Raw genomic sequence first — 131,059 nt, forward strand, 5'->3', positions numbered from 1 at the left:
GCTTTTAACACATTTTTAATTTTGTAGAGACAGGGTCTCCCTATGTTGCTCAGAGTGATCTCAAATTCCTAGACTCAAGTGATCCTCCTGCCTCAGCCTCCCAGAGTGCTGGGGCTATGAACATGAGTCTTCATGCCCAGCTATCTCTAACTTTGCTTTTGAGTTGGCCTCTGCCCACATTCCAATAAGAGAAACTGTATTGGGTCAACTTGGAATTTTTGAGGTTTGATTATTTTAAGCTATAGATTTTCTTAACCTTGAAGAGCTTTTTTTTGTTTGTCTTTTCAATGTAAAGAGCAATTAATTGGAGTGAGGCCTAAGTACCTGTAATTTTGTAGAAACTCCACAGGTGATTTTAATGGGCAAACAGGGTTGAGAACTCCGTAGGACCAATTAGGGACTGACAGAGCAGGAGCTCACCATCTTGGCTAAGCACTTGCGTTTTAAAATTCACCTTGATCAGAAACTGACTAAACCCAAAGCAGATCAGCCTAATGGCTAAGGTCAGCAACATCCCATCAACATCTCTTACCAGAAACATTCCAAACCCCTCCTGAGTGAGAGACATGCTAGCCCTGAGATAACCTCCTCTCTAGTCAGAAATATGTCAGCCCCAAGATAACCTTCCATCCAGCCCAAAGACATTCCAACCCTGCCATAAACTTCTCCCCCACACAGAAACACTCCTAGCTTGTGATAAGCCCCCTCACCCTAATACCAATATACACTCTTAGTCTATAAGAGAGAATGCTCCTGACTGAAATTGGCCAAAAGCTCCTCTCAGGCTTATTTCTCTAAAATAAATCTGTCTTTGACTGTTGAGCCACATTTCGTGTTTCTTTCCTCTTTAACTCTTACATTTGGTGCCAAAACCCAGGACGAGTGCTGAGGGCAGAGCTCTCTTGAAACCCAGGAAACAGTGGGCAATGGCAGCTCATCCTGAGCTAACTCCTGGATTCTGAGGGTCTCTGGCCACCTGCCCTGTCTTTTCTCCTATTTCACTTTTTTGAGCAATTTGCATGAGGAGGACAAGTAACCTGAAGGGAACCGTGAGGCTCTGGCCAGGGCTACTCCCTAGAGTATTCAAAACCTTCAGTCTTGGGAATCCACCTCCAACCACTGGCAATGTGTATTTCACTCTCTCCCCTCCTCCTCCCTCAACCTCCCTCTCTCTCTCCTCTCTCTCTCTTTCTCTCTTTCTTTCTCCCTTGTGCAGCTCCAGTCTAAGAGGCCCTTTGCCAATTCCAGCTGGAACATCCAGCATCAGACAGTAATCCAGCTGACTGGTAAAATTTGCCCTCCCCTGGTTTTCTCATGGTACCCAGGAAAGTCAGGTCGGCCATCCCGGTCCTTGGAGGACCAGTGGGACTAAGCTAGAGGAAATCTTGGGAACACCTAGAAAAAAACAGACACCCTTGGCTTTTTCTCACCAGTCCACATGGGTGCCAAACAATCCCACATTCATATGCCCTCTCCACTGTGCTGTCTCCTTCATAACCTCTCTAAAGTTGGCTTACGTATTTAGTTTTTTATTGCAACATGGCCTGGCCCCAATACAAATTGCATAATGACAGCAGATGGCCTGAAAATGGCACCTTTAACTTCCAAATTCTCAGGAACCTTGGCAACTTTATAACCAGTAATGTCAAATGGCAAGAGGTTCTCTATATTCAGGCTTTCTTCTGCTTCTAGTTAGATCCCAACCCTCCCTGTGTCAAGCTTGCACCCCTCATGAAATCTTTCTTCTTAATAAAACCCCTCCCCTGGTCTCTTCTTCCTCTGAAATCCCTTTTTACCCTGCAGATGAACCTGTCTGTATTCTCCTCCACCTACATCTGCTACTTGCCTGTTCGAACCCTCTGCCCTGGTGGCCCCTCCTGTCCCCAAGCCTTCAGCTCCAAACCCTGCTCTTCCTCCTTCTCCACCTGTTACATGTTCAAAAACCACCTCTGCTATTCTCCCTCTCTGGGAAGTGGCTGGGGCTGAAGGCATTGCTTGCGTTCATGTCCCCTTTTTCATGTGTGATCTGTCGCACATCAAGCAGTGCCTACGATCTTTCCCTAAAAATCCCTCTCATTAGCGCAGGGAGTTCCTGCACATAACCCAGTAAAAAAGAGTGCTGAGCTTAATTAAAATGGATATTCAAGCTATGAGTATATTCAAAAGGCCTTTATGTTTTTTTCTTCTTATATCTTGTTTTCCTGGAAAAGATTTTTTCTCAGTTAACTGAATTACTTTTCTCCACTCCCTCTTGCCACTCCTGGTGCATGTATGAAAAACCCTAAAATGACTTCTGATGGCCTGGGACTCCTTGGGAAAACACAAAAGGTTCCACAAATCCCATTTTGGGAAAAATTTGTGTTTTCCTTATGGAACCCCTGGAATTAAAGGTGAATAAGTACCTCTCAAAATCAGTCTTTGTCTTCCAGCTCTGCTTGTTTATTAGGCCCTGGAAGCTGTTTTCCTAGCCCTGTTCTTAAAGAGCCTCACCCAAAGGCCAATAATCCAATTGGGAAATTAGCAAAAAAAAAAAAAAAATACCTTATAACTACTGAATCTACTTCTGATTGTCTGTTTGGATATATATGTGTTATGCATGCAATGTCTATTAAAAGAGCTCTAATTAATTGACCTAAGAAAAATAAGCACTTAAATATTTTTAAGGGAAAAGTAAAAGCTGTGGGACCTTTCAGTTCACGTGACTTTAATCTTTAAAACTTGCTGGTACAGTAAGATTAGAAATGTCTTAAGAGTTGCCAGCATACATTTTTGTTTGCATTTATTGATCAAGCAATTTCATACTTATTTCTGCCAAGTATTACAAGGTGTCAAAATTTGACATAGAATTTACAAAACTATAACTCAGCCCAAACAGAATAATCTTTGCTTGTGTAATTTTTTAATAAGCGAAACATTAATATTGGTTTAATGAAGATAGCCACATCTTGAACTATTTAGTAAAATGCCCTAACCTCTAATTTTATGGCCTTAGGTAGTCTTGTCCACAGCCATGAAGGAAGTTTGTTTGGGAAAAGGACTGTTATCATCTTTAATATTAAAGAGAAGAGAATTTATATAAAAATGAATCTTATATGGTAAATTCTTTTCCTAAAGTAAATTAATTGGTTGTTTAAAGAAAGAAATGTTTACAACAATTCAGAAAGTCGAGGCATGTCTGAGATTGTCTGTGAAGGTCATGAAAAATTTTATAAAGGGAATTTGTATAAGAAATGTTGAACAATTTAAAAGTGAGTAGGCCTCCTGAATACTTTATGAAATGTCACTATAACTGTTAGCCATACAAATTGCCTGATTTGTAGCTAGGTAAAACCTAAGAAACATGGAGTTAAATGCTGGAATAAGCCAGACCTTAACTGCATTTCTGTCTAGGTCCTAGAATCTACATCTAGTACATAATTAAAATCCCAAACTTACAAACAAAAGTAAAGGTTGCTAAAAGTTAACAGTGTAACATGCATGTAATACTATTGAAAAAACAGTTTGCAAATACTTTTGACAAAAAGATTATAAGGAGGCATGAGAGTGTGGATTTTTACCTAGATTAAAAGGTTAAAAATTTTTTTGAAGGTTTAAGAAAATTTTGGAAGGTTAATTGTACAGGAAATTCTGTGTGTAAACATATTGGCTAAAGTTGAAGAGGTATCATCTAGTTTTTCTGTAAATTGAGCATTAAAATAAAAGCACAATGGGTTTCTCTTAAAGCACTAACCTGCTATTTAACAAAAATTATAAAGGGTTAAAAAGTGTCTAAAAATCTTATATTAAAATTGGGTAAATGCGTCTACAAGGTTTTATTAACAATTGAGTTTAACATTAATAGCACACTAATATAAAGGTAAAATTTAGCTTATTTGGTATAAAATCATACAGGAAGCATTGTAAAATATAAAATGGTGTTTGGCTTTCTTTGGGCTATATTTGTATAAATACATTATTGGTATGTGCTCCAAAGTTATGGGAGACTCCTATATTTCTGATATATCTCAGTGTATGTTATCAGTAATAATTATAATTGTTATGTTAAAATTATTGTGTGCCACAGAGGTAACAGATATCCTTATCAATTATGCCTTTAACTATGGCTACCCTAAAACTTTGTGTCATCCATAAACAATTGTTGTCTTGTTTAGGTCCTCTTTAGAAGGTGGTTTTATAGTCAGCTATAAAGCACTAACAAAATTTGGAGTATACTTATTTCTCTCTACCTGATTTTCTCCAGAATTTGGAAACTGTGAGTATTCTTAAGTTATGGCAATATAGTTATTTGCATAAGTGCAATAAGAATCTGTTTTCTTTTGTAGCAGGACACAATTGGAGAAATTGGTTATTTCAGCAAGGCTTTGACTGGAATGGTGTGCTTTCCTTCAAGGAATCAAACTTGTCTTATGAAGCCAATAAAGCCCTTGGGAAACTGGCCTCATATTTTGTGTACACAGTCCCTGTACAGGGTTTCTGATCTGTGGTAAGTAATGAATGTCACTTTCTGACAGGCTGGGAGGCCCAACTTATTTGGAACCTCAAGAGGAGAGGAATTCACCAAACTCGTAGTTATTTAATGGTACAAATCCATGGCTGCACTTGGCTTTAAAAAGGTTTTATCTCATATTCCTTCTATGGAACAAAGTTCCATCAAAGCCAGTTTAAAAGGCCTATGTAACAAATAATTATTCTTGCTGCACTGTATGCAAATAATTAAGCCAAGTATAATAAAGCAAATCAGTCCTACCGTGATTTGTCTTTTGATAAAAATGGGAAACTGAAGAGAGAAAATTATGTTTCAAAAACTGTAGCATACCTGTTGTTAAATTCTAGTGTTGCCTAATGTTTTTCAATTCTTATTATTTTCTACTGTTTAAATTAAATTCTAATTTTTCAGGCTACAAGTTTCCAAAATAATCTGTGCTTTCTTAAACCCTATAAACTGAAAACCAGATGTTTCAGCAGGCACTGCCTCTAGGTCCCCGACCCTCACACAAGGAAACAAAGAAATAGGAAATCTTAAGCCAAAAATCATAAAAAAGTAAGTAACCAAGTGAGAATTACTCATCTTACTCAGTCTCACCCCTACCTCATCAAATACTTTTTGTCATTCCTACCTCTCCTTTTAAGCCAAATATTAAAACTTTCAAATGGTAATTATTACTATGCCACCCTTGTGGGAATTGCTTTACTCACTCTACTATTTGCAGTAGGACTATCTACTGCAGCATCCTTCAGGTAAATATCAGAGAAACTCAATTACCATAGCATTTTGCTTAATTATTATCTTCATAGCAGGAATAATGGTTACTAACAGAAAATAACACATGGGCTTTTCCAAACATGTGCCTCTGCCTCTTATTAGGTGAGGAATATTTCTATCTCAACCAATTGGGCCTGGTAAGAGATGCTGCTAAAAAACAAAACAAAACAAGAAAAGAAAGAAAAGAAAAGAAAAGAAAAGAAAAGAAAAGAAAAGAAAAAGCTGGAATACCAAAACAACCAAATAGATCCTTTGTTTGGGAACAAAATCATAGCATGGACCATCCCATTCCTGGGCCCTCTCCTAATAATATGCCTAGGACTAATGTTTTTACCCTGCCTAATTAACCTTTTTCAAAGATTTTTAACTGACAGGATCATGGCCATTTCACAAACAACTACCCAAAAACATCCACAGAAGGCATTGCTCCTACAGTCAATCTGAGACCAGAAAACTCTCTGTCTCCTCATCAGCAGGAGGTAGCCAGAAAGAACACATCGCCCCTCACCCTTTTTATAACTGTAGGGTTGGGATTGACAGAGCAGGGGCATCGCCATCTTGGACAAGCACTGTCATTTTAAAATTCACCTTGATCAGAAACTGCCTAAATCCAAAGGGCATCAGCCTAATGGCTAAGGTCAGCAACATCCCGTCAACATCTCTTACCAGAAACACTCCAAACCCCTCCCCAACAAGAGACTTGCCAGCCCTGAGATAACCTCCCCTCCAGCCAGAAAGACGTCAGCCCCAAGATAACCTCCCCTCCACCCAAAGACATTCCAACCCTGACATAAACTTCTCCCCCACACAGAAACATTCCAACCTTGTGATAAGCTCCTTCACCCTAAAACCAATATATATATGCTTAGTCTGTAAGAGAGAATGCTCCTGACTGAAATCGGCCAGAAGACCCTCTCTGGTTTATTTCTCTAAAATACATCTGTCTTTGACTGTTGAGCCACATTTCATATTACTTTCCTCTTTCTTTAACTCTTACAAGGATCCCGTTTCTTTTTTGGGGATTACAGTAAGTATAACACAGAAGGATCAAATGCTTTCCTCTGCCACGGGATATGGAGGCAAAGGGCAGTGCAAGATGCAACGGGCTTTGTCTGCTCCTGGTAGGCCTGCCTTTCACACAACTGCTCCAAATAGTGAAGACAATATAATAAGTAAAAGCCAGGAAAAGTCCTGTCTTGGCTGTCCATCAGATAACAATGGAATAGGTGTGGAAGGCTGCTGCTGGCCTTCACCATTGTCTTCGCCACTCATAGTCTGCCTTCTTCCCATTCTCTCAGATCTTCATTCCCCCAACTCAGCTCACTTAACACTTAACAAAGCAAACCCCAGGCATGACTCCTTTTCTCAGCTGCCCTTAGCAATCACATAATTTCCATCCTCTCTGCCCCTGGTGGGAGGGGAGGAGCACACCTGGCCAGCCTCCAGCATGAATTGCCTAGTGCTTGCTCCTCTGTCTCCCTATCACAGCCACAAGTGCCATGCAGATTGCAGTTTTCTGGTTTTCAAGGTCATCTCCGCTAACCCAAAGCACATTCCAATGGGTTTCAATTTCCATCTGCTCCCCTGAGATCCAGGCCACTGTTCACAATGCTCTCTGAATCTAGCCAGTGCCCTGCCTCATTCCAGCAGTCGGGAATGCTCAGCTTTGGAAGCCAGTGAGGTGGGCAGTAGGGTGTTTTATATACCAAGTTGCCCTGTGTTTAAGAAGATTGAAAAAGGTGTCAGTGTACGTGTGGTGTTCATGTTGGCATTCTCACACATATATCTGAAAAATGTTTGATCTAAGTAAAAGGAATGACAGACTCCAGTTCCTGGAAACCAGGGATTCTTTGGAAGCAGTTCCATGCATTCTTTTTACTCACTGAAGACACTCCACTGAGATGCCTTTCTGGACCTACTAGAGCTGAAGTAGGGAGTGGTTCTGCCTGGGTGTTCTGATACCATCTGTGTATGACTGGTCTACTCCAGGCCCCAAGGCTGTGTCTCATTAAGAGCAGAGCCCCTAAGAAGTTCACCTGTCAGTTGAGTGGGCATGTGCTGGGCATAGTGCTGAATGCTAGGGAGACAGACATGAGAGAGATAGATATGCTTACACATTTCAGCATCATTTACGGGTGAAGGTGGAGGCTGATATTGTTCCCTACCTGCCCAACATGCTTGTAGTGAATTATTCTGCCAACTTTAAGTATTACTTTAGGGATTGGCACTAGAAGCTCCAGGGGGTGGGAGGTGGACAGGGGGAACTGCATGTCAAAGCTTCACATGTTATATTAGGGCAAGATGGTACATTCAGCAAAGGCAGAGCATTAAGTAGATTCTCTGCCAAGGACTTTACAACTATAAGTCAGTGTCCCCACCACTGCTGCAAATCAGGTAATATTCACTTTAGCTGGCTCTGTTGGGCAAGGAAAGGGACAGTGTGTGACCTTGTAAAAGCTAGTTTACTTTGGCAAGAGGCTGAAAAAGGGTCTGGCAAGACATTTCTCTTGTCAAGGGTAGCATTAGCAAATGTCTGAAATGAGTATCATCTCAAGAATTCAGCTGAAGTAGCTATATTGCTTTCTCTGTTGAAGTTAATAGATTTGGTAGAAATCAGAGACATGACTTCACAGCCTGAGATTCACCAGACTGACACAGCCACTGTTCAATGTTGCTGCAGCCCAGACGAAGCCCTGTAGGTATTCTTGATCTTGGCCTCATTTGTGCAGTGGAAAGATGCAGGTATAAGGTGTGAGGAAATCAAACAAAATGAAAAACATGAAGGCTCTTTTAAGATTCAGGGGCTTGTGTGAATGTTAGGAAGCAAGGTGGTTACCGGGTGGTTGTGCCCAGTGCTGCAGAGAAGGGGCTGCTGAGGGGCATCCTAAAGTCCTGTGTCATAGCTCCTGGGAGCCTAGAAGGAGGAGAGAGGCAGTTGCTGTGTGTGTGACCTGTGTCCTCTGGGATTTCCAGCTCCTGGGGCAGGGTGGTGAGGGAGTGAGAAGGCATGGCCTCCCTTTCCTGAGAACAGGAAGAAAGAAGGAACTAGTTCTGCTTTCCCTTTGAGGGTGTGCTGTGCATGGACTGTGCAGGGTAGAGCTTTGGCATTAACTGGCAGTGGACTTGAGCAGGGCATGACTTTTCTGGGTTTCTGATTCCTTTTCAGTAGGCACTGTCTCTATTGGCTCTGCCCACTTTTATGTCTAGTGATTGTCTAAGAATTTTAAAACCTACTTGGGAAACGTCCATAGCTAAATGCAAAAACAAGAGACCATATTTAAGTCAGCATTAAGTTCTGCAGTTCAGTGGTCATCAGATATCAGGGAGGGAGGGAATTGGTTCCTACTTGGCTCAACTTCTTGATCCTTTACATCCCTATGAGAAGTATGATGCACCATGCCCAGTGAGGTGCCAGGTGCCACTAGACCCAGGGAAGGGCTGGGAAACCACTTTCTTGAATAGCTTTGGCTTCACACAAACAAACAAGCACATAGAGGCCTGTGTTATTATGAAGTTTAGCTGCAGAAGTGTGCAGGTGCCAGAGTATGCAAATCATCTTACACTTTTACAGCCCAATGTCACTGGCAACAGACCTTAGAAATGAGCCATAGCCTTCATTTTGCAGGAAAGGAAACAGACGCAAGAACGTGAAGAGATTTGCTTAACTTTGATGGCAAAATTGAAATGAGAACCCCGGATTTGCACCCTTTACTCTCATTTGCAGAAATATTCTGTTTCTAAAATGAAAGAATACTGGCTTCTTTTTGCCATCCTCTCCCCCTTTCCTTAGTCTCAGTCACCCCAGCTACTTTTATTTCTATACCATGAAGTACCTGCCTATCTCCATTCATGCAGAACTCTCATCCTGCAGGCTGATGTTGAGGTGGGAGATGGGCTGTTTGAGCCAGGCAGATGACTTAGGCAGCTGGCTGGTTGGTAGGCTTGCCTTCTGCCCTCTTTTCAAATGTCTCATTCCAGTTTTTTTTTTTTTTTCTTAATACATATGTTGGTAGGACAACCTCCTGGCTCTGTGGCTTCACCTGCCTTCTCAGCTTAGGGTTAGCAAATACTGGGTCACCACTGCAGGTTAGAATAGAGTCCAAGTTTGTCTTCCTTAGGAAACACTCATACTTCAACAGCCTTTAGATCATTTCCTAAGATCTCATTTATTCTGGTCTAGGGTTCCTTTCTTTGAGAAATAACTTCCTTCCTTCCTTCCTTCCTTCCTTCCTTCCTTCCTTCCTTCCTTCCTTCCTTCCTTTCCTTCTTTCCTTCTTCCCTCCTTCCCTCCCTTCCTTTCTTCCTCCTTCTTTCCTTCCTTCCTTCCTTCCTTCCTTTTTTCCTTCCCTCCCTTCCTCCCTCCCTCTGTCAACTCAAGTTAGTGGGCACCCACATTGTACTGGAAGTGGTCTCTAGCAGACGGACCCTTTACTGGTCCTTGGAAGGCCGGAGACCTCCTGGGAAAGGTGCAGCCTGACCATGAGGAGGAGTCAGCTGAGGAAAGGGTGCCAAGGGGATGGGACATGTTGCAGACAGAAGCAGCCATGGCGGAATCTTGGTGTGGCTGGTTGTGTGCAGGTGGTGTTGGGAGCTGTGGCAGAAGTCTATAATTCCCCCATGCTGTGCTGTGCTTCTGCTCTGAAATCTGTGTGTCTTCTGGACCCAGGATGCTTGCCACAAACTCTTCTCCTTTCTTTACCATGTGGATTCCAGCATGTTTTAAAGTAGCAGAGTGGAGAGACCGGGGTTCTAGTTCAGCTCCGGAACTGATGGTTTCAGTGACTATTGGAAAGTCACTTCACTTCACAGGTCTCAGTTTTCTCACTGGTAAATGGAAGAACGAAATGAGTCCACAGCTAAAAGCTGAAGTAAATGTCTCTAGAGCCTTCTTTAAGTTTTAACTTTTTAAAAAAATTTAGAGATGAGGTCATGGCTGGCCTTGAAATCCTGGGCTCAAGTGATCCTCACTCCTCAGCTTCCTGAGTAGCTGGGACTACAGGCATGCTCCACCATCCCTAATGAAGTCTTTTTAGTTAAAAGATCTGAATTTCACAAAAATACTGATCTGCCCTTGAGGAGCCAGGGAACCTTTTCCATTTACCCACGATTGATCTCAGGCCATAGCTGTTCAGCCTGCTGCTGAAAGAAGTTCTCATAATGAGGACTGGCTGCATATTTTACAAAAATAGAATCAGTGCAAAATAAAATGTGGGGTCCCATGGCAGCCCTTTAGGCCAAGCACAGGCCCTGGATGACCGCACCAGCTGTGTGCCCACAGAACTGCCCTGCTCAGAGCTACACCAGGGATTTCACAGACTCCAGAAGGTGTGTGAGAGAGTTAGGGCTGTGCTCATGAGAAGAGTATTCCTACTTCAGTGGCCAGAGTTCATGCTAGGATGACAATAGTCCCACAGCCCATCTCATGCCCACCTCTCTATCGCCGGTATCTGTTTTGGAAGAAGGGCTGACTTCACTAGTGCTGGTTCTTCCATTTCTTGAGGAAAGATTGTGCTGTTCAATAGGGAGCTTCAGGTTTCCAGAACAGATTACTGACTGTTTTGGAGTCTGCAACTGACCCTCGTGCCCCCTACCTTTGGGGAAAGAGTGGCCAAGCCATTTTGTTCTGTTCATCTGGCCTCCCCCCTCCACTTCCTCATAACAATCTCCTTTCATGCTTCAAAACACAGACTCCATTCTCTGCTCATTACCCTTGGGTGGCATTTTGGGCCATGATAAAGAAAAACAACTCCCTCCAAATATCCACCAGAGTCCCTTGATGTCTTAAGAAGCACATGCAACCAGAGATGTTGAGTGATCCTCACCTGTATCACCTAAGAGTGGGAGATTCTCTTCTGAATTCAATTTTCAAAAGCAGATTTTCCCTTTTTTTGTTGTATAAAAATGCTCTGGGCATTGCACGATTTCAGGTTTTGGATCTAATTCCCAGTCGCTTTATAATCTTGGCAGCTGGGCTTCACCTTCATTAGCCTTTCCCTTTCCCTGCTCATGGGCCTCTCACAACCCCACTCACTCTTCATATCACACAAATCAATTCATTCTCAGCCCCATACCCCCCATGTGTCTTCTCTTTTTTTCCAGTTTTCAACATGATAATCCAGCTTCTTCAGCTTCACTGACACATTAAAAAGTCATCTTTGAATTCGTTCTTACTTTACCATTCAAAGCATTCTGTTCCTTGATTCCCCAGCACCTCTTCGCTCCATTCTAACAGTTGAGTTTGCTTGTGTTTTATCCATCCATCCATCCATCCATCCGTCCGTCTGTCTGTCCGTCTGTCCATCCATCCATCTGCCCACCCATGTGCCTATTTTGCATCAGGCACTGGGGACAGAGAGATGACATGATGAATTACTGTCCTCATGACATGGCAGCGTAGGGGTGGGGAACAGGATATATAAATGAAAAATCAGTAGTAGTGCAATTAGATATGCACAAGGCACAGAGGCTGTAAAAAGAGACACTTTGGATGGTGAATAAGGAGCTGGGAAGGATGTGCTGGCAAGAGATCTGGGGACCCTCTAAGCAGAAGGAATGCTGTGCACCGGCCTGGGTGGATGTAAAAGCATGCTGCATGCAGGAAGCGTTGAGTTTGGAAAATTGTTGAGGCACAAAGTAGGAGAACTCGGGGATAGGGCAGGGATTGGTGAGAATTAGTCTTCAGTACTGGGCAGGGCCCAGGGCTTCAGAGGCCCTCTATGTTATGCTAAGGCTCTCAGGCTCATCCTGACAGTCCTGGGGCTCCACCCAGTGGTTGGTTTTAGGGAAGGGCATGACATGGTGAGACTAGTTTGGAGAGACAACTCTGGCAGCACTGCTGAGGATACGTTTCACGGGTGACTCTCCAAGACAGGGAGGCCTATGGGGTGTAAAAGTAGGAATGATATTACCAGGGAGGAAGAGGACACATTCAAGAGGTGTTGTGGAGGTAAAATTGGTAGCGCTGAATGATAGGTGGTAGGAGTGGGGGGCTGCCATCTAGGTTTCTGGCTTGAGAAAGTGGTTGCATGAGAGTTTTGTGCCCACACCCAGTGCTGTCTAAACTAGTGGCCATTCTGCCTCAGGCCTGCCTCAGTTGCTCCTGCCTTCCATTTTGTTACCAACATATAAAACAGGCCTTCATTTCTTACCTATATCCTTGAAGTATCCTCATCATCTCTTTCAGTCCATCCTACAAAATACTGCCATCATAATTTTCCAGGGACAGCTGAACAATTCCCATTGCATAGTGAATGATGTCCCAACTTTTAGTATCACCATCAATATTCATAGCTAGAGGAGACATTCTTTTTCCTCAGAGTCCAATTTTTGAGAGAAGATGAGGCATGTTATATGTGAAGTAATTGAATATCAAGTGGTCTTTAAGGGGGGGCCACAGAATTCCTACTCTGAAGGCCACTGAAGGAAGGAGGCAGGGTGTCTCCAGGGGTGATCATGAGGGATCATGGTCTGTGCCTATCATTTTTTTTCCAAGTGCATCTTCCACTTCTCCCCTGGCTTTGTGCTCTCTGGACTGGTCTCATTGTTGCCTAAAAGTGACCCCTTTTCCCACCTGGGTCTTTGCACACTGCATTGCCTCTGCCTGGAATAGCTTCACTCACATTCCTGTCTGTTGAAATCCTACCCATCTTTTGATATCCAGTCCAAATGCAAGGACCCCATGAATCCCCAGGGGAATGGATCCTCCAGAAGCACTATCCTCTCTTATGACACTCTACACATTTACTGTGCACAGCACCTAACATGTCTCATATTTTATCTCCCCCACTGGACCACTAGACCAGGAGCAGAAGTGGAAAATCGGAGGCCTTAAGCCTGGGACCAACCTTTGTATGTGTTTTGTTAATTTGCATATTTTTCCCTCATAGAATTTAATTTTTTAAAAAAATCATGACCTGTGTTAAACATACAGGAAAGCTGAGAATATTATATAATAATGTATATTTGGGACTTATCACTAAGAATGGACAGATTTGCTGCTGACACCTCGCTGCCTGCTTTTTAAGATACAAGATACTACACATACAGTTTGAACACTAGCCCACATATCCCTCTCCTGGAGCTGGTCTTCACACTGCTTTTTCAAATTTAGGGTCAGTCACTAATATTTAGAAATGAAAAGATTTCACATAAGAGTTGGCCTTTGGCCACTTTTCTGCAAGATCTCTCTAGGCCATTGTGGGCTCCCCCCTCCATCCCTGGCCTGGGAGCCTGCCTGTCGGGTCCGTGGCTGAGTCTTGCACCTGAGCTCCTCATCTGCCCTCTGTAGACGTTTTCCAGAAGGCGGGTGGGCTTCCTCATGTCCCTCGTCCTCCTCTTCACCACTGCCCAAGCTGTGCCCCCTGCCTGAAACCAGGAATCCAAGGCCTCCTTCAAGCCCCACTGGCTCCTGTGGCTTTTCCCAGTGACTTCAGCTCAGCTCCATTCTCTGTACTCACGTATACCTAAGCCCTTCAGCTGGTGGCTGAGCACTTGCCTGTGTTTTCATTCATTCCTTTGCCAGGTACCCTGCAGAGCCACCCAGGTGGAGAAAAGACACCTAAAAGTCTCTGCTGGGTCAGGTTTCCTTCCTTGTTCTTCCCTCCGAGACTTTGCTGCCCCTATGTGGTGAGTCTTGTGAGGTGCAGCAGAGCTTGGTGCAGGAGCTCTGCCGGCCTCACACCCTCAGGTATAAGAAATGATGGCACATTTTGTTGGCCACAACAAAACAAGGTCTTTTTGCTTGTTCAGTTGAGAATCCTGGCCCATCCAATTCCCTCGTCTCTTTCTGTAAGCAACCCTCACTGCCCGTTGAAAATACGTCCTTTTCTTTACCTTCCCTGTGAAAATTGCCCTGGTGGTTTTATAGGTGTGGGGTTTCACAAGGTGAAAAACCAGGGGGAAGGGCTCTTTCCTCAGGTTCCACCACTCTCCTTTTCTTCCCATTCTATTTGACACTAACATATGGATGGCGTGCATGCCTTTCAAGAGCTGGACAGATGCTGGCTCTTGCATTTTGTGCAGTGGCCGGGGAAGGATGAGTGTTCCATTTTCCATGTTACCCCACTGCCTGGGGCCACTCCCCCGATGCTAGTGCTGATCATCTGTCCCTTGTGGTTTTGATGGTGGTGGAAACCTGTTCATCTGGGCCAGAATATGGTTTCCTTTACTCTACAGGATGAACACTGAAACTAATTCCTTTGTGGTAATCAAATTCAACTGATTAATATCCTGTAAATTTCCTGTGTAAGAAAAAAGTCATCTTGATGTTAGGTACTACTCTAATCATGCTGTGATACACCCAGGTCCAGAGGAGACAGCTTCCCCTCCCCACACTCTGGACCCACAGCAACCTCCTCACCTGCTTCAGTTCAACTCTGTCCCTGATGCCCCTGACAGTGTTTCTTTTGACTGTGTTTTTGTTGATTGCTTAATAACTATGTCATCATTGAAGTCCCCAAACTTTTCTTGATTGGCCCTATCTCTTTAGGGAAATTGAGACAAATGAGAGGACCAGTGATTAAAGGGGAGATAGAGAGAAGAAAGTGGCTAAGGAGATGGAAGAATGAAGGAAGAACAGATGTAATTTAAAATGAAAAAGAGAAAGGAGAGAGAGACCATTAAATCTGGGGATATGGGATAGTAGACTTCTACTTTGGGGCTGAATAGAAGGTATATTTTGGGGAAAGTTCACACTTGTTTTCTTTACTTGCCCAGGAACCCATGGTGTGGCTTCATTGTGTGATTGGAAGGGTGAAATGCAGGGTTATGAATAACCAGAATGATCAACACACATATAGCCAGGTGTGTTTTACAGACCTTCAAGGAAATTGGCACTGAAGATGGAGGCTGGATGCATTTTTGCTTCTCTCTCCCCTGCTCAGGGCCATTTGCTAAGGCATGCAAACCCTTCCAGATACTCCTCAAGCATTCTCCTGGGTTCTAGAGAGTCCCCTGCAAGGGACTGGGCAAGAAGGAGGTAATCCAAGATAGCCAGGGCTCTCCCATAAGTCGGCACCCCATGCTTCAGTGCTCTGCTGTACCACTGACAAGACCAGTTCAGGCTGTGTAATTGGGTGGAAAGATAAGGACTTTCAATGCCAACTCCCTCATAGCAGGCCTAGTCACTAATCAGTGTGACTGTGCACAAGTTTCCTTGCTGATAAAATGGAAATAGTCACTCTACCTCATAGGTTTCTGATGAGTATTAAATGAGATAATATATGTCATAGGTCATGTTGTACATGTGTGAAACATAGTAGAGCTTATTCATTCAGTCTTCATCCGCCCTCCCTGACCCTCCCACTGCTCTGCCCACCCCCTAACCCCTGTTGCATCCTATTCTTCTAAATGAGAGATGGTGATACCTGGAACTGTAAGAGAAAGGAGAAAAGTGTATATTAACAGTAACCACACTTTTCTCCACTTTAAGCATTGAATCATTTATTACTCTTTTAATTGAACTCTGTGAAGAAATAGGAGATTTAAAAGAAAAGAAATCCCTTCTCACTTAAGAGGGGAAGTGGAGCTATAGTAGTTGAAAGAGATCCTCAAGTTAAAAGAGATCCCAAATTGTTCAGAATCAGCCCATGAGATTTGGTAACAGCAAATCACATTGTGTGTCCTCTGGTATATGATTAGGACAGAAAGCTTTTGGTTGGGCCAGTGACTACACAGGTTTTGATGACACAGGAAGACAATAAGTTGGCTATTGTGTGAAAGAGAGGCAACAGGACCTGGGCTTGTGCCCTTGTCACCTTCTGTATGAATCCAGGAGCTTGATGACATCGCCTAACAATACCCACATGCACATCTCTGTCATCCTTAAATCACTGAGTCTTGGACTTCAGGGTCTCCTTGTGCCAGTCCACAAGGGAACCAACCCACTCCATGGTTTTCTGCTTGGCTTCCTCCCCGCTGTAAATTGGCTTATATGTCAGATCTTGCTGAGCCTTCTTGTAAGAGAAGGTGACCATCTGTTTGACAATGTCACTATGTGGCAGTTGAAGGGCGGTCAATAGGTGTAAATTGGCCTCAGCAGGAAGCTCACTATTTCCAACAGGAAGCCAATTCAGTACCTCAGGGCTAAAGGAAGCCTCCATTTGGAATCAAGGCAGAGGCCGAACTCTTTGCTCAGGGCGTAATTAGGGTTATCATAGCTTTGGTGAGGTGTGTCATCTGAGATGTAATAGAACTGTCCTCAGACACTTAGGACCTTCTTGGGGCCCCACAGGGCCTCAAGGCCAGAATGTGGGCCCATCCCACATAGACTGGGTTGGTTGTGGAGAACTTTCCAACAGTTGACAGGATCACCTTGTTTTTCAAGGCCTTATTTATATTGGCAGTAAGAAATGGGCTTCCTTCCCCATAGATATGCATTGACCTTAAGGCACAAGTGTACAACATGCCAGCATTTTTCAGAGTCCACACATTAGCCACCAGCACAGCCTTCTCAGCAAGCTTTTTACTGTGTGGATATGGAGCCGACCATGTGTTTTCCAGAGGCTCTTGTTCGTGTCGATTCTGGAAAATCTCTTTGTAGGAGTTGGGCCAGGCTACCTGTATGCTGCTGGCATGGATGAAGACTAGCACACTAGTTTGGACACAGGCCTCCAACAGCTGTTGGGTATCTGCCCATGAAGAGCATGCTGTCAATGTCAGGAACTATCCCTAAGGGGGGCCGACCATGTGAACAGATCCATGTGTCTCACTCCCCACTTCCAAGTTCAGTGGTTGTAATAGACTCGAGCTACATTCTTCAGTGGATCTGACTGAGATTGGGTCATGCTACAGCCATAGGAAAAACACAAAAATGAAAATCCCACTGAAAGGCTAAGCGAGGTCTTAGTAAAGCACACCCCTCTCTCTCCTGCTTCAGTTGAGAGACATCTAAATGATAAATTTATTACTCAGGCAGCTCCTATCATCAGGAGGAAGTTGCAGAAACAGGCTCTGGGACCAGATAGTACATTAGAGGAGCTCCTGAATGTGGCCATCTCAGTCTTTCATAATAGAGACAGAAAGGCCCAGGAAAGAGAGAGGAGATACAGAAAAAAACCAAAAGCTTTAATGGCCTTGGTGCAAGCCCACAAACCCCAGAATTCCTGGGGTGCATCTGTTAACTGCTAAAGATGTGCCAAGAACAGTTATGTCTCTTCTAAAATTTAACCAGTCCAGAGTGAAACAGCTCAGGGTACAATGTTGTTAGTATATTTTACTTCTTGTCTCTGTAATCTTTGGCACTAAATTCTTTCCTCGTATAATACACATGTTTAACTCTGTGGCTGTTAAAAAGCCCCAAGATTCTAGCAGACACACACAAGCTGCTGGATGTCAAGAGGAGCAGATCAGGGGAAGAAGAGAGAAGCAGCCAGATGTTGAGGGAAGCACATCAGTGAAGGAACACAGAGCAGCTGGATGTCGAGAGGGATGCACTGACCAGCAGAAGGATGCAGGGTTTGGCCAAGCAGTTAGGGAAGAGTCAGGCCACTGAGCAGCAGACTCCAGGGGAAAACCATTCTTTTCTGGCTTCCTCCATCTCACTGAGAGTGACCTCCACTCAATAAAAGCTTGCACTCATTCTCCAAGCTCAGGTGTGATTCAATTTTTCTGGTACACTATGAGAAGAACCCAGGATATAGAAAGCCCTCTGTCCTTGTGACAAGCTGGATGGTCTAAGATCTAATTGAGCTGGTTAACACAAGCTGCCTACAGACGGCAAAACTAAAAGACCAAAACTAAAGGAGCACCATGTAACACATGTCCACTGGGGCTTCAGGAGCTGGGAACATTCACCCCTAGATGCTGCTTTGGAGTTGGAGCCCCCCAGCCTGCTCGTCTGTATGCTCCCTTAGTGGTCTGAGCAGGGGCACTGAAGGAGGGAGCCACACCCCCATCACATGCACTGTGAGGGGGACAAGGGATTTTTCCCATTTCATTCTCATCAGTGTACACACGAGACTCAAAATGATGACTATAGTGGCACCTGGAAGGTTTCATTCGGGCCCACAGATGCAAGGGGTGGCTGGATATCAAGAGTCTGAAGTCGGAGTTTAGTTGACTTTTGATTGGAGCCACAGTAGAAAGAGCATCCACAGCCTTTGGAGTCACACAGAGGTGCATTTAAAGTCTCATTCTCCTACTTACTTACTTATCTGGGGGGCCTTGGACAAGTTACTTGCCATCTCTCAGCCCTAGTCTTCTTATGTAAAAAACTGAAGGTAGCAGCTTTGAACTCCCCCAGTTGGTAGTGATCAGCAAAGACACTTGGCCCAGAGCATAGCAGGTGCTCAGTGGAGGGACTTCTCTTCCTTCATTGTTTATCCTTCTGATCCTTGTTTGCCCCACCTTGCTCCATCTCCTCCTCAGGCTACTGTACCTTTCGTGTTGAAGTTCACGATAGACTCTCTGTGAGTGACACCGAAGATGTCAATGATAGAGGCGGTGTGGATGACTACTGAGATGTCCTGGCAGGCTCTCTTCAGGCATGACTGATCCAGAATGTCTCCTTCTAGCACTGTCAGCTTGGTCTTGTTCTGGAGCTCTGCAAGAACACAGGTCAGGTCATTGGAAGGGTTTCTGAATCTGGCTTGGAGGTTTCCTGATAAAGATGATGTTACGTAGGTGTTTGAGGGTGGTTAGAGTCGGGTTGTTAGAGTGGAGGGTGTATATTCCATGGAAGGAACAAGTAAACAAAGGCACAGAGGTCAGCATGTTTAGCAATTTTTTGGGAAAGAGCAAACATCTGTTTCTACCCCATCTCATTTCAGAAAAGTAATCTGAGCAATGAGCTGTCAGGTGTGCCTGGAATATAAGCACTGCTAGGGTCACGGGAGACTCACCAAAATTTTTAAGGAGAGTAGGGTGATTGTGGAGAGTTGGGTATAAGACGGAAAAGTTTGAATTTAATTCTGTAGGTAATGCAGAATCGTGATTTTGGGTCTCCAGCACCATGTCACAGAAAACCCCTTATTTATATTTGGAATAAGTAGAGAAACAGGCCAGGGGTGGTGGCTCACACCTGTGATTCTAGCAATTTGGGAGACTGAGGCAGGTGGATCGCTTGCATCCAGGAAGTCGAGACCAGCCTGGACAACCTGGTGAAACCCCGTCTCTACTAAAAATACAAAAATTAGCCAGACATAGTGGTGAATGCTTATATTCTCAGCTAATAAGAAGCCTGAGGTAGGAGGATGGATGGAGCCCAGGAGGTGAAGGTGGCAGTGAGCAGAGATCATGCCTCTGGACACCAGCCTGGGTGGCACAGCAAAATCCTGTTTCAAAAAGAAAAAGAATAATGAAGCAGAATTGTAGTGTAGGAAGTTAACCTTGCCTCAAGGATATAAAATGGACTAGTATAGGGGATATGAGAAAGCCAGGGGATCAAGAGATTAATCAGAATGTCTGTGCCAAAGTTTAGATGAGGACTGGAAGCAGGGTCCAGCAGTGGAAGCAGGGTCCAGCAGTGGAAGCAGAGAAGGAGAGAGATACACCAGGCTGGAATTTGAGACCTCACTTTGAAGGTCCTGGTACCTGTTGGATCTTGGCTGAGAGGAAAAGGAGAAGATAAAATCACCCCTATGGTTTCCTGCTTGAGAGGAAAGGGAGGAGAGTGGAGCCATTACTAGGGAATTGCAGAAGAGTTTAAATAATGAATTTTTTTGAAAATTCTTATTGGATATTATCAAAAGCAGGTACCAACGCTGAAAATGAGTTAGTCACCAATGAACTAACATCCAGCTGTGTAGCCCAGGGCAGCGGTTACAACATCAATATCTTCAGGCTCCTCTGAAATCCAGAGGTAGTGATGCTGCCAGTAAAGTTGTCACCTGGAATTAGCCCACAAAATGAACACCATGCTACATGGAGCTCAGGTAAATACACTCATTTTTGCTTTATAATCTGCATATGGCTCACAGCTTGCTTATTTCCTTTTACAGCTGTCTCATGAGGTAGGTATTCTGAATCCCATTTTATTGGTGAAGAAACTGAGGCTCAGAGAGGTTAAAGGGCAGATTAAAGGTCATGTTTCTAGTGAAGGCTCAAAGTTGCCCACCCCGCCTCTAAGTCTTGTACCCTGTGCACCAGGTGCAGGAATAGCTGTTTGGAATCAACTTTTCTGAGAAAGAGTAAGAATAAGTCAGTTTAACTGAAATTGGCAACAAAGGCCAAAGAACAGTGAGAGTAAAATTCAGAGTGAAAAATTCAAGGCTGGAGAAATTCCTTCCTGGGATACAGGTGGGACCATTTGCTCTCTTGATGCCTCTGCCTTGTTTTGTCTACTCCCAGCCCCTTCCCACTGTCAGGCAACTCCAAGGAGGCCCTGCAATGGGGGAGGCAGGGAAGAGGCTGCTGGGGAAGAGGTGGGTGACAGCCTGAGAGTCGAATTTTCTCTGATTGCATTTCCACCTCTGTACTTCCTGCTCCCTTCGTCTGCTTCCCATTTGCTGCCAACTTCAGACTGGCTCAAAGGAATTACCATTTCAAAGCTGAAGAAGTCTAAAGCCAAGAGAAAGTGACTCTTCCCCTATGAGTTCACAGGGAACTAGAGAGACCAGGAAAGGGGACTTTGTGGATGGAGCCATAGCTCCCTCCTTCCTCAAGCTGCTAGACGAACTACTGCTTAAGAGCACGGATGCTGCACTAGACTACATACATGGGTTCAAATCCAGCTTTGCCATATTCTAACTGTGGAACATTGGACAAGTTCATTAACCTCTCTCTGTTTCCTCAACGCAAGAAAGGAGGCTAATAACATTAATAACCTCATAGGGCTGTTATGAGCAGCGAATGAGTGGGCACATGCAAACCATGTAGCACAGTGCCTGGCACAGAAAAAACACTGAAAGGATTCTCTGTTTTTATCTTCATACAGGCCCTGCCCATCCATTATACCCCCTGCATTTTCACTGCAGGGGAATTGTTCCTCTAGGCTGAGCATTGCTTTTTCTTTGTATTACGTGTTAGAGTACAAATATTGGTGAGACATAATGATTACAATCATTTAAAATTCATCAAGTGTTAATATTTGTTTATCAAAGACACCATTAGAACAGAGGGTGGAGGAAATCAGAAGAGGTCAGAGAAGAGCGAAAGAAGAGTAGAGTGCTGGGTGTGGTCCCTGAGTGCTGTCAAGTGGGGACTTTTCTGTGGGCAGCGCATGACCCTCTGCAGAGTCAGAGCCCACATGTAGACACACAGTCCTCCCAATCCCATGGGATGGGGAGGAGGACAGGGAATTGGACACACAGGGAGGCAAAAGGAGAGACTGAAGACCCATCTTGCCAAGCATCAGCCCCAGGGCCAAGTGAAGCCCCTGGATGAAGCTTTGGTCTGAGCTCTGCTACACATTAATCAGATGGCCTTGGCAAGTCGCTTTGTTTCTGGACCTCGATGCATTCATTGTCCACTTGGATGTCACCCCTTTTCTACCTTCCTCATTGTGTTATTTGCACAAGAGTTGCTACAACAAATTCTGCAATTGCGGGGTGGGGGTGGGGGGTGGGTATTGAGCAACAGAGACAAATGGTTTTAAAAAAAGCCATATATGAGAAATGAAAATGAGGCATGCCTGGCCTTATACTGCCTCTTACTCTGTCTCTGCTCTGTGCTATGCACTTGTGCGTGCTCTCTCCCTCTCACTGATGCTATCTCTCTCACTCTTTCTCATTCATTCTCCATCTTTCTCATTTTCTCTCTCTGATTTTTCTCTCCCCTTCATTTTCTCTCTTTCTCACTCTCTGACACGCACACGCAGGCACACATGCACACATGCACACCTGCACACACACACACTTAAACACTCATCTTTGCCTTCGCTTCCTTTTATTTTACCTCCACTAAAGATGCTGAGGATGCTATGAAACAAAACAAAGCTTGGGACAGTCTAGAGAGGCAGGGACCCACTGGTGAGGTCTCCAGGTAAATGCTGTCCTTTGTGAATGTTGTAAAGCAATTGCCAAGACAAAAAGCTTCAGAGCATAAAAGAGTTGTAGACAAGAACGAGAACTGATGTGGGATTTTCTAGATGAAAGGGGCCTGGAGGCTGAGGTGGCTGCCTCTCAAGTTCTCAGTCAGGGCCAGAATCCAGTCTCTGGACAGCCTTCCCAGTATCTTTCACACTATGCCATTTTATGCTATTTAGTTTTCTGTTTTTGGTGACTTTGGATGTGGGATTGGCTTAGATTTGGCTACAACTTTCCATAACTTGCCAGAAAATCTCCACCTTCCCACACCCATGCAGGGTTTAAAATGTAGCCACACACCCATGACTCAAGTTTACTTACTAGAAAATTTCTCCCTCAATCCTGATCTGAAGGCCTTGTCCAAGGCCCTGATCTCCTTTAGCTCCTTCTCCTTCACCAAGAGGTGGACGATCCTCTGACCCAGAAACCCTCCTGCTCCTGTCACAAGGCAGCTCCAGCCCATCATGGCCAATCCAAGATTGCAGGAAACACTTGCCAGGAAATAGAAGATCCTGGGGAGTAGATCTTATTCTAGGGTGACCATGGAGAGGACTAAAAACAGAGGTAAAATGGTTATAGACTTGCACAGATGTCTTATTTTCCTCCACCCCATTGTTCGCAAAAATTCCATGTCCCCACCGCTGCCAAGAGTAGCTGAAAGAAAATGAAAAAGCTCTAACCATTAATTAAATGGTTAAAAGGCTGGACAGAAGAGTCGAGGTGCTGGTCACTTCATCCTCTAAGGCAGCCCTGGAGCTTTATGCTCTGTGGCTCCTGGCTTGCCCCTTATCACTCTGAATCATGCCACATACTCATTGCTCCCACCTCCTCCAGCATCCCTTTTCTCAGAAGAATAGTGACCTTTAGGTTACATCTCTGATTCTTCCCAGGAACAGGAAGAGAAATCCAATCCTAAGGCCACTCTTCGAAAAAGAGTAAGTGGTAAAGTGTGTGGTAAAGAGTCTGTGGAAAAGAGTGTGGTAAAGAGTCTTAGGTTTAGCCTTAACAGGAAGCTGGTCAGTTCATACCAGCTGTCTGGGATCTGCAATCTGTGAAGTTAAACTAGACTGGGAGAAATCTTCAAGTGCAATGTGAACTTTGTGCAGTAAATATGTTTGGAGGGAAATCCACATTAGCCCTTTATTGCATTTTTCCCCTGAAGAGCTCTGGGTTACTAGATGAAGAACATCATTGAAGGAAAGGTATCTATTGATACCTGCTTAATAATATGGCCCATACCACAAGAGTGGAGATTGTAGTTGTTTGCCCCAATGACTCTTGTCATAGATGTTTGAACTTATCCCATATTTTTGGCTGCAAAACCATTTTCAGCAAATTCTCCTGAACTGAACATGCTGTGAGTGCTTCTGAAGCCTATGCATTAGAACTGCCCATAAGCTCCTGAGACACTTTCTTTACTTAAAAAAATGTAATTTATATTCATTAAACTGCCCAGATCTCAAGTGTTCAGTTCAGCGAAACTTGACAGTTATGTATGCCCATGTAAGTAGCATCCAAAAAAACAGAGACCATTTTCTTCTTGAAAAGAAGTTCTTAGTTAATTCTTTGCACTGTACCCAACCTACTTGGTAGGCAACTACATTCTGATTTTTATTCTCGTAGAATTCTTATTTTATTCCCATATTTTCCTATTTCTTGTAAGATTTCTGTGGTTCTGGATATATACTTAAATATGAAATCATTTTGAAATGAAGTTTTGTTCATGGAGTACAGAAAAATTGACCATTGATTGCCTCTATTGTTTGCTTATTTTTTATTTCATGATTTCTTTATTATTGGCTTACATTTATTAATTTTGGGTTTATTTTACTCTTATTTTTCAGTATTCTTATGATGAAAACATAGATAATTGACTTTACTCCTTTGTTCATTTCCACTATAGGCATTTAAAGTTGTAAATTTCTCTCTAAGCACTATGTCAGTTGTATCCAACATTTTGATGCATTGGGTTATCATCACTCAGTTCCTGATGTTTTAAATTTGTTCTTGTGAGTTCATCTATGACCAAAGTGTAATTCAGAGTATGTTGCTTTTTTTCTAAGATTGGGGGCTTTCTCTTGCAATCTCTGAGTGGAAGCAATAAATATAAGCCCTAAGGAAACTGAGAAATTAAACAAAGGGCAAGACAGATGGGGCCCACACTACTAAACTTGTTTGTTTTTAAACAGCTTTACTGAGGTATAATTGACATATCATAACATTCACCTTTTTTAAGTGTACAGTTCAATTACTTTTAGTAAAATTTTAGACATGTGTGACCATTACCACGATCCTGTTTTGCAACATTTCTATCATTCCTAAAAAATCCCTCATGCTTATCAGTTGCCACCTTTTATTCCCACTCCCCAACTCAAGGCAACTCTTAATTGACTTTCTGACTCTACAGATTTGCCTTTTCTGGGAACCATATAAATAGAATCATGCAATATGTAGTCTTTTGTATCTGTCTTCTTTCACCTAACTTAATATACTTTTGTGTTTTATCTATGTTGTAGCACATATCAATGTTTCATTCCTTTTAGGTGTCAAATCCTATTAAATTGTATTGATAGTTCCATTTGTTCACTCACCTGTTGATAGATATTTGATGTGTTTCTACTTTATGGACTGTTATGGATAAAGCTGCTATGAATATTCACATTCATGTGTTGTGTGGACATAGGTTTTTATTTCTTTTGGGTAAACAGCTAGAAGTGAAAGTGCTAGGTCATATGGTAAATGTATCTTTAAAATTTTTAAGAAACTGCCAAACTGGTTTTCAACATGGCTGCATGTCCCATCAACAGTGCATGAGTAGTTTGATTTTTCCACATCATTGTTTTTTCACTTCCTCCAGTTGCTTCTGTCCTTCTTTTTTATTATAGCATTCTAGTGAGTAAGAAGTGGTGTCTCACTGTAGTTTCAATTTGCATTTCCCTGCTCACTAATGATGCTATCTTTTCATGTACTTTATTGGCCATTCCTACACCTTTTTGGTGAAATGGCTATTTAAATATTTTGCCCATTTATAAAATTAGGTTATTTATCTTTCTGTTGTTCAGTTGTAAGTGTATTTTATATCCTGGATATAAGTCCTTTATCAAACATATAATTTGATTTTTTTTCTCAGTCTGTGGGTCATCTTTTCGTTTTCTTATTGTTGTCTTTAAGTGCAAACATTTTTAGTTTTGATCATGTTTCATTTTTCAACTCTTTTTTTAACCAGGAAAAGTTGAGTTTTTGTCTAATTCAAGATCATGAATACGCTAACCCATGTTTTCTTCTAAGAGATGTATAATTTAGCCTTTAAATTTAAGCCTATAATTTATTATAAGGGAATTTTTGCCTATGTCTGTGTTAATGGCCTGGATTCATACGGCCAATTGATTTTGACAATAGGAAATCCAATGGGGAAAAGCATAGTCTTTTAACCAAGTGATAATGAGACTACTGAATTGTCCACATGCTCAGTGAATGTCAGCCTGCTATATCAAGTGATGCTCATCTGAGTCACCACCTATTGGCATCTGAGCATGTGAAGAATTTCTCAGTATGATAATTATGGGTTAAATAATATGCTTTAGCTTTCTGCTTCTCCCATTTGACAGACAATGTCATCATCTCGTGCAGAGCCAGCCACATTCTTGAGGCACCATGGTGAAAATGAAGGCCTAAGTCAATAGATTTGGCTTTATTGGGTGCTGGGTCACCAGGGCTACTTATAACTCTGATAAAGTGAATATTATTACCATCAATCACCCTTTCATAGAGCTCAGCTACATGGTCTACAAGTTCCAGTATGAGTCCACCTGTGACAAATTCCATGTCACCATCAAGGCTGACAACAAGAAGTTGTCATCAATGGAAATCCCACCACCATCGTCCAAAAGCTAGATCCCACCAAAATCAAATAGGGTGATCTGGAACTGAGTACATCATAGAGTCCACCGGTGTCTTCACTACCATGGAAAAGGCTGGAGATCACTTGCAGGGTTGAGCTAAAAGGGTCATCATCTCTGCCCCCTCTGCTGATACCCCCATGTTTATAATGGGTGTGAACCATGAGAAGTATGAAAACAGCCTCAAGAACATCAGCAATGCCTCCTGTACAACCAGCCGTATAGCACCTCTAGCCAAGATGATTCATGACAACTTTGGAATAGTGGAATGACTCATGACCACAGTCAGTGCTATCACTGCTACCCAGAAGACTGAGAATGCCCCTTCATGAAACTGTGGCATCATGGCTGCAGAGCTCTCCAGAATATCATCCTTGCATCTACTGGTACTGTCAAGGCTGTGGGCAATGAGATCCATGGGCTGAACGGGAAGCTCACTGGCACGGCCTTCCATGTACCCACCACCAATATGTTGGTCATGGACCTAACATGCCATCTGGAAAAACCTGACAAATATAACATCAAGAAGGTGGTGAAGCAGGCATCAGAGGGTCCCCTCAAGGGCATCCTGTGCTACAATGAGCACTAGGTTGTCTACTTCAGCTTAACCATTGACACCCACTCTTCCACCTTTGATCCTGGGACTGGCATTGCCCTCAGTGACCACTTTCTCAAGCTCATTTTCTGGTATGACAATGAATTTGGTTATAGCAACAGAGTGGTGAACCTCATGGCCCACACGGCCTCCAAGGAGTAAGACCTCTGGACCATCAGCCCCAGTAAGAGCATGAAAGGAAAAGAGAGGCCCTCAGGTGCTGGGGAGTCTCTGTCACACTCAGTCCCCCAGCACATTGAGAATCTCCCCTCCTCACAGTTTCCATGCAGAACCCCTAAAGAGGGAGGGGCCTAGGGAACCCCACCTTGTCCTGTACCATCAATAAAGTCCCCTGTCTGTGCTAGGCCAAAAAAAAAATGCTATATTAGGAAAACTCACAAAGATTACTGATCAGAAAAAGAATAGACAGCATGATTTATCTATCCTCTTTTTTATGCTCATGCATAAATTGTCAAGAAATGATGGGCTCACAACAGCAGCCTGCATTCCAATGTAGGAACACTAGTCTCCCTTATTATAATTTTTTTTTGTCATGTAAGCAGAAGGACACAGCTTTAACAATGGAAGAATACACAGGCAGTTTGCGTGAAACAGTCTGGATTTAGGTGCCAACTGTTCACGAGATTGCGAAACTCAACTGCCCAGCACCTAGAGTCCTTGGGCCTCATGCAAAGAGTTTTCCTTTTCTTAGGGGATAAAGCCAACCATTGTACAGGGAGCTATAGTAGGCACAGCCCCTCATGTTGGGAAAAGGAAATCCCTCTTCTAGGCCAGCTTATTAAATTCCTCGGTTACTTTAGGATAATTACACCCCTTGTGCTATAGTCCTAGAGAGGTCAATTTGGACATGAGTAGTGTAGAATAATTTTTAAAGGCACAGGACTAGATGAAATAAACTAAGGTAAGAATATTCATGGATAAAAGGGAAAGTTCCTGGACTGAATCCTGGAACAGATATATCAATATTTAGAAGTTGAACAGAGAAGGAGGGACCAGCTAAATGTACTGAGTAGGAGTTGGTAGCAGGCAAGAGGAAAATTAGGAGATGGACTTGTAAAAGTCAAGCAAAGAAAGTATTTCAAGAAGAGTGTGGACCACTATGTTGGATGCTGCTGATGCATCAAATGCAATAGGAAAATAATTGATTATTGATTTTGACAACATCATAAGTAATTTGGTAAGAGAAATTTCCAGGAACTGTTGGGTTGAAAGTTCAATTGGAAAGTCCAACACACAATTCATCTGTGTGTTGAGGAATAGAAGAAAAATGTGAAGACAGTGACTTAATAAACTCCTGTTCAAGAAGATCTCAGTAAAAAGGTGTTACAGCCAGTGGAGTCAAGAGTTTGTTTTTGTTGTGTTGTCTTAAAATTGGACTGCTGCCTTTATGAATCCTCAGCACCTTGTACAGAGCAAATGTTCAAACATTTTTGAGTGACTCAATAAAGGATCTGTGTCTCATATACCTTTTTAATCACTATAAGAATTTGCACAACATCTGACACGTAATAGAAACTCAATAAATGTTTACTGAATAAATGAAAGGAAGGATGAGTGAACAATCAAGGACTCTAGAATGTCTTAGTGCTTTTGAAACTTAGTGCTTATGAACTAATACATAAAAAGAAATAGAAGAGAACAGTGACCACAAAAATGAAAAAAAGTAGAAAGTTTTCCATACTAATGTGAGGCTGGGACCAATCAACAGGCCAAAGCTGTTTGCCAAGGAGAAGCAATTTTCCTCCCATCTAAAACATGGATATGAGTAGGGTCCCAGGTATTTGAAGAGTACTTGAAGAGCCAGTTTTCAGAAGTAGGGAAAAATGAGTCATCCCCTCCACCATACAGGACAGCTGGGGGCAGAGCTTTTGGTTTATATGAGCTCAACTTGGCTGTCTTTCCCAGCAAGGCCTTTGGAGTGAGGAAGGAGAAGTCTTTAACAAAATCTCTTTTCCATCTCCTACTTAATTCTCTGTTTTTCGGTTATTTTGGGAAGGTCACATAGCTGCCATTCAACCAGGTGCTCCAGAGGCTGACAATGATGGTATGGTAGCCAGCCTCTAAGGTGACTCCAATGGTTTCTACTTCTTCATATTCATTCCCTTGTGTGTGGGCTGAACCTAGTAACTTGCTTTTAATCAATGTGACAAGACAAAAATGATGGGATGTTACTTCCATGATTAGGTTAGAAAAGATCCTTACTTCCATCTTGATTTTACACGTCCTCTTTCTTATTGGGCTGGATGAAGCAAGCTGCCATGCTGGAGAGGACAATATAGCAATGAACTGAGGGCAGCCAACAGTCAAAGGGGAACTGAGGCTCTCGGTCCAATAAGCTTCGAGGAAGTGAATCTTCCAACAATTATGTAAGTGAGCTTGAAAGTAGTTATTTTCCCAGTTGAGTCTTCTGATGAAATTGGAACTTTGTGCCAATCCCAGAGCTCTTGGAACTCCAATATTTAAGAAAAAAAAAAAAAATGCCAGGTGCAGTGGCTCACACCCGTAATTCCAGCACTTTGGGATGCCATGGAGGGTGGATCACCTGAGGTCAGGAGTGTGAGACCAGCATGGCCAACATGGTGAAACCCCATCTCTACTAAAAATACAAAAAAATTAGCTGGGCGTGGTGGCACGTGCCTGTAATCCCAGCTTAATGGGAGACTGAGACAGGAGAATTGCTAGAACCCAGGAGGTGGAAGTTGCGGTGAGCCGAAGGTTGTGGTGAGCCGAGATCGTGCCACTGCACTCCAGCCTAGGTGACAGAGGGAAACTCCATCTCAAAAAAAGAAAAAAGAAAGAAAAAAGAAAAAAAGGTAGACTGTCATACTTTCAACAAGCTACCTTCTTTCCGTGGGGACTTCTCTTGCATTATAAAGAACATTGACTCTTAGTTAAACTCAGTTTGAAAACTACAAGTGGTTTAGCAAATATTAGATACAGTGAAGTTTCTATGTGTTGGTGAAGATGTGGGGAGACAGGCATGTTATTTGTGGAAGTGTAAGTTTATGCAAATTTCTGGTGAGTATTTGACAAAATATTTTAAACTTTCACACACTTGACCCAGCAAGTCCACTCCAGATACTTATTTTATGGAAAAATCAGTTGAGATCAGACCAAGAGGTCATATGGGACATCTCCTTTCATATAGAAAGCTCTACATATGAGCTCTAACATATTGAGTCATTTACTATATATGACAGTTTACATATATTTTCTCATTTAATTTTTAAAACAGACTTTATTTTCTGTAACAGTTTTAGCTTCACAACAAAATTGAGGGAAAATGCAGAGAGTTCTCATATACTCTCATTCCCACACATACACAGACTCCCCCACTATCAACATCCTGCACCAGAATGGTACATTTTGTACAATCAATTGATTTGCATTGGCACATCTTTGTCACTCAAAGTCCACAGTTTACTCTTGGCCTTGCACATTCTCTGAGTTTTGACAAATGTATACTGACATGTAAACACCATTTTAGTATCATCTGCCCTAAAAATCCTCTGTGCCCTGCCTATTCATCCCTCTGTGCATCTTGACTCATACAGCCATTGACTTTTTACTGTCTCCAAGGTTTTGCCTTTTCCAGAATGTCATATATTTGGAATCGCACTGCATGTAGCCTGTTCATTTTGGTTTCTTGCATCTAGTAATATACGTTTGTGTTTTCTCCATGTCTTTTTATGGCTTGATAGCTCTTATTTTTTTTTACCACTGAGTAATATTCCACTATCCATTGAGCTATTGAAGGATGACTTGACTGCTTCCAAGTTTCGATAATCATGAATAAAGCTGCTATAAAGATCTAACTTAAAAGTACGTTTTTGTGTGGACATACTTTCTTATTTGTGTAAATGCAATAGAGCATGATTGCTGGATAATGTGTTAAGAATATGTATAGCTTTATAAGAAACTGCCAAACTGCCTTACAAACTCTACCATTTTGCATCCCCACCAGCAATGGATGAGCATTCCTGATGCTCCACATTCTTGCTAGTATTTTGTGTTGTCAGTGTTATGGATTTTCACCATTCTAATAGGTGTGCAGGGGTATTTTTGTTTTAGTTTGCAATTCTCTAATGACATATGATGTTTAGTATCTTTTCATATGCTTTTTTTGTAATCTATGTATCTTCTTTGGCAGGTGTCTGTTCAGGTCTTTTGCCTGTCTTTCTATCAGATTGCATTCCAAATGTAAGACATTTTCAGAATTGAAGAGATTTCTTCTGAGATTTTTATATGCATCTCTTCAGTTTACTGTGGGCATTCCTTTTCCCATGTTTCTGAGCAATGGAGAACAGCTTTTTGGTATTATTGTGATAATATTCTTGCTCATTTCCCTTGGAATTTTTGATCTAGCCCTCTGAGCCAAGTTGCAACTTAAAAATTACACCCACGTGTGTCCAGGAGCACAGTTATCACCAGGTAGATGTATACAAAGAGAACTTCTACTACATTTTCTTGTAAAGTAAGCTAATGTCATTGTCTGTATGCCACATTGTTTTAATACCATATGCTCATATGATTTGTTTCACTCTTACCACAAACCAATCTCTAATGACTCCCGTAAGTCATCAGCTGGTGAAAAGATGACCTTAAGCAGGACACTACTCCTGCATTGAAGTCCTTGTAATAAAGGAGACTTGGGGAAATTTTGCAACGTGATCACTAACAAGCAGGAAAGCATGAAAAAAAAAATTGATTTGCAAGAATCTGATTGGGTGTTTGGAGGGGTGGACATTATCATACTTATGTTTTCTGTGATTTCAAGTCTTATCTTCAAGGCTTTTTTATTTATTTACTTAACCACAAAGGACAATTTAATACTGAAATGTTCTTATCTGTTTCTAATGTGAGGAGAATCATGAGACCACAGTTATGAACTTAATACAAATGGAAGGAGGCTAAGAAAGATGGTATCTGACAAAGAGTTCTATGATTTAGAAGGGAAATTCCAAAGAGTAAAGTTCTAGAAAGGGCATCAAGTCCCACTGTCCATGAGAGTGATTCCTGATGGATGACAGGAGTATGAGGGCTGGGGAACAGGCCAGAGGAGAGCAAAGTCTGCCTAGGTTTGGTCATTTACTGTGGGACATGGCTGGTGGGACAGCTCTTCATGAGTCGGCCCACAGTCTGAGGCTGTGTTCGTGGGGACTGCTGGGTAAGAGAATATTTCTTAGACTTTAATCTCTGCAATTCATTTAGCTCTGTAGTACTTTATTGAGAAAGCCTTCATCTATCTACTAAAGCTATCCAATATGACCAAAATAAACATATCTCCTTTCTCATTTACTGGTGAAGAACTGGACTAGTCAATATTAATTGCTTCCAGGGTCCCTGAATCTCTTATTTGAAAACTCTGCTACTTTTCTTGGAGGTCAGTGCATTGCACAGAATAGACATTAGCCAATGTGCCATAAAATCCTGTAACATTGTAAGTCGTGACAAAGAATATTTTAGGCTTTTCTTTGCTCCTCTGTTCTTTCTTGTTCTGCTCTTTCTGGCCTTGGCTCTGTGACTCAAAGTAAAAAATATCCCCAAAGTCCCTTGCAGCAGTGCATGAGTTAAGCTAAACCAAGATCACTCTTGTCTCATATTCTTTTTAATCTCGTGAACTTGTATGGTCTGAATGTATCCCCTTCAGATTCACATGTTGAAACTCAATTGCCAATGTGATAGTGTTTAGAGCTGGGGCCTTTAGGAAGTGATTAACATATGAGGACAGGGCTTTCATGAATGGAGTAAGTGACCTTATAAAAGGGCTTCAGAAAACTAGCCGACCCCTTCCATTCTTCTGCCACATGAGGACACAGTGTCCACCTTTTGCAGAAGATGCAGCAACAAGATGCTGTCTTGGAAGGAGACACAGGGCTCTCACCATACATGGAGTCTACCGACACCTTGATCATGGACTTCCCAGACTCTGGAACATTAGAAAGAAGTTTCTATTTTTTGTAAATTATCCAATCTGGTATATTTTGTTATACTAGTACAAAACAGCTTAAACCATGAAGCTTCCATTTTGTTTCAAGTCACATGCTGCCATGCAAATAAGGGTGTTGAAGGTCATCTTCAAGGTGCATGGTCATCTAGGCATCCTGTCCTATAATGCAACTGTGACTGCTGTGTCAGCCTGCCAGTCACCCCTAGATATGTGATTTCTTAGTATGTCCCTAAACTTTCAGCACAAGCACTCCATCCTCGCTGCCAGATTAAAGACCCCTCCCTGGCCTCAAATTATCAGCCACCAATGCAGCAGGCAATTTGACACCTGCATAAAAAGTTAAGGCCTAACACTGGGAGCATAGTGAATTTTGTTTTTCTTTTTATCAACCCATTGACAATGACATCTAATTTAGACTTCTGAGCTTCTTTTCAATGACCATGATTCTCCAAAGTATCCACTACTCTTCCAAGTATTCTAACAATACCTGCTTTATATTTTCCTTTCATCTGGTTTGACTGTGCTGCTCTGTTTAACAGATAGAGAGCATGAGTTCTGTTGGAAAACATTTTATAGGTATAGCTCTTTTGTCCAGAGTTCAAAGTTCCATACTTATTTCCTAGAGATATACGGGATGTGCAAAAAATTATAATCCACTGATGGTTTCAGTCATTACTGATCTGCCCTTTTAAGATCTTTTATTCTGAGAAGAACCAAAGGGACTGCTTTGAGTCACACATTTTATGAACTAATTTTTTAAGGGACTGCTGTTTTGAAAGTTTGGGGGTTCGCTTCTTTTTAATTCTGGGTTCTGAATTGCAGTTATAGGCAAGCAGAGCTGCACGGCCATACTTCATTTTTCCTCTCTAAATATGTGGTGGTAGACACCCTATATAAATATTTGGGTTAAGCAAATAGGCCTTAAAAGTTATTACCAGGTGGTCTGCTCTGGGACTGCTTTCGCTTTTGATGTTTTCCATGCTAATGTTCTTTTGACCCAGCTCTTGATTCTGTGGGTTAATCTGGGCAAAAGTGAACCTGTACTATGGCGTGGGTTCATGCAGGAAAGTGTCCAGTCGAGGAATGATAGAAGACTTTTCAGGTCTGTTGGCTTGGGTAGTGACCCATTCTGCTGGGTTCCATCCTAACTCACTGTTTTCCTCCTTGGACGGCTATAATTTTCCAGATCTGCTAATGTATTTTGATCCAGCTTTGCCTTCCTAGATTAATTTATTTAATAAATATTTATGAGGCCCTCTATGACATTGGGCATAATTCTAAGCTCTTGGGAACGTAGCAGGGAGCAAGACTGCCTAAGGTCCCTATGCGGGTACAGATAAACAATAAAATCTACAACTGAGGTTAGTTGCAGGTTTTGGTAAGAGCTAGGAGGAGAGAGACAACATGATGTGATGAGTGAAGCAGAGTGTATTTTGGAGAGGATAGTCAGGGATGTCTCACTTCTTTAGGGAGGTGACAGTTCAGCTGAGATCTACATGTCAACAGAGAGCCAACCATGAGAAGATGAGGAACACCATTTTATGTAAAGGGAATGACAAATGTGAAGATTCAGAGGCAAGAAAGTTTTGCTTGTTTATGGTATAGAAGGAAGGTCGATCTCTTTGGGGCATCATGAGTAAAAGGGAAGTGATGAGGAGTTGGAAAGTTGAGCAGATCATTCAGTGCCCGGGAGAGCTGGAGATCAGTTTATAGTGCATTGTAAATGGAATGGGAAGCCACAGAAAGGTTTTAAATAGGTGAAACATAGGATTTGATTTTACTTTTAAAAAATTTCAGGCTGTTGTATGGAGAACAGAGTTTGGCAAGCAGCAAGAGAGATCATGGGAAAAGCCACTGCTGCCACTATTCATTTAGGCAGATATATTTTTTTTCTCTAACCTTTCTTTCTCGTTTTTTTTTTTTGTTTGTTTGTTTTTTTTGAGACAGAGTCTTGCTCTGTCACCCAGAATACTGATGTACAGTGTCACGATCCTCAACTTCCCAGGCCAAGAGATTCTCCTACCTCAGTCTAAGGAGTGGCTGGGACCACAGGTGTGTATCACCATGCCTGGCTAGACTTTTAACAAATTTTTAACTTTGTAGAGATGGGGGTCTCCCTATGTTGCCTAGAGTGGTCTCAAAATCCGAGGTTCAAGTGATCCTCCCACCTCGGCCTCCCAGAGTGCTGGGATTACAGGCATGAGTATCCATGCCCAGCTATCTCTAACTTTGCTGTGAGTGGGCCTCTGCCCACCTTCCAATTAGAGAAACTGTACCTGGCCACCTTGGAATTCTTGAGGTTTGATTAGTTTAAGCTACAGATTTTCTTAACCTTGGAGAGCTGTTTTGTTTTTCTTTTAAATGTAGAGATTGATTAGTTAGAGTGAGGCCTAAGTATCTGTAATTTTGTAGAAACTCCCCAGGTGATTTTAATGAGAAAATAGGGTTGAGAACTCTGTAGGACCAATTAGGGACCCCCCCATTCTTTCTTGGGGATTACAGTAAGTATAAAACATAAGGCTCAAATCCTCTCCTCCACCAATATCATGGAGGCAAAGGGCAGTACAAGGTGCAACAGGCTTTGTCTGCTTCTGGTAGACCACCTTTCACACAACTGCTCCAAATAGTGAAGACAGTAAAATAAGAGCCAGGAAAAGTGCCTGTCTTGGCTGTCCATTAGATAACTCCCACTGCTTCCATCAGTCCAGCAGTGGAAGGCTGCTGCTGGCCTTCACCATCCTCGCCATTCATAGACTCTCTTCCTCTCCTTCTCTCATATCTTTATTTTCCCAACTCAGCTCACTTAACAAATCAAAACCACAAGCATGACTCCTTTTCTCAGTTGCCCTTGGCATTCACATAATTTCCGTCCTCTCTGCTGCATGGGAGGGCAGGAGCACACCTGGCCAATCTCCAGCATGAATTGCCTAGTGCTTGCTCCTCTCTCTCATTGTCACAGCCACAAGTGCCATGCAGATTGCAGTTTTCTGCTGCCAGACTGTGGTTTTAAGTTCATCTCTGCTAACTGAAAGCACATTCCAATGGGTTTCAATTTCCAGCTGCTCCCCTGGGATCCAAACCACTGTTCCCAGTGCTCTCTGCATCCAGCTGGTGCCCTGCCTCATTCCGGCAGCTGGGAATGTCAACTTTGGAAGCCAATGTGGTAGGCAGCAATTTGTTCCATATACCACTTTGCCCTGTGTTCAAGAAGGTTGAAAAAGGTATCAGTGTAATGCGGTGTTCAAGCTGATTTTCCCACTCGTGTATTTGAAAGCTGTTTAGCCTAAGTAAAAGTATTGGCAGACTCCATTTCCTGGAGACCAGGGATTCATTGAAAGCAGTTCCATGCATTCTTTTTATTCACTAAAGACACTCCACTGAGATGCTTTTCTGGACCTACTAGGGCTGAAGTAGAGAGTGATTCTGCCTGGGGGTTCTGACACCGTCTGTGTATAGCTGGCCTTACCCGGGCCCCAAGACTGTGACTCATTAAGAGCAGAGCCCCTGAGAAGTTCACCCCTCAGCTGAGTGGGCAAGTGCCGGGCCTAGTGCTCAATGCTAGGGAGACAGATATGAGAGAGGTACAGATGCTTACATATTCCAACACCATTTAAGGGCGAAGGTGAAGGCTGATTTTGTTCCCTTCCTGCCCAACCTGCTTGTGGTGAATTATTTTGCCAACTATAAGTATGATTTTCAGGGGCACAAGGGACTGCAAGGGGTGGGGGGTGGATAGGGGAACTTCTTCCTGTCAAGGCTTCACATGTTATGCTAGGGCAAGATGGTACATTCAGCAAAAGCTCGGAGTTAAGCAGATTCTCTATCAAGGACTTTGCAACTGTAAGTCAGGGTTTCCACCACTGCAGCAAATCAGGCAATGGCCACTGTACCTGGCTTTGTTGGGTGAGGGTAAGGACAGTGTGTGACCTTGGAAAAGCTAATTCACTTTGTCAAGGGGCTGGAAAAGGATCTGACTAGACAGTTATCTTGTCAAGTGTAGCATTAGTGAATGTCTGAAACGAGGGTCACCTCAAGGTTTCTGCTGAAGTAGCTCTGCTGATTTCTGAGTCGAAGTTAATAGATTTGGTAGAAATCACAGACAGGACTTCACAGCCTGAGATTCACTGGACTGACACAGCCAATGTTCAATGTTGCGGAAGCCTGCACCACCATGCCTGATGAAGCCCTCTTTAGTTCTATAATCTGAACTCCACGAAGACATTAAACTGCCCTAGGGGAGCCAGAGAGCCTTTTCCATTTACCCACGATTGATCGATGAATGATAGTTGTTTTACCTGCTGCTAAAAGAAGTTCTCATAATCAGGACTGGCTACATATTTTACAGGGATAGGGTCCGTGCAAAATAAAATGTGGCGTCTCATGTCAGTCCCTTAAGCCAAGCACAGGCCCTGTGTAACCTCACCAGCCATGTGCCCTCACGGCTGCCCTGCTCAGAGCTACACCAGGGATTTGACAGACTCCAGATGGTGAGAGAAGAATTTAGGGCCGGGCTCATGAGAAGGGTATTCCTATCTCAGTGGCCAGGGTTCATGTTAGGATGACCATAGGCCTGCAGCCCATCTCACACCCACCCCTCTGTCCCCAGTACCTGATTAGGAAGAAGGGCTGACTTCACTAGTGCTGGTTCTTCCATTTCTTGAGGAAAGATTACACTATTCAATAGGGAGCTTCAGGTTTCCAGAACAGACTACTGTTTTGGAGTCTGTAACTGACCCCAGTGCCCCCTGCCTTTGGGGAGAGAATGGCCGAGGCACTTTCTGTTCATCCAGACTTCCCTCTCCACTTCCTCATAATGAACCTCTTTCATGCCTCAGATCACCGACTCAATTCCCTGCTCATTAGTCTCGGGTGAGACCTTGGGCTTTGATAAAAGATAAGAACTCCCACCCAAATTCCCACCAGAGTCCTCTGATGTTTTAAGAAGCACATGCACCCAGAGAGGTTGAGTGGTCCTCACCTGAGTCTCCTAAGAGTGGGAAACTCTCTTTTGAATTCAGTTTTTAAAAGCAAATTTTCTTTCTCTTTCTTTCTTTCTTTCTTTCTTTTCTTTCTTTCTTTCTTTCTTTCTTTCTTTCTTTTTTTCTTTCTTTTTCTTTCTTTCTTTCTCTCTCTTTCTTTCTTTTTTCTTTCTTTCTTCCTCTTTTTCTTCTTTCTTTCTTTTTTTCTTTCTCTTTTTTTTTTTGGTAGTATAAAAATACTCCAGGCATTGCATGGTTTCAGTTTTGGATCTAATTCCCAGTCCCTTTATAACCATGACAGCTGGACTTCACCTTCATCAGCATTTCCTTTTCCCTGCTCATGGGCCTCTCACTCCCACTTTCACTCTTCACATCACACAAACAAGTTCATTCTCAACCCCATACCTGCTGTGTAGCTTCCCTTTTTTCACATTCTCATCATGATAATCCAGGTTCTTCAGGTTCATCAACACCTTGAAAAGTCATCTTTGAATTCTTTCTTGCTTTGTCATTCAAAGCATTCTGCTCCCTGACTCCCCATCTCTTCCTCTCTCCATTCTAACAGTTCCATTTGCTTGTGTTTTATCCATCCATCCATCCATCCATCCATCCATCCATCCACCCACCCATTCATCCATCCATGCATCCATCCAATCTTCCATCAGCCCATGTGTCTATTTTGTGTCAGACACTGGGGACAGAGAGATGATATGGTGAGTTACTGTCCTCGAGACATGGCAGTGTAGGGGTGGGGAACAGGATATATAAGTGAAAAATTAATGGCAGTGCAACTAGATATGCACAAAGCATGGAGGCTGTAAAATAAGAAGCTGGGAGGGATGCGCTGGCAGGAGAGCTGGGCACCCTCTAAGCAGAGAGAATGCCTTGCACTGGCCTGGGTAGCCGTAAAAGCATGCTGCATGCAGGAAGCCCTGAGTTTTGGAAAATTGTTGAGGCACAAAGTAGGAGAATCTGAGGATAGGACAGGGATTGGTGGTAAGAATTAGTCTGGAGTGTTAGGCAGGGCCCAGCACTTCAGAGGTCCTTTATGTTATGCTAAGGCACTCAGGCTCATTCTGACAGTCCTGGGGCTCCATCAGTGGTTCGTTTTAAGGAAGGGCGTGACATGGTGAGACTAGTTCGGAGAGACAACTCTGGCAACACTGCTGCGGATAGGTTTCACGGGTGACTCTCCAAGGTGGGGAGGCCTGTGGGGGGTGCGGGGGGTAAAGGTAGGAATGATGTTGCCAGGGAGGAAGAGGACACATTCAAGAGGTGTTGTGGAGGTAAAGTTGGTAGCGCTGAATGATAGGTGGGCGGAGTGGGGGGCTGCCATTCAGGTTTCTGGCTTCAGAAAGTGGGTGCATGAGAGTTCTGTGCCCACACCCAGTCCCGTCTAAACTAGTGGCCATTCTGCCTCGGGCCTGCCTCAGTTGCCCCTGTATTCGGTTTTGTTACCAATGCATAAATCAGGCCTTCATTTCTTACCTAGATTCTTGAAGTATCCTCGTCATCTCTTTCAGTCCATCCTACAAAATACTGCCATCACAATCTTCCAGGGACAGCTGAACAATTCCCATTGCATAATGAATGACGTCCCAGCTTTTAGCATCAACATCAATATTCATCACTGGAGGAGACATTCTTTTCCCATACAGTCCAATTTTTGAGAAAAGATGAGGCATGTTATATGTGAAATAATTGATTGTCAAGTGGTCTTTAAGAGGGGCACAGACTCGTACTCTGAGGGCAAAGAATGAAGAAGGCAGGCTGTCTCTAGAAGTGATGCTGGGTGATCCTGTCTGTGCCCATCATGTCTTTCTAGGTGTGTCTTTCACCTTTCCCCTGGCCTAGTGTTCTCTGGTCTGGTCTTATTGTTGCCTAAAAGTGACCCCTTTTACAACCTAGGTCTTTGCAGATTGCATTGCCTCTGCCTGGAATACTTTCACTCATATTCCTGTCTGTTGAAATCCTAACCATCTTTTGATATCCAGCCCAAATGCAAGGACCCCATGAATCCCCTATGAGAATGGATCCTCCAGAAGCACTTTCTTTTCATATGACACTCTCCACATTTACTATGCATAGCACCTAACATGTCTTGTATTTTGTCTCCCTCACTGGACCACTAGACTGGGAGCAGAAGTGGAAAATTGGAGGCCTTAAACCTGAGTCCAGCCTTTGAATGTGTTTTGTTAGTTTGCATATTATTCCCCAACCAAATTTAATTTATTAAAAAAACCCCTGTGTTAAACATACAGAAAATTTGAAAATATGATATAATAATATATATTTGGGACATCACCGAGAATGAACAGATTTGCTGCTGACATCTTGCCACACACTTTTTAAGATACAAAATATTACACATGCAGTTTGAACACTAGCCCACACATCCCTCTTAAAGCTGGTCTTCACACTGCTTTTTCAAATTTAGAGTTACTAGCTAATATTTAGAAATCAAAAGATTTCACATAAGAATTGGCCTCCCACCACTTTCCTACCAGTTCTCAGCAGACCGCTGTGGGTTCCACACCCCACCCAGGCCCTCAGAGCCTGCCTGTCTGGTCTATGGCTGAGTCTTGCACCTGAGCTCCCTCATCTGCCCTCTTTACATGCTTTCCAGCAGTTGGGGTGGCTCTTCATGCCCCTTGTCCTCCTCCAAACCACTGCCCTGGCTGTGCCTCCACTGGACCTGAGAATCCAAGGCCTCATTCAAGCCCCATGGGCTCCTGTGACTTTTCCCAGTGATTTCAGCTCAGATACATTCTCTGTATGCATATACACCTAGCTCTTAAGCCGGTGGCTGAGCACTTGCCTGCGCTTTCATTTATCCCTTTGCCAGGTACCTTGCAGAGCCACCCAGGTGAAGAAAATGGACCCAAAAGTCCCCACTAGGTCTGCTTTCCTTGTTCTTCCCTCTGAGATTTTGCTGCCCTCATGTGATGCATTGCGTGAGGTGCAGTGCGGCTTGGTGCAGGATCTCTGCCCGCCTGGCACCAGTAGATGTAAGAAGGGATGGCATATATTGTTGGCCACAACACAACAAGGCCTCTATACTTGTTCAGTAGAGAATGCTGGCCATCCGATTCCCTCATCTGTCTTCGATCACTCCTTGCTGCCCAATGGAGATATGTCCTTTCCCTTTCCTTCCCAGTGAAAATTGCCCTGGTGGTTCATAGGTGTGAGGTTTCACTAGGTTGAAAAACAAGGAGGAAGGGCTCTTATCCCAGATTCCACCACCCTCTTTTCCCTCCCATGCAATTTTGCATTAACATATGGATGGTGCGCATGCCTTTCAAGAGCTGGACAGATGATGGCTCTTGCATTTCGTGCAGAGGACGGGGCAGGAGGGGTGTTCCATTTTTCACCTTACCCCACTGCCTGGAGCCACTCCACCCTGATGCTAGTGCTGATCATCTGTTCCTTGGGGTTTTGAAAGTGGTGGAAATCTGTTCATCTGGGCTAGAGTGTTTTTCTCTTTTCCCGTCAGAATGAACACTCAGACTGTATCCTTTTTGATAATCCAATTCCACTGATTAGTGATGTGTAAATTTCCTGTGTAGGAAAGAAGCCATCTTGATTTTGGGTGTGACTCTCATCATTGCTATCACACCTAGGTGCAGAGGGAGACAGCTTCCCCTCCACACACTCTGACCCCACAGCAACCTCCTCACCTGCTTCAGTTCAACTTTGTCCCTGATGCCCCTGAGACTGGACTTTTTTGTTTGTTTGTCTTTGCTGTTGCCTCTTTGGTTGGTTATTAACTATGTCATCATTGAAGTCCCCAAACTTGTCCTGATTTGCCTCCACTTCTCAGGCACATTAAGAATAATAAGAGGGCCAATGATTAAAAGGGAGATGGAAGGAAGGAAAGTGGCTAAGGAGATGGAAGAATAAAGGAAGAAAGGATGTGATTCAAAGGAGAGAAGGATAAAGAAAAAGGAAGAGGCAGTTAAATCTGGGGATGTGGGATAGTACACTTCCACTTTTTGAGCTGAATAGGAGGTGTATTTTGAAGAAGTTCACACTTGTTCCCTTAACTTGCCCAGGAACCCATGGTGTGGCTTCATTATGTGATTTGAAAGGGTGAAATGCAAGGTTATTAATGACCAGAATGGCCAACACACATATAGCCAAGTGTGTCCTAGAGATCTTCAAGGAAATTGGCACTAAAGCTGGTGGAAGCTGGATGCATTTTTGCTTGCTCTCTCCTGCTCAAGACCATTTGGTAAGGCATGCAAGCCCTTCCAGATACCCCTCAGGGAATTTCCTGAGTTCTAGAGAATCCCCTGCATGGGATTGTGCAAGAAGGAGGTAAACCAACTAAGCTAGGGTTCTCCCAAAGATTGGCACCCCATGCTCCAGTGCTCTGCCACACCACTGACAAGACCAGTTCAGGCTGTTTGATTTGGTGGAAAGATAAGGACTTTCAGGGTCAATTTCTTGATAGCAGGCCTAGCCACTAATCCGTTGACTGTGAACAAATTTCCTCACCAATAAAATGGAAATAGTCACCCTGCCTCATAGGTTTCTGATGAGTATTAAATGAGGTAATATATGTCATATGTAGCTCATGCTGTACATGCCTGAAGTAAGGCAGAGCTTATTCAGCCTTCAACCACCCTTCCTGACCCTCCCACTACTCTGCCCACCCCCTAACCCCAGTTTCATGCTGCTCTTCTAAGTTGGAGATGGTGATACCTGGAAATGAAAGGGAAAGGAGGAAAGTATGTATTAACAGAAACCATACCTCCCTCCAGGTTAAGCATTAAAACATTTATTGCTCATTTCCTTGAACTGTGTGAAGAAATAGGAGACTTAAAAGAAAAGAAATCCTTTCTCATTTAGGAGGAGAAATGGAGCTCTAGCAGTTAAAAGAGGCCCTTAAGATAAAAGAGACCACAATTGTTCAGAATCAGCCACTGAGATTTGGAAAAAGCAAATCACATTGTCTGTCCTCTGGTATATGATTAGGACAGAAAGCTTCTAGTTGGGCCAGGGAATGGGCAGGTTTTTTATGAGGAAGACAATAAGCTGGGCATTGTGTGAAAGGGAGGCAGCAGGACCTGGGCTTATGTCCTTGTCACATTCTGTATGAAGCCAGGAGGATGGAGCTTGATGACATCTCCTAACAATACCCACATTCACATCTCTGTCATCCTTAAATCACTGAGTCTTGGACTTTAGGGTCTCCTTGTGCCGATCCACAAGGGAACCAACCCACTCCATGGTTTTCTGCTTGGCTCCCTCCCAGCTGTAAAGTGGCTTATATGCCAGATCTCTCTGAGCGTTCTTGTAAAAGGAGGTAAACATGCTATTTGACAATGTCACTGTGTGGCAGTCGAAGGACGGTAGATAGGTGCAAATTGGCCTGAGCAGGAGGCTCACTATTTCCAGCAGGAAGCCAATCCAGTACATCAGGGATAAAGGAAGGCTCCATCTGGAATCAAGGCAGAGGCCAAACTCTTTGCCCAGGATGTAATTAAGGTTATCTTAGCTTTGGTGAGGCATGTCATCTGACATATAGTAGAACTGTCCTCGGACACTTGGGGCCTTCTTGGGGTCCTGCAGGGCCCTCAAGGCCAGAATGTGGGCCCAGGCCACGTTGCCAACATAGACTGGGTTGACTGTGGAGAACTTGCTGACACTCGACAGGATCCCATTGTTGTTCAGGGCCTCATTTATATTGGCAGTAAGAAATGGGCTTCCTTCCCCATAGATATACATGGGTTTTAAGGCACAACTGTACAAGGTATCACCATTTTTCAGAGTCCACCCATTAGCTGCCAGCACAGCCTTCTCAGCAAGCATTTGCTGTATGGATATGCAGCGGGCCATGCGTTTTCCAGGAAGTCTTCTTCATGGGCATTCTCAATGATTTCCTTGTAGGAGTTGGGCCCGGCTTACTGCAGGGTACTGGTGTAGATGAAGACTGGCACACTAACTTGGACACAGGCCTCCAACAGGAGCTGGGTACCTGCCCAGAAAGAGCATGGTTTCAGTATCAGGAAGTATCCCTAAGGGAGGGCCAAACAGATGAACAGATCTATGTGCCCCACTCCCCACTCCCAAGTGCAGTGGTTGTAACAGACTCAGGATACATTCTTCTGTGGCTCTGACTGACACTGGGCCACACTACAGCCATAGGAAAATCACAAAAATGAAAAGAAACTGACATGTGGGTTCTGGAGAGCAAGAATTTTTAGACTTTTGGGTTTCAAGAATGTGTGTGTGTGTGTGTGTGTGTGTGTGTGTGTGTGTGTGTATGTGTACCTTAATTTTGGAAAACGACCTAGGGTTATCACTCTTTGTTTTGCCAAGTAAAGACCTTGAAAAATTATGATTTTTCATCAATACCATTAAAGACAGATCATTTAAAACTTAAAAATAGTCTGAGTATATGGATAGTCCCAGTCCTTAGGCAGAAAAGGGCAGTGGAAGAATTCACATGACACACACACAAATCCACAGTATGCAGGCAATATACACTCTTCAATATACATGAAATTGCTGACATTTTCCTCATTTTGTTGAGCACTAATAAAACTTTGTCACAAGGACCATCTCTGGAGTCACTGAGTAAACAGTGGGTTGTGGGAACATGCTGGAGACCCACACTCTTTTCCTGATTGTGTGTTCCCTGGGAGAGAGGCTCCCAATTTAAAGTCTGTGTGCAATTTGAATTTCTGGAGAGACAGTCTCAGCCTTTCAAAAATTAATCTAATGAGGGAACAAATTTGGAGTTAGTTTACCTTCAAGGGGGAATTGATCAACATTGTGAAGTATTTTCTAAGCCTGGGAGTGATAATGGTTTTAGGAAACAGGTGTCTCTAACACTTTCCTTGTCATTTCATATCTCCTGTTGTATGGAGCTGTGGAGAGCAGGAATTAAAATAAAAAACTGGTTACTCTTAGCATCCTCTTTGCATTGTAGGGGTACTTAGAGGTATGGGTAATTAGCAACTGGAAAGGGGTTTTTTTTTTTTTTTAGATGGTGCTGGAGACTCCAAAGCAATTAGTTGCTTTAGAAAAGGAGTTTGAGGCTGGGTGCAATGGCTCAAGCCTATAATCCCAGCACTTTGGGAGGCAGAGGCAGGTGGATCACCTGAGGTCAGGAATTCAAGACCTGCCTGGCCAACATGGTAAAACCACCTCTCTACTAAAAATACAAAAAAAAAAAAATTAGCTTGGCATCGTGGTGGGCACCTGCAATCTCAGCTACACTGGGAGGCTGAGGCAGGAGAATCGCTTGAACCCGAGAGGTGGAGTTTGCAGTGAGCTGAGATCATGCCATTGCACTCCAGCCTGGGTGACAAGAGCAAAACTCTGTCAAAAAAAAAAGAAAAAGAAAACAAAAAAAAAGAAAAGGAGTTTGAGTAGACTGAATGTGGAGGGCCAGGCCAGGGGTTAGAGTGCTGTAGTGCTGAAGGCTGGGCTCTGGAGATCAGAGAGTGAGAGTGCATTAGAAGATTCCTTAAGGAAATATGTCTGAATTTAAAGTAGGTTGGAAAGCCAGGATTCAGAAAGACCACCAAGCATTTAAGGGATGAGGATTGAATGAGGGTGCACTTTGGGCACCCGGCTGGAAACAGCTATGTAATAGCAGACCCTGTGGTGAACTGAAGAGATCGTATTCTGGACACTGGGAAACTCTTGTTGTTAAGAAAATATAGTGGGAAGGCATGTGCTGGATAATTCTGTCCTGACAGACCTCTGTGAACCAGCTTTGCTAGTTCTCTCAAGAGGATTTCTTCTTTGAGGTGGGCAGAAGGGCTCTGAATGTTCTCATCAGCCTGCACACAAGGTTCAAAATGATGACTATGGTGGCACCTGGAAGGTCAGATTCTGGTCCAGGGAGCCAACGGGTAACTGGATTTCAAGAGTCTGAAGTCAGAGATTAGTTGACTTTTGACTGGGACCACATTAGAAAGAGCTTCCACAGCCTTTGGAGTCACACAGGAGTGAGTTTAAGGTTGAACTCTCCTACTTACTTACTTACTCAACTGTGGGACTTTGGACAAGTTGCTTGTCATTGCTCAGTCCTAGTTTTCTCATCTATAAAACTGAAAATAGCAACCTTGGGTTCCCCCAGTTGGTAGTGATCAGCAAAGTCACTTGGCCCAGAGCACAGCACGTGTTCAATGGATAGGCTTCTCTTTCCTTCTTGTCCTTCTTTCTGATCCTCATTTCCCTACCTTGCTTTATCTCCTCCCCAGGCTACCCTACCTTTCACATTGACATTCATGATAGACTCTGTGAGTGACTCCGAAGATATCAATGATACAAGCAGTGTGGATGACGACCGAGACGTCCTGGTAGGCTCTCTTCAGGAATGGCTCATCCAGAATGTCTCCTTCCAGCACTGTCAGCTTGGTCTTGTTCTGGAGTTCTGTGTGAGCAGAGGTCAGGTCATTGGAATGATTTCTGTATCTAGCTGAGAAGTTTTCTGATAAAGGTGATGTTACATAGGTGCTCAAGGACAGTCAGAGCGGAGTGTTAGAATGGAGGGCATGCATTCAATGGAAAGAACAAGCAAACAAAGGCACAGAAATCAGCATGTGCAGCAGTTTACTAAGAAACAGCAAACATCTGTTTCTCTCTTATCTCATTTCAGAAAAGTAATGTGAGCAGTGAGCTGTCAGGTGTGCCTAGAATATAAGCATTGCTAGAGTCATGGGAGACTCACCAAATTTCTTAAGGAGCCTAGGGTGATTGTGGAGAGTTGGGTATAAGAGGGAAAAAGTGAATTTAATTTTGTAGGTGATGAGGAATCAGGTATGGAATCATGATTTTGGGTCTCTAGCATCATGTCAAAGAAAAATGCTTATTGCTATTTGGAATAAAAGAGAAACAGGTCTGGTGTGGCGGCTCACGCTATTTCTTCTTGTATTGCAAATATAAATAAGCAATTTTTGGAACTTTGGGAGGCCAAGGCGGGTGGATAGTTTGAGCCTGGAGGGTTGAGACCAGCCTGGACAACCTGGTGAAACCCCGTCTCTACTAAAAATACAAAAATTAGCCCTGTGTTGGTGGCATCTGTCTATAGTCTTCACTACTCAGGAGGCTGAGGCAGAAGGATGGAGATGGATGGAGCCCAAGAGGTGAAGGTGGCAGTGAGCTGAGATTGCACCTCTGCACTCCAGCCTGGGGGGTAGAGCAAGACCCTTTCTCAAAAAAAAAAAGAAAAAAGAAAGAAAGAAAGAAAAAGAGAGAGAGAAACAGAGGCAGAGTTGTGGTTTAGGTAGTTAACCTTGGCTTGAGGATATAAAATGGACAGGTATAGGGGAAATGAGAAAGCCAGGTGATCAAGTGATTAATCAGAATGTCTGTGCCAAAGTTTAGATGAGGACTGGAACCAGAGTCCAGCAGTGGAAGCAGAGGAGGGGAGAGATACACCAGGTTAGAATTTCAGACCTTACCTTGAAGGTCCTGGTACCTATTGGAGCTGGGCTGAGAGGAAAAGGAGAAGATAAAATCACCCCTATGGTTTCCTGCTTGGGCAACTAGGAGGAGAGTGGAGCCATTACTAGGGATTTGAGGATGGGCGTAAATGCTAAATGTTACTGAAAAACTATTATCAGATATCATCAAAAGCAGATAGCAATGCTGAAAATGAGTTAGCTGCCGATGAACTAACATCTCAGCTGTCTAGTGTCTAGCCAAGGGCAGCAGATACAACATCCATATCTTCAGGCTCCTCTGAAATCCACAGGAAGTAACGCTGCCAGTAAAGTTGTCACCCGGAATTAGCCCACAAAATGAACACCATGCTATGTGGAGCTCAGATAAATACTCTACACTCATTCGTGCTTTATAGTCTGCATATGGCTCACAGCTTGCTTATTTCCTTTTACAGCTATCTCATGAGGTAGGTATTTTGAGTCCCACTTTATTGGTGAGGAAACTGAGGCTCAGATAAGTTAAAGGACAGATCTAAGGTCAGGCTTCTAGGAAGGCTTAAACGTGCCCACCCCACCAGAAGCCTTGTATTCTGTACCCCAGGTGAAGGACTGGCTGTTCAGAATCAACTTTTCTGAGAAAGAGTAAGAATAAGCCAGTTTAACTGAAATTGGCAACAAAGTCCAAAGAATTGTAAGAGTGAAATTCAGAGTGAAAAAAATCAAGGCTGGAGAAATTCCTTGCTGGGGTACAGGTGGGACCATTTAGTCTCCTAATGCCTGTGCCATGTTTTGTCTACTCCCAGCCCCTTCCCATAGTCAGGCAACTCCAAGAAGGGCCTGCATTGGGAGGAGTCAGGGTAGAGGCTGCTGGGGAGGAGGTGGTAACAGCCTGAGAGTGGAATTTTCTCTGGTTGTATTTCCCCCTCTTCTCCCCTCTCTGCTGCCTTCCTCTGCTTCTCCTTTGCTGCCGACTTCAGACAGACTGGCTCAAAGAAATTGCTATTTCAAAGAGGAAGAAGTCCAAAGTAGAGATAAAAGGACTCTTTGCGAACGAGTTTGCAGGGATCAAGAGGCACCAGGAAAGGGGACTTTGTTGATGGAGCTATAGCTTCCTCCTTCTAGAAGCTGCTGGACTAACTACTGCTTAAGCGCACAGATGCTGCACTAGACTGGGTTTGGTCAAATCCAGCTTTACCATATTCTAACTGCGGGACCTTGAACAAGTTAATTAACCTCTCTCTGGCTGTCTCCTCATCTGTAAGAAAGGAGGATAATAAAAAACCGATCTCATAGGGTTGTTATGAGGAGCAAATGAGTTGACACATGCAAAATATTTAGCACAGTGCCTGACACAGAAAGAACACTGAAAAGATTCTCTGTTTTTATCTTCATGCAGGCCCCTGCCCATTCATTATACCTTCTGAATTTTCACCATAGGAGAATAGTTCCCTTAGGCTGAGCATTGTTTTTTGTTTGTTTGTTTGTTTTTTTCTGGTATCAGGTGTTACAGTGCAAATATTGGTGAGATATAAAGATTACAAACATTTAATATTGGTCATATGTTAATCAAAGACACCATTAAAACAGAAGGTGGAGGAAATCAGACATTTGAAGAGGTCAGAGAAGAGTGAAAGAAGAGTAGATTGTTAGGTGTGGTCCTGAGTGCTGTCAAGTGGGGGCTTTTCTGTGGGTAGGGGAGTACCCTCTGGGCAGCCAAAGCCCACATGTAGACACACAGTCCCCCCAATCCCCTGGGTTGGGGAGGTGGACAGGGAATTGGTTTGGGGCACACAGAGAGGCAAAGAGAGAGTCTGAAGACCCACTTTGCCTAGCATCAACCCAATGGCCAAGTGATGGAGCCTCTGGAAGGAAGCTCTGGCCTGAGCGTTGCTATACATTGATCAGATGGCATTGGCAAGTAACTTTATGTTTCTAGAACTTGATGGGTTCATTGTCCAGTTGCATGTGACCCATTTTGTACCTTCCTCATGGGGTTATTTGCACAAGGAGTTGCTACAGCAAATTCTGCAATCAATTCCTTTGGGGTATTGAGCAACAGAGAGAAATGGTTTAAGAAAACAGCCATTTGTAAGAAATCTAAGTGAGGCATATCTGGCCTCATACTGCCTCTTACTCTCTCTCTGCTCTGTGCTGTGCACTTGTGCACACTCTCTCCCTCTCACTGATGCCCTCTCTCTCTCCTATCCTCTCTCTTTCTCATTCATTCACTGACTTTCTCATTCTCTCTCCTCATTTTCTCTCTCTCTCTGACACACACACACAAACCACACAAACACTTACACAGTCATCTTTACCTTTGCTCCCTTTTATTTTGCCTTCACTAAAAATCCTAAGGAAGCTTCCAAACAAAACAAGGTCCAGCACAGTCCAGAAAGGCAGGACCCACTGGTGAGGTCTTTAGGGTAATGGTGTCCTTTGTGAATGTTGCAAAGCAATCGCCAAGACAAAAAGCTGCAGACGTAAAAGAGTTATAGGCAAGAAAGAGAACAGATGTAGGATTTTCTTAATAGAAGAAGAGAGGCCTGGAGGCTGAGGTGGCGGCCTCTCAAGTTCTGGGTCAGGGCCAGAATCTAGTCTCTGGACACCCCGTTCAGTATATTTCACACTATGACATTTTATGCTATTTAATATTTCCTTTTTGATGACTTTGGATGTGGGATTGGCCTAGATTTTGCTACAACTTTCCATAACTTGCTAGACAAGGTCCACCTCCCCACACCCATGCAGGATTTAAGCTGGAGCCACACAACTATGACTCAAGTTTACTCACTAGAAAATTCCTCCCTCAATCCTGGTCTGAAGGCCCTGTCCAAGGCCCTGATCTCCTTCAGCTCTGTCTCCCCCACTAACAGGCAGATGATCCTCTGACCCAGAAACTCTCCTGCTCCTGTCACAAGACAGCTCCAGCCTGTCATGGCCAATCCAAGGTAGCAGGAAACACTCTCCAGGAAACAGAAGATGCTGGGGAGCAGATCTTATTCTAGAGTGCCCCTGGAGATGGCTAAAAAGGGAGATCAGATATTTATACACTCACACAGATGCCTTTTTACTTCCACCCATTTTTTTTTTTTTTTTTGCAAAAATTCCATATCCTCACCATTGCCAGAAGTAGCTGAAAAAAAAAACAACAAAATAGCTCTAATCATTAGTTAGATTATTAATAGCTGGACAGAGTAGTCAGGGTGCTGATCGCCTCATCCTTTCAGGCAAGCCTGGAGCTTTGTGCACTGTGGCTTCTGGCTCAGCCATTATCACCATGAACTCCTGCCACAAACTGATTGCTCTCTGCTCCTCCAGGATCCCATTTCTCAGAAGAATAGTGACCTTTAAGTTTTATCTCCCAGGAACAGAAAGAGTAGTTTAATCTCCCAGGAACAGAAAGAGAAATTCAAGGCTGCAATGTGATAAAGAGTCTTGGGTTTAGACTTAACAGGACACTGGTCAGTTGATACCAGCTCTCTGGGATCTGCAATCTGTGAACTTAAAGTAGACTGGGAGAAATCTTCAAGTGCAATGTGAATTCTGACCTTGTGCAGTGAATACATTTGGAAGGAAATCCACATTAGCCCATTATCTCCTCTCTCAGACTATCATTTGAGATGTTGCTCCTGTCTTGCAAGGTCTAGAAATTTGCAATGTTGACAGCTGCAATCACTAAGTTTTATGTGAGGTGACTTTCTCTTCTACCCAATATATCCAAAACCTCAATTGCAATTTTCCCCTGGAGAGCTCTGGATTCCTAGACAAAGAACATCATTGAAGGGAAGCTATCTAGTGATAACTGCTTAATTATATGGTCTGTACCACAAGAGTGGGGATTTCTGGTTGTATGACCCAGTGACTCTTATCATAGATGTTTGAACTTATCCCATATTTTTGGCTGCAAAACCATTCTCAGCAAATTCCTGAACTGAATATGCTGTGAATGCTGCTGTAGCCTACGCCTGACAACTGCCCAATATCACTACCATAAGCTCCCCAAAACACTTTCCTCTATTTTAAAAAATCAAGATGTAATTCGTATGCATTAAAATGCCCAGATCTTAAGTGTTCAGTGCCGATGAACTTTGACAGTTATATATGCCAATGTAAGTACCACTCAAAGAAGATAGAGACCATTTCCTTCACTCCATAAAGTTGTTTTCCAACTGTTCCCTGTTATTTCCCTGCCCTTCGCCCAATCAATCTCATAGGCAACTACTTTCTGATTTTTATTCCCACAGAATTTCCATTTTCTATTTCAATTTCCTATATTGTCATAATTTATTCTTCTAAGATCTCTGTGGTTCTGGATATATGTTTAAATATAAAATCATTTTAAAATTTAGTTTTGTGCATGGTGTACAGAAAAATTAACTATTGATTTTCTCTATTGTTTGTTCATTTTTATATTTCTTGATTTTCATAATTGGATTACATTTATTTTTGGATTTATTATACTCTTATTTTTCAGTATTCTCATGATGAAAGCATAGATAATTGACTTAGTCCTTTGCTCATTTCCACCATAGGTATTTAAAGTTGTAAATTTCTCTCTAAGCACTGTGTCAGCTGTATCCAACATTTTGATGCACTGGGTTATCATCACTCAGTTAATGATGTTTTGAATTTTTTCTTGTGAGTTAGTCTACGACCAAAGTGTTATTCGAAGTATGTTGCTTGTTTTCTAGGATTGGGAGTTTTCTAGATATCTTATTGTTATGGATTTCTAATTAAATACTATTATGGCCAGAGCATATACCCTGTATGATTTTGATCCTTGGATATATGTTGAGACTTGCTTTATGATGCAGCATATGGTCTATGTTGGTGAAAATGCCATAAGTACTTGAAAAGAATGTTTTCTGAAGTTGTTGAAAGTCATACTCTACCAACGATTTGATTTGAAACCCCACTCTGGGTCTTGCCCTCTTCCCACGTTGTAGACATTCACCTAATACTTGGAACCTGACTACAAGTTCTTCAAACCCACTTGCCTAGGAAAGGTTCGCCTTGTGCTGCAAGATATAGCAGCTTATTCTCTGAAGCTATCAGAACTAGCTACAGGCCCTGGATCTTGCTGAGACTTGTGGAGCACTGTCTGAGGCCACCCCGCTGCATCGCAGGCCTTTGCCTGCTGTAGCAGGTGCTGGAGTGCACCTTAGATAGCCCTCATCTCCTTCAGGACAGTATCGCTCATTCCCTCAGCTGTTGAGAGTTTTGGAGGCTAATAGATCAACCAGTGTCTCTCTTGGAGTCTCTGAATGGAACCAATAAATAAAGCTTTCTTTAGACCAATAAATATCTCACTTTCTTTAGGAAAATGAGAAATAAAACAAAGGGCAAGACTGATGTGAGCCAAACTACCAATTTTCTTTTATTTTTTATTTTTTTATTTTTTTTCCCAATCATAAAAGCTTTTATTTTAAGATAAGTATTATGCAAACACAGGATGGAAATCAGACTCACTGTAATTGGGATGAAAAGGCAACTCTAAGAAGAATGCTGTACATATGACACCTATTGCATTTTTATGCACTAGCCTTGCATTCCCTTCCCTTCTTCCTCATCTTTGAAATGCTAAAGGTAATTAACTAAAAAGTTACTACCAGGCTTAATACGAGAGAACCATGTGTATAAGAAAGCAAGACTTTCAGATAAGCAATCTCCAAATATTTTCTATTTTATATGCATTTATGATTTTTCTTATAAAGAGAGAGTGTTTTATGTGCAACATCTGCAAATGGAAAAAAATCTACCTTTCACTCAAGCCCAAATAATCAAATATAAAATACAGACAGTACAGCAAACTACAATGGCAGCAGTGATTCTTAGGGCAGCATGTGCAAAATCCAGTATTTTGCTATCTACTTACATCACTGTGGTCAGAAAAGAAATGTGCCAAAACTACCTTTCCCATTCCACTTGAACTGGTTCCCCACAATCCCAACAAACATCTCCTGTGACATTAAGTTGAACAGCTTTACTGAGGCATAATTGATATATCATAACATTCACCTGTTTTAAGGCACAGTTCAATTACTTTTAATAACATTTTAGAGTTGTGTGACCATCATCACAATCCTGTTTTGGAACATTTCTATCATTCCTAAGGAATTCCTCATGCTCATCAGTTGCCACTCCTTATTCCAAACCCCCCAGCTCTAGGAAGCCCCTAATTGATTTCATGACTCCACAGATTTGATTTTCTGGACACCATATAAATAGAATCATACAATATGTGGTCCTTTGTATCCGTCTTCTTTCACTTAGCTTAATATACTTTTATGGTTCATCTATGTTGTAGCACATATCAACATTTCATTTCTTTTAGGTGTCAAATCCTATTAAATTGTATGGATGGCTCCCATTAGTTTATTCACTTGTCAGTTGATAGACATTCAATGTGTTTCCGCTTTTTGGACTATTATGGGTAAAGCTGATATAAATATTCACATTCACTTGTCGTGTTGACATACATTTTTACTTCTTTGCAGTAGACAGGTAGGAGTGAAACTGCTAGGTCATATGGTAAATGTATCTTTAATGTTTTAAGAAACTACCAAATTGTTTTCCAATGTGGCTGCCTGTCCCATCAATAATGCATGAGTATTTCAATTTTTCACATCATTGTGTTTTCAATTCCTCCAATTGTTACTGTCTTTCCTTTTTATTATAGCATTCTAGTGGGTAAGAAGTGGTATCACATTGTAGTTTTGATTTGCATTTCCCTGCTGACTGATGATGCTGATCATCCTTTCATGTGCTTTATTGGCCATTCCTACACCTTTTTGGTGAAATGGCTATTCAAATATCTTCCCCATTTTAAAATTGGGTTATTTATCTTTTTGTTGTTTAATTGTAAGTGTATTTTATATTCTAGATACAATTCTTTATCAAATACATGATTTGAAATTTTTTCTTAGTCTGTGGCTTATCTTTTCATTTTCTTATTGATGTCTCTCAAAATGCAAACATTTTTAGTGTTGATCATGTCTCATTTTTAAACTTTTTCCCTTTGACCAGGAAAAGTTGGGGTTTTGCCTAATTCAAGATCATGAATATGTTAATCTATGCTTTCTTCTAAGATGTGCATAATTTAACCCTTACATTTAGGCCTATAATCAATTTTGAGGGAATTTTTGCTTATGTGTGAGTTAATGGCCTAAATTCTTATGGCCACTTGATTTTGACAAAAGTAAATTCAATGAAGGAAAGGATAGTCTTTTAAAGAAGTGATACTGAGACAACTGAATCATCTACATGCTCAGGGAATTTCAGCATGCTGTGTAAAGTGATGCCAATCTGAGCCATACCCTATAGGCATTAGAGTTTGTGAAGACTTTCTCGATATGATAACCATGTGTTAAATAATATGCTGTAGCTAGTTCTCCTCTCTTCCTGTTCCACAGGCAGCCACATTGTCCTGTTTTGCTCCAGCCACATCCCTGAGACACCATGGTGAAGTTGAGGGCCCGAGTCAACGGATTTGGCTGTATTGGGTGTCTGGTCACCAGGGATACTTTTAACTCTGGTAAAGTGGATATTGTCACCATCGATGACCCCTTCATTTAGCTCAACTACATGGCCTATATGTTCCAGTATGATTCCACCCATGGCGAGTTCCATGGCACTGTCAAGGCTGAGAATGGGAAGCTTGTCATCAATGGAAAGCTAGATCCTACCAAAATCAAATAGGGTGATACTGGCACTGAGTACATTGTGGGGTCCATCAGTGTCTTCACTACCATGGAGAAGGTTGGGGCTCACTTTCAGAGGGGAGCCAAAAGGGCCATCATCTCTTCCCCATCTGCTAACATCCCCAGGTTTCTGATGGATGTGAGCCATAAGAAGTATGACAACAGGTTCAAGATCATCAGCAATGACTCCTGTATCACCAACTGTTTAGCACCCCTGTACAAGGTCATCCATGACAATTTTGGTATCGTGGAAGGACTCATGATCACGGTACACACCATCATTGCCAGCCAGAAGACTTTGGATGGCCTCTCTGGGAAGCTGTGGCATGACGGTCACAGGTCTCTCCAGAACATCATCCCTGCATCTACTGGTGCTGCCAAGGCTGTGGGTGAGGTCATCCTTGCCCAAATGCAAGGACCCTATAAATCCCCTATGGGAATAAATCCTCTGGAAGCACTTTCCTTTCTTATGGCACTCTACACATTTACTGTGCACAGCACCTAACATGTCTCATATTTCATCTCCTCCACTGGACCACTAAACTGGGAGCAGAAATGGAAAATTGGAAGTATTACTCCTGGGTCCAGCCTACATATTTGCATGCTTTCCCCCCCACAAGGTTTAATTTATTTAAGAAATTATAACCTATGATAAACATACAGAAAATTTGAGAATATGGTATAATAATGTATATTTGTGACATATCACCAAGAATGAACAGATTTGCTGCTGACACGTGTCCACCCACTTTTTAAAGTGTATAAAATATTACACATACAGTTTGAACACTACCCCATGCATCCCCCTCCTGCAGCAGGTCTTCACGCTGCTTCTTCAAATTTAGAGTTAGTCATTAATATTTAGAAATCAAGAGATTTCACATAAGAATTGGCCTCTGGCCACTTTCCTGTCAGTTCTCACCAGGCCATCATGGGCTCCGCACCCCACCCCAACCATTGGACCCTGCCTGTCAGGTCTGTGGCTGACTCTTGCACCTGAGCTCCCTCATCTGCCCTCTGTACACACTTCCCAGAAGGTGGGGGCTGGGAGCTCCTCATGCCCCTCATCCTCCTCTGCAGCACTGCCCAGGCTGTGCTCCCTGCCTGGACCCAGGAATCCAAGTCCTCATTCAAGCCCCTTGGGCTCCTGTGGCTTTTCCCAGTGACTTCAACTTAGCTCCATTCTCTGTACTCATATACACCTAGCCCTTAGGCCAGTGGCTGAGCACTTTCCTGTGCGTTCATTCATTCCCTTGCCAGGTAACCTGCAGAGCCACCTAGGTGGAGAAAAGGGACCCAAAAGTCCCCACCAGGTCAGGTTTCCTTGTTCTTCCCTCTGAGCCTTTGATGTCTCCATGTGGTGCATTGCATGAGGTGCAGCAGAGCTTGGTGCAGGAGCTCTGCCTACTTGGCACCCTCAGGTGTATGAAAGGATGGCACATTTTGTTGGCTACAACACTCCAAGGCCTTTTTGTTTGTTCAGTTGAGACTGCTGGCCCATGTGATTCCTTCGTCTCTTCAAACACCCCTTGCTGCCCGTTGGAGATATGTCCTTTTCCTTCCCTTCCCTGTGAAAATTGCCCTTGTGGTTTTATAGGTGTGGGGTTTCACTGGGCTGAAACACAAGGGGGAAGGGCTCTTGCCCCAGATTCCACCACCCTCCTATCCTTCCCATGCTGTTTGTCATTAATATATGGATGGTGTGCATGCCTTACAAGAGCTGGATGGATGCTGACTCTTGTATTTTGTGCAGCGGCCAGGGAAGAATGGGTGTTCCATTTTTCACCTTACCCCACTGCCTGGGGCCACTGCACCCTGATGCTTGTGCTGATCATCTGTTCCTTGGGGTTTTGAAGGTGGTGGAAACTTGTTCATCTAGGCCAGAATTACTTCCTTTTTCCCTTCAGAACAAACACTGAAACTATCTCCTTTACAATAATCAAATTCAACTGATTAATGATCTGTAAATTTCCTGTGTAAGAAAGAAGCCATTTTGATGTTGGATGTGACGCTCTTCATTGCTATCACACCCAGGTCCAGAGGCAGACAGCTTCCCTTCCCCACACTCTGGACCCACAGCAACCTCCTCACTTGCTTCAGTTCAACTCTGTCCCTAACGCCCTGGACAGTGTTTTTTTTTTTTTTTTTAAACCTATTGCTTCTTTGGTTGGTTAATGACTACATCATCATTGAAGTCCCCACATTTGTCTTGATTGGTCTCCTCTTCTCATGGAAATTGAGAAGAATAAGAGGGCTAGTGATTAAAGAGGAGATCGAGGTAAGAAAAGAGGCTAAAGAAATGGAAGAATAAAGGAAGAAAAGATGTGAATGAAAGAAGAGAAAGAGAAATGAGAGAGAGGCAGTTAAATCTGGGGATGTGGGATATGGGGATGTGGGATAGTAGACTTCCACTTCTTGGGCTGAATAGAAGGTACATTTTCGGGGAAGCTCATGCTTATTCCCTTTACTTGCCCAGGAACCCATGGTGTGGCTCACTGTGTGATTTGAAAGGGTGAAATGCAAGGTTATGTATGACCAGAATGGCCAGCACACATATATCCAGGTGTGTTCTAGAGACCTTCAAGGAAATTGGCACTGAAGCTGGTGGAGTCTGGATGCCTTTTTGCATCTCTCTACCCTGCTGAGGCCCATTTGGTAAGGCATGCAAACCCTTCCAGATGCCCCTCAGGGAATCTTCTGGGTTCTGGAGAGTCCCTTGCATGGGATTGGGCAAAAAGAGGTAAACCAAATGAGCTGGGGCTCTCCCAAGAATTGGCACCCTATGCTCCAGTACTCTGCTGTACCACTGACAAGACCATTTCAGGCTGTGTGATTCAGTGGAAAGATAAGGATTTTCAAGGTCAACTCCCTGGTAGAAGGCTTAGTCACTAATCAGTGTGACTGTGAACAAGTTTCCTCACTGATAAAATGAGAATAGTCACCCTCACCTCATAGGTTTGTGAAAGAAAATTAAGTTTTGGGACCCCAAACTCATTTAGCCAAAGGGAAAACTCAAGCTGGGAACTGGGTCATGCAAACCTGCCTCCCCCTTTTGGTGCCTAAATAAGATGGCTACAAGATGAAAAGCTACATGCCTCCCCCGTATTTTGCCCACAAGGAAATTTCTAGTGAGCTGTTAAAGCTTCATCACGGCAATGCAAATTGATAACTTATCTTTACAGGTGCAGTCATCCAGGCTGCCAGACACAAATGCATATCTGATTGTTCCCCTACCCAGTGTTTTCTGTGTTACCTTATGTATAATGCAGATTCCCTGCATTTTCCCTCTGCCTCTTTTATGTCCTCTTATGTAAAAAATGCAGATTCACTGAGCCAGACAAGGGCATGAATGGCTATTTTTCCCTCCCCTCCCCTTACATAAAAACTGTGTGCTCCTCAATATCCCACTCTTTCCCCCTTTGAATTTGGAACACTCAAAATCATCTACAGAGAAAGGCATAGACCTGTCTCCTGGATGTGCCCTTAACTTTAACAAATGAATCTGCTAAAATGATTGAGACTTGTCTCATCATTTTCCTCGACTGACACCTGGTAACCATGGAGGGATCCTGAGTGAAAGTGACCTGGCCTGTGGCAATTTGCCTCTCGGTGCTTGGTACCTGCTTGGGCACTTTATATCCCAAACTGACAGGATGATTTGCCGAAATCAGGGACCTCTTTCCTCCAGGGATCCCTTCTAATATTTTTCAGTTAGGGGTCTGAGGTTTATTTGCTGTTAAAACAACTCCCCTTTTTTTGTGGTAGTTCTTCTACTTGCTTCCACCAAGGAAGGTGAGCTCTTCTGCTTCTGCATCGGTGGAGAGTGGTCTGCAGCTTGGGCCTCATCACTAGGTAAGAAACTGGTTTGGGATTGTGTCTTATCAATTCTTTTAAATGACTAAAATTAACATTAACAACCAGCTGGTGTTACTTTCCTGCTTACACTTAGAGTGCTCAGTGTGATCATTGTTAGTTTTGCTTAACTGTTTTGTTGTTTGTTTCTGTGTGTGTGTGTGTATGTTTATATTTCAGTCTTTTCTCCTGTCGGATTTGACCAACTCTGAACCCTCTAGCTCATGAGTGTGGAATCTTCCACTATGAAGAAATAGAGCACCCTGCTCCCCTCAGCCTTTCGAGGCATTCACAGGTGACAGAATCATGTGAGGGTGTCTGAGAGAAACACTCCCTAAAATGTGCCCTAAATAGGTTTCTCCTTCAGAAGAACATACTTAGGGTCTAATCTCAGCTGGCAGGTGCATAGAAGGAAGTGATCCCTCCTGCACCTTGAGGCCCTGACACATTGTGCCAGGTAGCCATGACACAGGTGGACCAAACTGAGTCAGGAGGTAATGGATCTGAAAAGCTAGGCCTGCAAGCAGCACATTTTGTGCCTGACACATGTCCCAGTTTGGTCAAATTTGAAGAGGAACTCTAAACTATGACGAACGAGGCCTCTAAGATCCCAGCAGCTACAAAACATAAAGTTCCCCCTTTAGGAACTCTAGCTAGGTATATGCAAAATACTTATGGCAAATGATCATGCAAATATTTAACCAAGTGGACCACTGTAACTAAAGCAGATTCTAAGTTACAATGGCCTAAATGGGAATCTTTTGAGATGCCCAAATTAGTGTACCTGTGAACCAGGATAGAAACGCAGGCACAAAAACCAAGCAACCAGAATGGGAGAAATATTTTCAGTGGTATCTAGAAAGTAACAAAAGCAGGGAAGACCACCTCATCTCCCTACAGGAGGTGAACAAACAACTTAGGAATGCTAATAAAGAACCCTCTAATATTTTATCTCTCTTAAAGAAATCCTCAGGATCCCCTAATTCCCCTTTGGCACCTTCCCCACCTCCACCTACACTCCCACTCTACCCTGACCTCTCTGAGCTTCCCAGACCAGATCTGTCCCCACCTTACCCTGTATGTTTAACACTTTCTCAACAGAAGGCACTCGGGAATCTGACTTCGAAGACCCCACCCACTGAGGATTCCTGACACCGCCAATGGCAGTCTCATCTGGACGATGTGGGAAAGGGGGACCCTGCAGGGACTTCTCTCATGATTTCCTCATTTTGGGAACAACGAGTAACAGGTAGGGGAACCCTAGCAATTGTCTACCAACCCCAGTCAAAGACTGAATTACGAGGCATAAAGAATTTCCTGACCCCATAAAGATCCAACTGGGTTTGCCTGAGAAGTTGAGCTTATTATCAGAACCTATGATGAAGGTCATTCAGATCATTATCAGCTAGTCCACATGTTGGTCTCAGAAGCTAAAGCTAAGGAATGGCTGGAAAAAGCACAATGGTCAGACCCTATAGCAGATTTGACTCCTGAAGGCACAATAGAGCCACAATAATCAGCCCCCACAAATCCAGAAGATGGGTGTAAAGACGCATGGGAACAAACAACCACTCTGTTAAATATTATTCCTTCAGTGTTCCAAAGGGTTGTGAATTGGAATGAAATCCAACAATGCTGCCAGAACCCAAATGAATCAGTTTTAGATTATTTCACATGTTCTGATAAACTTTAAGACAATATTGCGGGATGTCAGCTGATTGCTTTGAAAACACCAAAAATGATATATTACTAAATGCAAATTTCTTAAACAGACTAGATGATGATTTAGCCATCCTTGTAAAACACCACATGACAAATTGGGCCACAGCCAGAACTAATGAACTAGTTAACTTATCTGACCAGTTATCTTGCATTATGATAAAAAAGGAAAAAGAAGATTGCCTGAGTTATGCATTTACAACTAAAGCAATTAACTTCTCAAACCTCTCAGTTCCAGAAAGATTTTAAGCTCCCTTAGTCTGAGAACTCTTTCCTCCCTGTCTGTTACAGTAGTAACAGACTGGAACACCTCAAGAGGGATTGCCTTAGGCTGAAGCAAAAGAAAAGGCCAGAGAATTCAACTTGGGAAGACTAGGGATGCTCTGAGGAAATATAGGGTTTTCACCTCTTTAAGTATTCTACCCTGACAAACAAATTGGGAGAGATTAATATAATAATAAACCATGAGGTTAAAACTGCCTTGACATAGGCACGACTATTTCTCTGGTAAATCCCACCTTATTTAGAAACCCAAAGAAACCCCTACCCAACTTTAAACAATATCCTCTATGACAGGAAGCCATAGACAGAATTGCCCCTATTATACAAGATTATCTGGAAAAAAAAAAAAAAAAACCAAGGCTCATTATTCCCTGCATAAGCCCCTGCAACAGCCCTATATTTCCTGCAAAAAATTCAAGTGGGAGAGGATGAAGATTTGTGCATGACTTGAGAGCAATTAACAATATTGTAACACCCAGGCACTCAGTAGTCCCCACACCACATACCCTTCTATCAGCCATAGCCACTACCAACCAGTATTTCTCAGTTGTGGATTTCTGCAGTGCCTTTTTTTAGTATTCCTGTAGATCCAGACAGCCAGTATTTGTTTGCCTTTACTTGGAAAGAATGGCAATATATGTGGACTGTAATGCCCCAAGCATATACAGAAAGTCTCACTTACTTTTCCCAAATATTAAAAGCTGATTTAGAGGATTTAATTTTTCCCCAGGGCTCAACATTCACCCAGTACATGGAAGACTTTCTCCTTTCTTCAGGCACACTATCTTCCTCCCAGGAAGATAGTCTGTATTTACTCAAACAGCCACCAAAGGACACATAGGGTCCAACGACAAATTTCAGCTATGCTTACCACAAGTTAAGTATTTGGGGAATATTATCTCAGTCAAAGGACTGAGTATTAACCCTGACAGAGTGAGAGAAATTTCAGCTTTTCCAGTGCCCATCACTATGAAACAACATAGAGGACTTTTGGGCCTGCCAGGATGTTGTAGAAACTGGATACCGATTTTTTCCCTTATGGCTCAACCTCTGTATTCATACCTAAAAAATGAACAACCTGATCCCATCATGTGGACTTCAGAGGGACAATCAGCTGTACAACAAATAAAGGAAATTCTAACTAATGCCTCAGCATTAGGACACCCAAACTATTGGCTTTCTCCCTTTTTGTACATGAAACTGGAGGTATGCATGCAGGATACTGATCCAGAAACATGGTGATCATCGTAGACCTATAGCCTATCATAGCCAACACCTGGACCCTGTGGGTTAAGGGCTGCCTCCTGTGTGAGAGCAATAGTAGCCATGGCCCCTCTGTACAAGTCTGTTGAAGAAATAATTATGGGGTCCCCCCTTACCATTTTTGTGCCACATTCTCTTAAGACCCTTCTAAACTCTCATCATACTCAACATCTGTCAACTGGTTAGCCTCTTATGAAATTTTGCTTTTATCATTTCCCAATATTACTATTTTCCGCTGTAATAATCTTAATGCAGCCACTCCCTTGACAGGCCCTACCAATGAAACCCCTCATGACTATGTTCTGATGACTGACCAACGTCTCACCCCCAGGACAGACCTATAAGAGACGCCACTGGATAATACTGAGATAGAATCACACAGATGGGTGTTATTTAAGAGGAGAGGAAGGAAATTTTAGAGCAGGATATGCTGTGGTTTCTGTACCAGAGGTAACTAAAGCCAGTCTTCTTCCCCAAGCCAGATCAGCTCAAGTGGCCGGATTGATTTTCCTGATCCAAGCTTGTCAATTGACAAAAGACAAGGCTTTTGCCATTTACACTGAGAGCCACTATGCTTTTGGGTTGCTCATGACTTTGGGATGCTATGGAAAGAGAGAGGATATTTAACCTCCTCAGGAAAACCCATAAAAAATGGACACCAATTATGAGAGCTGTTAGAAGCTGTTTTGAAACCAAAACATTTGGCAATTATAAAAATCCCAGGTCACTCAAAATTAGACACCACAGAAAGTCAGGTAACCAACTGGCTGACACTACAGCTAAAAGAGCAGCATCCAAGCCACCAGCCCCAATACAAGAAATGGCCATAAAACCCAAAAACACTTAGAAACATGTTGAAAGAAACCCAGAGCACAGCTCCTACAAAAGAGAAATCTACTTGGAAACAGGCAGGGGAATACTTGTCTCCCAAAACTGAAATATGATGTGGACATAATAATAAATCTGTTATTCTAATTGGATGTCAGGTGCCCCTTAGGGAATATGTTCATAATCTAAGCCATTGGAATCCGGATAAAATAATATCCTTGTGTAAACAATATTACTGAAAATCATCCTTCACAGTGGCACAAAAAGTTTACTCTTGTTATGTTATTTGTCCCAAATATAACCCACGAAAACCCCTCCATGTGGCCCAGGGTCATTTTTCCTTTCTGACTGGACCTCTTGAGGTATGGCACCTTGATTTTATCCAGCTGCCATCATCTCAAGGTTACAGGTATGTTTTAGTAATAGTCTACATGTTTTCCCATTGGGTTGAACCTTTTCCCTGTAGGCAAGCAACAGCTATGGCAGTTGGAAAAAATCCTACTAGAAAAAAGTATCCCACTGTGGGGAGTCCCCTGTGAACTTCACAATGACAGGGGAACTCACTTTTACTGGCCAGGTTATTCAAAATATTTGAAAAACTTGGCCCATATTTCAACATTTCCATTGTGCCTACCATCCCCAATCCTCAGCCTGGTGGAGAGAACCAATGGAATAATTAAAACACAATTGGCTAAGTTCACAGAGGCATTTTCCCTCCCCTCATCCAAAGCACTCCCCCTAGTGCTGCTTACACTCTGATCAACCCCTTTTGGAAAACATCAATTGTCCCCTTATGAAATTATAGTGGGAAGGCCCATGTGTATGGGAACAAACATAACAAATCCAACTTTTCTCAAGGGAGCTATATTGCAATATTGTGAGCGACTTTTATTATAACCTTAAAAAAGGTCAAGATTTGGTAAGGAATTCCTTTCATAGTGTGCTCCCTGAAGATAAGGCACCTGGTCACAATCTGCAGCCCGGAAATTTTGTCTATTGGAAAAGACATCTAATAAAGAATTCCCTTCAACCCCAATGGAAGGGCCCATACCAGGTACTATTGACTAATCCATGTGCCACAAAATTAGAGGGTATAGACTCTTGGATTCACATCACTCATCTTAAAAAGTCACAATCTCCTGAGCAGACTGTAACTTCCACCAAAGATCTTCACCTCAGGTTCACTAAACATTGACCTTCAACCCAGGATTAGAAGCAGATGACAGCTGTTGTGGACTGCTTAAACCCAAGATACAGGACCAGGCCTGTATACAAAGAAATGTTTATGTTCATTGTACAATAACCATTACAATGATTGTCCTAGATATACGGCAACTGCTGTCTTATACAGAACAGGGCACTTGCTTTGTCTAATTTAACATCTGTTAGTAACTAAAATTAATTTCACAACCTTGCTATTACTAATTATATATCCCTACATCTTCTTGCCACTGATGCCCATGAAACAAACCTGTTTCTACAATAGGCTCAGGATTATGCAGACAGATTACAAAAGGACACCTGCTGGATATGTGGGCTCATGCCTCTCTCCAGTGGCTGTGGCCTGCCATGGTGAGTATCCCCCTTCCAAGGTCAGGACTGGATACAATACCAAAAATGTATTACATCACAGAAACGGTCTGGTATTCTTAGTGCTGGCATAACAAAAGACAGTATATATAGTTGGCCCATTAAAAACACTCTTAAGAACAAGGGACATAGGAAAAGTGTTTCAATGGAAAAAACCAGCTCATTCGCTCTCACTTTAGCATCTCCCCAAGAAGGTGGTAACCATGCCTCAAACAATGACCCATTTTCAGAATGGAATAATACAAATTTGGGATGGATTTATCTGGCTCACCCATTCTTTGGCCAACTTAGCAAAACAGTATGAGAGATATGGGGTGGATACCTGGAGAACATTGAGACCACATTATCATATTATAAGACACTGACTGGCATGCCAACAATTGGGTGCAGCAACCAGATATTTATTGGCTAGCTCCAAATGGGACATATTGGCTATGTGGCACTAACTTATGGCCATGGTTACCTCCAAGGTGGTTAGGATGATGTTCCCTAGGTTATGCTTGGGCACAAGGACAAGTAATTCAGACCCTGCCAAAACCAGCAAACCTTTTTCATTTACACTCTTATTGGATGTGTTCGGTATTCCAATGGCATGATCATTTAGCTTCAATCTTTGTACCACAGATATGTATTGAAGATGTTATATGGCATACAGAGGCCTTAACGAATTACAACCAAAAGGCCCTGAATGATAGCTGCATGAGTATCCCCTTGCTAAACAATGAGGTTATGCTTATGAGGAAACCTGTGCTGCAAAATCATATGGCTTTAGATACTCATGACAGCACAAGAGGGGACCTGTGCCATCATAAAAACTAAATGTTGTGTGTATGTTCCAGATGAATCGAAGAACATAATGCAACATATGACTGCTATGAAAACCCAGATAACCAACCTGTCAGATCCAAAACCCTCACTAATCAATTGGTTGAGTGGTTGGCTTGGATCCTGGGGAACATGGTGGTAGAAACTATTGTTTATAATAGGAATAATAGTAATAATTTGTGTTCCATCCTGTTTTTGCTTACAATGTTGTTATGGTATGTGCTGGCATATAAGTCAACGTGCAACTAAAAGGCCCAAAGAATTGCTCTAATTGAGGAGGCAGTAGTATACCCTGACCTAGCTTCCAGGTTTGCTTTCCTTTTGTTGCTATAAATCTGGCCTAGGTCCCTATATATTTTCTTTTTTCTCTCTCTCTCTTTCTGGTTTCCTCTCATTTTCCCTTCTTCCACCCCACCCCTCCATTTTTTTTATCTTCATGGGACAAGACTTCCTAGGAATAAGCCTTCCTAGCAAGGTGAGACATAACCTCCCAGGAATGAGCCTTCCTAGTGGCATGGGACCTGAACTTCTAGGAATAAACCATCCTAGCCATGAGAAACCAGCAAAAAAGAAAAAAAAAAGAAAAAGAAAAAGCAACCAGAGGCCAGGAATGCGTATTTCTTTCAAAATGCAATACTTCGAAAGAGTTTAGAGAAAAAAAGGGGGAAAATGTGAAAAAAATTAAATTATGGGACCCCAATCTCATTTAGCCAAAGGGAAAAATCAAAATCAAGCTGGGAACTGGGTCAGGCAAACCTGCCTCCCCCCTTTTGGTGCCTAAATAAGATGGCTACAAGATGAAAAGCTACAACTCCCCCATATTTTGCCCACAAGCAATTTCCTAGTGAGCTGCTAAAACTTTACCAAGGCAATGCAAATTGATAGCTTATCACTACAGGTGCAGTTACCCCAGACACGAATGCCTATCTGATTGTTCCCCTACCCCATTTTGTCTGTGTTATTTTATGTAAAATGCAGATTCCCTGCATTTTCCCTCTGCCTCTACTGTTTATGTCATCTTATGTAAAAAATGCAGATTCACTGAGCCAGGCAAAGGCATGAATGACTATTTTTTTCCTACCATCCCCTTACATAAAAACTGTGTGCTTCTCAATATCCCTCTCTTTTCCTCCTTTGAATTGGAGCCCTCAAAATCATCTTTGGAGAAAGGCATAGGCCTGTCTCCTGGGCACATCTTCAAGTAGATCTCCTAAAATGGTTGAGACTTGTCTTGTCATTTTCCTCAATTGACACGTTTCTGATGAGTACTAAATAAGATAATATAAGTCGTATGTAGTTCATTTCACACATGCCTAAAATACAGTAGAGCTTATTCAGTATTCATCTGCCGTTTCTGTACCTCCTACCACTCTGCCCACCCCCAACCCCGGTTTCATGCTGCTCTTCTAAGTTGGAGATGGTGATAGTTGGAAATGAAAGGAAAAGGATGAAAGCATGTATTAACAGAAACCATGCCTCTCTCCATGTTAAGCATTAAAACATTTATTGCTCTTTATGTTGAACTGTGTGAAAGAATAGGAGATTAAAGAGAAAAGAAATGCTTTCTCATTTAAGAGGGGAAATGGAGCTCTATTAGTAAAAAGAGAACCTCAAGTTAAAAGAGACCACAATTGTTCAGAATCAGCCACTGAAATTTGGTAACAGCAAATCATGTTGTCTGTCCTCTGGTGTATGATTAGGACAGAAAGTTCTGGTTGGGCCAGTGACTGTGCAGATTTTGATGACGTGAAGAAGACAATAAGTTGGGCATTGTGTGAAAGGGAGGCAGCAGGACCTGGGCTTGTGCCCTTGTTGCCTTCTGTATGAAGCCAGGAAGATGGAGCTTGATGACATCTCCTAACAATACCCACATGAACATCTCTGTCATCCTTAAATCACTGAGTCTTGGACTTCAGGGTCTCCTTGTGCCGGTCCACAAGGGAACCAACCCACTCCACAGTTTTCTGCTTGGCTTCCTCCCAGCTGTAGAGCGGCTTATATGCCAGATCTCGCTGAGCCTTTTTGTAAGAGAAGGTGAACACACTATTTGATAATGTGACTGTGTGGCGGTTGAAGGGGGGTTGATAGGTGTAAATTGGGCTGAGTAGGAAGCTCACTATTTCCAGCAGGAAGCCAATCCAGTACATCAGGGATAAAGGAAGGCTCCATCTGGAATCAAGGCGGAGGCCGAACTCTTTGCTCAGGATGTAATTAAGGTTATCATAGCTTTGGTGAGGCGTGTCATCTGAGATGTAATAGAATTGACCTCGGACACTTGGGGCCTTCTTGGGGTCCCGTAGGGCCCTCAAGGCCAGAATGTGGGCCCAGGCCACGTTGCCAACATAGACTGGGTTGACTGTGGAGAACTTTCCAACACTTGACAGGATCCCATTGTTGTTCAGGGCCTCATTTATACTAGCAGAAAGGAATGGGCCTCCTTCCCCATAGATATACGTGGGTCTTAAGGCACAAGTGTACAAGGTATCACCATTTTTCAGATTCCACCCATTAGCCGCCAGCACAGCCTTCTCAGCAAGCTTTTTGCTGTACGGGTATGGAGCGGGCCATGTGTTTTCCAGAGGCTCTTCTTCGTGGCCGTTCTGGATGATTTCCTTGTAGGAGTTGGGCCCGGCTACCTCTATGCTACTGGTGTAGATGAAGACTGGCACACTAGCTTGGACACAGGCCTCCAACAGTAGCTGGGTACCTGCCCACAAAGAGCATGATGTCAGTGTCAGGAAATATCCCAAAGGAGCTGCAACCACGTGCACAGATCCATGTGCCCCACTCCCCACTCCCAAGTGCAGTGGTTATAACAGACTCAGGGTACATTCTTCTGTGGCTCTGACTGAGATTGGGTCATGATACAGCCATAGGAAAAACACAAAAATAAAAACTGACATTTAGGTTCTAGAAAGCAAGAATTTCTAGACTTTTGGGTTTCATGGACCTATGTTTGTGTGTGTGGGGTGTGTGTGTGTGTAGATATATGTATATGTATATATATATGTGTGTGTATGTGTGTATATATAATTATACATATATAATATATAATTATATATTATATATAATGTAAATATATATTTTATATATATACTTTAATTTTGGAAAAGGACCTAGGGTAATCACTTTATTTTTTGCCAAGTAAGGATATTGAAAAAGTATGATTTGTCATCAGTACAATTAAAGACAGATCATTTAAAATCTAAAAAATCAGAAGGCTATAATCTGAGAATATGAATAGTCCCCATCAGTCCTTAGGCAAGAAAGGACAGTGGAAGAATTTGCGTTACACATACAAATTCACAGTTGAATATAGGCAATATACACTCTTAGATATACATAGAATTGCTGGTATTTTTCTCGTTTTGCGATGGATTAATAAAACTCTGTCACAAAGACCATCCCTGGAGTCACTGAGCAAACAGTGGGTTGTGGGGAGATGCTGGAAACCCACACTCTTTTCCTGATTGTGTGTTCCCTGGAAAAGCTGCTTCCAATTCTGGCTATGACTCTGTTACCCAGTTATATAAAGTGGGGGTGATAAACCTTCCTTTAAACCCTGCCCTGGAGTTTCCTGTGGCGCCTGGTGGAGGACTGGGGGGGGTAGTGTGCCCTCTGCTGATAACACCTACACTGGGAAGACCTGTCAGCATCACCTGAGCTGTGTGGAAGCAAAGCTCATAGAGGTATTGGAGTGTCTTCCCTTGAAGAAGGAAGGAATTTCTTAGGCAAAGGATCATTTTTATTTACTTATTTTGTATTCTTAGCCACTTTTAAAGTCTCTGTGCAATTTGAGTTTCTGGAGAGACAGCCTCATGAAATGGCCATCATTGTGAAGTATTTTCTAAGCCTGGGAGTGATAATGGTTTTAAGAAACAGATGCCTCTAACACTCCCCCTGTCATTGCTTATCCTCTGTTTTTGGGAGCTGTGGAAAGTCAAAATTAAAACAAAAAACTGTTTACTCTTAGCACATTCCTTGAACTGTAGCACTACTTAGGGGTATGACTATGTAGAAACTGGAAAGGTTTTTTTGTTTGTTTTTTTAGACAGTGCTGGAGACTCAAAAGCAATTAGTTGCTTTATAAAAGGAGTTTGGGTAGACTGAATGTGGAGGGCCAGGCCAGCAGTGGGGTGCTGTGGTTTGAAGAGACTGGGCTCTGGGAATCAGAAAGTGAGACTGCATGGGCAAGATTCCTTAAAAAAATGTGGATCAAATGAGGGTGCACTTTGGGCACCTGGCTGGAAACAGCTCTGTAATAGTAGACCCTGTGGTGAGCTGAAGAGATTGTATTCTGGACACCGGGAAACTCTTTTTGTTAAGAAAATATTGTGGGAAGGCATGTGCTGGATAATTCTGTCCTGACAGACCTCTGTGAACCAGATTTGCTAGTTCTCTTGAGAGGACTTCTTCTTTGAGGTGGGCAGGAAGACTCTGAATGTTCTCATCAGCCTACACACAAGGTTCAAAATGATGACTATGGTGGCACCTGGAAGGTCTGATTCTGGCCTGGGGAGCCAAGGAGTAGCTGGATATCATGAGTTTGAAGTTGGAGTTTAGTTGACTTTTGATTGGGGCCACAGTAGAAAGAGCTTCCACAGCCTTTGGAGTCACACAAGAGTGAGTTTAAAGTCTAACTGTCCTACTTACTTACTTACATGTGGGGCCTTGGACAAGTTACTTGCTGTCTCTCAGCTCTAGTTTTCTCATCTAAAAAACTGAGGTTACCAGCCTTGAACTCCCCAGTCAGTAGTGATCAGCAAAGGCACTTGGCCAAGAGCTCAACAGCTGTTCAATGGAGTAACTTCTCTTCCCTTTCTTGTCCTTCTTTCTGATCCTCACTTAACCAACTTGCTTTATCTCTTCCCCAGGCTACTGTACCTTTCACATTGACATTCATGATGGACTCTCTGTGAGTGACACCAAAGACGTCAATGATACAGGCGGTGTGGATGATGACTGAGATATCCTGGCAGGCTCTCTTCAGGAATGGCTCATCCAGAATGTCTCCTTCCAGCACTGTCAGCTTGGTCTTGTTCTGGAGTTCTGTGTGAACACAGGTCAGGTCATTGGAAAGATTTCTGGATCTGGCTGGGAAGTTTTCTGATAAAGGCGATGTTACATAGGTGCTCAAGGACGGTTAGAGTATGGGTGTTAGAGTGGAGGGTGTACTACATTCCATAAAAGGAACAAGTAAACAAAAGCACAGAAATCAGCATGTGTAGCAGTTTATTGGGAAAGAGCAAACATCTGTTTCTACCCCATCTTATTCCAGAAAAGTAATGTGAGCAGTGAATTGTCACACATCCCTGGAATATAAGCATTGCTAGAGTCATGGGAGACTTACCAAATTTTTTATGGAGAATAGAGTGATTGTGGAGAGTTGGGTATAAGAGGGAGAGTTTGAATTTAATTCTGTAGGTGATGAGGAATCATGTATAGAATTATGATTTTGGATTTTTGTACATTGATTTTGTATCCTGAGACTTTGCTGAAGTTGCTAATCAGCTTAAGGAGATTTTGGGCTGAAACGATGGGGTTTTCTAGATATACAATCATGTCATCTACAAACAGGGACAATTTAACTTCCTCTTTTCCTAATTGAATACCCTTTATTTCCTTCTCCTGCCTGATTGCTCTGGCCAGAACTTCCAGCACTATGTTGAATAGGAGCAGTGAGAGAGGGCATCCCTGTCTTGTGCCAGTTTTCAAAGGGAATGCTTCCAGTTTTTGCCCATTCAGTATGATATTGGCTGTGGGTTTGTCATAGATAGCTCTTATTATTTTAAGATACGTCCCATCAATACCTAATTTATTGAGAGTTTTTAGCATGAAGTGTTGTTGAATTTTGTCAAAGGCATTTTCTGCATCTATTGAGATAATCATGTGGTTTTTGTCTTTGGTTCTGTTTATATGGTGGATTACATTTATTGATTTGTGTATGTTGAACCAGCCTTGCATCCCAGGGATGAAGCCCACTTGATCATGGTGTATAAGCTTTTTGATGTGCTGCTGGATTCGTTTTGCCAGTATTTTATTGAGGATTTTTGCATCAATGTTCATCAAGGATATTGGTCTGAAATTCTCTTGTACACCAATCACAGACAAACAGAGAGCCAAATCATGAGTGAACTCCCATTCACAATTGCTTCAAAGAGAATAAAATACCTAGGAATCCAACTTACAAGGGATGTGAAGGACCTCTTCAAGGAGAACTACAAACCACTGTTCAATGAAATAAAAGAGGATACAAACAAATGGAAGAACATTCCATGCTCATGGATTGGAAGAATCAATATCGTGAAAATGGCCATACTGCCCAAGGTAATTTATAGATTCGATGCCATCCCCATCAAGCTACCAATGACTTTCTTCACAGAATTGGAAAAAACTACTTTAAAGTTCATATGGAACCAAAAAAGAGCTTGCATCACCAAGTCAATCCTAAGCCAAAAGAACAAAGCTGGAGGTATCACGCTACCTGACTTCAAACTATACTACAAGGCTACAGTAACCAAAACAGCATGGTACTGGTACCACAACAGAGACATAGATCAATGGAACAGAACAGAGCCCTCAGAAATGATGCCGCATATCTACAACTATCTGATCTTTGACAAACCTGACAAAAACAAGAAATGGGGAAAGGATTCCCTATTTAATAAATGGTGCTGGGAAAACTGGCTAGCCATATATAGAAAGCTGAAACTGGATCCCTTCCTTACACCTTATACAAAAATTAATTCAAGATGGATTAAAGACTTAAATATTAGAACTAAAACCATTAAAATCCTACAAGAAAACCTAGGCAATACCATTCAGGACATAGGCATGGGCAAGGACTTCATGTCTAAAACACCAAAAGCAATGGCAACAAAAGCCAAAATTGACAAATGGGATCTAATTAAACTAAAGAGCTTCTGCACAGCAAAAGAAACCACCATCAGAGTGAACAGGCAACCTACAAAATGGGAGAAAATTTTTGCAACCTACTCATCTGACAAAGGGCTAATATCCAGAATCTACAATGAACTCAAACAAATTTACAAGAAAAAAACAAACAACCCCATCAAAAAGTGGGCGAAGGACATGAACAGACACTTCTCAAAAGAAGACATTTATGCAGCCAAAAAACACATGAAAAAATGCTCATCATCACTGGCCATCAGAGAAATGCAAATCAAAACCACAATGAGATACCATCTCACACCAGTTAGAATGGCCATCATTAAAAAGTCAGGAAACAACACGTGCTGGAGAGGATGTGGAGAAATAGGAACACTTTTACACTGTTGGTGGGACTGTAAACTAGTTCAACCATTGTGGAAGTCAGTGTGGCGATTCCTCAGGGATCTAGAAATAGAAATACCATTTGACCCAGCCATCCCATTACTGGGTATATACCCAAAGGACTATAAATCATGCTGCTATAAAGACACATGCACACGTATGTTTATTGCGGCACTATTCACAATAGCAAAGAGTTGGAACCAACCCAAATGTCCAACAACGATAGACTGTATTAAGAAAATGTGGCACATATACACCACGGAATACTATGCAGCCATAAAAAATGATGAGTTCATGTCCTTTGTAGGGACATGGATGAAACTGGAAACCATCATTCTCAGTAAACTATCGCAAGGACAAAAAACCAAACACCGCATGTTCTCACTCATAGGTGGGAATTGAACAGTGAGAACTCATGGACACAGGAAGGGGAACATCACACTCTGGGGACTGTTGTGGGGTGGGGGGGAGGGGGGAGGGACAGCATTAGGAGATATACCTAATGCTAAATGACGAGTTAATGGGTGCAGCAAAACAACATGGCACATGGATACATATGTAACAAACCTTCACATTGTGCACATGTACCCTAAAACCTAAAGTATAATAATAAAAAATAAAAACAAAAAAAAGAATTATGATTTTGGGTCTCTGGCACCATGTTAAAGAAAAACCCTTATTTATGTTGGAATAAGTAGAGAAACAGGCCGGATGCAGTGGCTTATGCCTGTAATTCCAGCTCTTTGGGACTCTGAGGTGGTGAATCACTTGATTTCCGGAGGTGGAGGTCTGGCTGCAAAACATGGCAAAACCCTGTCTTTACTAAAACTACAAAAATTAGCTGGGCATGATGGTAAGTGCCTGTAGTCCCAGCTAATCACAAACCTGAAGCAGGAAGATGGTTGGAGTCCGGGAGGCGGAAGTTGCAGTGAATTAAGATCACGCCACGGCACGCCAGCCTCAGTGGCAGAGAAAGACCCTGTCTCAAAATAATAATAATAATAATAATAATAATAATAATAATAATAATAATAAAAGAGAAACAGATGTGGAGTTGTGGCGTAGGAAGTTTAACTTGGCTTGAGGATATAAAACGGACTGGTATAGGGGAAATGAGAAGGCAAGGTGATCAAGAGATTAATCAGAATGTCTGTGCCAAAGTTTAGATGAGGACTGGAACCAGGGTCCAGGAGTGGAAGCAGAGGAGGGGAGAGATACACCAGGTTTGAATTTCAGACCTTACCTTGAAGGTCCTGGTACCTACTGGAGCTGGGATGAGAGGAAAAGGAGATGAAATCACCCCTACAGTTTCCTGCTTGGGCAACTGGGAGGAGAGTGGAGCCATTACTCAGGAATTGCAGATGGGCTTAAATGATGAATTTCATTGAGAAACTTTTATCAGATATCATAAAAAGCAGATAGCAATGCTGAAAATGAGTTAGCCACCGATGAACTAACATCTCAGCTGTCTAATGTCTAGCCAAGGGCAGCGGATGTAACATCCCTATCTTCAGGCTCCTCTGAAATCCACAGGTAGTGATGCTGCCAGTAAAGTTGTCACCTGGAATTAGCCCACAAAATGAACACCATGCTACATGGAGCTCAGATAAATACTCTACACTCATTTGTGCTTTATAATCTGCATATGGCTCACAGCTTGCTTATTTCCTTTTACAGCTATCTCGTGAGGTAAGTATTCTGAGTCCCACTTTATTGGTGAGGAAACTGAGGCTCAGAGAGGTTAAGGGACAGATCTAAAGTCAATTTTCTAGTGAAGGCTCAAACCTGCCCATCCCATCTGCCATTTTTGTACCCTGTACCCCAGGTGCAGGAATAGCTGTTTAGAATCAACTTTTCTGAGAAAGAGTAAGAATAAGCCAGTTTAACTGAAAATGCCAACAGAGGCCAAAGAACAGTGACAGCAAAATTCAGAATGAAAAATTCAAGGCTGGAGAAATTCCTTCCTGGTTTACAGGCGGGACCATTTGCTCTCCTGATGCCTCTGCCTTGTTTTGTCTACTCCCAGCCCCTTCCCATTGTCAGGCAACTCCAAGAAGGCCCTGGAATGGTGGAGGCAGGGAAGAGGCTGCTGGGGAGGAGGTGGGTGTGAGCCCGAGAGTGGAATTTTCTCTGGTTGTATTTCCACCTCTACCTTTTCTGCTCCCTTCATCTGCTTCTCCTTTGCTGCCGACTTTAGACAGACTGGCTCAAAGGAATTGTCATTTCATAGCAGAAGTCCAAAGCCGATAGAAAATGACTCTTCCCCATTGAGTTCCCAGGGATCTAGAGAGACCAGAAAAGGGCACTTTTTTGATGGAGCCTTAGATCCCCCCTTCTCCAAGGCACTGTGGACTTGGCAAGTGTTTTATGTAGACTAAATGCAGTTGTTTCTGTGGTGTGTGTTGGGCTGGAGGGAGGCTCAGAGAAGCTGCTAGACAAACTACTGCTTAAGAGCACAGAAGCTCACTAGACTGCCTGGGTTCAAATCCAGCTTTGCCATAATCTAACTTGGGACCTTCGACAAGTTGATTAACCTCTCTGTGCCTGTCTCCTCATCTATAAAAAAGGAGGATAATAATATTACCGATCTCATAGGGTTGTTATGAGGAGTAATGAGTCAGCACATGCAAAACCTTTAGCACAGTGCCTGGCACAGAAAGAACACTGAAAGGATTCTCTGTTTTTATCTCATACAGGCCCTGCCCATCCATTATGCCCCCTGCATTTTCACCATAGTGGAACTGTTCCTCTAGGCTGAGCATTGCTTTTTCCTGGTATCAGATGTTAGATTGTAAATATTGCTGAGACATAAGGATTACAAACATTTAATATTTGTCATGTGTTAATATCTGTTTATCAAAAACACCATTAGAACAGAGAGCAGAGGAAATTGGACATTTAAAGAGGAGAGTGTCAAGGGGAGCTTCTGTGTGAACAGGGCAGGAACTTCTAGGCAGCCAGAACCTGCATGAAGACACATAGTTCCCCCAGTCCCCTGGCTTGGGAGGAAGACAAGGAATTGGTTTGGAGCACACAGAGCGGCAAAAGGAGAGACTGAAGACCCACCAAGGATTAGCCCAGGGGTCAAGTGATGAAGCCTCTGGAATGAAACTCTGATCTGAGCTCTGCTACACATTCATCAACAGTTCTTGGCAAGTCACTTTGTTTCTGGAACTTGATGGGCTCATTGTCCAGTTGGAGGTGACCCCTTTTCTACCTTCCTCACAGTTATTTGCACAAAGAGTTACTACAGCAAATTCTGCAGTCAATTTCTTTGGGGTATTGAACAACAGAGACAAATGGTTTTTTTGAAAAAGGCTATGTATGAGAAATATAAACGAGGCGTGCTGGCCTCATACTGCCCCTTACTCTGTCTCTGCTCTGTGCTGTGCACTTGTGCGTGCTCTCTTTCTCTCTCTCTCACTGATGATCTGTCTCACTTTCACTCTCTGTCTCTCGCTGATGCTCTCTCTCTCACACTATCTTTCTCATTCATTCTCTGTCTTTCTCATTCTCTGTCTCTGACTTTCTTTCCCCCTCATTTTCTTTCTCTCTGACACACACACACACACACACACACACACAATTACACACACATCTGTACCTTCACTTCCTTTTATTTTGCCCTCACTAAACATGCTAAGGAAGCTATAAAATGAAACAAAGTCTGGGGCAGTCTAGAGAGGCAGGACCCACTGGTGAGGTCTCCAGGTAAATGATGTCCTTTATGAATGTTGCACAGCAATCGCCAAGACAAAAAGCTTCAGAACATGAGTTGTAGACAAGAAAGAGAACTCATGTATGATTTTCTAGAAGAGAAGAAAAGGGGCCTTGAGGCTGACATGGCTACCTCTCAAGTTCTGCGTCAGGGCCAGAATCCAGTCTCTGGACACCCCATCCAGTATCTTTCACACTATACCATTTTATTCTATTTCCTTTCTGATGACTTTGGATGTGTGATTGGCTTTCATTTGGCTACAACTTTCCTTAACTTGTTAGACAAGGTCAACCTCCCCACACCCAGGCAGAGTTTAAGATGGAGCCACAGACCCATGACTCAAGTTTACTTACTAGAAAATTCCTCTCTCAATTCTGGTCTGAAGGCCTTGTCCAAGGCCCTGATCTCCTTCAGTTCCTTCTCTTCCACTAACAGGCGGACGATCCTCTGACCCAGAAGCCCTCCTGCTCCTGTCACAAGGCAGCTCCAGCCCATCACAGCCAATCCAAAGTAGCAAGAAACACTTGCCAGGAAACAGAAGATGCTGGAGAGCAGATCTGATTCTAGCGTGACCCAGAAGAGGGCTAAAAACAGAGGTAAAATGGTTATACACTCACGCAGATGCCTTATTTTTCTCCACCCCATTTTTTACAAAAATTCCATGACCCCACTACTGCCAGTAGTAGTTGAAAGAAAAGGAAAAAGCTCTAACCGTAACTTAGATTGTTAAAAGCTGGACAGAGGAGTCCAAGTCCTTATTGCCTCATCCCTGGAGGAAAGACTGGAGCTTTATGCTCTGTGGCTTCTGGCTCAGCCCTTATCACCTTGAACTCCTGCCACATACTCATTTCTCCCTCCTCCTCCAGGATCCCTTTTCTCAGAATAATAGTGACCTTTAGGTTATATCTCTAATTCTTCCCAGGAACAGGAAGAGAAATCCAATCTTAAGGCCGCAGTGTGATAACGAGTCTTGGGTTTAGCCTTAACAGAACACTGGTCAGTTGATACCAGCTGTCTGGGATCCACAATCTGTGAACTTAAGCCAAACTGGGAGAAGTCTCCAAGTGCAATGTAAATGTTGTCCTTGTGCAGTAAATCCAACTGGAGGGAGATCTACATTAGCCCATTATCACCTCTCTGAGAGTGTCATTTGAAATGTCACTGCTGTCTTGCAAAGTTTAGCCATAAAAAATGATGAGTACATGTCCTTTGTAGGGACATGGATGAAACTGGAAACCATCATTCTCAGTAAACTATCGCAAGGACAAAAAACCAAACACCGCATGTTCTCACTCATAGGTGGGAATTGAACAATGAGAACTCATGGACACAGGAAGGGGAACATCACACTCCGGGGACTGTTGTGGGGTGGGGGGAGGGGGGAGGGACAGCATTAGGAGATATACCTAATGCTAAATGACGAGTTAATGGGTGCAGCAAAACAACATGGCATATGGATATATATGTAACAAACCTGCACATTGTGCACATGTACCCTAAAACTTAAAGTATAATAATAATAATAATAATAATAATAATAATAAAAGAAATTTACAATAGTGACAGCTCCAATCACTAAGTTTTATGTGAGGTGACTTTCTTTTCCACCCAATATATCCAAAATCTCAATTGCAATTTTTTCCTGGAGAGCTCTGGGTTCCTAATGGAAGAACCTCATTGAAGGAAAGGTATCTAGTGATAACAAATTAATTATATGGCCTGTACTACAAATGTGGGGATTTGTAGTTGTATGCCCAATGACTCTAATCATAGATATTTGCACTTATCTTACATTTTTGGCTGCAAAACCATTCTTAGCAAATTGTTGAACTGAAGATGCTGTGAATGCTTCTGAAACCTATGCCTCAGTCTGCCCAAACATCACTGCCATAAACTCCCCAAGACACTTTTCTCTACTTAAAACAATAGAGATGTAGTTTACACGCATTACAAGGCCCAGATCTTAAGCGTTCAGTGTACACTTAAGTGTTCAGTGTCAATGAACCTTGACAGTTATATATGTCCATGTAATTACCACCAAAAAGAAGATATAAGCCATTTCCTTCACTCCAGAAAGTTTTATCTGCCTATTCTTAGTCAATTCCCTGCCCTCCCTGCAATTTACCTGGTAGGCAATTACTTTCTGATTTTTATTCCCACAGAGTTCCCACTTTATTCTTATATTTTCCTAATTTTTTCTTCTAAGATCTTTGTGATTCTGGATATATATTTAAATATAAAATCATTCTGAACCAAAGTTTTGTTCGTGGAGTACAGAAAAATTGACCACTGATTGTTTCTATTGTTTGTTCATTTTTCTATTTCATGATTTTCATTATTCTTATTATTGGCTTACGTTTATTAACTTTGGGTTTATTTTACTCTTCTTTTTCAGGGTTCTTATGATAAAAGCATAGATAATTGACTTTACTTCTTTGCTCATTTCCACCATAGGCATTTAAAGTTGTAAATTTCTTTCTAAACACTATGTCAGCTGTATCCAACATTTTGATGCATTGGGTTATCATTATTCAGTTACTGATGTTTTGATTTTTTTCTTGTGATGTCTTCTTTGACCCAAGTGTTATTGAGAAGCATGTTGCATGTTTTCTAAAATTGGGGATTTTCTTATTGTTATGGATTTCTAATTAAATACTATTGTGGCCAGAGCTTATACTCTGTATGATTTTGATTCTTGGATATATATTGAGATTTGTTTTATGGTCCAGCATATGGTCTATGTTGGTGAAAATGCCATAAGCACTTCAAAAGAATGCTTTCTGAAGTTGTTGGAAGTCATACTCTACAAATGATTTAGCTTGACTCCCCATTCTGGGTCTTGACTTTCTCCCATGTTGTAGACATTCAACTTCTACTTGGAACCTGGCTGCCAATGCTTCAAACCCACTTGCCTAGGAAAGGTTGGTCCTATGATGCAAGATGTAGCAGCTTGTCCTCTGAAGCTCTCAGAACTAGATATAGGCCCTGGGTCTTGCTGAGACTTGTGGAGCACTATCTGAAATTACCCAGGTGCATCACACACCTTTGCCTGCCATATCAGATGCTGGAGTGCACCTTACAGACCCCCATCACCTTCAGAGTGGGACCAAATGTTCCTTCAGCCGTTGAGAGTTCTGCAGGCTCTTAGAGTTCAGGCAGTGTCTCTTGGAGTCTGAGTGGAAGCAATAACTGTAAGCTTTCTTTAAACCAATAAATATTTTGCTTTCTTTAGGAAAGTGAGCAGTAGGACAAAGAGCAAGGCTTCTGGGGGCCACACTACCAACTTTCTGTTTTTAAACAGCTTTACTGAGGTATAATTGACATATTATAACATTCCCCTGTTTTAAGTGTACAGTTGAATTATTTTTAGTAAAATTTTAGACTTGTGTGACCATCATCACAATCCTGTTTTGGAACATTTCTGTCTTTCCTAAGAAATCCCTCATGCTCATCATTTGCCACCTCTTATTCCCAACCCCCCAGCTCTAGGCAGCCCCTATGACTTCCTGACTCCACAGATTTGATTTTCTGGACACCATATAACTAGAATCATGCAATATGTGGTCTTTTGCATCTGCCTTCTTTCACTTAGCTTAATATGCCTATGTGGTTCATCTATGTGGTAGCACGTATCAATATTTCATTCCTTTTAGGTGGCAAATTCTATTAAATTGTATGGATGGCTGCCATCAGTTTATTCATTTATCAGTTGATAGATATTTATGTGTTTCCACTTTTTTTTTTTTTTTTTGAGATGGAGTGTCACTCTGCCACCAGGATGAGTGCAGTAGCACAGTCTTGGCTCACTGCAACCCCCGTCTCCTGGGTTCAAGCGATTCTCCTGCCTCAGCCTCCCGAGTAGCTGGGACTACAGGTGCATGCTACCATGTCCAGCTAATTTTTGTATTTTTAGGAGAGACAAGGTCTCACTATGTTGGCCAGGATGGTCTCAATCTCTTGACCTCATGATCCGCTCACCTTGGCCTCCCAAAGTGCATTATGGATAAAGCTGCTATGAATATTCACATTCACATGTTGTGTAGACATACATTTTTATTTCTTTAGGGTAGACAGGAGTAAAACTGCTAGGTCATATGGTAAGTGCATCTTTAATGTTTTAAGGAACTGCCAAAATGTTTTTGAACATGGCTGCCTGTCCCATCAACAATGCATGAGTATTTCAATTTTCCCACATCATTGTGCTTTCACTTCCTCCAATTGTTATTGTCTTTTTTTTTTTAGTTTAGCATTCTAGTGGGTAAGAAGTGGTGTCACATTGTAGTTTTAATTTGCATTTCCCTGCTGACTGATGATGCTGACCATCTTTTCTGTACTTTATTGGCCATTCCTACACCTTTTTGGTGAAATGATTATTCAAATATCTTGCTCATTTTAAAATTGGGTTATTTATCTTTTTGTTGTTTAGTTGTGAGTGCATTTTACATTCTGGATATGAGTCCTTTATCAAATATATGATTTAATTTTTTTTCCTCCAGTCTGTGGCTTATCTTTTCACTTTCTTATTGATGTCTCTTAACATGCAAACATTTTTAGTTTTGATCATGTCTCATTTTTCAACTTGTTTCCTTCTACCAGGAAAATTTGGGCTTTTGCCTAATTCAGTGTCATGAATGTATTAATCTCTGTTTTTTTCAAGAAGTGTATAGTTTAGCCCTTACATTTAGGCCTATAATCCATGTTGAGGGAATTTTGGCTTATGTGTGAGTTAATGGCCTAAATTCGTATGACCAATTGATTTTGACAAAAGTAAATTCAATGGAAAAAATGATAGTCTTTTATACATGTGATCCTGAGACAACGAAATTGTCCTCCACATGCTCAGAGAAGGTCAGCGTGCTGTGTAAAGTGTTGTCCATCTGAGTTACCACTTATTGGCATCAGAGTTTGTAAAGAATTTCTCAATATGATGATCACGGGTTAAATAATATGCTGTATTAGGAAAACTCACAAAGATTACTGATCAGCAAAAGAATAGGCAGCATGATTTCCCCATCCTCCTATCTTATGCTGATGCATAAATTGTTAGGAAATTGCTGGGCTAACAATGTGAGTCTTCATTCCAGTGTAGGAACACTAATCTCCCTTATTATAACTTTTTATGATGTAAGCACAAGGACACAGCTTTATCAAGGGAGGAACACAGGCTGTTGGCGTGAAACAGTCCGGATTTAGGTGCCAGCTATTCACAAGATTGTCTGGGAAAATCAGCTACCCAGCACCTGGAGTCCTTGGGACTCATGCAAAGAGTTTCCCTTTTCTTAGGGGAGAAGCGACCCATTCTACAGGGAGCTATATTAGGCACAGTCCCTCATGCTGGGAAAAGGAAAATCCATCTTCTTGTCCAGATTATTAAAATTCTGGGTTACTTTAGGATAATTACACCCCCTGTGCTAGTCCTAGATAGGTCAATTTGTACGTGAGAAGCATAGAATAATTTTTAAAGGCACAGGACTAGATGAAATAAGCTAGGGTGATAATATTCAGGGATAAAAGGAAAAGTTTCCAGACTGAATCCTGGAATAGATGTATCAACATTTAGAGGTTGAAAAGAGGAGGAGGGGCCAGCTAAAGATACTGAGTAGAAGTTGGTGGAAAGAGGAAAGTTAGGAGGGGATGGCATTGTAAAAGTCAACTGGAGAAAGTGTTTCAAGAGGAGTGTGGTCCACTAAGACAGATGCTGCTGATGCATCAAATACAATAGGAAGAGAATTGACCATTGGTTTTGGCAACATCCTAAGTAATTTGGTAAAAGCAATTTCCTCGAATATTTGGGTTGAAAGTTCAACTGGAAAGTACAACCCACAATTCATCTGTGCTTTGAGGAGTAGAAGGAAAAAGTGAAGAGAGTGATCATTAAAAAAAATACCTGTTTATCAATAATTTGTGCCATGAAGATCTCAGTAGAAAGGTGTTACAGCCAGTGGAGTTGAGAGTTCATTTTTGTTGTGTTGTCTTAAAACTGGACTACTCCTTTATTGATCCTCAGCACCGTGTACAGAGTAGATGTTCAAAATTTGTTGAGTGTTTGACTAAATAAAATGTCTATGTCTCATACATCTTTTTATTACCATGAGAATTTTCACAACATCTAACATATAATAGGAACTTAATAAATGTTTATTTAATAAATGATTGGAAAGATGAGTGAACAATCAAGGACTCTAGAATGTCTTAGTGCTTTTGAAACATAATGCTTATGAACTAATACATAAAAGGAAATAGAAGAGAACAGTGACCACAAAAATGAAAATACTGGAAAGTTTCTCATACTAATGACAGATTGGGACCATTGCCCAGGCCAAAGCTGTTTGCCAAGGAGAAGCAATTTTCTTCTCATTCAGAGGATGGATATGAGTAGATTCCCAGGTATTTGAAGTGTATTTGAAGAGCCAGTTGTCAGAAGTAAGGAAGAATGGGCCATTCCCCCCACCACAGAGGTAGAGCTGGGGCCAGAGCTTTTGGTTTATATGAGCTCAACTTTGCTGTCTTTCCCAGAAGGCCTTCGAAGTGAGGATGGAGAAGGGTTTAGTAAAATCTCATTTCCATTTTCTACTTACTACGCTGTCTGCCAATTATCTTGGTGGGAGAGGTTACATAGATGCCATTCAGCCAGGTGCTCCAGGGGCTGACAATAATGGTATGATAGGCAGCCTCTAAGGTGGCGCCATTGATCTCTACCTCCTGGTATTCATGCCATGGATTTGTTCTTTTTACTTAGTCTTACTTTGGCTATGCAGGCTCTTGTTTGATTTCATATGAATTTTAGGATGGTTTTCTCTAGTTCTGTGAACAATAATGGTGCTATCTTGATGAGAATTGCATTTAATTTGTAGATCGCTTTTGGCAGTCTACAATTTTTTCACAATGTTGATTCTACCCATTCATGAGCATGGGATGTGTTTCCATTTGTTTGTGTCATCTATGATTTCTTTCAGCAGTGTTTTGTAGTTTTCCTTGTGGAGGTCTTTTGCCTACTTGGTTAGGTATATTCCTAAGTATTTTATTATTATTATTATTTTGCAGCTATTGTAAAAGGGGTTCAGTTCTTGATTTGGTTCTCAGTTTGGTAGCTGTTAATATATAGCAGAGCTACTGATTTGTGTACATTAATTTTGTATCCTGAAATTTTGCTGAATTCAGCAATTGATAAAAGGACAAGGTCTTTTATAATTTTCTTAAATTTATTTGAGATTTGTCAGTTCTAGGAGCTTTCTGGAGGAATCTTTAGGGTTTTGTAGATATACAATCATATTGTCAGCAAACAGCGACAGTTTGACTTCCTCTTTACCGATCTGGATGCCCTTTATTTCTTTCTGTTGTCTGATTGCTCTTGCTAGGACTTCCAGTACTGTGTTGAATAGAAGTGGTGAGAGTGGGCACCCTTGTCTTGTTCCAGTTCTCAGAGGGAATGCTTTCAACTTTTCCCCATTCAGTATTTTGTTGACTTTGGATTTGTCGTAGATGGCTTTTATTACATTGAGGTATGTTGCTTGTATGCCAATTTCGCTGAGGGTTTTAGTCATAAAAGGATGTTGAATTTTGTCAAACGCTTTTTTTGTGTTTGTTGAAATGATCATGTGATTTTTTTGTTTTTAATTCTGTTTCTATGGTGTATCACATTTATCGACTTGTGTATGTTCAACCATCCCTGCAACCTTGGTATAAAATACACTTGACCATGGCAGATTATCTTTTTGATATGCTGTTAGATTCAGTTAGCTAATATGTTGTGAAGGATTTTTGCATCTATGTTCATCAGGGATATTGCTCTGTAGTTTTCTTTTTTTTGTCTTGTTCTTTCCTGGTTTTGGTATTAGAGTGATACTAGCTTCATAGAATGGTTTAGGGAGGATTCCCTCTTTCTCAATCTTGTGGAATAATGTCAGTAGGATTGGTACCAATTCTTCTTTGAATGTCTGGTAGAAATGCATTGTGAATCCATCTGGTCTTGGACTTATTTTGTTGATAATATTCTTATTACCTTTTCATCCTCACTGCTTGTTATTGGTCTGTTCACGGTTTTGAATTCTTCCTGATTTAAGCTAGGATGGTTGTATCTTTCCAGGAATTTATCTGTCTCCTCTAGCTTTTTCAGTTTATGCACATAAAGTGTTCATAGTAGCCTTGAATAATCTTTTGTATTTCCGTGGTGTTGGTTGTAATATCTCCTGTTTTGTTTCTAGTTGAACTTATTTGGCTCTCTTCCTGGTTAATCTTGCTAATGGTCTATCAGTTTTATTTATCTTTTAAAAGATCCACCTTTTTGTTTTATCATTTCTATTTTTTTTGTTTCAATTTCATTTAGTTCTGCTCTGATCTTGTTTTTTTTCTTTCTTCTGCTGGGTTTGGGTTTGGTTTGTTCTTGTTTCTCTAGTTCCGTAGGTATGACCTTAGATTATCTATTTGTGCTCTTTCAGATTTTTGATGTAGGCATTTAAGGCTATGAACTTTCTTTTTAGCACTGCCTTTGCTGTATCCCAGAAGTTTTGGTATGTTATGCCACTATTATCATTTAGTTTGAAGAATTTTTTAATTTTTATCTTGATTTCATTGTTGACCCAATGATCACTCAGGAGCAGGTTATTTAATTTCCATGTAGTTGCTTGGTTTTGAAGGTTCCTTTTGAAGTTTATTTCCAATTTTAGTCCACTGTGGTCTGAGAGTGTACTTGATATAATCTGAATTTTCTTAAATTTATTGAGATTTGTTTTTTATTGTATTTTTGTTTTATAGGTCCTGTGAGATTTATGCTTTAAAGAGGTTCTGTTTAGATGTATTTTCAGGATTTGCTTTAAGATTTAGAGCTTCTTTTACTAGTTTTTGTAGTGGTGGCTTGGTAGTGGTGAATTCTCTCAGCATTTATTTGTCAGAAAAAGATTGTATCTTTCCTTTATTTATGAAGCTTAGTTTTGCTGGATACAAAATTCTTCGCTGATAATTCTGTTGTTTAAGGAGGCTGATGATAGGGCCCCAATCCCTTCTGCTGAGAAATCTGCTGTTAATCTGATAGGTTTTCCTGTATGGGTTTTGCCTATAAGGAAAAAACACCTGGTGCTTTTACCTCACAGCTCTTAAGATTCTTTCCTTCGTCTTGACTTTAGATAACCTAATGACAGTGTGCCTAGGCAATGATCTTTTTGCAATGAATTTCCCAGGTGTTCTTTGAGTTTCTTGTATTTGAATGTCTAGGTGTCTAGCAAGGCCAGGAACATTTTCCTCTATTATTCCCCCAAATAAGTTTTCCAAGCTTTTAGATTTCTCTTCTTTTTCAGGAATGACAGTTATTCTTAGGTTTGGTCATTTAATGTAATCACCAACTTCTTGGAGGCTTTGTTCATTTTCTAAATTCTTTTTTCTTTGTCATTATTAGATAGGGTTAATTCTAAAACCTTGTCTTTGAGCTCTGAAGTTCTTTCTTCTGCTTGTTCAGTTCTATTGCTGAGACTTTCCAGCATATTTTGCATTTCTCTAAGTGTGTCTTTTATTTCCTGAAGTTATGATTGTTTTTTATTTATGCCATATATTTTACTGGAGACTCTTCCCCTCATATCTTGTATCATTTTTTTATTTCCTTAAATTGGACTTCACCTTTCTCTGATGCCTCCTTGATTAGCTTAATAATCAACCTTCTGAATTCTTTTTCAGGTAAATCAGGGATTTCTTCTTGGTTCGGATCCATTGCTCATGAGCTGGTATGATTTTTTGAGGGGGGATTTGTTAAAAACCTTGTTTTGTCATATTACCAGGATTGTTATTCTGGTTCCTTCTCATTTGGGTAGGCTATGTCAGAGGGAAGATCTGGGGCTCAAGGCTGCTGTTCAGATTCTCTGTCCCACAGAGTGTTCCCTTGATGTATATTCTCCCCCTTTTCCTAGGGATGTGGCTTCCTGAAAGCTGAACAATAGTGACTGTTATTTATCTTCTGGATCTAGCTACCCAGCAGGGCCACTAGACTCTGGGCTGGTACTTGGGGTTGTTTGCACAGAGTCCTGTGACGTGAACCATCTTCAGATCTCTCAGCTGTGGATATCAGCACCTGCTCTGGTGGAGGTAGCAGGAGAGTGAAATGGACTCTGTGAGGGTTCTTAGCTTTGGTTGTTTAATGTACTGTTTTTGTGCAGCTTGGCCTCTTGCCAAGAGGTAGCACTTTCAAGAGAGCACCAGCTGTGGTAGTATAGGGAGGATCAGGCACTGGGAAGGGCCCTAGAACTCCCAAGAAAATATGCCCTTTGTCTTCAACTACCAGGGTAGGTAGGGAAGGACCATCAGGTGGGGGCAGGGTTAGGCATGTTTGAGCTCAGACTCTCTTTGGGCTGGCTTGTTGCAGCTGCTGGACTATAGGGCTGTGGTTCCCAGGTCAATGGAGTTATGTTCCCAGGAGGATTATGACTGCCTCTGCTGCATCATGCAGGTTCTCAGAGAAATGGGGGAAATCTAGCAATCACAGGCCTCACCCAGCTCCCATACAACCCAGAAAGCTGGTCTCACTCCCACCACGTCCCCACCCCAACATCACTGAGTTTGTTTTCAGGCAGTGTGTCAGCAGAGCTGAGACCCTGCACCAGGCTACCAGCCTCCCAGCTGAGAAAGTAAGCCGGGTTTCCACACCTTCCTGCCTGTTGAGTCTGCACATCAGATGCACACCCTCCTTTGAGTTTGTTTGTTTGGAATTGTTACAAAAGTCAACTGAAGGTTTCCTTCTCCCGTAGTCTTTTCTCACTTCCTCTGGCAGCCCTTCCCAAGGACCCTTGTGAGACAAGTCAGAAATGGCTTCCCTGGGGACCCAGAGAGTCCACATGGCTTTTCCCACTGCTTCCTCTACCCCTGTATTTTGCTCACTCTCTAAACTGACTCAGCTCCAGGTAAGATCAAATCCTTCTCCTATGATCTAGACCTTCAGGTTCTCTACTGAGGGTGTGTGTTTGGGAGCATATGATTACCCTTTTCTCACTTTCACATCTTGGGCACTCAGAGTATTTGGGCTCTCTTCTGAGTTCTGCAGGAGCAATCTGCTTCCTTCAGAGAGTCTGTGGGTTCTCTCAGCTTTCCTGGTATATTCCTGCAGTAGTTCTGGAGCAGAAGTTCACGATGCAAGTTTCCACATGCTGTTCTGTCCATTCAAGTGGGAGGAGCAATTTAGTCCTACCTCCTATTGGCCATTTTCCCTCCACTCCAGGCATTTATTTTAAGGAATAATTAGTTAATATCAGACCAAGAGGTCATATGGGATATCTCCTTGCACATAAAAAGCTCTACATAAGAGCTCTAATATACTAATTGAGCCCTTTACTATGTATCAGGAGCTTTACTATGTTATCTCATTTAATTTCTTAAATGGACTATATTTTCTATAATATTTTACCTTCACAACAAAACTGAGGGAAAATGCAGTGAGTTTTCATGTACTCCCTACCCCCACACATACATAGCCTCCCCTACTATCAACAGCCTCCACCAGAATGATACCTTTGGTACAATCAACTGACCTGCATTGATACATCTTTGTCACTCAAAGTCCACAGTTTACTCTTGGTCTTGCACATTCTCTGAGTTTTGACAGTTGTATAAAGACATGTAACCACCATTATAGTATCATCTGCCCTAAAAATCCTCTGTGCTCTGCCTATTCATCCCTCTGTTCACCCTGACTCCAACAGCCATTGACCTTTGTACTGTCTCCAAGGATTTTTCTTTTCCAGAATGTATATATTTGGAGTAACACTGCATGTAGCCGGTCCATATTGGATTTTTGCATTTAGTAAAATACATTTAAGTTTCCTCCATGTCTTTTTATGGCTTGATAGCATTTTTCTTTTTTTTTTAAGCACTGAATTATATTCCATTGTCTGGATGTACCATAGTTTATTTATCCATTCACCTACTGAAGGACAATTTGGCTGCTTCCAAGTTTTGATAATCATGAATAAAACTGCTATAAAGATCTAATCTAAAAGTAGGCTTTGGTGTGGAAATAGATTTCCAAATTATTTGTGTAAATGCAGTGGAGCATGATTGCTGGATCACATGGTAAGAATATATTTAGTTTTATAAGAAACTGCCAAACTGCCTTACAAAGCATCTGTACCATTACAAAGTGTCTGTGCCTTACAAAGTATCTGTACTTACAAAGTGTACCAAAGTGTCTTGTACCTTACAAAGTGTGCATGATTGCTGGATCATATGGTAAGAATATATTTAGTTTTATAAGAAACTGCCAAACTGCCTTACAAAGTGTCTGTACCATTTTGCATCCCACTAGCAATGGATGAGCATTCCTGATGCTCCACATTCTTGCTAGCATTTGGTGTTGTCAGTGTTGTGGATTTTGCCATTCTAATGGGTGTGCAGTGTCATCTCATTTTTGTTTTAGTTTGCAATTCTCTAATAGCATATGATGTTGAGTATCTTTTCATATGCTTTTTTGTAATCAATATATGTTCTTTTGTTAGGTGTCTGTTCAGGTGTTTTGCCATCTTTAGATCAGATTGCATTCCAAATGTAAGACATTTTTAGGAGTTAAGAGATTGCTTCTGAGATTTCATATGCATCTCTTCAGTTTACTGTGGGCATTCCCTTTTCCATGTTTCTGAGCAATAGAGAATGGCCTTTTGGCATTATCTTGATAACATTCTGGCTCATTTCCCTTATAATTTTGGATCTAGCCCTCTGAGCCCAGACAAACTTAAAAAATTACACGCGTGTATCCGGGAGCACAGCTATTACCAGGTAGATGCATACAGAGAACTTCTACTACATTCTCTTATAAAGTAAGCTAACATCATTGTCTGTATACCACATTGCTTTAATACCATATGCTCATGTGATTTGTTTCACTCTTACCCCAAACCTATCTGTAATGTCTCCCACAAGTCCTCAGCTGGTGATTTCAGGGTTGAAGAGATGACCTTAAGCAGACAATTATGCCTGCTTGAAGTACCTGTAATAAAGGAAACTTTGGGAAATTTTGCAGTGTGATCACTAGCCAACATGAAAGCATGAAAAAAAATTGACTTACGAGGCTGCGATTGGGTGTTTGGAGTGATGGATGTTATCCTACTTATGTTTTCTATAATTTCAAGTTTTATCTTCAAGGCTTTATTTATTTGTTTACTTAACCACACAAAAAACTTAATACTGAGATGTTCTTATCTTTTTCTGATGTGAGGAGAATCATGAGACCGTAGTTATAAACTTAACACAAATGGAACGAGGCTGAGAAAGTGGTATCTGACAAAGAGTTCTATGATCTAGAAGTGAAATTCCAGAGAGTAAAATTTTAGAAAGGGCACCAAGTCCCACTGTCTCTGTGGCTGATGGAGGACAAGGGTATGAGGGCTGGGGAACAGGCCAGAAGAGAGCAAAGCCTGCCTAGGTTTGGTCATATGCTAGTGAGTCAGCTCTTTCATGAGTTTGCCCACTGTCTGAGGCAAACTTGGGGACCCCTGGGTAAGAGAAGATTTCTTAGACTTAAATCTCTGCCATTAGTTTAGCGCTTTAGTACTTTATTGAGAAAGCCTCCATCTATCCACTAAAACTATCCAATGTGACCAAAATAAAGGTTTCTCCTTTCTCATTTACTGTGGAAGAACTGGACTAGTCAATACTACTTTGTTTCCAGGGTCCCTAAATCTCTTATCTGAAAACTCTCTTCCTGCTACTTTTCTTGGAGGTCAGTGCATTGCACAGAATAACATTAGCCAATGGGTCATAAAATCCTGTAACATCCTAGGTCATGAGAATGAATATTTTAGGCTTTCTTTTGCTTCTCTGTTCTGTCTTGTCTCTGGCCTTGGCAGTGTCACTCAAAGTAAGAGATATTCCCAAAGTCCATTGCAGCAGTGCATGAGTTAGCCTTACCAAGATCACCCTTGTCCCGTATTCTTTCTTGATCTCATGAAATTGTATGGTCCGAAGGTGTTACTTCCAAATTCATATGTTGAAACTTAATTGCCAATGTGATAGTATTTAAAGCTGGGGTCATTAGGAAGTGATTAACATATGAGGACAAGGCCCTCATGAATGGAATTAGTGACCTTATAAAAGCGCTTGAGGGAACTAGGTGGCCCCTTCCATTTCTCTGCCACTTGAGGACACAGTGTCCGTCTCCTGCAGAGGATGCAGCAACAAGAAGCCATCTTGGAAGGAGACTCTGGGCTTTTACCAGACTTACCAGCTTCCAGAATGTGAGACATAAGTTTCTGTTGTTTATAAATAATCTGATCTCATATATTTTGTTATACTAGTACAAACAGACTAAATCATGAAGCTTCCATTTTTTACAAGTCACATGTTGCTATGCAAATCAGGGTATTGAAGGTCATCTACAAGGCCCATGGTCATCTACGTCTCCTGTCCCATAATGCAACTGTGACTTGCTGTGTCATCCAGACAGTCATCCCTAGATATGTGCTTTCTTAGTATGTCCCTAAACTTTCAGCACAAGCACTCCATCCTGGCTGCCAGATTAAAGACCTCTCCTTGACCTCAAATTATCAATCCACCAATGCAGCAGCCAATGTGACACCTGAGTAAAAAGTTAAGGCCTAACACTGGGATCATGATCAATTTCCCTTTTCTTTTTATCAACCCATTAATAATTACATCTAATTTAGCCTTCTGAGCCCCTTTTCAATGACCATGATTCTCCAAAGTATCCGCTGCTCTTCCAAGTATTCTAACAACACCTGCTTTTCTTCTTTTCGTCTGATTTGTCTATGCTGCACTATTTAATAGATAGTATGATTTTTGTTGGGGCATATTTTATAAGTATAGCTCTTCTGTCTACAGTGCAAGCTTCCACAGTTATTTCATAGATATATATAGGATGTGCAAAATTTTATAATCTACTGGCTGTTTCAGTTATTTCTGATCTGCCCTCTTAAGATCTTTTGTTCTGAGAAGAATCAAAGGGTCTTCTTTGAGTCACACACTGTATGAACTTTTTTTTTTTTTAAGGGACTGCTGATTTGAAAGTTTGGGTGTTCACTTCTCCTCAATTCTGGGTTCTGAATTGCAGTTATAGGCAAGCAGGTTGTATGACCTTACTTCATTTTCCCTTTTCTAAATATGTGGGTGGTGGACATCCTATACATATATTTGGGTTAAGCAAATAATCCTTAAAAGTTATTACCAGAGAGACTGCTGCGGGACTGCATTCTCTTTTGGTGTTTTCCATGCTAAAGTTCCTTTGACCCAGCCCTTGGCTCTGTGGGTTAATCTGGGCAAAAGTGGACCTGTATTATGGCGTGGTTTCATGCAGGAAAGTGTCCAGTCAAGGAATGATAGAAGACTTTTCAGGTCTATTGGCTTAGGTAGTGAACCATTCTGCTGGGTTCCATCCTAACTCACTGTTTTCCTCCTCTGACTGCTATAATTCTCCAGATGTGCTGATGCAGTTTGATCCAGCTTTGCCTTCCTGGATTAATTTATTTAATAAATATGTATGGGGCCCTCTATGATATTGGACATGATTCTAGGCTTTTTGGAACGTAGCAGGAAACAAGAGAGTCTAAGGTCCCTATGCAGGTACAGATAAACAATAAAGTAGACAACTGATAAGTTAGTTGCAGGTTATGGTAACAGATAGGAGGGGATAAACAGTGTGATGTGATGAGTGAAGCAGATTGTTTTCGGGAGAGGATGGTCAGGGACGTCTCATCTCATCAGGGCGGTGACAGTTCAGCTGAGATCTACATGTCAACAGAGAGCCAACCATGAGAAGGTGAGGAACACCATTTTATGTAAGGGGAATGATAAATGTGAAGATCCAGAGGCAAGAAAGTTTTGATTGTTTATGGAATAGAAGGGAGGCCAATCTGGCTGTGGCATTATGAGTAAAACAGAGAGTGATGAGGAAATGTGTTGGAAGGATGAACAGATCATGCAGTGCCCAAGAGAGCGAGAGATCAGTTTAGAGTGTATAGCAAGTGGAATGGGAAGGTACAGAAAGGTTTTAAATAGGTGAGACATAGGATTTGATTTTACTTTTAAAAACTCTCTCAGGCTGTTGTATGGAAAACAGAGTGTGGCAAACAGCAGGAGAGATGATGGGGAAGACATTGCTGAAGCTATTAGTTTAGACTTAGATTTTATTTCTCTAATCTTCTTCTTCTTCTTTTTTTTTTTTTTTTTTGGTTTTGTTGTTGTTGTTTTGAGATGGGGTCTTGCACTGTCACCCAGAACACTGGAGTGCAGTGGCATGATCCTCAACTTCCCAGACCAAGTGATTCTCCTACCTCAGCCTCCTGAGTGGCTAGAACCACAGCTGCACACCAGCACACCCGGCTAGGTTTTTAAAGAATTTTTAAATTTTGTAGAGGTATCCCTTTGTTGCCCACGGAGGTCTCAAAATTCTAGGCTCAAGTGATCCTCCTGCCTCAGCCTCCCAGAGTACTGGGATTATAGGCATCAGCCTTCATGCCCAGCCATCTCTAACCTTCTTGATGTCTTCAAGTGTCAGATCTTATTCAGCTGGGTATCCCTGCTCTAGAAATCTATTCTAGCTGACTACTGGTCTCAGGAGGTTTTATTCTGATAGGTCATTTATATGTTTTCCAGCTGTCCTTTATCTATTCCTCTATCCATCCATCCATCCCAGAAATGTTCATTGAGATGTTCCTATATGCCAAGGCCAGAATCAAGCATACAGTTTCTTGTCTGGAGCCATTCCTAGTCTATTTGTGGAGAGAGACATGCAAATAAAGAAATATGACCAGGTGTAATAAGGGTTGTAATATTGGAATATGCAAAGTACAACAGGAAGGACAGAGCAAATAGCCTGGGTTAATATTCGGTGACAGTGGAAAGTTGAATAATGCCTTGAAAAGTTAATAGGAATTTTCCAAACAATAAGTATAGTATATATATGAGTATATATATATACTTATTAAGTATGAAACACTACTATTTCTTAAACTCCTACTAGGTGCTAAGCATTGTGTTCTGAACTTCAAATACATTATCTTACTCAAACTTTTTCCTAACCTACTGGCTGAGGGAGTATAATCCCCATTTTATACACCAGGACTCAGAAACACAGAGAGATCAGAAAACTTGCCCAAGTCAGATAGCTTTCCAGCAGTAGTCCTGACTGTCAAACCCATGTCTGTGTGGTTGCAAAGTCTATGTCCTTAACTATTTCCCTGTTTTCTATAGATAGGATATGTTTTTATTGAAAAAAATGTCTTGTATATACAGCTCCTCTGTCCAGAGTGCAAAGTTAGATAGTCATTTCATAGAGTTGTATAGAGTATGCAAAAAATATCACCCACTAGTGGTTCCAGTCATTAATGATCTGTCCTTTTGAGATCTTTTACTTCAGAGGAAGATTTTAGGCAAGAGAGCAACATATAATAGTCAGTGATACAAAGAAGAGCATGGAACATTTGGGGAACACAGGGGTTTGGAGGGCCTGAAGCACAGGGGTGGAGTTATTGGAAATATGGGAAATATGGGTCATGAGCCTCTGGACAGGATGGGGTCCAGGAAGGACAGCATGACACACTGTGCTGTGAGTTTGTGATCCTCCTGTGGGCAACCTCAGCAGTCTGGTTATTCGCCTTTTTTTCTTACAGCCTGGAAAACTGGACCAAGTTTCGATTGATCTCAGCGACTGACCGGCAGCCTAAAAGAACAATGTGGTTACAAGCTCATTTTTCTCAAACACCAGCAACTCACCTCATCATGGGTAAGGGGTGATGAAGGGGAACAAGTCTGACTTGATATTTGTGCTCACTCTTATAAAATGGTTTACATACAGAATGAATAATGTAATTTTGTTTGCATTGGGAATTATTCTGTGAACCTGAGCCCAGGTCATCTCTAAACACGGCCATGTCAAAATGTCAGGGTAAACATGTAAAAACCCTATTTTAGCATTTTCTAAATCAACTCTTGTGTGCAATAGATGTCTTTGATCTTTATCTTGGTTCTGATAAGGCTCAGGGATATAGGAAGTATCTTTTCGGGAGGAATATGACACACAGATAGCAAAAGAGATGGGGTGAGTATTCCACATAACAATTGCCTTCTAAAGGAAAGTTCTGTCAAAGGAAAAAACTCTTCTTTAGAAGAAGATGTTAATTAATATGTAAAATTATGACTGTAGCTCAGATTGGACATAAAGATTGAAGAGAGTAACTCCCGATAAGTAAAAGAAGGGAGAAGGGGAAGCTGGCATGATGTTACGGGGCTGGGGAGTTGTGGGCTTGAGTAGGCAATGAGAAGTCCCTGGTGATGAGAAGGCTGAAAGAATGCAGTAACAGGCTGCGTAATGTTTAACTGGGAGTTCTTTCCATATTTATGATTTATGCACCATAACTTTGGCAAAATGTATTATTCACAGAAATATACTAATGAGAGGTTCTTTTCCTAAAAGTAGAAGGATAGAAAAGAGTTGAGTTTCATGCCTGGGTTGATTGGAGTGGACAGAAACAGCAGGCATGGGATATGTCAATAGTCCGTAAATTGAATGAATTCAACAGAAGCAAGAATTCAGAGCCAGAGGTGACACTTCCCAGAACTGAAAATGATCTTGAGGACAGCTCTGGTTTCCACTGGGCAGAGAATAGTGCTTAATCTTTGTCTTGAAAGTTGCCTGCCTGTCCTATCTTTTGGACAGCTACCACGTCAGGAAAGGGTCTGCTAGAGGGAAGGACTGCTGCTCCTATTCTTTAGCCATCCTACTTTAAGTTCCAAATCAGAGAAAAAATGTTTTTAACTTACCTGTAAGGGCCATGGAAGTGTGGAACTCATTTGTTAAAATGTTCAAAACTTCCTTAACACCATGTTCACCCTGCTCCCGAGGCAGACAGATAGAGACACAAAGAGACATAAAGGAACATTCTGACCATCCACTGAGTATAAATTCTAGATGTAGTCAGAGCTATAATGGGAAAGATGGGGAATATCTGTGAAGTGAGAATTACCTTGGGAATAAAGGAAAGCACAGAGACAAAGATAGGGGATGAAAGCTATTGAACATTTTGTAATAGGCTTCAGAGGAAGCATGGAGATGCAGCTTAGGTGTAACTATCCTTTAGGAATCATTTTGAAAATGGCTAAGCTTGGAAAATGAACCACAGGAAAGCACAGAAATGAATGAGAAGCTCTGTATCTTCTTGCTGGTTTGCTTTGCCACTCTCACCTTGCAGGCAAGGCCCCATAGGATTGGTCTCCCAAGAAAAATGCACTTAGCTCCAAGGGCCAGAGCCTTCAGCACGTCATTGCCAGTTCGGACCCCACCATCCAGGTAGACTTCAATTTTCCCCTTTACAGCAGCCACCACTTCTGTCAAAGCATCAATCTGAAAAGGAGATACACATGGGCTGGAGGGCTTTCTATTTTGACTCTCAAACTTGGTCTTCCTGGCATACGACCAGGAAAACCAAGCTGAGGAGATGCCCTTGACAATTTCTTCCCCTCCCATGCTTGAGGCTGCTAGCGCTGATTAACTGCAGCGGCAGTCAGATTCCTGAGGCCCTCCTGCCTTGACTTTCTGCTTTGACTCCAATCTAGCTTCTCTCTGACTCACTTAACTGTCTTACAAGTTGGGAGAACTGCTTGATTGCTCTTTCCATCCTAAAAGGGACATTTTCCATTTATACTGTTCACTTTAACTTTCTTCTTTTCAAGCAACATTTTGACTTTTGATTTTCTTCTACTCTCTCTGTTTCTAGGGTGGCACAACTACAAAGGCTCTCCACTGCAAAGGCACTAAGTCTTTTTGGCAAGACAAGTACACTTGGCCATGGCCTGCATGTCTGGATTGCATCCTGACTTGGGAAACTGGGCTGAACATTATTTCTCATGCACCACTTGACCAACTTGTCCCTGACTCCCTCATGGCGTATCTGAGAAAATGAGATAGGACTAAAGTACAACATGGTAAAACTAAAGTTTGAGCCTGTGATAGACAAAATAAAAACATCTTATCACCTTGGCCTGATTTTCCTAAGGAACTTTGTCTCTTATGTTGCCTCTTCAATTCCAGGGAACAGGCCAATAGGCCTTGACCACACAAGGTGCCCAGGCCAATCTTTGCTTCTAGGCACCTACAAGTCTGTAAAGAGCAGTGACAAACAGGCCTCTTATGGATCAAGGGGGAAGATCCTTGGGGAGCGAGTTCTGGAACTCCCTCAGGGTTCTTATCTGTGCTTCTCTGAGGGATGGCCTGAGAAGAGGTGTCAAAACTGGGCCCTATGAGGCCTTCTGCTGCCAAAGGAATCCATCAGCATTCTACCTGAATGGGATCTTTGGCTGAGACTGAACAGTATAAGAAACTAGTGAGGAAATAATTTTCTACTTTAACTTATAGGTGGGGGTGCGGAATTGAATATCTTTTGAACTTACATGTAATAACTAGGGAGAATTCATATTCTAATAAGAGGCATTTTTTATAGTCCCAGCATGGTATTATTTGTAGTATTTTTATAATGTTGTGAAAGAGATGGGAACTTCTATGAGGAACTTTGAAATCACCTGATTTCAAACTATAGTATCTGAGTTTTTGGCACTCCCTTATAGTCTGTGCCTGAGGTCAGTGTCCCACTCCCTGCAGGTTGCTGCCAGTGCTATAAAAGGTGAGGATTTTGAGAAAAGTTCCCACCTCTATGAAGTTTCATATCTAACATTGTTCTTGTACTTCCTCCTGGTACCAGGGGAAAGGATAAGTCAGCTATTGTCCCCAGAAAATTCTAATGAATGTCCTGTTCTGTCCTATTAAAAATTAACTCTAAAGCCTCGCCCTAAGGTGAAATTTACTCCCTATTTTATTTCACCATTATTATCAACTCCACTGCATAGTATGGTTCACTAGAAGAGTTTGTACAAATATATTTCTCTTTCACAACATCATAAAAATATTCCAGCTGGGCATATGCCTATAATTCCAGCACTTTGGGAGGCTGAGGAGGGTGAACCACCTGAGGTGAGGAGTTCAAGACCAGCCTGGCCAACATGGTGAAACCCCATCTCTACTAAAAATACAAATAGCCAGGCATGGTGGCCGGTGCCTGTAATCCCAGCTACTCGGGAGGCTGAGGCCAGAAAATTGCTTGAACTTGGGAGGTGGAGGTTGTAGTGAGCTGAGACTGCGCCATTGCCCTCTAGCGTGGGTGACAAACGTGAAACTCCAACTCAAAAAAAAAATAAATCCAAATAATACCATGCTAGGACTATACAAATGTCTTTTATTTGGACATGAATTCTCTCTCGTTACTAATAGTCACCACAACAGCATGGTACTGGTATAAAAATAGGCACATAGACCAATGGAACAGAATAGAGAACCCAGAAATAAATCCAAATACTTACAGCCAACTGATCTTTGGTGAAGCAAACAAAAACATAAAGTGGGGAAAGGATACTATATTTAACAAATGGTGCTGGGATAATTGGCTAGCCACATGTAGGACAATGAAACTGGATCATCATCTCTCACTTTATACAAAAATCAACTCAAGATGGATCAAGGACTTAATTCTAAGACCTGAAACTATAAAAATTCTAGAATATAACATAGGAAAAACCCTTCTAAATACTGGCTTAGGCAAGGATTTTATGACCTAGAACCCAAAACCAAATACAGTAAAAACAAAGATAAATAGCTGGCACTTAATTAAACTAAGGAGCTTTTGTATGGCCAAGGAATAGTCTGCAGAGTAAACAGGCAACCCACAGAGTACAAGAAAACCTTCACAATCTATACATCTGACAAAAGACTAACATCCAGAATCTACGAGGAACTCAAACAAATTAACAAGAAAAAAACAAAAAATCTCATCAAAAAGTGAGCTAAGGACACGAATAGATAATTCTCAAAATAAAATATACAAATAGCCAACAAGCATATGAAAAAGTGCTCAACATCACTAATGATTAGGGAAATGCAAATCAAAATTACAATGCAATACCTCCTTACTGCTACAAGAATGGCCATAATAAAAAAATAATAGATGTTCACGTGGATGCAGTGAACAGGGAATACTTTTACACTGCTGGTGGGAATGTGAGTTAGTAGAACTACTATGAAAAACAGTGTGGAGATTCCTTATAGAACTAAAAGTAGAACTACCATTTGATCCAGCAATCCCACTACCAGGTATCTACCCAGAGGAAAAGAAGTCATTATATGAAAAAGATACTTGCACACTTGTTTATAGCAGCATAATTAACAATTGCAAAAATGTGGAATCCACCCAAATGCCCATCAATCAATGAGTGGATAAAGAAACTGTGGTGTGTGTATATATATATGATGAAATACTACTCAGCCGTAAGAAGGAATGAATTAATGGCATTCACAGCAACCTGGGTGAGATTGGAGATTGTTATTCTAAGTGAAGTAATTCAGGAATGGAAAACCAAACATCATATATTCTCACTCATAAGTGGGAGCTAAGCTATGAGGATGCAAAGGCATAAGAGTGACACTATGTACTTTGGGGACTAAGGGAGAAAGGGTGTGAAGGGGGTGGGAATAAAAGACTACAAATAGGGTGCAGTGTATACTGCTTAGGTGATGGTTGCACCAAAATCTCACAAATCACCACTAAAGAACTTACTCATGTAACAGACACCACTTGTTCCTTAATAACTTATGGAAATAATTTTTTAAAAAAAACTCAGATAAATGATGTTTGAATACAATGTTTTAAAAAAACAAATAGCAAACTCTGACCTGTGAGCTGGAAGTTTGTTTTTATAAATAAATAGCTCTGGGGCTAGGATTAAGGTGAGGCGAGTGAGGCAGGGTTATACAAGCCCAGGGTCAGGTTTCACCTGAAGCAAAACCCTCACTAGGCTCACACTGATATCTGTGCTGTCTCCAAGTGAACTTGAGTTTGTTTGGATGTGAAGCCAAATGGCTTGGGAGAATAACAAGTTGATCAGCGCAATAAGATAGGAGAAATTTTCCTCTCCCTGGCCCCTGCCTTAGTCAATACTCATTCTCTAGTGGTGAAGCACAATGGGAGAATTAGTCTTCTTCTTTGTCTACTCATTACTCAGTTCTTCCAAAAGAACAAGACCAGCTAAGTTGATTAATGAGAGTCGGACACCTATTGTATGATGTATTTTATTAGCTTTCTTTCAAAAGCCTATATTCTACTGTTTGCTGCTTGTTGGTGGTGGGCTCTTCATTGCCTTCTGCTCCTATTTAGGCATAGTTGGGATGACTCAGGGCATGCTATGCTCTTTTGCTTTCTCTGTTTTGCTAAATACTGGATGGCTTGTAGGCATCCTGGCAGGGGTTGGGTGAGAGAGTTCAGTGTGTGCTCAGCCCAACCACTTTCTCCTAAGGTTGCAGGTCAATAGGTGGGATGAAAAGCAGGAGACCCAACCACTTCAGTTCAGCTCTTACCAGAGAGCCACAGTGAAGGGTGATCCCTGCTCTCCATGTGGGCTTGCCATTCCTCTGCCTTTACCAGTTAGAGCTGGTGCAGAGGAGGAGGTGAGTGGCTGGCTCTTAGGCTTCCAAGCATCACGTGTATGGAATGTACCAACCAGCTAGTGCAAATTTCTAAGTCCTGGAATTTATCTTAAAGAAGTACTTGAGAACATGCTATGGATTCTGTCACTGATGTGTTGTTTAAAATAGGGAAAGATTAGAGGCAATACAGATGTTCTACAATGGAGGTTGGTTATATAGTTGTCTCTTCATACCACATACCACTAAAAATAAGAGGAGCATATATACTGAAACAAAAAGTTGCTCTTAATATAATGCTAAGTAAAAGAAAAAAATATATATTATTTATACTTTTCTTAAACACAAAAAGTTGTATTTGCATTAAGAAGATGTTAACAATGACCAAAATGTTGACATTAGTGATAGTGATAAAATTAGGGTTAATTTTTATCTTTTGCTTATGTATATTTTCTAATTTATCTGCAGTGAACATGTTTTATTTACATAAGTGTCAATGAAACTGAAAAGGAAAAAACTTCATTTTCTGTTTCTTAAAACAAGTCAAGGAGCAATAGAACATTTGGAAAAATATAACTCAATGAAAACAAATCAACAACAAATTCCCATGTAAAGATTCTTTCCCTGCCTTCCTTTCTCTCACTTTCTTGCCCTCAAACTTCATTTATAATGGACATAAGTTTATGAGTTAAGGGAAAAAATTAAGGATTTTTATAGATTTTAGCAAAAGACTCATTAGGGTGTTCTTAGAGTTTTGCCATGAAACGTGTTTACTTTAGAACATCTGTCTAATCAAATTCGACATTAACTATTATCTATGTGAACTAAAGACAAGTTATTTAACATCACTAAACTACAGTATCCCCATTTGCAAAACAGGGATAATAACACCCATCTTGCAGCATTGGCATGAGACTTAGAGATGCTATATGTAAAGGTTGAAAAAACAGCTTAGCACACAGTAGGCTACTAATAATAATTAACAGTCCTTAAAATTCACAGGTACATACCAACACATGTGGTACAGAGGAGTGAAATATGCTCAGATTTCACAGAGTCCCTTGATGTGGACACACTCACACATACACACACAGCACTCACAAACACACCCCTCTCTGAAGTAATCCTACTTACTGAAGCGAGAACCTCATCAAGCTGCCTCCCACCATGGTTGGAAACAATGATGCCCTGGACATTGTGCTTCACAGCTAACTCTGCATCCTCTTTTGTCAAAATCCCTTTAAGGATGATGGGCAATCGAGTTATGCTCTGAAACCAGGAGAGATCATTCCAGCAGAGAGAAGTGCTGATAGGAGTCATCTGGAAATAAGGTATTGCATTTCCCTATAGGAAATAAAAAGGGAACTTAGTCCTGAATTCTCACAAGGCTACTTGATGCATTCCAAAGATGAGACACATTTGGAGAGCTGCCATTTATAAACTGGAAGGAGGAAGAACAGGGCTGAGCATGGTCGCTCATGCCTGTAATCCCAGCAATTTGTGGGGCTGAGGCGGAAGGATCTCTTGGGCCTAGTAGTTTGAGACGAGCATGGGCAACACATAGAGACACTGCTGCTGCTCCTCTAAAAAAATAAATAATGGTGCATGCCTGTAGTCTCAGCTACTCGGGAGGCTGAAGTGGGAGGATCACTTGGGCTCAGGAGGTCTACACTGCAGTGAGTAGTGATGGCGCCACCACATACCAGCCTGACTGATAAAGTGAGACCTTGTCTCAAAAACAAACAAACAAAGAAAGAAAGAAAACAAAAAGAAACAGGAGCAACAAAACCCAACAATGTTTCTAGCTCCTTTTTCTAACAAAATTTGTATAAAAGAATTTCTACTTCAGTTGCTTATCATTGACTATGAATCATGTTGCTGCTCAATAATTGTGCTAGGATCTGGGGACACAAAGACAAATAAGACAAAATTTCTACTTTAAAAAATTCAGAGTTTAGTATATGAGATGGATGAGCAAAAGCATTTATAGGTCAATGTGATATGTTATGGTTGAGACATACCCAGGATAAGAACTAAGCAATACTAAACCAGTTGTTACCCAATATTTACTCTTGGCTCACCATGTACATCAAATATTTGTAAATCTCAATGTGCTTCTGGAATTTGAATACGGATTTTGGAGCACCTCAAGGCCAATCTGTGATTAATGAGAACTGTTGAGTTACTTGGCTGGGTGTCACAACTGCCCACTGGCTGAAAAGGCTTGCTTTAGTATCTGTACTATAGCCAGGGATGCCCACTTTATCATGGCTGTCTCTCTCTAAGGTACTCCTTGCCATTTAATCGTAGGATTTTAATGGGGAGGGTGCCCTTTGTAGTCACCTAGTTCAGAGACTACAAACAAATGTGCTATAGCATCCTGGTGCTCCACAAATGAGTTCTATGTGTGCAGAGATATTGATTCCTCAGTTTCAAGGCAGTAGGGTAGAATCTGGCCTGTCTAGACTGTCTGGCCAGTCACCTTGGTCATGAACATCCCCTCTGGAGAGTCAGTTTGTCTATGTATGCCATCTAAAATTGGCATTTTCTGAGTGTGTCATAAAGTAGAAAATGTTAGATGAACTTTTTTAGTTTACTCTCCAGTTCATGCAAAAATCTTTTCCGTGGCTTTCCTATTTCTCAGCATCCAGCTCTGACCAGAACACTTCCGGTGACAGGTTGGGCAGCTCCAAGGGTAAGAACATTTGGTCTTATATTGATTGTGCTTGTCTGGAAACTCTAGGGAGCAGGAACCATATCTGCTTTTTCGAACTGCTTTATCCCCAGTGTCTGGCACAGAGCAGGCATTCAATAAATGCTGTGGAAAGAAAGAATGGAGGAAAGGAGAAAACAGGGAAGGAAATTTGCCTCCTGCAATGCCTGTCCATTGAATTTGGTATCTTTCTTACCTTTTTAGGTGACTGAAGATCTGTTAGTGTTAAGTTCCTCCTCAAATGGTTTTGAATGTCATGTCGCCTGTTGCCACATACAGGTGCATCCAAAGTTATTACCAAAGCTTTGAAACCTAGGGATTCTACCCTCTGGATCAACTGTTTGTTCAGCTGCAGGTCTGGATGCACATAGAGTTGGAACCATCGGAGGCCTTCGGGAGCTGCAATAACAATGTCTTCAAGGCTACAGCTGGCAAATGTGCTGGTGATGTAGCAGATACCAGCTGCTTGGGCAGCTGCAAAGCAAAGGACATGACTCAGGCTGGAGGGCAGAGGCCTCTGGACTGGGCTGAGAACCTTGAGAGTCTGCATAGCCTCTGGCCATCTTGCCCCATGAACGCAGATAAAGCCTAATTTCATTCTGCTTCCTTGTAAGAAAGGGATGGAAGGCAATTTGAGCAGGCTGAGAGACCTAAACCTTTTTGGGTTCTCCTCTATATAACCTGTCTTACAAACTCTCTACTCGATAACAAAATATTTCCAGCTAAAGATGCCATGCAATCTCCAGAATCATGTTGGTTGTGTTACAGCCTTCAGACAGGAAACTGGGCCTCCTATGAACTCCTTAATGAGGAAGAAGAGAATTAGAGAGGGCAGAGGATGAGGGAATGTAATTCCAGTGAAGAATCCTCAACTTTGTGGTGGAAAAAGCATAACATATGAAATTAGAAGAATGCTAGTTCTAATCCTTCTTTGCTGTGTGGCCTTGAGTCTCTCATTTTCTTTATCTGTAAAATGGGGAAAATAATAATACATGTCTTTAGGGTTGTTGGGAGACTGAATAAGATACTAGCTATGGGAGCATTCTTTACATTGCAAAGTGGTGTACTGCATAGATACCAGTGCTAATGAAGTTGATGGTGATGACGTTCATATGGCTGCTGCTGACTGGCAGATTTCCCATTTCCTACTTTATTCATTTCAATGAAGTCTCCAACAGGTTAATGTCACTGTCCCACTGTAACTCATGGGCAGAGAATTTGGGCTAATCAAAAATTAATATTTTCAACTTTTCATGTCAACAGGAGATACCCCATTCTTTCATCCTACACCCAAACAACACATTCAACCATGATGACTTAGTAAACTAGTCACATTCATATGGAATATTAATATTTCAACCTAGCTAGACCTGGTCCCTAAATCCCATCGAGATGGATGTCACTTTCAGCTCTAGAATTCTTGAATCCATAGCTTCCTGCATCATGGAGTCAAAGGAAAATACCTCAGGGAAGCCCTGAGCAATTCACAAAAACAGATGTGACTTAGAGTGAAGATTATGAAGGAGTCCCAAGAGCATTTTCAGCCTCATCTCTCCTTTTCTATTTATTATTATTATTATTATTATTATTATTATTATTATTATTATCATTATTATTATTGGTGGTGTTGGTGGTGGTAGTGGTGGAGGATGTGGGATGAGAATTAGGTTGACTGGGAAGGAGATGTAACCCAACAATAAAATCTTTGTCAAACAAGATGACAAGGTCAATTGAAGAGAGGGAAAATGGAATATTTGGGCAACAGCAGCTTCCAGGGCCTTGTGTTAGGACATAATGTCGTGATTCTCTCCTCATCCTAAATTCAGAGACTGCCATTCAGCCCTAGCCCTGGCTCCTCAGGGACCAAAGAGGGCCCTAGCCTTGGGGCTGCATTAAGCATCCCTTTCCCTACCGATGGTGTGAGCCAGAAGGGCCAGCACCCCTGTTCTGAGGGATGACTTGGTTGGATTTTAGCACCTTCTTATTCATCTGTAACCCCCCTTGCACTCTATTCTTTATTATGGAAAATGAATGTTTTCTCAATCTTAGGTTACACAAACATAGCTCTAAGCATTCCCTTTCCTGCCTTCCTTAGTGTTAACCAGATTATGTTCCTAAGGCCCTTCTAGAGAGAATCTTGAAGCACTCTGCCACTGCTCTGAGGGACACCTCCTGGAAAGGAGCCTCGAGGTGGGGATGGTTCATACCTCTTGCTGTGCTCATTTCCCCATCAGGCCAGACGAGGCAGTGGAACCCTGTGGGTGCGATGCAAATAGGGGCACTGATCTCCTCCCCTTGGATTGTGGTTCTGGTGTCCACCTCAGACACATCTCTCAGGTACCGGGGACGGAGACGAATTCTGTCCGGACAACAAAGAGATCTTTTGTTGGTTTGATGATTCTGCAGCAGGGAGGTGCTGTCTGGGGTGCACCCCCTGATTCCTGATACAAGTCTAAACTAGACAGGGTCCTGTGGAACCTTGGTGGGTTCACTTGGCTGAGAGCTGAGTAACCTGTGTTGATCCAGAAGGAGACTCATCTCCAGAAAGCCACTCCCAACACCTCATTCCCCATTCCCCAACATTCTCTGAACCACTCTGTGCATTCCAAGTTCACACTATTCCTGCTTTGCTCTGTCAGAAGTCTGTGTCTTTGAGTCATGCCTCCCAGACTACACTACAGCACTTGGATGGTTTGGTTTATCATAACAAGGACTAAAAAGAAAATAATAGGTAGGAAGAGGTTCCAGGCTCTTTTCCTCTCAGGTTAGGAACAAGTCTCCAGAAAGTAAGAAAAGGCCACTGAATGAGAATAAATCCCAGGGAGTGATTGAGGCTTTTGTGATAGAGGCTAGTTAGTTTGAAGATTTGACTTAAACACTGCTTTAGAAGAAGGTAGGAGAATTTACAAATAATAAATATGCAAAACACACTTTTTAAATGTATGCATACTTAGCCTCAGGTGTCTAAAATTTTCATTGTTTATACAATATTATTATTTTTGCAAGTGAACTTAGAAAATTTTTCTGAAAATTCTTAATTGTGCAAATTTGAGTAAGGTAGCCTCAGTCACTTCATCTGAAATAGGAATAATAATCCAAATTTCCTAATAGTTTTGTGGAGACAGACTGAAATAAAGGATGTAAGTTGCCTAGTATAGTGCTAACTAAGTATGAAAATACAGACTATAGGACTCCCTTTTATACCATTTTTCAGTTTTCTCCCGACCTCTGTATCACAGGAATCAGCAAGCTTTTTCTACAAATGGCCATAGAGTAAATATTTGAGGCTTTGTGGGCCATGTAGTCTTTGTCACAGTTATTCAACACTGCTCTTGAAGTGCAAAAGCAGCCATAAACAATAGTAAATGGCTGAGCATGGTTGTGTTAAAATAAAACTTTATTTATGGACACCAAAATTTGAATTTCATACAATTTTTATGTATTACAAATTATTCTTCTTTTGACTCCCCACCCCCCTGCCATTCAAAAATGAAAAACCATCGTTAGCTCATGGACCATACAAAAATAAGTGGCAGGTCAGCCTCTGCCTGTGGTCTGCTGTTGGTTGACTGATGCTCCATCTCCTACTTTTTCAGACCAACTCTCCCCTGACTCAATCTCTTATTATTTCTAAGACTCCTTAGATCTCCATATTTTCTCCAAACCTGAGTGTTCTCTCCTGTCTTCTATCTTCTTCTCCAAGCCAGAGTTGAGGAACTCAGGAGATCTAGGCCTCCCAGCAGGCCCATCCTGCCTGCCTAGGGAACTGGTCATTCTGGGACTCTTGTTCTATCTTGTCAGGTTGCAAAGTTGCTAAGATGAAGGAGAATGACTCACTTATGCTGATTATAAGAGAAATTCCCTCTTTTTCCATCTTCCCATCAGCCCTCCCTCCCCTGCCCCTAACAAACCAAAATAACAACAAAATCATCCACATTATTAGGTCTTGAGTGGTCTGTGTTTTTTGGAGGCAGAAACCAGGACTACTACTGTCCAAGTTGCTCTCCACCAGTGCACCTTAACCTAACAATAGACAGGCTACAGAAGACCACACCTTTTAAATGCTGCAATGTTGTCATCCCGCGTGATGCTGTCATCAGCTCCACCTTCAATAAAATCCCGAGTTGACTTAGACAGCTGCTCTCGTGCATGGGCCTGAAAGTCTGTCAAACACACCAAGGACATTTCTGGACCTTCCAAGGAGAAAACAAAACCAAACCATCCTAGTGAGAACACTTCAGATGCAGAAAAGAAAATGAAGGGCAAGCTGCAGTATGAAATTGTTTGGATTCAACATTGGTCTCCCTGTATTCTTTATGTTAACGGAGTTATTGCCAAAGCCAGTGATCCCTAAGCCAGAAGGCAGAGAGTAATGGTCCACCTTTCCATTCTCCCATTCCCATTCCCAAATCCTGATTATTTGGCTTTCTGAGTATTTCTCATATTTTCTCCTCCACTCTACACACACCACCTTAGACCTAGTTGAGGCCCCACTGCCTCTTAAAAGCTTATTACAAAAAATTCTTATTTTTGTATCTTGCCTTCACATTCACTCCCCGTCTTGTCTTCCATCAGCTGCCTGGGATCTTCCTAAAGTTCAAGGCTGATCATGCCTGCCTCTTGCCTTTCAATGTGCCCATATCATGGCATTCCCAGCTTTCTAGGCCCCGGCTCTTCACTGCTTCACCAGCTTCATTTCTTGGTGAACTGATGCTACTATCTGGGAGTTCCCAGGAACCTCAATGTTTTAATTGTCTGGAGCTGTGGATTACAGAGTGGGGAAAGGACAAGAGAAAGTTTACTTTGTAATTCTTGGCTGGGTTGCTGAACATGTTGCTTAATATTATTAGGAGGCTCAAGGGTCACCATCTACCTCTTTGCTATTTTTGCTAATTTGGGGACCTGAGAAACAATGTATGTTGCCTCCATTTATTCCCATCTTCAATATGAGCCCTATAAACCCAGAGCTTGGTACTTTTGATACAACATCCTGAAAGAGGAAAGAGGACAGGGCTTGGGGGTAACAAATAAATCTCTCCAGTAGAAACAGGGCAGTAGAAACAGCAGCAGCAGAGATGCTGAAGACACTAATTGCTTTCAGTTACAGCATGTAGAGCTCCTGCATGAGAGGATTGCAGAAGGAAAAACAGAGAAACCTGAAGTTTCTAAGCTCCAGCCAACTCCCAGGCAGTTGGCAGCCAACCGTGAAAATTAACCAAAAGTTGTGGGTAGAAACTGAATGGATTTTAAGTCATTATCTTAAGGAAGAGGCCAGGTCCCAGTAACTAGGGCTTCAACCAGGAGTGGGTTAGTTCCTCTAATGGACAAAGGAGACAGAGAGGCCAGATGAGATGTGAGGTGCTGGGAATCTTGGCTGGAGCAGGGATGGGGCAGAACTTGCTTGAGGATACCTCAAGTCAAGCCAGGATCTGTCAAGCCAGATTCTGTTGAAGTCAAACAGAGAAGTAGCCCTTAGCCCTTACTTGAAGGGCTAAGCAGGAAGAAATTGTATGACAGACAGGAAACAGAGCCCCCAGGAAGTGCACTGGGCTCCAGATGGAGGCTACGAGAAGTAATTTGGAGCCCAGCCATAGCACTTTTTATAGAAAAAGTACTCTGCCAGTGAGTGAGGAGAGAACACTGAAGTATGGAGTTGAGTCTGACAAAGTACTACAACCATATCTAATTTAGCTCATTCTTACTCCACCCTTCAAAGAGTTAATAAACCTTAGTCAAACGAATTAATCATTGCAAGTATTCAATTATATAGCAATTGCTTATTTACATCTCTGTGTGCATAAAAGAATTACTATATGAGGCCTGGGAATGTTATTCTTCCAGAGATCTGCTTGCAATATTGGACCTTGGTTGGTGTCTGGGAGCTTGGATTTCAACAGGGTTCCCAGTGTTCCCTGATAAGAGTGCCTCCCTGTGTATAAACTGTTTGTATAAACAATGTGGTTTATGATGAACATTTGCTTCTCCTCTGGGAGTTTAGAATTTTGGTATGGGCTAGGCAGAGGGTGACCATATGACCAGCCCCCAACATGAAACTCTGGGCATTGAATCTCTACTGACCTGCTCAGGTAGGTAACATTTTACATGTGTCATCACATCTTTTTGCTGGGGGAATTAACTGCATCCCGCATGAGTCCACTGGCAGAGGACTCATGGAAGCTTATACTGGTTTCCTCCAGATTTTGCTGCAAGAGCCATTTTTCCCTCTGCTAAGTTTCCTTTGCATCCTTTCAGTAATAAAGCATAGCCTCGACTATTTGTTCCTCCTAATGAAGAACCAAACCTGGGACCCCCAACACACTTTGTACTCCCAGGCATTAGGATAGTACATGGCGCTGAGTTGCTGATTACAAATGTTCGTTACTTGAATTTAACATTCCCCTGCCTGTCATTTATCTTCATTATTGGATGAGAATTCTCCACCAGGTTTCAACTCCTGATATCTCAATACCCACATATCCTGTACATTACCCACTCATAGAAATGCTGTTCTACACAATTCTAGCGTATAAATGACACAAAGATTGTGTCTAATCCAGAAGAAATGGCTCATGCTCACTCAGAGTCATGTGCCTAGAATAGTGTCAATTATGTGATTTGAAAGCTGCTTGGACATAAAGAATCAACCCTAGTATCTTATATATAACAAACACTATTTTATCTCATTTCTATACCTCTTCTAATTTTTCCTTAGACTCTTTTCTATCTACAGCTTTTTCTCAGTGTCCCTGTGAAGAAGACAGAGAAGGTATTAGTCTTCCTACTTTGCATTTAAAGAGACTGAGGCCTCAGAAATAAAATAACTTGTGAAAGATCGGTGATATGGTTTGGCTGTTTCTCCACCCGAATCTCTTCTTGAATTGTAGCTCCTATAATCCCCATATGTCATGGGAGGGGCCTGGTGGGAGGTAATTGAATCATGGGGCTGGATTTTCCAGTGCTGTTCTTGTGAGAGTGAATGAGTCTCATGAGATCTGATGGGTTTATTTATTTATTTATTTTGAGATGGAGTCTCACTCTGTCACCCAGACTGGAGTGCAGCTGGTTCTGGACTCATGTGTTCTGGTAGCTTCTAAAGATAGACATTCTCTATTTTCAATTTCATGTAAAGAACAAAATAGTTGGTTCTCACAAATTGCTTGCTATATTTAAGAGAATTTTGTAGGTTTAAAAATACAATTATGCATTTTTTTTCTTTTTATAATGTATGTAAAGCTTAGCATGATCTCAGCTCACTGTAACTTCTGTCTCCCCAGTTCAAGCAATTCTTCTGCCTCAGCCTCCCGAGTAGCTGGGATTACAGGCATGTGCCACCACACCCAGCTCCTTTTTGTATTTTTAGTAGAAACGGGGTTTCACCATGTTGGTCAGGCTGGTCTCAAACTCCTGACCTCAGGTGATCCACCCACTTTGACCTCCCAAAGTGCTGAGATCACAGCCATGAGCCACCATGCCTGGCCGAGCTGATGGTTTTGTAAAGGGCAGTTCCCTGCATGTGCTGTCTTACCTGCTGCCATTTAAAACATGCCTTTGCTCCTCCTTCACCTTCCACCATGATTGAGGCCTCCCCAACCATGTGGAACTGGGAGTCCATTAAACCTGTTTTTCTTTATAAATTATCTAGTCTCAAGTATTTCTTTTACAGTATGAAAATGGACTAATACAGTAAATTGGTACCTGGTAGTGGGACGCTGCTATAAAGATACCCAAAAACGTGGAAGTGACTTTGGAACTGAATAACAGGCAGAGGTTGGAAGAGTTTGGAGGGCTTAGAAGAAGGCAGAAAGATGTGGGAAAGTTTGGAACTTCCAATAGACTTCTTGAATGAATTTGACTAAAATTTTGATAGTAATATGGACAATGAAGTCCAGGCTGAGGTGGTCTAAGATGCAGATGAGGAACTTGTTGGCAACTAGAATGAAGGTGACTCTTGTTATGTTTTAGTAAAGAGACTGGCAGTATTTCGCCCTTCCCCTAGAGATCTGTGGAGCTTGGAACTTGAGAAAGATGATTTAGGGTATCTGGCGGAAGAAATTTCTAAGCAGCAAAGCGTTCAAGAGGTGACTTGGGGGCTGTTAAAAGCCTTCAGCTTTATGTATTCACAAATATACGGTTTAGAATTGAAACTTATTTTTAAAAGGGGAGCAGAGCATAATAAAAGTCTGGAAAATTTGCAGCCTGATGATGTGATGATAGAAAAGATAAACAAATTTTCTGAGGAGAAATTCAAGCCGGCTGCAGAAATTTGCATACGTAATGAGGAGCCAAATGTTAATTGCCAAGACAATGGGGAAAATGTTTCCAGGGCATATCAGACATCTTCACTGCAGACCCTCCCATCATAGGACTGGAGGCCTAAGATGCAGGGCACCAGGGCCTTGCTGCTTTGTGCAGTCTCAGGACTGGTTGCCCTATGTTCCAGCCATGGCTAAAAGGGGCCAAAGTACAGCTCAGACTGTAGCTTCAGAGGGTGCAAGCCCCAAAGCTTGGCAGTTTCCACATGGTGTTGGGCATGTGAATTTGCAGAAGACAAGAACTGAGGTTTGGGAAGCTCTGCCTAGATTTCAGAGGATGTATAGAAACACTTGGATGTCCAGGCAGAAATCTGCTTAAAGGGGCAGAGCCTTCATGGAGAACCTCTGCTAGGATAGTGCAGACGGAAAATGTAGGGTTGGAGCCTTCATACAGAGTCCCCACTGGGGCACTGCCTAGTGGAGCTGTGAGAAGAGGGCCATCGTCCTCCAGACTCCAGAATGGTAGATCCACTGACAGCTTGCATTGTGCACCTGGAAAAGCCACAGACACTCAACTCTAGCCTGTGAAAGCAGCCAGAAGAGAGGCTGTACCCTGAAAAGCCACAGAGGCAGAACTACCCCAGACCATGGGAACTCACCTCTTGCATCAGTGTAACCTGGATGTGAGACATGGAGTCAAAAGGATCATTTTGGAGCTTTAAGATTTGACTGCTCTGCTGGATTTTAGACTTGCATGGGGCCGTAGCACCTTTGATTTGGCTAATTTCTCCCATTTGGAATGGCTGTATTTACCCAATGCCTGTACCCCCATTGTATCTAGGAAGTGACTAACTTGCTTTTGATTTTACAGGCTCATAGGTAGAAGGGACTTGCCTTGTCTCAAATGAGACTTTGGACTGTGAATTTTTGAGTTAATGCTGAAATTAGTTATGACTTTTAGGGACGGTTGGGAAGGCACGATTGGTTTTGAAATGTGAGGACATGAGATTTGTGAGGGGCCAGGAGTGGAATGATACGGTTTGGCTGTGTCCCCAACCAAACCCCATCTTGAATTTTAGCTCCCATAATCCACACATGTCATAGGAAGGTCCTGGTGGGAGGTAATTGAATCATGGGGGAGCAGGTTTCACCATGCTGTTCTCATGATAGTGAATAAGTCTCATGAGATCTGATGGTCTTATAAAGGGCAGTTCCCCTGCACATGCTCTCTTGCCTGCCACCATGTAAGACTTGCCTTTGCTCCTCCTTTGCCTTCTGCCATAATTGTGAGGCCCCTTCAGCTATGTGGAACTGGGAGTCCATTAAACCTTTTTTTCTTTATAAATTACCCAGTCTCAGGTATTTCTTCATAGCAGTATGAAAATGGACTAATACAATCAGGTAGTAAGTTATTATGAGAGATGTTTCTGGACTCATGTGCCCTGGTAGCTTCTAAAGATAGACATTCTCTATTTTCAATTTCAGGTAAAGAACACAATAGTTGGTTGTCATAAATGACTTGCTATATTGAACTTGAGATAATTTCATAGGTTGAAAAATACAATTATACATTTTTAATATATGTAAATCTTAGTAGTCTATTATTTTTATTAGAGGTTTAATATAAGGTTTATAATTAAAGAAAAGGATAACTTCATTGTTCAAAGCTTTTCCTAAATTTAGAAGTGAAGAACTTAGCGCAATATATTTGTATATACTTTATTTCAATTTGATCCCTACCAGCCCTTGAAGCCACCAGAAATAAAAGGGAAGATTCAAGTAATCTAATGGTTTTCTTGTATTCCCACTTTATTTTGTCTTCTTGTATTCCCATTTTATTTTGTCTCCATTTCAATGTTTTTTTCTTTTTTCCTTTTTTATTCCTACTGCCCAAGAAGAAGAGACAGAGGAGAAAAGAATAAAATTGCAAATTGACCAATTGCCAGCTATTGTTCTAGAAATTTTAGCTCATTTTAGCTCCTTGAACCTCTTTAGGCTTTTTGTCTGATAATGAAAACAGTGAGGTATAATTAGCAGACCAGTGACAAGGAGGAGGAAATCTAAGGGCAAGGATATTCAGGAGTACCTGTTGCTAACAATCTGAAGTTCAAACTCTCCTGACTGAGGGAAGGAGGAAGGAAATAGAGAAGCTGGCAGGCTTTTCAAGGAAGACGTGGCTTTCTTCAATATTGCAATCTGATTTAACACCAGACAGATAACAAGTTGTCTTCCTTTGAAGATTTTGTATGATTCATATGATTCATGTTGGTGTAGCTTTAGGAACTCAGGGTTATCAGAGCTTATATTTGTATGGAAACCCCCTATACAGTCTGTGGGAAATCTCAGCGTGAAAATTGCAGGGTAGACTGTGGAGATACAATGGGGGAGAAAAGTCAGCCTCTGATGACTCACTTTAAGGTACACTTGCTTGGTTCTATAGGATGGTGTCCTTCCAGAACCTCTGGCCTAGTTCTTTAGGAACTTATGCCAAGTTTCCCAATGGAATGTCTGATAATATCAAGGCTACAGTTTACGGGCCTAGTTTGAGAGATTAGACTGTTCAAAGTTGGCTGAAAATGCTTTAATCAGTCTTCCCCTCAAGGATAGTGGATACAAAGGGTATAGCCATCACCACAGCATTGTCAACAACAGCATTGTCAGGGGAGAGGCTGAAGCTAGAGGAGACCCTGAGAATGAAAGAGGTGATGGGAGAGGAGAAGGGTCCCAGAGCTGATGGAGAGTAGGAGAGCCATGTGCAGATGGCAGTGTTGGGTTCAGGGAAGACGTGAATCAATGGCATTGGAAAAGGCTCCTGTGACTGAGGCAGATGAGCCCTCAGCATTGGCAAGAGAGGGCAGGGAGAAGAATTTGGATGCCCAGGAACAGCGGGTCAGCCCTCAGAGTATAAAGGGAACTGAGTGTTTCTAACATTGCAGTGATCTGAGGAATCAAGGATGGCATTTGTATGAGAGTGAGGGGAAAAGAAGCCAATCCAGTTCAGATGTGGCAAGGATTAATTCCTGGTGCCTGTCAGCCCAGAATCAGTTCTGGCTTCTTCCCTGAGCTCTCACACATTGTGAATCAAGGATGCAGGAACCTTCTGAACCATAATGGCCCTTTTTTTGTTTGTTTTATTCTGATTTATATAATAATCTCTCCTCTTTAGGCTGCCACTCCTCAACCACTCTCATTAGCCTTTTTTCATTTCTACTAATGAAAATTCCCTTCTCGACCTGTAAGCATGTTCTACCATGAGGAGTATGATGCTTCAGTTCTTCAGAATGGCTTCTTTAGTCATGATAGGGGAGTGAGTCATATCTTTGCTTTACTCTAGGAGCTTTGTGTGTCATGGATTGAAAGAGTCTTTGAGATTTGCCATGGTGGGGCACGTTTATGTTAAGGACATGCTCACTCTGAAGTTATTGTGACCTAGTTAGGCAATTAACCTACCATTGTCCTGCCTCCCACACATCTTGCCTATTGAGGATTGGAAGACTATGAGAACATCTTGCTTGATGGAGCCAAGAGGGACCTTAGAGAGACAGAGAGATGTGCACAAGTTTGGTAGCACAGCTAATAAATGAACCGAGGTCTTCTGTCTCCACATTCAGGGTTCTTTCTGAAATACAGTATGACTCTTGCAATTGCTTCTGGACAGCCTGGCAATATAACCTAGATTTAGCTTCTCCTTACGTGAGAGTTAGCTTCTCAGCACAGACCTAAGATTTCTAGAGACTCAACTCATCTACACTACATTTTATCATTCCATCTTCACCTCTACTCCTTCTGACCCTGCTTAGCCATGCCAGTAAAAGGAGCTCCAGTTGAAGCTGGAATACAGAATAAACTTTTGCTTCATCCAGTCAGTGGAGTGGTGTGTGTGGCAGCCTGAGAGGCAGGCTGCTTCAAGAGAGATAGCTACTAACACTTATTTGTTATTTGAACAGTGGCAGGCTACATGTCTTCTCTCCAAGTCTCAGTTTCCTCATTTGAGAAAATCTACATTTTTGTATATTTCAGCTTAATCCATAATAGATTTGAAGCCACCTGAAATTAAAAGCTGAGCTGAGGTCCTTTAAGTACTCATATTCTGTGCTTTCTTTGCCCATAAATACAGAGAGCTGTTTAGATGAGGTCATATGAACATTCTAGTTCAGCATTTACTTCATGGCAATAAAGTATAGAACAGGGAACCAGCACAATGTTTAGACATATTTGCCAACAACAAACAGCTGGGTACTCAAGCCTGCCTTTGCTCCTCCTCCCCAGCCTGGAGGTCGTTCTTTTCAAGAACTTTTCTGGTCCTGTGGCACCACCTTATGGTTTCAGTGGATAACTACTTGACCAGTCTTGTCACTATTCCCTTTTACAAGAGGTACAGCCTGTCACACCATCTGTTTTTCCTGTTCTCATACTAGGTAATTGAAATCCGTTTTACTACACAGATGTGCCTCTTCTTCCTTTCTCGATTTCTCCAAACTATTGAGTGCCTTTCTCAGGGAAGTCTTTCTCACGCCTTCTTCTCTTTTCCTAATCTCTCCCATTTCCTTTCCTTTTTCATTTGCAAACCAAAAATAATTGTGCTGTGTAGTCCCTTATGTGAAGAAGAACAAAGTGAAACAATTTTGAAGTCACATTAGACCTAGCAAAGAACTTCAAAAAGTACCCTCAAAGGCATCTTAACATTTCTTACTTACGTTTCCACTGAATTCTCTCTTCTTCTAATTAAGCCTACTTTTCTTCATCAGTTGCATATACAAGAAATTTTTAAAAATGATTTATTACACAGTTTTCTTAGTTTTCAGTTTTGGTTAATGACTAGCAATACAATAACATTGCTTTACAGTAATTTGCATTGCAAATATGCCAGATCTTCTGCTATTTTGTGTATCAAGTGGGTATTTTCAGTCACCTGGGAATCCAACCGCTATTTTAATAGCATCCTTTCTGTGGGAAAATCTGTTCTGAGTTTCAAACAAATGCCCTCCAAGTAGAGTTTTGGAACCCAGCCATGTTGTAAACTGTGTGCTGTCCATAGAGCGTTGAACATAGTTTAGGGCATACTGGGAGACATTGATCCAAATGTTTATATAGTGTTTTGAAAGATGAGGACTTTCTTATTCTTTCAAACAGTGGAATAATTTGATTATGCAAAGAGCCCTGGAGGCAGCATGATGGTTCCTTAATATGAATAATAATAATGACAATAATATTGCAACCATTTATCAAGTACTTCATGATGTGCCATGCACTGTGTAAATTGCTTTACATGCATGACTGTTTTAAACCTTGTTGAAATGTTCAACACAAATATTATCATCCCCATTTCACGGGTGAGAAACCTGAAGTTCAGGAGGTTAAAATACTTAGTTCAATATTACCTATCTAGTAATGTGTCACTATTCCAGTGGCCTGGCTCTTAAGCACTATAGAAAGAAGAAAATGGGCACAGCAAAGTGTGGTTTATGGAATGACAGAGTTGGCATGGACCTTAGAGGATTAAAATGTCATGGACATATGCAACTTTGCTTTCTTCCCTCAAAAAATCATAACTCAATCAGAAAGTTAAAAAAAACTTCATTATTCAGCCAATCACTAAAAAATAACTTCTTATGTTTAAATCTGTCTTAACAGTCTACAGAGCACTCTTCTATATGTTATTCCATTTGGTGCTTACAACAATCCAGTGGGCAATCAGAGAGTGTACGTATGAGCCCCACGTTATATATGAAAACATTAACGCTCGGATAACTCATGTGAGTTATCCAAGCTAATGCAACAGAAATGGCAAAGCCTGACCTGGAACACTTCCGACTTGTTTCCAATGTCCTTGAGCCAGTATGGAGTGTTAGTGGTATGAAGGAGACATTTAAGTCTCTGTTCTGAATGGTCAGAGAGCTGCATAAATTGAGCTTGGTCCATTCCCACAAAATCCAGGCCATTGGGAAAGGAGTTCTATGTGACACTGTGAGATCACTGCACTTGCCTCTTCATCTGCTCAACAAGGATAGGATGTGCAAAACAGACATCAGAATCCACACAAAGCTCCAAAACAGGCTCTGACCTCTACTCTCTCCACTAGTGACTTCAGGTCTTGCAGGTGTACCTATATCTCACAGTGGCAATCACTGGGTGGTAGCAGGAGAGAAAGGAGAAAAGGCAGAGCAGTTGGGGATGGAAGAGCCCAGCTATGGAGTGCAGTTTTTTCTTTCTTTGCCTTCCTCCTGGCATCTCTCTCTACAGCAACTACCCAGACTGTGTTCCTGAAGGCCATTGCTTTCCACCGATCAACTGTGCCCAAGGAACTAATGACTGAGGGAATCAGTGGAGTAGAGAAGATAGACTGTATCATAAGCTTTGGCACTTGGCAAACATAGGCTGAAATCTCAGCTCTACTACTTGCTCACCACGGTTCTATGCAAAATTTATTTGTTAAAGGAGAATATTAACATCCATCCTGTAGGGCTGCCATGAGGACTAAGCAGTATGGTCCCTTTGAGATTTCTAGAACAGTGCCTTGTATAGACTAGATTGTTAATAAAGGCAGCTCCATGTTCATTATTCCTCCTGTTGATGACAAGTGTGATTTCATCTGAGGCTCTGGAAGTGGAAAGCTGCTTCAGGATTTGAGTATTTCTGTCATAGTATAATTTAAACCCTCTGTCAGATTTACTCATCAGTTTATCCAAGAAGGTTTATTGACACACACTCTCAGCCAGGATGGTGGAGGCATATACTGCTCTCCACATGCTTAACATTTCCCTGTTGCTTAAATACAGGCATGGCTCTGTGACTAGTTCTTCTGGCCAATGGGCTGGGAGTGGGAATAGCAGGTGTTAATCCTAGGCCAAGGATTGAAGAGCTGGTGTGTGACCCTCCAGCTTTGTTTCCCCCTCTACAGCGATCCTCCATCCTCAAGAAGGCAAAGCTGTAAGAGAAAGGCCACTTGGATTCCCAAAACGCCATTTGGAAAAGAGTAGCCCTGGAGATCAGCTGATATTGTGTGAGGAAGAAATAAATATTTGTGTGTTATCTCACTAAGTTGTCAAGGTTTGTTCTTTACTATAACATAGCCTGATTTAACATAATATATCAAGCTATTATGCTAAACACTAGAGATATGGGGGGGGGGACCTTTATCACATCAGTTTCTGCTCTCAAGAAGCTTACAGTCGAAGAAGACAGACTTTAATAGCTCATCATTTGATAGCTGATATGATTTAGAGTATAACAGGAGTCCCTTTGAGGGGAGAGTTACCTGGGAATTTCGCAATATTCCCATTACCTCTCAAATGATATACCACAAATGATGTTCCACTCAATCTATTCTAGACAAGCTCCAATTCTCATCTATCTTTAAATCAGGTTATTACTGTCTATCTCATAGGGATCTTGTGAGAATTGAAGTATCTTGTAAAATGCGGAATATAGTAGTAGTTAAGAATAAAAGTTTGGGGATTTTGCTTCCTACTAATGGACTCTTTATTCTGTTCCATTGATCTATTATCTATCTTTATACCAGTACCTCCTTGTCTTCATTAGCGTTCTTGGCAGTTCCCCCCAGGTTGATCTGTAGATTCAACTTAACACAATCAGAGGCTCTTCATTAGAGGGACTTTGTAACCCATTTGTTCCAAATAAGCTTATTGCTTAAAGGAACTACATTGTTTGAGACACATTAACTTCTTTACTTTATTAGGAGCATAGCCATGTCACTGTTTTCTTTTGCTTGTGGCCAGGAATCAGTGGTCAGAATACTAAATATATCCCTGAAGGCAATAGCCATACCTTTTAGGTTTTCAGAATGCTGTCAAGTGAAAATATTTTAACCCATTTTTCCTCCTATGGACACCCACAGATATTCCACCATACAATTCTATGACTCAACTTCCTAGACTTAACCTTCTCTGTCTGTATCCTTTTTGAAACCAAATCTTCCTTTGCCCATGCCCTCTGAGTTCCCTAACACCTGTCTCCCTAGGACCATCTTTGCCAAGGTCCTTGCCTTGCAAACTCATAGTTGGCTTCCACGATATCTTCCATTCCCATCCTATTTGGCACTTCGTCTCCCTTCTCAGTTCCAAGCACACAGAACACACTCAATGACAAACCTGATTCTAACGTCTTCCAGTCCTCAGGGAAAGAGGTGTTTAGACGCAGCCAATCAAAGCCTGGCTCACTGCCGGAGGTGTTAGGAAAGACACCACATCGCTACACACAGTTCATGCTAAAGAAGAGGCTGAAGGCTCAAAGTTAATCTTTTGATGAAAACATCCAGCTTAGCAGTAAATAAGCAACTAGGCCAGAGCAAGGTTGACTTTGAAAGAATTTTGCTGACTTTGCAAATGTACTTCAAAATTAAGTGAAGTTTATTACAAAATTAAACTTCAAAGTGAATAAATGGTTTCCTTTCTCTCAAACTTTATGTTGTCCCCTGCTCATCACAGACTGTTAGAGGTAGGGAGTGGGTGATTTCAGGTAGGAAATTACAAAAGTCCCTGGGTTGGAGGAGGGGCTTTTTGTGGTGATGGGGTTGAGGTGGGAGAAGAGCAAGCACAGCCTGGGAGCCCGTGGGCAGGACAGCAGTGGGGACCCAGGCCAGGACGGTCCAAGCTTTGGGGATTTTGGAAGGTGCATAGTGTAGAGCCCTCCCTGCCCACAGAACTGTTCTGGGGAAATTAATGTCTAGATTAATGTGGGAGGCAGGGAGAACCAGTGAAATTTTTGAGTGGAAAATTATTCAGGAATGTAGAAGAAATGCTAGGAAAAGCAAACTTAAAAGTACATGGAAAAATAGAATTAATTTCTCCAGAACAGTTCTGTAGGGGTCCCAGAAAGGTCACTAATTTGTCCAGGTCCGTTCGTCTCCACTCCTCCCCCAGCTGTTGCCACTGCTCCTTAGTATTGCCACAGCTCACATGTTTGATGTGCTTACGACATGCCAGACACACTACATGCGTTACTTCATTTGGTCTTCACGTAAGGTCAGTCTTTTCAAGATTGTCTCTTTTTCAGAAGAGAAAATGAGATTAACGAACATGCCCAAAGCCTTTCAGCAGTAATGAGCAGAATTGGCATTCGAACCTAGCCTGTAGCCAACACACGGGGCGGGGGAGGCCAAAATCCTGAGCTGTACTGATGACCATAGCAGTGGGGTTTGCCTTTCCCTTAGAATCTGTAGTTAGAGAGCAAAATGATGAATTTCCCACTGACTTGTCATACCATCTCCACTCAAGGCTTATTGGCTATTTATTTGGAGGGTAAGTGCTACCTGCTGTCTAGCCACTAGAGGACAGTATTACCTCAAAAATGCTTTCAAAAGTAGCCAAAATCTGGGTTCTGGAAATTTCTTTTCCCTAGCAATTTTCACAGTCTCCATAATCAGCCTCTAGGCCATGCCCTCGGTCAGCTCTCACAACACCTAGCCTGCTCACAGTCCCCTGATCCAGACCCTCCCTTGCTGTTTTCCAGAGTCCGACTCTGTCTCTCCCTTCCAGAAGGAAGCCTGATGATGAACACACACTGGAACATGGTTCTCAAGCTCCAAACTGCAGCCACTCGCTCACTAACATCCACATGTTACTTAAATTCTCTGTGCCTCAGTTTCCTCATAACACCTCCCACACTGTAATGAGAAGTAAGTGAGTTAATACTTAAAAGATGCTGGCAGTAGATAGAAAGAACAGTAGTGGTTCTCATGAGAGATTCTCAAGTTTGAAATAATGACCTTCTTGGAGACCTTTTAAATCTGATCATTGCACTGAGTTAAAGAACATCTTCTCTCCAAGGTAACACGCTCTAATATCAGCCTGTAATGTTTGCACCTAAGTGAACTAATCTCAAATAGGGGATATAGGGCCACAGGCAGAGCTATTTGAGGCAGCATTTTTGCAGCACCTCTTGAATTCCAGGGAATGAGTCCATGGATAAGACAGACCAGCTTTGGACCCGCCAGCAGGCTTGGAGAATGTTTCAGGATTAGGTTATGAAAAGATATTAGTTTTATTCAGGTGGTCATGGGGTACCCATTGAGCAATATGCCTGCTTATTTTGGATGAAGAGAAATGTCGGGTGATTCTTGAGCTGTCATGACCCAGTCTCTTAGAAAGCAAATGTAGTTTCACAGTAGAATAGAATGCCAAAATTCTTCATAATGGAGGGGATTAAAAACATGCTAGGTCCTCCTGATCACTGTGGTCCTGTCCTAACCCAGCCATCCATTTCGCTTGGGGTAATTCTGGAAGTCAAGATGAGCCCGGGACTTTGCAATCTGTGCTCAAGCCCGCCAGGGTTAAAGTTGAACACTTTGGTGCTGTGGTCAGGTTAATATTAGGTTGGTGCAAAAGTAACCGTGGTTTTGCTATTGAAAGTAATTAACGCAACCTTGGGTCTTTGCAAACTGAAGCCAAACCAGTCATAGATGGCTAAGTCAAACTAAAGACAGTTTGCGTATTTCTGCAGCCACCAAGCCCCTTATAGGCTATGAACCTCTTTGTAATGGCTACCCGGTGGATAGGGGCAGCTCTGCAGAGTCAGTTACAGGAAGAGATGGGAAGAAAACCTGAAGGAGGGTCTGCTGAAGACCTTGGTCCAAGGCCAATGACTTCTGTCATAGGGTTGCATTGTTTGTGTTTGCTTTATAGGGTCTAAAGTAGGAAGGAAGTGTGTCCCTCTAGCTGCTGAGCTTGCTACATACATCAGATCTGACTGGAGGAAGTGGGGTTTCTGGATGTGGAGATGAGTTAGGTAGCAAGAGCTGGGATTATGCACCTTCCCAAGATCATGGAGAAAGTCAGTTGCTGGACACAGGAAAAACAATCAGGATTTCAGAATCTGCTGGGTATCCGGGTTCGAGGACATGGGTGCCTATGTGCGAAATGCTGTGGGATCCACCGTTAACAGTCTGTTGATGTGAGAGTCACTGGCATCTTGGAGACAGTTTGTATTCTTCAAGGGGTTTATGTTGATCGAGGATCAAACACAACTTACTGTGAGTTAGGTGGCTTCAGCAGGAGACAAAGTTTCTTCTACTCAGAAAGCAACAATGTCCTCCCTAAAGTCACCTAATATTGTAACATCCTCTGTGCTCAGACACTCAGCACCCTGTGCTGAGCAATGATAAGGCATGAAAAGGGCCTAGAGTTGCCCTTAGTACTGATAAATGCTCAAGAAATGGTTGCATTATCTTCAATAATAGTAACTAATAATACTTACAGAGCATTTACTATGTGCCAAGCAGTGTTTTAAGGGTTTAGTAGTTCTTCACTTATTAGGTAGGGATCATTTTTATCTCTGTTTTACAGATATGGAGGCGGAGGCCAGGCATTCTGGAATTCAAAGCCAGGCATTCTGGCCCCAGAGTCCACACTTAATTATTGTGCTTTCAATTAATACTACAAAGAGTTGCCAATAGGAGACCAGAGGAGGGCAAGATGGCTTCTGGCTAGGGTGACCAAGGAACACTGCCAGAATACACAGGTATTTCAGCTGGCCCTTTCACCTAAATTGAACTATATTTTCTTCTATTAGCCCTAGTCCTTGGGTCTGAAACTGAGCCCACAGGTCCTGCTATTACATGAACTGGGGTATGGGTATATAGCCAAGGCCTCAGGCCTGCTGAACCAAGAGTTTATTTAGCAGGGAGTGGGAAGCCAGTGGTTAAGCTGGTGAGGAACTCTTCAAGACTCTCTGAGTCTTCAAGAAAGTTCTAATAGCCCACTGGGGGACTTTTGCCGCTGCCTACATCAAAACACTTTTTTTTTAAAGCTTCTGCTTTGTACTTGCTGTTCCTTCATTCTGGAACATACTAATCATTCCTCATCCTTAGGACTCAGTTGATGTGTTTCTCCATCCATGAAACCTTCCTCAGTGCTGCTGGGCAGAGCTGGCTCTGTGTGTGTGTGTGTGTGTGTGTGTGTGTGTGAGAGAGACGGGGGGGTAGAAACTTGTCACATGGTATTGCGGCTTGTCATTACAGTGTGGCTTTTTCAGGACTTTGAGTTCCTTGCGGCCAGGAACCATGTTGCATTCATTCTTGAATCCCACTGCCCAGCACAGAGCCTGGTACATAGTAGGTGCATGATGATTGCTGTGGAATTAGAGAACAGATTTTAAAACCTGAATTCTCAAAGAAGGAGGGGTAGGATGCAGTCAGCATTACTCATTCCCATCTCTGCCCAGTCTCACCCTGCTCTCTCTGCTTTCTACCATGGTCTCCTCTGGAAGGTCTCCTCTGGAAGGGACCAACTTCATGCAAAGCTCAGGGCATCTTTGGTTCTTGGACTGATGTTTACATATTTGAATTCTCACAGACGTTGACATATCCAGCAGCTGAACTCCAAGCGAGCACACCAGCTTATGTTGGTACAATCAGCTTCGCTGGGGGTAGCTTTATTATATTCTAAAAGTCTAGTGAGACCCTCAGTCCCTTCCTCATATTGGCACCACTGACTCCCAGTTAGAGCCTAATATGGTTTGGCTGTGTCCCCACCCAAATCTCAACTTGAATTGTATCTCCCAGAATTCCCAACAACCCAAGGTTGCATTAATTACTTTTAATGGCAAAACCACAGTTACTTTTTCACCAACCTAATATTAACCTATTGTGGGAGGGAGGGACTCATGGGGAGGTAATTGAATCATGGGGCCAGTCTTTTCTGTGCTATTCTCATGATAGTCAATAAGTCTCATGAGATCTGATGGACTTATCGGAGGTTTCTGCTTTTGCTTCTTCCTCGTTTTCTCTTGCTGCCCCCATGTAAGAAGTGCCTTTTGCCTCCCACCATGATCCTGAGGCGTCCCCAGCCATGTGGAACTGTAAGTCCAATTAAACCTCTTTTCTTCCCAGTCTCAGATATGACTTTATCAACAGCATAAAAATACACTAATACAGTAAATAGGTGCCAGTAGAGTGGGGCATTATTGAAAAGATACCCAAACATCTGGAAGCGACTTTGGAACTGGGTAACAGGCAGAGATTGGAACAGTTTGGAGGGCTCAGAAGAAGACAGGAAAATGTGGGAACTTCCTAGAGACTTGTTGAATAGCTTTACCCAAAATACTGATAGCAATATGGACAATAAGGTCCAGACTGTTGTTATGTTTTAACAGAGAGACAAGCGGCATTTTGCCCCTGCCCTAGAGATTTGTGGAACTTCGAAATTGAGAGAGATGATTTAGGGTATCTGGTGGAAGAAATTTCTAAGCAGCAAAGCGTTCAAAAGGTGACTTTGGTATTGTTAAAAAACATTCCATTTTTAAATGGAAACAGAGCATAAACATTCAGAAAACTTGCAGCCTGATGATGCAGTAGAAAGAGAAAATTTTTTTTGAGGAGAAATTCAAGCCCACTGCAGAAATTTGCATAAGTATCAAGGAGCCTAATGTTAATCCCCAAGACCAAGAGAAAATGTCTCCAGGCCATGTCAGAGACCTTCACGGCAGCCTCTCCCATCACAGGCCCGAAAGCCCAGGAGGAAAAAGTGGTTTCATGAGTGGGGTCCAGGGTCCCCATGCTGTGTGCAGCCTGGGAACTTGGTGCCCTGTGTCGCAGCTGCTCCAGCTGTGGCTGAAAGGGGCCAAAGTACAGCTCAGGCTGTGGCTTCAGAGGGTGGAAGGAAGCCCCAAGCCTTGGCAGCTTCCATGTCGTGTTGAGCCTGCAGGTGCACAGAAGTCAAGAATTGAGGTCTGGAAACCTCCACGTAGATATCAGATGCATGGAAATGCCTGGATGCCCAGGCAAGTGTTTGCTGCAGGGGTGGCATTTAAGGCTTGAAACATAAAAGAAAGAAATAGAAGAAAAGGCGGGAGTGGAAACAGAACATAGTTATGGTCTTCCAGTAGCTGAAATCATCTTAGGTTTTGTTTTTTAAAATTAGAATATAATTCACACACCGTAAAACACATCCATTTTAAGTGTACAGCTCTTCAAGTTTTGGCAAGACAGGCATCAAGATACCAGCACATTCAAGATCATTGAACATTTTCATCATTACAGAACGTTTCCTTGTCTTTTTCCAGTCAATGCTGTTTCACCCACAGAGGTAGTCACTGTTCTGACTTTTCTCATCATCACATAGAATTTCAAATTGTTGCTCTGGAATTTCAAATTATTGGAATCAATTAAATGTTTATTTATTTATGACTCCTTTTGTTCAACATGCTTTTTAGAGTCAACTGTGTTTTGCTTGCATGAGTATTTCACTGTTTTTTCCATTGCTCAGCACTGTTCTATTGTATGAATTTAATCCACATTTGTTTTATCCATTCACCCGTTGGTGGGCATTCTAATGGTTTCCAGTTTGGGAAGCTATTATGAATAAAACCACTGTGAATATTCTTACACAATTTTCTGTGACTATATTTTATTTCTCTGAGATAAATGCTTCATAGTAAAGTTGGTGAGTAACAAGGCAGGTGTATTTTTAACTATAAGAAAAAGTAGTCCCATTTTACATTTCTACCTTTAAAGTATACAAGTTCTAGTTATTTTACTTCACTTAGGCTTCATTCTAATAGCACATAGTCACTAATTAGAGAGAACATATAACCATAATACTGGTTTCTACAAACCTGCTTCACAGGGTCTTCTGCTTCTCAGGAGATGCTTCACCCTTGAATGATCCTGATAGGAGAAGGGTTTTCCACTCACTGGGACCTTCAGTCCAGCATGCACATTTGGGAAGATTGTTCAAAGAGCAATGAGCGAGGAAGGCAGAACAGCTCAGCCCATCATGCAGGGTCAAAACCAACAAGCAATTTGATGCAGATGATAGAGCCACATCACCATCGTATCCAGGAATGGCTTTGTAAGAATTCACTATTCCATCCCTGAAAGTAATCAGAGAATTTATATGCAATCTGTTAGCTAATTGTTCCCATACTGAGCACAGATCTTAACTAAATAACCTTAACTAAGTGACATTTAAATTTCTGCTCTCTGATATGAAAGTTACCATGCTCATATTTGGGTAGTAGGGTTTAATTTAATTTGCCTGAGATTGCAGCTTATTTCTGAGATCCCGAAAACAAATTTGATGCACATATCACAAGATATTATGTAAATGCTGAGAAAACAGGGACTTTCCAGGCAGAAGAGGGATGATGCACACCAGCTGTACAGCATCCAGCAAGTTGCATCCCTGCTGCTGGTGTCAGAGGACTCAAAGCCAAAGTGAGAACAGTAATTCCTGTTTCTAGCCACCTACTGCCTAGGATGGCGGTGAGGGTCAAATATGAAACAGTTGCATTCACATCCTACCAAGAGGTTGACCAAATCTGGGTTTAACATTCAAATCTGGGTTTAACTTTCCAAATCTGGGTTTTCATCCTCATGAAATAAAGATAATAGTATGTGCCTTACAGAGTTGTTATAGGAATTAGGTAGTGTAGATAAAGCACCATCACAGTGGGTGCACAATAAACGAAAGCCTAAATATTAAGTAGGCTCATTGTCTGAGTTACACAAGGGTGCTATTTACCAAACACATATTCACTCAGCTGACAACCAGCCTTTTGTAAGTGCCTACTCTGAAAGAGGTACATTGTTTATTCTGTTGATAAATCTCACACAGTGACAGCAACACTACCTGGGCTGTGATTTGTAACCCAAGTTTCAGCCTCCCAAATGTTCCTGATCCTCTTGTCATATGGGGCTACCTTCTCTTCAGTATTAAAAAGCAAACTGGCTCTAGCTCCCATATCACATACAATTTGGAATTTCTATTCCTTGCTTTCCATACTTCCATGGATTATCAGAGGATGGACACTTCTTTTAGATACTTCATAAGTTCCAGCTTCTGCTGAATTATTGATCTCTGTTTATGTCTTGCCTCCCGTAGCTGCTTTCTTTTATTCATTCTCCATTGACCCAAATGTAAGACATATTTCCTTTCCTCATCAATTAAGGTTATTTCCTTTTATCTCTTATCACATAAAAATAATCAGCCTGGCCTATTGTTATTTATCTGAATCAAGGTTTTATTCTAGTGTCCAGTATTTCTGCTGTTTTATTTTCCTACACTTCTTGTATGGAGTGTCTTCTGATATTATTATTATTATTATTATTTTCAGGCAAGGTTTTACTCTATCAGCCAGGCTGGAGTACAGAGGCACCATCTCAGCTTACTGCAGGCTTGACCTCTCAGTCTCAACATATCCTCCCACTTCAGCCTCCTGAGTAGCTGGGACTACAGGCACGCACCACCACATCTGGGTAATTTTTTTTTTTGGGAGAGATGGGGCCCCACTTTGTTGTCCAGCCTTGGCTCAAAACTCCTAGGTTCAAGTGGTCCTCCTGTCTCAGCTTCCTAAAGTTCTGGGATTACAGGCATGGTGTTATTATTTTTTTTAAATTCAAACTATCATTTTAAGTAGGTGCAAGCATGTGACCCAATTATGTCCTCTGGTCTGTTTATGTGTGAATATATGCATATTGAGTTGCATAGTTTTATCACAGAATACTATGTTTTTGCTTTTCTATTACAGTTAGGATAGTATATTGTTTGTTTTTTTTGAGACAGAGACATACTCTGTCACCAGGGTGGAGTGCCGTGGCGTGATCTCAGCTCACTGGAATCTTTGCCTCCCAGGTTCAAGGGATTCTCCTGCCTCAGCCTCCCGAGTAGCTGAGATTACAGGTGCACGCCACCACACCCAGCTAATTTTTGTATTTTTAATAGAGACAGGGTTTCACCATGTTGGCCAGGATGGTCTCGATCTCTGACCTCATGATCTGCTCACGTTGGCCTCCCAAAGTGCTGTAATTATAGGCGTGAGCCACCGCGCCTGGCCTATTGATTTTTATAATAATGTGATTTTTATAATAATAAGATTAAACTATGAATTTAATCTTAGGATGGTAAAGGGGCAACAATTACACCTGTATTATAAAAAGAATTGTTGGTCTGATGGTGTCGGGAACCTCTGTGAAGGGTGTTGTACAGGTGAAGTGGAGAAACAGCTTTACATTCCTATGGCTTCTCTTTGTGCCATATGCACTCAGTAGAAACTATGCTTTGCATACCCATACGATCATTCTGTTTTTTCACTTTCAGTACAGTACTCAGTAAATTACATGAGACATTCAACCCTTTATTATAAAATAGCTACTATTAGAGAATAAGCAAGGCAGCTGGACCACACTTATTCCAAAAAATATACAAGGTGCTCAGGGAGAGAACCTGTCAGCATGGTCAGAGTAGGAGCACCTCATTCAAATATCACATGCATAGTGTCATTTGACCTCCAGAACAACATCTTGTGGTAGGTGCTATGGGTTTTACAGCTGAGGAAGCAGAAGGCCAGAAAGGATAAGAAGCTCACTCAAGATCACTCAGCCAGGAAGGTGCCAGCCTCAGTTCTCACTGAGATTCTAGCACTTTTGGTCTAGTGTTCAAATTCAACGAAATTAAACACATTCTAAACATTCTCATACTCTTGTTTCTAGTACCTCAATAGACAAATGATTGGGAAAGAAGATAATAAAACTGAGATTATAATGTGCATTGTTTTATATAACTCCTTGAATACCTTAATTTTATTTTATTTTATTTTTTTTTTTTTTTTGAGACGGAGTCTCGCTCTGTCACCCAGGCTGGAGTGCAGTGTCGCGATCTCGGCTCACTGCAAGCTCCGCCTCCCGGGTTCACGACATTCTCCTGCCTCAGCCTCCTGAGTAGCTGGGACTACAGGCACCGGCCACCATGCCCGGCTCATTTTTTTTGTATTTTTTAGTAGAGACAGGGTTTCACCGTGTTAGCCAGGATGGTCTCGATCTCCTGACCTCGTGATCCGCCCGCCTCGGCCTCCCAAAGTGCTGGGATTACAGGCGTGAGCCACCGCGCCGGGCAAATATACAATAACTAGTTCTCCCACCATGAGGTTTTAAACGTTAGGAGCAGAGGATCAGTCTCTGAATTAGGGCCCCAGCACTTCCCAGGCACCATTCTGTAGGATGGCTACTTATCAAATAATAGTGATGATGATAATTAAATAATAATATAACAACTTTTAGCAGTCTTATACCCTAATACAAAAGATTCAGCTGTGGCCTCTACCTACTGAGAGCAGAACTACTATCAGTGTAATAGCCTTCTGCTTCAAAGAGGAGGATGCTTACAGCCTTGTTGTTTATGTTGAAGCAGAAGAACCTGGAGCATCCTAAGGTGAGCTATTCATTCAGTGAGCTCATACTGGGTGCCACTTTTGTGCCAGGCACTGTTGCAGGTATCGTCTACACTCTTGGCACTATAGCACTCAGTGATTCCTCAGTACCTCCTGGGAATTTCAAACTCACTAACTTGACATTTAGGATTCTTCAACATCTAGCCCCAGCTTGCCTGTAGGGGCTGCCACACATGTCCCTGCATGCACAGTTCTGGCTGATTCAGCATCATTGGCTGCCTGCATGGCCACTCCTCACTGCTTCCTGGAATCCCTCCCTAAGCCATGCACTCAAACATCTCTGAAAGCGGGGACCATTCTTCTGTGAAGGATTACATGTACAAAGCTCTCTCATATGCAGAATTCTTCTATGGTACTTAGTTCCTCTGGCTGTGGTAAAGCCTCTGGGAAACCAAATGTAGAAAAATTGTGCAAAGTCTGTTGAAACTGTCACAAACAACATGAATTGCTAGGAAACTCTAGGAGCAGCTAACATCAACAAGAGTTTAGTAAGTACTAGTTTGGAAAATTAATAATTCAGCAAATGAATGATTTTACAAAACTGCTTTTTAGCTACCTTATTTTTAGCCAATTGGGTTTTGTAAATTTGCTTTTAGCTTCCCCATTCCTAATACTCCAATCTTCCTACCCTCCTAAAATGTCACTGCTCATTAGTGATCCATCTTGCCGGGAGACTTCTTGGATGTTGAGGACCATCCAACATCAGATAATAACAGAGTATTTGTTTGGCTGAGGTCTGCATTCCTATGATTCCTTAGAAACTTGGACCATATAGAGAACGTTGCAGCCACTGTCAGCAGCCAGCATAATTCTTTCTGCTACTCACTAGCTAGGTGACCCTTGTAAGCCACCAGCTCCTCTGAGCCTTGATTTCTTCATTTGTAATAGGAGAATAATACTGTGTATATTTGAAGGGTTCTTATGAAGATTCAATAGGATAGTGCGTGTGGATATCCGAATGCAGTGCTTGGTATATAGATGCATTTCCGGGTTGGCTTTCAGCTCCTCCCTACTGAGACTTCACACCCCATTGGCTCTTCAACTGGGTGAGGCCTCAGGCTCTCAGTCGTTCCTGTGTGTTTTATTCCCTTTCCCCAGCAAAGCCTTTCTGACCCAGATCCCATCTTCTCATAGCTCTGTTCCTAGAACTGATGAAATAATTCAATCTAAGGTGAGGTGAAATTCAATAGACATTGCTATCATGTGTTATTTTATTAGACACTATAGGTTGCATACACCAAATTTATCCCCCAATCCCCATCCTTCTCCAACTTCTTCCTTGGTAGTAGAACCCTGAATTTTTTTTTTTTTTTTAAGACGGAGTCTCGCTCTGTCACCCAGGCTGGAGTGCAGTGGTGCGATCTCAGCTCACTGCAGCCTCTGCCTCCCAGGTTTGAGCGATTCTACTGCCTCAGCCTCCCCAGTAACTGGGACTAGAGGCGTGTGCCACCATGCCCAGATAATTTTTTGTATTTTTAGTAGAGATGGGGTTTCACCATGTTAGCCAGGATGGTCTCAATCTCCTGACCTCATGATCCGCCCACCTCAGCCTCCCAAAGTGCTGGGATTACAGGCATGAGCCACCACACCTGGCCAGAACCTGAATTTTTTCAGGTATTCACTTCTTCCACTGAACCATGTATTTGGAAAAGTTGATCCCATCACTCAAGTGCCTGCTTAGAAAAGTTGATCCCATTACTCAAGTGCCTGCTTAGAAAAGTTGATCCCATTACTTAGGGGTAAAACCTGATTAGTCTTCATCATGGGAAGCCTATTTCCTATGCCAGTGCTTGGTTGAGAGATGGGCATGGTACTCTGTTCCACCAATGAATACAAGGGGATGTCTGCCTAGGAGCTTCTGAGAAAGATTTCCTTGTTCCTACCTACAAAGGGCCATACCTCAAGACTGCCATTTCTGCAGGTAACAGCAGGCTTATGACTGTGAGGAGGGTTCACTGGGGTTGGGAGTTTAAAAAGCAAAGTAGAGGTTCAAAAGAAAGTCTTCAAAGACTTTCCTCCCCATCTAATTAGGAATAAATGGTAACTTCTCTTAGGAGCAAAATTTATTCAAAGACCTGTGCTAACATTCTTAAATATCTGCTAGCCGTAATAAAGAAATCAATGTACTTTATGTTCTTAGCTCCCACAATTTAGCCTAAATATTTACCCTGGCATGCTTATACTGGTCCAAGCAAGCATTAGGTCATAGCCTGTTCCTATTCCTTATTTGAAGGTGTTTTTACCTTTCTCAGCATTCCACAAGTTACTTCCTCCTTCCTTTGTTATCCTCTGCCTTTGTCTCTTTTGAAAAGTTCTAAGTTGC

The 131,059-nt window shown here is 42.0% G+C and overlaps 2 protein-coding genes, 2 long non-coding RNA genes and 4 pseudogenes across 7 annotated transcripts; 4 read left to right on the top strand and 4 right to left on the bottom strand.

Moving 5' to 3' along the window:
• The first annotated feature begins 4,165 nt into the window (after window positions 1-4,165).
• Window positions 4,166-55,277, top strand: LOC116467938 (glyceraldehyde-3-phosphate dehydrogenase-like; annotated as a pseudogene).
• On the bottom strand, window positions 16,090-22,690 carry LOC116469528 (3 beta-hydroxysteroid dehydrogenase/Delta 5-->4-isomerase type 1-like; annotated as a pseudogene).
• Window positions 25,879-26,880, top strand: LOC116469529 (glyceraldehyde-3-phosphate dehydrogenase-like; annotated as a pseudogene).
• LOC116469532 (3 beta-hydroxysteroid dehydrogenase/Delta 5-->4-isomerase type 1-like) lies at window positions 42,671-50,008 on the bottom strand (annotated as a pseudogene).
• Window positions 55,278-58,737: 3,460 nt separating the features above from the next.
• On the top strand, window positions 58,738-70,093 carry LOC131383525 (uncharacterized). Its single transcript, XR_009213652.1, has 3 exons — window positions 58,738-58,919; window positions 59,726-59,873; window positions 70,006-70,093. It is a non-coding gene; the product is annotated as an uncharacterized LOC131383525 (long non-coding RNA).
• Window positions 66,613-76,924, bottom strand: HSD3B2 (hydroxy-delta-5-steroid dehydrogenase, 3 beta- and steroid delta-isomerase 2). Of its 3 annotated transcripts, XM_058439401.1 has the most exons (5): window positions 76,496-76,633; window positions 74,398-74,707; window positions 73,310-73,403; window positions 70,016-70,180; window positions 66,613-67,838 (listed from the first exon to the last, which is right to left on the bottom strand). In XM_058439401.1, exons 2-5 carry the CDS (start codon window positions 74,407-74,409, stop codon window positions 67,027-67,029), a joined length of 1,083 nt encoding a protein of 360 aa, XP_058295384.1. In that variant the 5' UTR covers window positions 74,410-74,707; window positions 76,496-76,633; the 3' UTR covers window positions 66,613-67,026. The 3 variants fall into 3 exon arrangements, with proteins under 3 accessions (XP_058295384.1, XP_032010746.1, XP_032010747.1); XM_032154855.2 differs by lacking the exons at window positions 73,310-73,403; window positions 74,398-74,707 and adding an exon at window positions 76,855-76,924 and having other exon boundaries at window positions 76,496-76,726; XM_032154856.2 differs by lacking the exons at window positions 73,310-73,403; window positions 74,398-74,707 and having other exon boundaries at window positions 76,496-76,732.
• LOC116469534 (uncharacterized) lies at window positions 76,627-95,648 on the top strand. The gene is made up of 3 exons (XR_004248283.2): window positions 76,627-76,738; window positions 93,737-93,849; window positions 95,315-95,648. It is a non-coding gene; the product is annotated as an uncharacterized LOC116469534 (long non-coding RNA).
• On the bottom strand, window positions 93,440-118,782 carry HAO2 (hydroxyacid oxidase 2). Of its 2 annotated transcripts, XM_032154857.2 has the most exons (9): window positions 118,665-118,782; window positions 106,843-107,062; window positions 106,356-106,494; window positions 104,509-104,660; window positions 102,498-102,775; window positions 100,723-100,932; window positions 95,308-95,466; window positions 94,887-94,956; window positions 93,440-93,786 (listed from the first exon to the last, which is right to left on the bottom strand). In XM_032154857.2, exons 2-9 carry the CDS (start codon window positions 106,871-106,873, stop codon window positions 93,731-93,733), a joined length of 1,095 nt encoding a protein of 364 aa, XP_032010748.1. In that variant the 5' UTR covers window positions 106,874-107,062; window positions 118,665-118,782; the 3' UTR covers window positions 93,440-93,730. The 2 variants fall into 2 exon arrangements, with proteins under 2 accessions (XP_032010748.1, XP_032611508.1); XM_032755617.1 differs by lacking the exon at window positions 100,723-100,932.
• Window positions 118,783-131,059: the final 12,277 nt, after the last annotated feature.

Source organism: Hylobates moloch, unplaced genomic scaffold (genome assembly GCF_009828535.3).
Source record: "Hylobates moloch isolate HMO894 unplaced genomic scaffold, HMol_V3 SCAFFOLD_5, whole genome shotgun sequence".
Taxonomy (NCBI): Eukaryota; Metazoa; Chordata; class Mammalia; order Primates; family Hylobatidae; genus Hylobates; species Hylobates moloch.

Excerpts from the sequence above, each read along its gene's own strand:
- HSD3B2 (XM_032154855.2), bottom strand. The coding sequence starts at position 76,637 with ATGGGCTGGAGCTGCCTTGTGACAGGAGCAGGAGGGCTTCTGGGTCAG. Across the intron at positions 70,181-76,495 it reads ATTGAGAGAGGAATTTTCTA|AACTCCAGAACAAGACCAAG; the intron begins GTAAGTAAACTT and ends GTGTTCACACAG. Across the intron at positions 67,839-70,015 it reads CATGAATGTCAATGTGAAAG|GTACCCAGCTACTGTTGGAG; the intron begins GTACAGTAGCCT and ends CTTTGTGGGCAG.
- HAO2 (XM_032154857.2), bottom strand. The coding sequence starts at position 106,873 with ATGGAAGACAAGACGGGGAGTGAATGTGAAG. Across the intron at positions 106,495-106,842 it reads GACGGGGAGTGAATGTGAAG|GTCCAGAAATGTCCTTGGTG; the intron begins GCAAGATACAAA and ends TCTCCTTGGAAG. Across the intron at positions 100,933-102,497 it reads ATCTTCAGTCACCTAAAAAG|GGAAATGCAATACCTTATTT; the intron begins GTAAGAAAGATA and ends TATTTCCTATAG.